The following is a 117676-nucleotide window of genomic DNA, read 5'->3' as shown; positions in this document are numbered from 1 at the left end:
CATATACCCTTGGTCAATCATTTAATGACTAGTGGGTATTGCAAAAAGATCAAAATACCCACCAATATCAAGGCATTTTGTTTTTTTGGTAAAGACGTCATTACACTATTCTAATGAACAATGTTAATAAGTTTATGTCTACAATGTTTTTCAAATAACAACTAGCTTTTGTTAATTTTAGATCTAAAAATAAAAATGAAAATAACATTTATTAGAGGCGTGAAATGGTTTTGATCATATTATTAAACCTGACTTGGCCCAGCGAGTCAACTCTATAATTTATCGATTCAGAGTCTGAACTCAAATTGAGTTTTTTTTAGACTTGTTTGAAAGTTAATCTAATAAACTTAATTCACCTGATTAAACTTAAAGAAATATAATTAAATCAATTTTAAAATATATTTTTATTCAAAACAATGTTTTAATCTGAATCTAGTAGGGATTGCCGGGATTGCCAAGGAAATAAAACCTTAATTAGATGTTAAGTATAATGTTTGGCATTTTTTCATGGGTATACATTTTTGTCACATAAGAAGACACATATAGAAATCTTTTATGCAATTTGATTTGATGGTATGATATATCTACATCAACATGAACACATGAACATGAACCTTTGACAAACAAATTTGTGTCCTTCTATAAGAACAAAACAATATTAAGAATTCCACTTTGTTTGTTTGGAGAACATGTACAAGAGAGCACATATGAAAAGACATAACAGGGAAAGATAACCTTATTTTGTTGCAGGGCAACAGGAAAAGCAGTTTCCAGTTAATCTATTAGAAGGAAACCCTAAATGTTCCTCTTGCATTTTTTTTCTCGGATATGCTTTAAGGGTTTGGTTCAATAGTGTCACAGAGATATATTATACAATTTGCAATCTTGTATTTTGAATCTCATTATTGTTTCATAATGAAATGAAATACTAATATTTGATTAATTATATTTTTATAAATTTTAACTTGAAAGTGAATATTATGTTTTAAAGAAACTAAAATTTATCATTTGTTTGAGAGCTATCTTATTAAATCTAATTTTGTTTAGTAAATGATTTAGATAGTCTGTCGATTTAAAATCTAACTCGATCGGATCATGTTTTAGATGTACCAGATGAGAATTGACCCAATTAAAACTTGGGTGAGATCCAAAACAAAATCATTCTTAATTTTTTTTTGTTAAACCTTGAAATAATGTTATTTTAAATTAACTTAAATTAATTTATCTAATCCAGGTTTTAGAGCATGTATGTTTAAGCATAAAATATTGCTTTTTAAGTTGGACTTTAAAATAAAATAAAAGTATTATTTTAACTCTTGTAATTTAAAACGCAGCATTCTCTGTATAGAAAAACAAGCCTTTAAACTAGATTATAAACCGGATTAATCAGTAATTTTATAATTATGCTAAGTAGGAATGAGGCAGTGGGGCCAAGAAAGCTACAATAATTTTCAGTTGGTGCGTTGCATGGAAGAAATATTTTTGGTCTGTTGCTGTTGCATTTCCTGATGAATTATTAATCTGACATCTCATTGTTTATACCAATATCATCGAGTAAACAATCGTAAAGCTTATCGAAAAAGAAAAGAATAATCTCACAAAGCACAAAGTCCAACTAACCACAATCACTTGTTTATTTAGTAATCATGTTCATGATGATCACTGGTACTGCTGTTTCTTTCCATTCTTTTAGGTCAAAATTTTGTCATTTAACAGACCTAAACCAAAGCAAAAGTTATGGAAAATCAATCTTGGACCCCTCCATCAATCCAATGGAAAACTTCCATGGTAGAAAGTGAAGGGTAGCGTGTTAAATTCTCCAAATTGGAGACGAACACTCGCGTGTAATTCGATATGGAGTCGATGAGGATCCAGCTGGGGTGGGGAACCCTTGGTCCCCATTCTCTTCAACCTTGTATCATAACTCTTTCATAATAGTTGTTGAGAGAAGCTTTTTGGCCATGTAAATTTTTTGGAGAATCCTATGCTCTTACAAAGAGGAAGCAAGCAAGCATTACCCATGAATATGAAGACTTTTTGCTAAATCCTCTCCCAAAACAAGAATGAAAGCCCATCTCAGATGGGACAATGAATGAAGCTCTTAATTAATACTAAATATGCATGGTTTTTAATTAAAGCCTCTTTCAGTTTCAGGCTCCTTCCATAGTCGTCACTGCCTTCTTCAATCCATGGCCATAGGTTAATTATTTCCAAGCTATTGGACTGCATGCGAGCACTTAGATTTGAAGGAGTGACAACTTCTTTTTATCTTTACGATTGGTGATTGGTTACTGTATCATACAGAAAATAGCAGAGTTTCATATTTTTTATTTTGAAAATATAAAAATTATTTTAAAATCATTATAGTGATAGGTTTATTTTATACATTAGTCTTTATATTTGTCCCTTCTATCTTATAATTGTAACATATACTAAAAGGGATCAGTGTTTTACTGTGGACTGCACAGTGCAGTCCACAGTAAAACACTGATGCTTTAAGTTTTTTTTTTTTTAAGTTGTTTTTTTTTAGCTGTTTTTTTTATGCCTTTCGGGATTATTTTTTTTGCTTCTTTCTTTTTTTTTTCTTTTAACAATTTTTTTAATTTAGTTTATTAATGTTAAATTTTTTTTATTTAGTTATCAGACTTTCATGACACGTTTTCCGGATTTAACGGGTTAACCTGGTTTGACAAGTTAACCCAGATTTTTTTTTTTGCTTTTTAATTAATTTTTTTTTTGTTTAGTTTAGTTTGTTAATGTTAATTTTTTTTCTATTTAGTTATCAGACTTTCATGACACATATCTCGAGTTTCACGGGTAAACCCAGTTAATTATGGGTTGACCCGTCAATTTTTTTTTGTTTTTTTATTTTCATAAATTTTTTTTGTTTAATTTAGTTTGTTAATGTTAATTTTTTTTTATTTAGTTATCAGACTTTCATGACACAGATCCTAGGTTTAACGGGTTAACATGGTTTGACGAGTTAACCCAGTTTTTTTTTTCTTTTTAATTAATTTTTTTTGTTTAGTTCAGTTTGTTAATTTTCACTTTTTTTTTATTTAGTTACCAGACATTCATGACACGGATCCCGGGTTTAACGGGTTAACCTAATTTGATGAGTTAACCTGTAATTTTTTTTTCTTTTTTTTTCTTTTTAATTATTTTTTTTTTTCATTTAGTTTAGTTTGTTAATGTTAAATTTCTTTCTATTTAGTTTTTTTTTCTTCTTAGAGGTTTTTTTCTTTTATTTTTTCTTTTTAATTAATTTTATTTAATTAATTTAGTTTATTAATATTAAATTTTTTTCTAAGTAGTTCTCAGCTGACGTCTTTAGTTTTTCTTTTTCTTTTTTTGTTGTTTTTATGCCTTTGACTGTGGACTGCACAGTGCAGTCCACAGTGAAAAGGCTGATGCCTTTTGTTTTTTTTCTTTTTAATTAAATTTTTTTGTTTAATTTAAATTGTTAATGTTAAATTTTTTTTTCTATTTAGTTATCAAACTTTCATGACACGGATTCCAGATTTGACATGCTAACCTGATTTAACGAGTTAGCCCAGTTAATTCTGGGTTAACCCATTAATTTGTTTTTTCCTTTTTAATTATCAAACTTTCACGATGCGAATTCAAGGTATGACGGATTAACCTGGTTTGAAGGGTTAACCCAGTTAATTCATATTTTTTTTCTTTTTCTTCATTAGTTTTTTTTTTCTTGTTGATTTTTTTCTTTGTTTTTTTCTTTTTAACTAATCTATTTAATTATCACACTTTTATTACACAACCTTGCAGCCAGACCCACATCCAATGCTATTGGGTCTGGTATTGCAGTCCAGACACTTTTATGCTAAGGGTTAACCCAAGTTTAATGTTATTATTAATATTATAAATATTACTCTTGGGTCAGGTGTTGTAACAAAACCTAAGACTCTTGGGTATAACTTTGCAAAAAAAACCTAACACTTTCAGATCTTAGCTTTTTTTTAAAATGCAAAAAATAATTGACCCGCGGCATCGCGCGGGGCATGTAACAAGTACTAACTAAAGGAAAAAGGTTTTGCTCATGGATCAATAAGTCTAGCAACCCTAGCTTTTGCAACCATTCTCTTTTATTCAGTGTTGCCGTTTCTTTCTTTAAGAATATGGTTGAAGCAATTAGAGGTGTAGGTCAACTGATTAGGTTCTGGATTTGCTCTCTAGAGGTCACTACTTCGAGTCTCACAAACTTCAGGGTCACTGGAGACTTACATGGTCGTTAACTTCAAGGCCCGTGGAATTAGTCGAGGTACGCGCAAACTGGCCCGAACACCGACATTAATAATAATAATAAAAAAAATGGTTGAAGCTTTTAATGCCTTAAATCATGTATATATATATATATATATATATATATATATATATATATATATATATATATATATATATATATATATTGCCAAATTAAGTTGCGAACAATGTATGTTTCCTTGCGAGAATTGAACTAGTTTTGTGGATGAGAAAATTGTTGCCATCACTCGACGGTTTATGCATGAATGCATCACACAGAATCTCTACGCCCATCATGCTCATTGTTCATCATCTCACCCAGGTCACGTAAAGGCACAAGTATGTTCAAAATTTGTCATCCATGTTAACATTTTTTTTTGGAAAAAAAGTTTTATCAAGACCAACATACAATATATATATACCAAAAATGAAATTAATTGGAAATAAGTTCCTCAATTATAATGAGATTTTCAGTCGAGTCCTTGAAGCATAAAATCAAGCAATGCAAAATTATCAGATTTTTTCTAGCTGATAAAAAAATCCCATTCGAAAGTGATAGAAAACAAAATATTTATTCAATGTAAGTCCTCTTAATGAGTAATTCTAACATAAAGCCATTCAAAGACCCACGGTTTTATTTGTATATTCCTTGACCCAAGCAACATTAATTCGTAGGTATGAAGACAGTGGAGATGATAACTAATTAGACGGTTGGAGATAAAAAGGAGAATTCCTTTTGTAATAGATAATTCCCCACCAAGAATCCCATGCATACTGTCCACGAGTCTAGCTACATTGCTGACTCATCTTCTCTTCCTTCAATCATTCTCACAAATCACAATTGGCTATATAAAGTGCATATTTATCATCCTCAGCATTTTCCATCTTCATCAAATATTTCTTGCCAATTTTTGTCTATCTTCAACTAATTAGCTTTCAAGACGAGAAAAAGTCACACCCAATTCACCGAGCTAATGACAAAAGTCCCTATGGAGACCTCACAAGAGAAGAATTCTACAAGAAGCACCAAATTCTTCACCAAGAAAGCTTCATGTTCAACAAGAAGAACATGAAAATCTTCACACAATCTTGGCGTCCGGATTCCACTTCTCAGCCAAAAGGGATTGTAGCCATGGTCCATGGCTACTCCTCAGAAAGCAGTTGGCTCAATATGAGCTAACTGCTGTAGCCATAGCCAAAGCAGGATTCTTGGTTTGTGCACTCAGATGGGTTAGCTGGTCATATATATCACAAATATTCAATATGTTGTTAGTGATTGCATTAAGTTTTTTGACTCAGTCAAGGCTAGCAACCCTAAGTTGCCAGCCTTTCTATATGGTGAATCACTAGGAGGGGCAATTTCAATCCTTATATGTTTGAAGCAAGGGTATGCATGGGATGGCTTGATATTAAGTAGTGCTATGTGTGGTATTTCAGCAAAATTTAAGCCTATGTGGCCCTTAGAGAAGCTACTTCCTTTGGCAGCACTGTTTGCACCCACATGGAATTAAAGTGGTGGTCCCAAAGCCAGTCTCTAGCAGATCATACAAGGAAGAATGGAAGAGAAGGTTGGTTGCCAACAACCCAAACCGCCGGAACTCAGAGAAGCCGCCGCCGGCAACTGCATTAGAGTTTTTGAGGTTTTCTGAGTACATAAGGATGCATTGCTATGACCTAAAGGTTCCATTTGTAATGGTGCATGGGGAGGATGATTTTGTATGTGATTTTAGGTCAGCTAGCTTTGTGCATGAATCAGCTTCAAGCAAGGACAAAACATTGAAGACCTTTCCTGGTATGTGGCATGTGTTGATTGGTGAGCCTAAGGAAAATGTGGAGCTTGTCTTTGAGACTATCCTGTCCTGGTTAGAAGATCATGCTGCCAAAACCAAGACCATAACAAGTTAATTACTAGTTCTTCGTTTTTGTTACTTTTGTTTTATCAATAATTAAATTAATAGAAAGGAAATTAATGTTATCATCACACATATACTTGTTAAAATTAGTATATTTCCAGGAAAATGAAGAAGGATATCCTCTGAAGAAAGGAAATCATTTTAATTAAAGAGTCGCTGTCCCATTCCCCATCAGCTGCATTGGTCATTTAATGGCCGGTGTATACTACGTACATCTATGGCAAGTGACGACCTCTCTCTTATGCCAGCTGCAGCCATTTGAAGATTTTCTAGCCAGCCAGCTCTCTAATATTGATTTCCCATAGCTAATTGATCCATGGTACTCCTCTCTTATGCATGCTTTCATTTCATACATCCAAGTCTGTTTACTTTTGTGATAAATACCATGCAAGTGATCATTGTGTATGCATGCATGTATATATGTATGTATGAGCATGGTGCCTTTCGCTTCTCAATTATTGAAAGCCAGCTGTGTTTCTGTTTGTTTATGCAGGATATATATATATATGGACAAACCCACTATTTTGAAATATTTTGTCAGGTTGAAAGAAACTTGGAAAGGGAGGCAATATGTGAAGAAGCTATTAAATGGAGGTGGGAGTCTGTCAGCTGAGCTTATGAAAGATGCCACTGAATTGTTCCCAAGAGCTAAGCTTCTTTCAGCTTACGGTAGCGACTTGTCTATCTTTGTTGTCTTCTTCTTTAATATAATCTTTTGGCATGTTATCTTCTTTTTGGGATAATTTTTTTGATGAAACATTGTAGATGTGAATTTGATTTTGAATTGTTGATTTCTAATGTGTTAGAGGAGTGGGCTTGTGGATGCTCTAGGCTGTTCTGCAATTACTTTCATTGTTTCTGCATAACATTTACCACTACAATGCTGGCCAATGGACTAGGTCAATTTAACAAGTGTTGATCCTAGTGATTCATAGACAATCCAGGCCACATGAGGCTATTAGAGTGTAGTTGAACTGAATGGAGCTACTCAAACAAGCCAAGTACGAAGAAATTAGAACCATATTTACACATCTATGGGAAAAAATTGTATTTCCATATAATGTTTCCAATGTTAAATTGTTCTTGAAAGTACAAATCAATTTGGATGAGCTATGTTTCTTATACTACTAGATTTATTAATGTCTTTCTCTTGTTTTTTCACTCTCTCCCTTTTTATGAAGGGATGACAGAGACATGTTCTTCTCTAACTTTCATGACCCTTCATGATCCAACACTTCAAACCCCTGCTCAGACTCTGCAGACAGTGGATAAAACAAAATCCAGTTCAGCTCACCAACCACATGGTGTATGTGTTGGCAAACCTCCACCACATGTTGAATTAAAGATAAGTGCTGACGAACCTTCTACCATTAGCACAATAATATGATCTGATGTTCATCGGCTCAACGAGTGTCTTAAGCCCAATTATTTTTTTTCTCTTTAACATGTGTAAAGGATATCTTTCTTCATTAATGTATGATATTCTCTTATTAATACATATGTAAGAAATATTTATTTCTTATTAATTTTATAAGATAAAATGACTTTTCAGCTCATTCACTGGAAAAAAAATAATGTTCATGCGCTATAAATATTTCTTGAGCTACCCAAGCAAGAGGTTAAAGATTTTAAATTAAAAAAACACATCTATATTCAACAAAAGAACAACCTTGTTCTTAGAATTTAATGCTCTCTAGCATATTTATTTTGCCTTTTCTTTATAAGATTACTAACTTTTTTTTTTTTGTAGGTATTCAATGACAGTTATCAAGAGATATATATATTTTTTTTTTGAAGAAGAGAGTTATTTGAATAAATATTTGATTAATACCACAAAAAAAACCCTATTGAGCATATTAGATATTGAAACATATCGGTTACAGATTAAGTTAGGGATGAACTCGTATGTATTGAAATGGAAAAGAATAAATGATGCCATCATCCAGCATAAAGCTCAACATTTCATGAAAACAGAAACGTTTTTATTTCAGGTAAATCATAACAGCTAGCATGCATCTTAAAAGGGATCAAGTGATCATATGTCACTTGCTACAAGATTCATCACCTTTTATGGGTACAGTGCTTAGTAACCAAAAAAGAAAAAGTTACAAAATGCTTGAGATTTATTCAAAGTAATTAATTGCATGCCATCGATCTCACACACAAAACGAAAAGAAAAGAAAAGAAAAGAAAAGAGAGAGGATCGATAAAAGCAGCATGCATCCCAAGCATCTTCTAAACATAGGAACGGTAGTGGAGAAGATGTGATTAAGCAGCAGAAACTTTGAATGAGTCCAAGCGGGAGGCATCTGGAAGTCTTTGTTTCCACATTGTAGTGTAGAATTCTTCGTAGGTGTAATCTTTATAAATCAATGGATGATCATCATCGATCAATTCCTTAGGAGGCCCCATTTGAGTATCATTTGATGGATAGCAATATGAAGCAATGGATAAACGTTCTTTCTCAGAATTGACAATAACTCGATGGAGCAAACTCTTGTATCGGCAATTGCTAAGCCCCTGATAAGAAAAATTAAGATATAAAATTAGCTATGTAGTCCGTCACATGCTTTATCACATACAAGTCTAACCGGTGATTTTTCATGTTTCTTTTTGCCTTGAATGAATAATTCTAAAAGAAAGTAGATATAAAGAGAGTAAATGACCTGAAGCACGTCACCAACATGGACAATTAAGGTGTTAGGAATAGGCTTGACAGGTACCCAGTCACCATCTTGTAGAATTTCAAGCCCAGGCACCTCATCTGGCAGTAGCATGGTGAGTATAGTGGGGTCAGTGTGACCACGCAGTCCAAAAGTGAGCCCAAGATTTGACTTGTCACACGTCGGATAGTAGTTTAGAGAAGCGTATTGTCCATGGTTGTCCAATATCTGGTCTATAGATTTCCTTTCCATGCCTAAGCCCTCGAATACAGCTTCAAGTAGTGTTATCTCTGCCCTTTTAGCAGCTACACAATACTCGGATACAACCTCCCTGTAAACAATAAAATATTATAACTTAGTAATAGCTGAAAAAAGCTACTAAATTAGTCCATCCAGATTTAAAAACACCAGATTGAATTCTTGTTTAATCTTTCCATGAAATATTACCTGTAGGATGGAGGATTTGTAGGCCATAGATTCTCATAATTTTCAATAGGATGACAATGAAATTTCAACGATTCCCTCGAGACGAAGACATTCTGATTATCGTCCTTAAAGCCAGTAGCAAGCCTGATAAGGCTGGTAGGGTCAGGAGAGTATAATTTCATCCTTTCTTCTTCTGGCAGATGGAAGAACTCTCTTGCTTTGCTCATTATGTCATTCAACAATCTCTCTGAAATGCCATGGTTCTTCAGCTGATAATACGACACATTAATTATTAGAACACAAAGTTATTTACACTTCACAATTTTTGGTCAGAGATAAAGATGTTATAGATGCTCAAAGAAAGAGGTACCAAAGATGAATGAAAAAAATATTCGATGACACTTTTTCGGTGCCTTGATTGAACCGAAGACATTGAATTAAGTTAAAATACATTTTCTCAGTGACGTTTTCTATAATAATTTTGATGGTTTCCACATGCAATACACACACACATGTAAGCATAGCTAGGTAACTACCATAAAGCCACCATAGTGTTGGCATGCATGGCCAAGCTGTTTGATGGTGTCAGAGCGGCGAGGACCATGAATGCCTCCCAGGTCGATGATGGGGAGGGTACCCTCCCAGATCTCAAGCCCATAGATATCGGTTTGAACATTGGAAATGGGAATGGTGTTGGTTAGTGGAGTATTTTTGCCCCCTGCGGGTAATGCAAGGTGATCATCGGCTACTACTGCCTTTGTGGGAGCCATGACTAAAATTTGAAATGCAGGGAAATTCTGTGGATATGTGGCTAGTGAGTGTGATGAAGAGAATATGTATGCATACCCCTATTTATAGGAGGAAGCAACCATCGAGGGGGCTACTGTTTTGCTTGCCCCCAACTTGGTGGTGCCAGTCCAGGTGAATTGTCATTTTGTCCACCTTTTGAATTGTTTAGTGGACTCGAAGATAAAAAATTATTTTTGTTGGACTACAATGAATGCCTTGCAGTTGCCGCAATGGAGGATCTCTTCGCCCTTTGATTATTGCTACAGAACTCAGCGCCGCCCGGTCTTTCAGGTTAGATTTGATCATGAAGATTAAACCGGATAAATTCAATTGATCTGTGAATTGAAACCTTAATGAAATCTAGCCTTAATGAGATATAGTAATTTATGTTTCTCTCGTAACAACGTTGTTTTATATTGATCCGAATGATGGACAAAGGTTTTATAACTATGTTGTAAGCTTTTCCTCCTAAGCTTCTACAGGAAACTACCTTTTGTGGAATATAATTTTAAAGCCATTATGCCCGAAACGGATCTCCGAAGGCTTTTGATTCGGGCCTTCTTCAAGCCAACAAAAGATTTCACGGAATTGAATTTCTCTTTTCCTCCCATTCAGAGAAGCCTTCGTATAATTGTAGGGAATTCCGACCGGTGATGTTCTGATATTTGCCCATTGGAGGCTAAGCACACTGACACAATATTTAACGTGGTTCGGCAAACCGCCTACATCCACGGGAGAAGCCATTGCATTATATAGGGAGAGAACAAGATTTACAACAATAGAGGAGGAGGAATCATCCCCTCTTTGGCAACTCTCAACCTCACTCTATTTCTCTCTTTTCAGTGCTGCAATGGCAGCTACTGCTGGCTGCCTTGGCAGCCCACTCTCTCCTACATTTCTCACATCTTTGGCTCTACACACTCTCTCTTAACTCTCTCATTTTTGCTCTCTAATGTATGCCTCTATTTATAGGCATCCATGGCAGCTCCTCCAGCTCTTTTGTCAACAATGGTGGCTGCCAAACTTACCAAACTTTGACATTAGACAATGGTTGTTGGCTGCCACCAACAACCTACCATTGCAGCCATCTTCTTTGACAATGGCAGCCACATAATTGGCAATATTCCAACAATCACCCCCTTTGTCATTTATGTGGGCAATTGTCCTCTTGCTTTTTCAGCACACGCTTGCATCCTGCAGCTCTTCGAAGCTTACCATTCCGAGAGCGTCTTTGGCCAAGTTTCCAAGTACTTGCCAAACCTTTCAATCATCAGAGTCATCCAAGCACCCTTTTGCTCACTCCAAAGGATCACTTCAACCAGATGGTTTGTCATATCTCATCTGAAGAGTGTTTAACGCTTGTCTCTGGAACAACATTCCCCTTCAAGCATATCAACCATGCTTGGCCCGGAATGATTTATCAAGCCTTACATCAAGGCTTACAACACCCCCTCAAACGGATATTCCCAAGTGCGACAGTCATTGAGTATTTTAATGTGATCACGAGCTCACCACTCTTCCAAGAGTCTACTCATCCCGGAGTTGCGTCTGCCCTCTGTTCCTCCCTAGGAACCACGCCTTACTTCTCCGTGAGTCTCCCGCTCTTAGTCTCAAGAGTCCAGGTGGCTCTCCCTTTTAACCATGGGGACAGCCCATTAAAGGTTGATCCATCTCTATCTTCATACTCTGAGTATTACAATGTCATTACTGAGCTCACCACCTTGACAAGAGTCAACTTGTTCCTGGAACCTGCGCATGCCCTCTGCTCCTTCATAGCAGTCGCGTCTTAATGCTCCACAAGTCATCCACTTATTTTCCAAGGCAAATGTCTTCTAGCTCATTGATCTTTAGCATGGGGGCAATATCCATGAAAGTCAATCCTGCATTTGTCTCCATACTCATCATAGCCTCTTCATTGGCTATACACATGTCCACTTATACTAGCCATCACATTGGCTCTGGGGCGTTCTGAAATTGGGCTCCTATCATGGCCCTCACACCTTCTCCTGAGGTGTCTTCGCCCTTTGTCATGGGGCGGTCCGAAATTGGACTCATATCATGGTCCTCACACCTTTCATCCGAGGTGTCTCCGCCTGTCGTCATGAGACGGTCTGAACTTGGACTCATATCATGGTCCTCACACCTTCTCCTGAGGTGTCTCCGTCTGTCGTCATGAGACGGTCTGAACTTGGACTCATATCATGGTCCTCACACCTTCCATCCGAGGTGTCTCCGCCTATCGTCATGAGACGGTCTGATCTTGGACTCATATCATGGTCCTCACACCTTCTTCTGAGGTGTCTCCGCCTGTCGTCATGAGACGGTCTGAACTTGGACTCATATCATGGTCCGCACACCTTCTCCGGAGGTGTCTCTGCCTGTCGTCATGCGGCGGTTTCTACTTGGGCTAGTTTCATGGCCCACACACCTTCTGCCTGAGGTGTCTCCGCTCATCGTCATGTGGCGGTTTGTACTTGGGCTCGTTTTATGGCCCACACCTTCTATTTGAGGTGTCTCCGCTCATCGTCATGTGGCGGTTTGTATTTGGGCTCGTTTCATGGCCCACACACCTTCTGCCTGAGGTGTCTCTGTCCATCATGAAGCGGTCACATCCTCCTTCATCGGGGATGTCTCCAGTGACTCCAAGATTCTCTACCACCATGTGGACTTGGGAGAGATCACTGCCACTGATCACATAGAAAGAGAGAGTTGTGTTATACTCCTCGCAATTCTCCACCTCGATTTCTATGTTTGGAGCTTCTACGCCTTTCTGCTTGATAGCTCCACCCACACCAACTCTCTTTGGTGTCTTCGCCTTTCATCGGCGGTCGCACCCCCTTAATTAGGTGCTTCTGCAACAGCTCATCTTTCCATCCTTGCATGCATTGGAAAGGTCTTCGCTTGTTGTCTTCATTAAGAGCACAAGAGACTTCCTGTTGTACAAACTTTAACAGTCTCTGCTCTGAGCTTCATCTGGGAACACTTCTTCTCCTTGCACCTGTTGTCTCATTACAGTACCTCGTTGGATCCTTCGGGTACTCCTGCACAATCTCCGTGTGCTCTCGTGCAATTTCGGTTCTCCAGATTTCTCCCTATTCTTTGCTTTTATGTTTGACAGCAGCTCATCCTGTCACAACATTTATCCAAGTCAAAATAGGGTGCCAATCTTTATCCCCTTGCTGTATTTCTCTTCCATTATCAGGGTCTTCATTAATTCTCCCTTCGAGAAATTACAGTCACCGAATCTAACTTCTTTGGAGAAATCACCACTCCATCAAATCCTTGAACATACGGAACTCAACTGTTCCTTTATGTTGTCATCTTGCTAGTCTTCAACAGTTTCATTACAAACTGTTACATATACAAAAATAGTACTGTGTGGATGATCCTTCAACTAAGCAAGTTCCCAGGAAAGATTTGGAGGGGTCACACTGGTCCCGCTTAAAACCCAATCTCCTAGACAGAACTTCTTAGAACGTATCTATCCACCGTACTGCCTTTTCGTATATACAACCATTTGCTAGCTTTGTTGCGGCTTTCCTTTATAAGTGATCTGGGGTGTCCTGGTTTTATACCTGATTTCTCAACATCTGGCGAGACTACCAGTTCTTAGATTCGTCAAGATTAGTCTTCATCAATTTCCACTCTCCACCTCAAATCGTCCACATGATCGGGTGTCCAGAGTATCCCAATTTTGCCTTCCATCAAGGCAACTGAAAACATCCCCACTTGGCAGTTCAACACATGTAATTGGGTAAACATGTAAGTCTTCTTCTTCTTCATCTCCATCGACCATCATGATGACCTTCAGATGCCTCTTCATCGGGCAATCTCTTTCAATAATTCACCACCACCATTTTCGGTCTCAATCTCAATGATCGGACCGTACCATTGCATCCGGAACGATCAAATTAGCTGGAAACAAGTCTGAAATCATCCAAATCGCATTTCAGACGGCTAAGATTTGATCAAAACAATTATGGCCTGATTAACGGCCCAGATTCAATCTCAGATCCGGTTGCATGTAGACTCTGCTGCACAGAATCTTCTCCCTCGGCTCGCGGCTCAGCTCGGCTCCATAACAGCTCGGCTCAACTCGGGTCAGCTTGGCTCGGCTCACGTCTGATGACGTGGCAAGTGGGTTCCATTTTGCTGACGTGTCTGCTGACTGGTCGATGATGTGGCTGCTGACATGGCATGCCTACTGTGCATGCTGACATCACACTTACATCAGGCTGATGTCATCCCTAGCATGTCTACTGTGCATGCTGACATCACAATTATGTCATGCTGACGTCATTAATATCCGGGTCAGCCATGTGGGTCGGGTCAACTGGTATTCGGGTCGGGTCAGCCCATCCGGGCGAAGAAGACGCGTGGCACGCGTGGGGCGCGTCTGCGCGCGTAGGCAGACGCCTTGCCGGAGAGTGATGGAGAGTGCGGCCATGTCCGACGTCCGATTTTGACGCCGTTTTCATCAGTGGCTTCGTCTCTTCCTCCTCTACACGGTGGTATGGTCAAAACACAATTTTGACAACTTTCATTTTTGAGCAAAAATCAAACACCACTTCAAACCATATGCTCTGATACCAATTGTAGGGAATTCCGACCGGTGATGTTCTGATATTTGCCCATTGGAGGCTAAGCACACTGACACAATATTTAACGTGGTTCGGCAAACCGCCTACATCCACGGGAGAAGCCATTGCATTATATAGGGAGAGAACAAGATTTACAACAATAGAGGAGGAGGAATCATCCCCTCTTTGGCAACTCTCAACCTCACTCTATTTCTCTCTTTTCAGTGCTGCAATGGCAGCTACTGCTAGCTGCCTTGGCAGCCCACTCTCTCCTACATTTCTCACATCTTTGGCTCTACACACTCTCTCTTAACTCTCTCATTTTTGCTCTCTAATGTATGCCTCTATTTATAGGCATCCATGGCAGCTCCTCCAGCTCTTTTGTCAACAATGGTGGCTGCCAAACTTACCAAACTTTGACATTAGACAATGGTTGTTGGCTGCCACCAACAACCTACCATTGCAGCCATCTTCTTTGACAATGGCAGCCACATAATTGGCAATATTCCAACAATAATTAATCCACACCTACACGTTAATTTGAGGCATACCATTATTTGTAATGGAGAAAAGTCTTGTACTCTTGTTCAGCTATACGCCACCGATCCGGTTTGTCGTCCAGACTATTCAGAAAGGTTGCGGATGGCTAGTTAAGCCCACTCGGAGACTTGTTGAGCATGAAATTCTAAAGTTGCTGAAAGCATCGAAATGATACTTTTTTTGCAAGACTTGTCTATCAAGTAGGTTAACATCTAAAAATATGTTCTCCATTGATCAGGACAACACTATAATTATAAGTTTTATTTGCAATAAACTTTTTTTTAAAAAAAAATTAGTTATCTTTTATAATCAGTATTATCCGTAAGTCTGAAATCGTTAATTAAGTGTAAAATTATAAGTTTTATTGTGCAGTAAAAATTTTTGGTGGGTTTTATCCAATTACTTAATTAAGTTCTCAAGTTATTTACCAAGAGATCAAAATGATATTATATATTTAATAACCCCGTGATGAGGAATTTGAATTTTATTACTCTTTTTTTATTCTAATTAAATTTGTAAATATAAATATTAAATAATTAATTATGGGTTTATGAAAGGTTTAAGTTCAAGGAACTTTTATTTTTATTTAAAGAGGTTTATTAAAAAGTTATATAGAATTATTTATTAGACTTTCATTTAATAATTTAAGATTTTAGATTGAACGAAGTTTTAAACAACCAAATAATTAATAATTAAAAGATAATGAGTTTAAAAACTCACCGCTATTATTTTCTTCTAATGAGTTCATAAAAACTTTAACTTTAAAAACTTTTATGTAAAGACATGTAAAAAAATAATATAAAACTATTCATTCACCTAATAATATAAATATTTGAGTTGAAATAATTTTTTGACTGTTGATTATCATTTATTAAAAGTATGTTTGGATACGCGGTGCAAACCGCATTCTCAAAAATTTTGAAATTTATTTTTACTTAAAATAATTTTTTATATATTTTCAGATTGTTTTGATGTGTTGATATAAAGAATAATTTTAAAAAAATAGAAAAACTTCATTTTGATGCATTTCTAAGCGAAAAACACTTTGAACCGCTACCGCTAGTACAATTTCAAACAGACCATAAGATCAAGAAACATTTATCTCAAAAACTCCCCATCTTCTTTGTCAACATCCACAAAGGCTCTATCTTTAATATTTTTTTGTTGCATGATTTCAAATTACTATGATTTTAGTCGAATTTAATTTATTTTGTGTGAATAATTAAATTAGATCAACATAAACATTCTCCTTTGTCCAAAAGAATTAAGTAACCAATAAGTTGAAGTTGTTGTGGCAATATTCAACCTTATCTTTGAAGCATTGCACAGCAGAAAATGTCATTCTACTATCTGAACAAATCTTTTGAACCGAACCGATAATTAGCAGTTGCATGTAACAATTTGGTCCACGCTGTCGTATGCTATTGTTTTTTTTTTTTTTCCAAGATGAGATATCACTCAAGTAAAGACGTTTCCATTGATTTTCTGAAATAATGCTCCATGACTAATTAATTATTATGTTCTTCTCTCTGGCGGATAGTTTGTCAAATTTTAATTATTTGTCTGCTTACTACTCCTATGAACTTCATAATTGTGGATAATCAGTGGCCGGTTTTAATTTATAATTCCAAGAATTTATGGATTAATATATTCTTGAATAATAAAAAAATATGACGGTTTATTAATTACATCTAGCTAGGAGACTTATGAGATTATTAAAAAGGAAAGAAACATATTGTCCTCCAAATTGCAGGAATCAAACGCCATCAAAATAACATTTTCTTCTCCAAATTATGTCATATCGTGCATGTTTTTCAAGATTCAAAATATATAGTAGTTCTAGATATAAGGATGCCGAAAAAATGAAGGGATTGTGGAAAATCCCAAAGGCATTGTATGTCTACATTTGCATGTTTTCTTCATCTTAATTTTAAGCATACTTAATATATTAGGATTATATGGAGTTAAATATATTTAAATATGAGAAATACAACAAGGAAAAAGCTAATGGTGTCTCCAAGGCACCCATTAAACATTATCTTTATTTATTTATTGTTGAGGTGTATTAAAAAAGTTGTAAAAAGCAAAGATATTTTTTTATTAAATAGTTTTTAGTTTATATGGTAATATGTTTTTGTGTTTAAAAATTAATTCAAATTTAGGCTGCTTGTTGGGAAAAAAAAGAAAGAGTCCAAGCAGGTCAAGAAAGTCCAACTGTAAATTTTTATTATACACAAGTATAAATCCATAATTAATTGGACTCTATGATCTTTCTTGGAATGGTATAAATATTTTAGATTTTAGTGACTGCCGTCAAAACAAACATGCCGGCGTCGCCGGCTTTTGTTTTTGCTGAGTTTTTCTTCTTCCAAGGCATAGAATTGTCTCCATTCCATCCTTAGCTACAAAGTGATGTGTTCGTATACATCTAGAGAATGAACTTGGTCCTTACCGCTGCGTCTTAATCTTGAAAAGTTAGAGCATCTATAATCGGAGATGATGCTATTTTAGAGAATCAAATTCCTAAAATAACTTGCTGAATAGTATATACACTCCTCTGATAGAAAAATCAATTATATTTTAATATATTTTATATTAATACAATTATTTATTAATTATATATAATTCAAGTAATATTATTGAAACCTGTTAATTTGAAAAAACATGGCTGAAATCAATATTCAAAAGCAATGCTTTCCAATTGTCAATACCTTAGCTTCAAAGTAGTGGTAATTATTTATTACTTCTTTTACCACGATCTTCATTGGAATGGATATATATATATATATATATATATATATATATATATATATCAAGGCTCACACAGCCACATTCCAGAGCATAGACAAGTCTCATAATTTAAGTTTCGGTACCTTATAATGTACTGTTAGTGTTGCTAAATTATTATAAAAGATAAGAATATTGACCGGAAACTATGGAAGTCAAAAAATCAAACGCCATCAAAATAATATATTTTCCTCGAAAGGCACAGTGTACATGCCTGGTCTTTTTAATTGTCAAAATAGTTCTAGATCAGCCTCCAACGGGTGGCGTAAAAAAGTAATTCAAACCCCTTCACTTATTAATAATAATAATAATAATAATAATAAATCCATAAGCCCTTATGTAATTCTTGGAAACTGTTCGGGAACGCGATGTAAATCATGTTGTAAAAAAAAAATTTATTAAAATTTAATATGATTTGTATGTTTTGGATTGTTTTGATATGCTGATATCAAAAATAATTTTTAAAAAATAAAAAAAAATCATTGGCATGCATTTCGGCACGAAAAGTTATTTGAAAAACAACTGCTACTCTTAGTTTACTTCTATATTTTTTTAATGAAAATTCTAGACTTCAAAAAGAATTTGTTAATGTTGGTTAAATTTCATCTCATTAAATTGAAATAATCATGATTTAGGTATATTTATTTTTATATTTTAGAAATATTTTTTAAAAAAATTAATTTTTTTATTTTTTTATTTTAAATTAATATTTGTTTTGATGTTTTTCAAATGATTTTGATTTGTTTATATTAAAAATAATTTTTAAAAATAAAAATAATAATAATAATATTTTGATGTATTTTTAAACGAAAAACACTTTGAAAAATAACTGTTATCATATTTTCAAACACTTTCTAGTAATAGAGATTGAAATTTCTTGAAGAACAATGAGATACAAAATAATAAATTTTTTACATATAATCTCAATTAATAATGAAGAATGATTATTGAATAATCACTCATCAAATTCAAAAATCACTTTCCACTTATTACTTGCTAGAGTTTCATATTTTTTTATTTTTTTTATTTGGACAACTTTGCCATATTTGATAGACCACAATACCAATTGAATTTGGCCGTGATGTAAGAGATAATGAAAGATAATTCAAAGTATCGTTGGAAATTAAAAGCTAAATTTTCAATGTCGATTGAATTGACCATGCAAATTTTACATTTGGTTTTACGTTTTCCATGCAAATGTATACTAGAAATTAAACATGTTGATTGTGTTAATTATTTATGAAATATTGATTTAAGAGAAAATAATTTCATGTTTTAGTGAACAAGATTCTCTAATAGAATCATCTATCTTCATTTTCATGTTTATTAATGCTAAAGTTAAAAATATTAACCACGATATTTACTAACTCAAAAGTTAAAATAATTGAGGGTTGAATTCTTGAATGAACTCTACAATGATTAAAAATTAGCTTTTTTTCTTTTATTAAAAAAAAAAAAAAAGACCTTGTGATTGTTCTTTTAAAAAATATAAAAAATGATGGATTTTTTTTTTATATAGATCTAATAGCCATTTTATTTTGATGAATTTTTTTGATGGGCTGTCTAAACATGTTATAAAGTCCATAGTTTTTAGACCCGGTCCGGTTTAAGACCCGAGTTCCAGGTTTTGACCGGGTTACTGGGTCGTCCGAGTCAATTTTTTTAAAAAAATCAAAACGACGTCGTTTTAGTAAAAAAAAAAAACAAAAGTCAACGTGTTGTAACCCGGTTTTTGACCAGATCCTTCCTCTATTTTTTCTTTAACCCGGCCCGGTTCCAGTCTCGGGTTAGCTGGGTCCCGAATCGATTTGCCGAGCCGGGCCGGTTTCAAAACTATAATAAAACCTATATAAAATATTTTTTACTAAAAAAAAAATTGTATAAAACAATGATTATGTAAAATGCTAACCATGCAAAAATATTTTATATATATATTTCTTTTGTTTGTTGTTTGATCTAACACGCTAAGAGTTAACACAGACCCTTTATTTCACTAATTAAAACACACCCTACAATTATAAATATTTATATAACATTATCAAACACAATTAAACAAATCGTCTTCTGGATAAAAAACCAAATGGTCGGAATATGATGGAAGAACCGCTGGAACTCATAGAAGTGCAAGAGCTGTGGCGGCACGTGGGCTTCATACGCCATCACCACTGCCTGTACGTGAATCCACGCGTTGCTGCCGGTAAAAGGGGGAAATTAGTGGGATCTAAAACAGCTCTTCATCCTCTTTCTTTTTATGCTATCTATGAATTTCACCATCACCCGCAAATCCAAATAATTAACATAAACAGTCAGTTTATAAAGCTACCTTAGTCAATCATTTAATGACTAGTTTATAAAAGCGTGTTTTAGATATATATATATATAAAGCTACCTTAAAGCTCAATTTTTTTAAATAGTAAAAAGCTACCTTAAAGCTCCTCGTCGTAGATGAACTGGATGGATCGACCCTGCTTGCATCGGAAATTCAATCTCTCTGCTTTGACTAGCTTCAAATCAAAGCTCGACTATGATGAGCGAAACTACATGTTATCCAACAAAGATCTAAAATTAATTCGTATTAATAAACGAAAGTCATCTACATGCATGTGATTTCTTCGTCCCTTCCATCAAATCAAAGCTAGAAGCTAGGACTCTCCCCTGTGAAAGGGGATTTGAAAAGTCTGACCTAAGGTGTTGGAAGGTGTCTCCTGAGTAATAGGCAATGAAAATGGAAGGGTTCCATCTAAAGGTTTAGTGCTCAAAACGTATAATTAATGCTCGAACTGGGACTAGAACAAACAAGGGGAGCAAACACTAGCAGTTCCAATAAGCCAAGTTAAACCACAGCCCTAGCTAGGACAAGAAGTGTGTTTAATAAAATCATGTGTTGGATTGTGGTTCTGTCTCATACATGTACCCATATCAATCAGTCATGGTTGAACTAATGGCATTTGCTACTTTTTTTGGTCACATGTTAGCTAAAAAAAACAATGGTGATGGTGATGTCCCATCTTCGAGGTTGACCCAGTAGACATTGTCTGTGGTCAAGTCAAGCATGCTTAAAAATGCAGGTTAACAGTTAGAACAGCCAGTCTAGCATAATTCCTTGTGATGATTAGCCTAAAAGGTGAGAAATTAACCACCATAGGTTACAAGTTTCTGACTAGCATAACCACCACATCAATTAATATACTACCCTTTATAATATGGCACCTAGATGTGCTTAATTTCTAGAAACTTAATTGCTAGCCAAGAAAAGCTGGAATCTCCATTGAAAAATCACGTATAATCTGTTGCCTTTAATAGTACTCCATATCTTTTCTCAATCCTTTTATTTGTGCTATGACGTCTCGCGTTTCACACAAGCTAATTCTTCTTTACTTTATTCAGTGACTAGGGATATTCTCGGACCACCTTGCGCACCAAGACTAAATTCTCGGAAAACTAGGATATGGCATTTCACATAAGATTACAGCCTTGGATGGACTTTCTGAGCTAGGAAACTAGGATGTGGCAAAGTGATTTCAATGTTTTTACTTTGTTTTTTGCTAGCAAAAATGGTACATATTCAATCAATTATTCATAACAATCAAAGATTGCTGGGGAAGAATTGTAGATGAGACATAACTTCCCTTCGAACTTGGTCCCTTCTTATCTTTCCAGTCGTTGTCAGTGGAAATGGCTTCCTCCATAAAATAAATAGCTTTGGCACTTTAAACCTGCAAAAGATTTATCAGTAAGCCACTAAACATCTTCAAAATACACGTAAAAAGGAAGAAAATGCAATTGATGAATCTTTGCTGCGAGTATTTATCGATGTGAATAGGCCATTAAGTTAACATTTCTGGAACGGATTTAAAGAGAGCAGCAATACCCGGTTAATTTCTTTTCCCTACAGTAGTCTCTGAGAACCTCTCTGCATAAGGTTAGATTGTTTTCTGCAGATTGTTTACAGTTGTTATTGGTCCATTGCCAACTTTGTCTTAATTTAATGCAAGCAACAACCATCTCTGTCAAACGAGCTTCTGGAACTCCCACTACAACAGTGGCAATAACTCCTGGATGTTGCAACAACATTGCTTCCACCTGTAACATTAAAGCAACTACACTTTATAGCAAGGACCGTGAAGGCATAAATCCAGTTACCGATCCATTAAAGACATGAAGCTCAGATTTATTATTGCACGATTCTACAGTTCAGAGGATCCAGCAAATCACTCTGCCCATGATTGTCCCAATGTTAGATTCAGTCGTTATTGCTTGATTATAAAGTAGATTATGAAGGCAGATATATATCACACTTACCTCTTCAGGGTAAATGTTCTCTCCACCGCTCTTGATTTGGGCATTCTGTCGTCCAACGAGCCATACATTGCCACAGTCATCTATGGAACCAATGTCACCTGTGTCAAGCCAAAAATCATTGGTGGATTCTGTTGCCTTCATTGGATTCTGATCCCAATATCTAAGCATTAGATGGGGACCTCTAGTTAAAATTCTGCCAATGGTAGAAGGTTCGTCAGCACTTATCTTTAATTCAACATGTGGTGGAGGTTTGCCAACACATACACCATGTGGTTGGTGAGCTGAACTGGATTTTGTTTTATCCACTGTCTGCAGAGTCTGAGCAGGGGTTTGAAGTGTTGGATCATGAAGGGTCATGAAAGTTAGAGAAGAACATGTCTCTGTCATCCCTTCATAAAAAGGGAGAGAGTGAAAAAACAAGAGAAAGACATTAATAAATCTAGTAGTATAAGAAACATAGCTCATCCAAATTGATTTGTACTTTCAAGAACAATTTAACATTGGAAACATTATATGGAAATACAATTTTTTTCCATAGATGTGTAAATATGGTTCTAATTTCTTCGTACTTGGCTTGTTTGAGTAGCTCCATTCAGTTCAACTACACTCTAATAGCCTCATGTGGCCTGGATTGTCTATGAATCACTAGGATCAACACTTGTTAAATTGACCTAGTCCATTGGCCAGCATTGTAGTGGTAAATGTTATGCAGAAACAATGAAAGTAATTGCAGAACAGCCTAGAGCATCCACAAGCCCACTCCTCTAACACATTAGAAATCAACAATTCAAAATCAAATTCACATCTACAATGTTTCATCAAAAAAATTATCCCAAAAAGAAGATAACATGCCAAAAGATTATATTAAAGAAGAAGACAACAAAGATAGACAAGTCGCTACCGTAAGCTGAAAGAAGCTTAGCTCTTGGGAACAATTCAGTGGCATCTTTCATAAGCTCAGCTGACAGACTCCCACCTCCATTTAATAGCTTCTTCACATATTGCCTCCCTTTCCAAGTTTCTTTCAACCTGACAAAATATTTCAAAATAGTAGTTTACTACTATGAGACATAATGATAAAATCACAAATAAAGCAGTGTGGTCAATGTTGGGGAAAAATGAAGAAAACTAGACAAACGATTTCAGAAGAGCTTAGCAACAGAGATAAAATTTTAAGTGTATGCTGACAAATTGCAGCGTAAATGTTAATCATTTAGTGCATGTCGTATGAAATGTAATAATGAATTCCAACGACAAAAACTACTGCGTAAAGATAGCTCTATCCAAGCAGAGGTTAGACATGACTCTGTTAATCTCCATTACAGGTGGGACTGCAACTTTACCTGGTTAAGGAAATCAAATCAGCCATCATTGCTGGGACAGTGATTAGAGAAGTAACACAATGTTGCTTGATAGCTTCTATGGCTAACGAAGCCTCAAATTTTGGTATCAAGACATGGCAACCTCCGACCATTAGCATGGTTATGGCTGATGACAATCCACCAATATGGCACAATGGAGCAGTGTGCAAATAAACCTGCAGAAGTCCAAGGAATAAGGAATCCAGCCAACAGTCATTTCTAGCTACCAATGCTACTATTCTCCAAATTATAAGAAACTCTAGAAATATCCTTAATGGTTTGCATTATCTTTATCCCTTTTAATTGCCATGTTTTTCCAGTTACAAAATCAGATCCATAGAAAACAGTTCTTCAGAGCTGCATACATCATCCTCACTGTAACCAACAGCAGCAACTTTCGCTAGGGACTGTACTATCATAGCTGAATGGCTTACGATAACTCCCTTGGGCCTTCCAGTGGTTCCTACAAAAATTTCAACCAAAATAATAATTAGATTGGTGGATCATGCCAGTTAAGGATCTACACAGGAGGAACCTGAAGAATGGTACTAGAATTTAAACTTCAATCGTATTTAAGATTCGATTTTTTTTACATAACTTATTTTCCCTGCTGTTGAAGTGATTCTGTAAGTAAAATGTGCTCTTAGATGAATTAATTTAAGAGAAAAGCACAAAGCATTTCGTAGAAGCACTTTCGGTAGGAATCTTCGACAACAAAACATATCATAAAGGACACTCAAAATTCGAACCAACAGTGGCCAAGTTTAGCTCAAAACATAAAATTTTGAACTGGTCTCAAAGGGTTTGTCATTTGTGATTGGTGACTGCCAGTTGCTGACCTATCATGTAGCAAGGATTTGACATCTATTGCTTGCACATGGTTGATAAAACAAACAGGAGTAGTAGAAGCTGTTGGAATTGTATGAAAGAATTGTCATTTCTGTCAGTTTAATTGCTCAGATCTAAAGAGCTTTCCTTTCTGTGATGTCATGAAAAGTGCTCTATCAATTGGAATCTAAAAAAGGGAAGCAGCTGATCTTTGAGATCCCTACACGACGTACTGGGATGGATGATTGAAAGGAAGCAGGGAAACCCTCCCTATAAGGGGGATATGGTTGCTATACACAAACTCAGAATTGTATTTATGCATTATACCAGGAACATGCACCAACAACACTCTGAAGATAAATCTGGTAAAAATATAATATTCCACTGAACATCAAGAGATTTCTTCTTGAATTTGCTTCCACACACATCATAGGACTTGTACCTGAAGTGAAGCATATTATGACAGCGCCCTCAGGTGCCCAGGAGTAATCCAATTGTTTAGTTCCTATGACATGCTTCCTAAGTGTTTCAGTAGTTAACACTGTCAAAATGAAGAAAGCAACAACAACATTATGTCTATCAGAACATGGAAGAAGAATAAAACCAGATGAAGAGATGTGAAGGAAGCTACACACCATTTGATGTTTTTACAAAACCAGAAGAAGGGGAACCTGAAAAAACATGCCACTTGACAGAAGGTAAAGCATTACTCTGGAGCTCTTGATACCAGTGTTTACAGCTCTCATCAGTGATCAGCATCACTGGCCTTACCATTAACATTGCTGATTTTGCTTCTTCGAAGCTCTGCAAATGGAGAACACAAAACCTCAATCTAACTCTTTACGAGTTGGCTAAAGAATTGCGCAGCAAGTACATAGATGGCTGGTGCAGATGCCGAACAGCACATACACAGGCAGGTGATGTACTAACCCATCGGTAATTCAAAGGAGCAACTATGCCTCCAACAAATGCGACAGCAAGTAACCACTCCAAATACCAGTCACTGAAACAAATACATTCATCAGAATTTGTAAAATCACATCAAATTTATTAAACACGGGTCACTATTTAAGATCAACAGATTATTTTACACCAAAGTTATTAAACTTGTCCCACCCATGACTCAGTCCAAGGCCGGAGTCATGGGTTGGGCGGGTTGACCCAAGTCAATCTAAATCGATATTATTTCAAGATCTAAAAAAATAAAACAAAATGATATTATTATGAATTTTTAAATAAGTTAATCAGGTCTTGACAGCGTCAATAGAGTGCAGGTAAACTGGCAAGCTCATCACCTACTTGGTTTAATTTAAAGCTTAACTCAAATCAAGTCAGGTAAATCACCAAGTTGGCCCACAGGGCCAAGTTTAATAACACTATTTTACACAATCAACAAGGATTATTATCTATCAATAATTTCTATTTACATTTATGAACAAAAAATTATTTTGGAAGAAAACAGAAAATGGAGGGCTAGATTAGAGTAGTTTCAAAAACTACAAAAAGGTCAGCTAATTATAGTATAAATTTCAATAATGTCCAATGTAATTTATCCATGATTCTTTATAATTTCAAGATCATAAGTTTTTTTTTTTATTATTTCTTGATATTACCACCTCAAAGATGAAAGATAAAAGTCTTCCTTGACTTCATATTAAATTAAATTATATATTTTTTATTCTCTCTTACCAAACTAGTTTTGACAATGCCGCCAATATTATTAAACAAAAGGCTCGTAAGCCATCAATCCTTGTTTAATTAACCTTCGCTTACTTCACCAAATTAATTTCCTTAATCAATGCAAAAAACCCTTTTGAAAAACACCATTAATTCTAAGTTTAATACAACTAATCTATGCTCAAATTAATCACAAAACCATGAACGTTCACTCAAGAAATTAATCAATTGAACTAAAACAAGAACCTAATTCCCATTCCACTCTCAATTTCCTAGCAAACCAAACAAGAACATCGACATCAACATTTTCCAATAACCAACTTCCAGAACATCCTTAAAAAGAAAGAAAACATAGCTCAAAGTATAAACCACTGTCTAAAAGAACCTGTTTTTTGCCAAAGGAATGTGATGGTGCAAGGATAGATGATGATGATGATGATAAGAACCTGTTGAAACCACAGATGGCTACAATGTCACCATTGCCAAGACCAAGTTGAAGCAGCCCATGAGCCAAAGACAAAACATCTCCCACAAACTGGTGTCCTGTTTTTTGCCTGTTACCAGAGATGGTAACCACAGAAGTTGAACGTAGAGTTGATAGTCTGGTCAGGCACTGGCAAATGTGGGCTTGAGAGTAATTAGCCATCTGTGTTAGCGGCGAATTGGGGATATGAAAAAAGAAAGTCTCCTTCTCTTTGGTCTCTTAATGGAGAACTTGACAGTTGAAAGAAAGCGCGGATAAGATTACCTTATCAGTTTGGTAGTTAGGGTAAGGATAGGGGGGTTAGGCTGTGAGGCTACGTAGGTCACAGTAATAAGTGATTGGTGGATGGTTTAGAGAAAGCCACGTGGCTTTTTCCAAATGGAAGAGATTTTGGGTCTCTTTCTCTCTTTAAGATTTATTTTTTGTCTAGGAAAAACAAAAGACAAAAAAGAAAACACTAAAACATCCCCTGTACCTCTTGTTTTAAAAATAAAACAATTCAAATATCCGTGTCTGTCTCCATCCCTCCAGTTAAACATGTTGTATCTGTCATTTCTTGAACACTAACCAAACACATCCTTTCTGGTTAATTAATAATTAAAGTCAGTTGCTCCTTACAATTCCACATCATCTTCTTGTACATGTAAGAGAAAAAATCCTAAAAATGATCACTTAATCACTCATCCATCATAGCAAAAGAAGTTCACGAAGGAGAAATTTGTGGAAGGCAATATGGCGATGAATTCTTTGATCCCATTTTATGGCCTCCCATGGTACTATTCGACTAGATGTGTCAAAACAGAAGATATATGCCAATACACCATAAATCCATGAGCTCATGATTCTGATTATAAATTACAATTCTTAAATCTTTTGATTTGGGCTGTGATGTTGTGATTTTACAGTCACATAAATGACCGCTCAAATCAAGTGTTTTTTCCAAGCACCAACCAAATTTCTAGCATAGCCACCAAAAATACATCAATCATTGCAGCGGAAGATTTGAAGGATAAAATCTCACTTCTTTCCACCCCCAGACACATTGAACTTGAAGAATATTATGTCTCCATCTTGGACAACGTATGTCTTCCCCTCCTGCTTATACTTCCCAGCAGCCTGAGCGAAATTGCAAGAGAGATTCAATTCGTCAATAAAAAGGATAAGCCTGCATATTTTGTACAGCTGGGGTGCGGTGCATATAAATATAGACACCAATGTAGGAGTCATTAATGGGAACTTTACTACAATTTTCCTTTACCGTCACATTTCAAGTTCAAATAGATGCCATATTAAAAGCTCACAATAACAAAGGCTCATGAGGCAACAAGATCAACATCAACCATACTACGAAAACCACTACCACCACCACATGCATGTGATCTTTTCAGAAGCGTACTGTACAACATGAGCATTTCACACATAATTATAATACATGCAAAACAAATTCGAATACCTGTTGGATTAATAGGACACACTAGTTGATTTCATAATGGTTCCACAGCCAATGATCACTTGATATCATGTAGTTTATTTGGTGCATATTTTTGATGTATTCTGGACATATTCATCCTTATGTCATCAGTTTTACAACCGTGCGCTAGATTCTAGGGCTGCTCATCATGTTGCATATTGTAGGCTTCCACGACAGACAATAGTATCTCGTTTTGTTTCCTTTTTTGTATCTCTTAATCTCTCCTTTTACCTATTAGTCTGTCCAATTCTGACTCCAAATAGTTACCGAGGGAATATATTGAAATATGGAAATTATCATTCACAACCCCCCAAACCCCTGAGGCTCTCACAGCAAACAAACAATGTTTTATTCAAAACGCATACCTTAACAGCTGACTCACTACCAAGCTCCTTCAGATCATCGAATTTCATGACCTAAGCATTATCAGGAAATGCAAAGATAAGAAATCACAACGATGAATTTTCAGTGGTCACTGATAAAAATCAAATATGCATCAAGACCATTAATTGACTTGGAAATAATGAAAGGCACAGACAGTTGAGATTATAAATTTATTGAGCAGTTTGTTAAAGACTCAGTTTTGAAAGTGGTGAATCCAAAAACAAGAAAGAAACCTCAGCACATATAAATCCTCTTTCAAAATCAGTATGGATAGTCCCTGCAGCTTGGGGGGCTTTTGTCTGTCGTCTGATTTGCCAACATTTCACCTGCAAGAGCAAGTGATTCAGGACATTAGGCTTAACTTATCAAAACAGAGGCCACAGACAGCTGGCTGTAAAGATATTATGCCATACACAGGAAGGACTACCATGAAAAATATATGCCATCAATGAGAAGGATAATTATCATTGCGGACGAAAGAAAACATGCACCACAAAATAAAAATTTTGTATAACACAAAAAACCAAATCCCAGACTAATAGTGTTACAATCAGATTATGAGAAACTAATGAGAACTTGAAAATCATGACCAAGAGGGAAATAGGCAGTAATAATTGCAACTGATGTTCAAAGAAAATCCATGTACAGGTGCCATCTGCTAAGATCTAACAATTCAGACCAAAACGTAGCAACTAAGTTAATTTCTTATAAATTTTTCCACAATCCACAGTGCAAACTAAAGCGCCAATGTGGAGAAACATTTAGTTGAACGGGCTAAAATTTTAACAAGAGAGATTCCAAGGTTACACTTCAAGTTTGTGAACATAACTATATAAATGATTGGCCAATACTTGCAGAAATAGTTTGTCATTGAAAAATTTCAATTACTGATCAGAGAAATTGTAAATTACATGTCAACAGTTGCATTAACAATATCAGGAAACTGCATACAAATGCACAATATGCCTTTATTGTGAGATGCCATGGGCATTGGAAGTTCAGAGCATGTTTTGGAGATAAGGCGTCATATAGCTGCAAACAAAAGTAAAAAACCACTACCTGCATACTCAATTCAATTGCAATAAATTTCCGAGCTAAGGCTTTCCATAAAACTTGCCAAAGATAAACCAAACAAAGAAAACAACAATACAAAAATTGTATGGGTATTAGGTATACGTTACCTCGTCAGGGCCAGCTGTGAAAAAGTAAATTAGATTAATTGCTGAAAATCCAATCTTTAAGATCTTTGGAAGGCAACTGCAGGAAAGTTGGATTTGTTTCAAGTTAATACCATAAAAAGCACAATGTAATTAAAAAAAAAGTACAACACTCCTAGAAAACTTCACATTGCAAACTCCAGAAACTTTTTCCAGCAAAATATGAGTTGGGAGGGGGGGGGTGGAATGATCATTAGATTTTGCGAACACACTACTGCTTTTTCTCTCAAATTAATATACAGATCTTCAAATGAAAAAAAAACAGTTAAGACATATTTACAAGCCACTTGCTCCTCAATACCAACCTTTGTAACTTGTTCTCCTCACAATACTTAGCTGCTTCATCTGGTAGCATATCAGCAAGAGTTCTCTCTAATATACAGCTGAAAGGAATAATGGTTTCACCGCCATGTTCCTGCACCCTACAAAAGAAATCAATAACAACTTATTTCTTTTGTAGGAACACAATCTAAAAGAGTGTATGCTGATCAGAGACCACCAGTGAAATTTGACAATCAAACTGTCACAAGCAACAATAAATTTCTACAGGGGTTGTCAAGGAAGACATGACACAAATTAAGTCACATGCAGGGAATGGAGTGACAGAATTCATAGCAACATACATGAATAGCTTGAAATGGTAAATACGTGGTAAAAAAAGGGCATACCATGCATGTATCTTGGGCAAAAACTTGTTCTTCTTTCTTTGGTAATCCTTTTCATTCATGTTAATCTGCAAATTCAATGCAATCACCCAAGAAGATCATCAAAACTGCAAAAGATGAGCCTAAGATGAAAGGAGGGTGGAAAACTTACCAAGTAGACAACTGGCTTGGCAGTAAGCAACTGAAAAGTATTCAATATCTCGATATCAGCAGCTTTCCATTCTCCTAAACGGACATCTTTCTCTTCCTCAAGCCAAGCCTTGACCTAACACGCACCATCATTGCTTGAAATCATTTAAAGGAATATGCCAGTAGTTATACTCCCTCAGTCACATATTAAGTGTCCTACTTTCCATTTTTTGATGTCTCAATATAAATGCCCATTCTAAAAGTCAAAGTATAATTATTACCTTCTTTCACTCACTTTCCCTTATTACCCTTTACCATCTATCAAATTTACTCAAAACAAACATTTAACTATATAAATATATTAGGGGTAAAGGTGGGATCACATTTTTAAAATAAACACCATTAATTAATTTATTCAATTCCTAAAAATTTGTGCAAAAACAATGAAGAAATTTATTATGGGACTGAGGGAGTATATATACAAAGCCAATAGACATCATTCAACATATGCAAATGATAAATAAACACAGGCCCTTCACATCAGCATGTGATTAGCTGATAGATTCAAGGTAAAATATTATACAAAGTTCCAGCCACGAGAATACATACCTTTTGACACAACTCCAGCTCTATTTTTAACTGCTTATCATTGCTCCTCTTCATGCTCTTCTCAACATCCTCTATCCTCCTCTCTATGAACTCAATATCCTACAGTACAGTCATACAGGGTTTAAAAATCTAATTCATTTTGACTGATAAGTTTAAGACTGAGTGATCAAAAATACATCACAGTATCTTATAGCACATCCCATTCAAAAACGCATGATGGAGCATACTTTAAATTCAAAAATAAAATTCCAAAACAGTCATTTAGATGTTCAATTCATAATTATAGGCATTATTTAAGTGCCAAACAGTATCTGTAGGTAAATCACATACCTTCAGTCGTAGCTCTGCGCTAATAACTTCAAGATCTCTAACCGGATCCACAATGTCGTCAACATGGATAATATCAGGATCCTCAAATGCTCCTATTATACATGCATAGATATGAATAAATTCCACATCAAGTGCACATTTAACACCCATGTACAACAAGCAGGAAAAAAATTCTCAGATATCAGGTTTGGATTGAACCCAATTTCTAATATAACAGCAGCAAATAGAACAGTTAACCCTATCCAATGGAAAAGTTTTCTACTATTCTCCCCTTAAAAAGCAAAGCACCATATTTCCTAAGAAGAATATTTCTTCTTTAACGCACATTTTATTGTCAATTTCCATAAGAGAATAGTAGTTCAGTAAAAAAATTAGAAAGTCACTGCGCTATTTGAATAATAGAAATCTAATTATAAAAAAAGTGATAAATATCTTACGCAAAACATGAAAAATGCCATCAACAGCACGAATGTGAGATAAGAAACTGTTCCCCAATCCTTGACCTTGATGTGCACCTCTAACCAATCCAGCTATATCATGAATCTCCAAGAATGCTGAAACCTGAGCATTAAAAATTTCAATATATATTGCATAAAGTACTTAAAACCATAATAATAACATAAAATGTAACTTATCATCGTATTCGATCCAAAATATTACTTCTAACCAACAAAATTGCATTTAAGAAAAAACAAGGAATAAATTGTCATTATTTCCATTTTCTCCCCATGATTTCAACCAAATCTAGAAATACCCTCATTTTTTCTTCACAGTTCAGCAATAAGAACCATGTTAATCAGGCTATTCACAATTCTAGCATATGAAGTATTTAAATAAAAGAACAAACATTATGGAACTAATCATCTCATCTCAACACGTCCCATCCAAAAAAAAGCATAAAGATTCCTAACAGAAAAAAAATGTTATCTTTTTAAAAAACCCAGAAATAAGTTTTCATTATTTTCACTTTCTCCCCATCACTTCCATCAAATTCCAGATTTTCTCATTTCTTTCTTCATTATCCAGCAATAATAACCCTGCTTAATCCGTCAGATTCAACAGCTAATATCATCAGCACGAAAAACCCACAAATTATATTCAACAACTTCAAGCACACAAACCTCGCTTTTCGGCTTAAACAGCTGGCAGAGCCACTCGAATCTCTCGTCAGGAATATTAACCCTAGCCTCATTAGGCTCAATGGTGCAAAACGGGAAGTTTTCAGCCGGTATTGACAGCTTCGTCAGAGTATTAAAAAGGGTAGATTTCCCTACATTCGGCAATCCAACCTAGCAAAAAAAAGAAACAATTTTACACATCGAAACACGAAAAAAGAGGTTAAAGTAGGGGAAATGAGAGGGGTGAGAGAATAATTACAATGCCGATCTTGAGGTGCGACGAGAATCGGCCAAGAATCGGCCTCTCTGCCGGTGCTTCTTTGGATTTCGATGCTTTTGGTGGCATTTTTGTTTTTTTTTGGGGGGGGGGGGGGGATTTGGTTTAGGGTTTTTGGGAGTGATGATGTTTAGCGTGAAATAGCAGAAAGGCGAAAGCAGTGATGGCACTGAATTGGGCTTTTTTGGGTTATTGGAGGGTATGGGCCTTCAGGAACAAACCCAATTGGTAGCCACAAGTTTAAACCTGTACATTAATTAAGATTAAGTGTGTTTATTAAGATTAAGTGTGTTTACTGAGCTCCTCTTGGAGATTGCTGAAAACAAGGAGGATTACAAGAAGTTCTCTGGGTCCTTCTCTAAGAACCTCAAGCTTGGTATCCACGAGGATTACCAAAACAAGTCAAAACTTGCTGAGTTGCTCATATATCACTCTACCAAGAGTGGTGATGAGCTGACTAGGGACTATGTGACCAGGATGAACAAGGGCCAGAATGACATTTACTACATCACTGGCGAGAGCAAGAAGGCTGTTGAGAAGTCTCCATTCCAAGTTGAAGAAGAAGGGTTATGAAGTTCTCTTTATGGTTGATGCTATTGATAAGTATGCTGTTGGCCAGCTCAAGGAATTTGAGGGCAAGACGCTTGTCTCTGCTACCATGGAGGGCCTGAAACTTGATCAGACTGAAGATGAGAAGAAAAGGCAGGAAGAGTTGAAGCAGAACTTCGAGGGTCTCTGCAAGGTTATCAAGGATGTGTTGGGAGACAAGGTAGAGAAGGTTTTGTGGCAGTTTGTTACCTCTAACGCAGATATAGCCCTAGTCTTTAACTAGGGAGGTTAGGAGAGAGTGCTTGGTGAATGGTAGTGGTATTTCACATTACCAATGGTAGTGGTATTTCACATTACCTGGACTTGTGAATTAGCTACACGAACCTTTCGATCAAGGCTCTTTGTGCATGTTGGTTAACCTTCGAAATTTACGTTTTCTTCAACATTCCTTCTTTAGAGTTCAGACAGGGTCTATTATTGAATCCTGTCTATTATTGAACATGCCATGTCCATCACAGGTCATTGGTGTGACCAGTCTCACCTTTCCTATCGAGTATTTTTCATCCGTCAAGCTAGATATTGATACTTCTTCCGTTCTTCGCCTTTTTTTGGCCTGATACCTTGCGGAGTAGTTGAACCAAGAGGTCTCAGATTTAAGTCCAGGATGGCTTCATATGTACTCCTTTGGAAGGTGAAGTGCATGAGCACCAGTTTTCATGTCCAACATCTTAGAATGACCGGAACGGTGAATTAACAGAAAGCTTTTATTATAGGTTAGTAAAACAAATCCTTTTAGAGGTAATGGAAAACTGAAACAGAAACAATACAACATAGCGTTACAATTTCCTGCTTTGATGTAAGTGACATCAAAAGTTGTCCTATCTCATGCTTATGCTTAATAGCTATCCGTCCACCCAAAAAATTTCAGCACAGGACATATAAGAATTGAAGTGCATAAAAAATTTATTGATTCCAAATCCTTTTTCTTTATCTTCTCCTGCTGTCCCGGTAGTCTCCCTCGCTCTCTTTGTCTTTTAAGAACCCTAGAAAAGCAAGAAAGCCAAAGAAGAAGAATCCACCTGACCAGTTTCCTCCTCCTCCACCTCCACCACCACCACCATCACCGTCATCACGGGGTGGGAGCCCAGGTCCTCCGTCATCAAGTTGAGGTGTCTTCGTTGGTTCTGGAGTTCAATTGACCAGTATGAGTCATCTTAAATATGATGTGTAGCAACAAAAATAAATTATCCAACAGACAGTTGTATAGAAAACTTACAAACTGTAAAATAACAAAAGCACATTTAATGTGAATTCTGAATAACCAAAAAATGAAGTTCATTAAATATTTACCATGCAAACAAAGAAAAATGTTGAGCAACCAAGACACATTTCCAGAAGACATCGATCCCTAGGACACTCGCGAACAATTCAAATAGAACATACAAATGAACATTGCAAACAAGCAGGAATAGGACTCGTTGATAACTGGAAATAGATGCTGTGTCAATGAAGGAAATACAAATGGACATGTAAAATCAATGCATGTACATCACTGTGCTTTTTCACATCCCAAGGAACTTGTGTGCCAAAAGCTAGCTGAACCTCATTCACTAAGCAATTTGGCAATTCAGTTGAATATGCAAATAGCAATTACCTCGTACAGGAGCCTTGGTAATTGTAGGTGTCTCCTTAAGAACAGTTTGAGTTTGCCCTGAAGTAGAGCATCTTGCATTCTGCAGGAGAAAGAAAGTTTGTTCAAACCTTGTACTCCCTCATTTCTTAAATTGTTGAATCAGAATACTTTTGAAAAATGAATATTCAACATCTCTGTGCATGCATATGTATAACACTCGTATTTCCATGGTTTTTCTAGAATTGGCATTTCCATCTTGTTTTATCAAGATACATTCCCATGAAATTGATAGATTAATCTGCTTCTAAATCACCTCAACAAACTACAGAAGGGAAAGGTTAACTGAGTATCTCTAGGCCAACTCTTCTGCATATTTAACTTCAATATTCTTTCTCCTTAAGCAAACTTACACATCTCAAAAAAAATTAAAGGAACAAGAAGTTCAGACAGCAATACCCATAAATCCCTGTCCCAGTGGCAAAATGTTTACCTCTACAACCTAGGGAACAACAAAATTACAGGCTTCTTGCTTTGGAAAGCTATTAAAGCATGGCTTTGCCTGTTCAACTTGTGTAAAGTGCTAATAGAAGACAGAAAAAATACTTATGGAAAAGGTTTCTCTGACCAATTGCATTGATTCAGTTGACTATTAATAAAAGGCAAGAGCTCAATTATGTTGAAATCATAGAGAAAGAAATTAAAACTTCCTACATTCAAAATATAGCACACGTGTATAAAGTGAAGTAATAGATCCAACAACAGGCTTACCATAGCAGCAGAACATATAATAGAGGCAGATCGCTTTCTACTTGAATGTACAAAGGGTTTTATTCTATCAATAGGCTGTAATTGTGTAGCAAGTCCAAGTGGACCTTGTCCTGTTTGCTTAATTTGGCCCTTGCATTGACCCCTTGTCTTCGCTGTGCGCAAAATATTACAAATTGCAGTATTTAGAATCAACACAGAATCAATCTAACAACCTGGTAAATTTAGCCAAAAAACTTACCAGGTACTAAACTTTTATTATCATGTACAAGAAGAAAGCTACTTGCAAAAAGAACCATCAGGAATTTTGGGGGTTGGGGAATAGCCTTGATTGACAACATTCAAGAGAACTGTCAAGGATCATGGGGGATAGATACTATCCATTGCACTAGGGCATTAACAACCTAACGCATACCCACACTCAAACAAAGCTTGATACCACTATATAATATCAGTTCCCCAATAAGTTTAAATGCAAGGGCTAGCTAATTATTAGAAAGGCACAGGGTAACCAAGCCATACTAGGGTTGAGGATGGAGCGGGGATCTATTACTATTGCAAATTGTTTATTCATGTTGTGCATTTAAGCTTCACAATTCAACAAACAATCCAATTGACTGGCATGCACATTTTATAGCATCAAATACCTGCTCACTGGTGTCTGGTCCACAATTCTCAAGTAAAAACTAGTCACTATGAACATTTACATTATATTTTCCAAGCACTAAATTAGGGGAACACGAACCTGGCACAGAAACAGGCACAGAGCTGATATTACTTGCAGAAAAGGGCAACATCTCAGCAACAAAGGAGAAATAACCTGTAAATTTATCTGTTAAAATTAAATGAGATGAAAGATGTCAAGTGAAATCAAATGCTAAATAAGTGCCACCATAATGAACTGCATAGCTTGTAAACCAGATAACTAAAGCCAAAAGAAAGGAAACTTTTCATTCCAAGAAGTGAAATGCATTCTTCACGAGTAAATACGCACATTCCACATAATGAAGCAAACATCAGAAAGCAAAATCAGTACAGTAACAAGGCTAATTGAGTCATTTCCATTACTCAAAATTAAGGTTCAAAAAAACCACAAAAATCCCATCTTGAAAAGATTGAAAAACTCTTGAAAATACCTTTTCTTTTCATATAATCCCAATTCAACCAAAACCCAAGTAAAAGCACAACACACCAGCCCTTCTCTAATCCATAATCCACCACAATCACCAAGACTGCGACTTTTCCACATCTTAAGCTACAAAATGTCACCAATTGAATTTTAACCCAGCCACTGAATAAAGAAAACATATGACCACGACAAACAGAACAACTAACCAGCTAGATACCTAATACAACCACATAAGTTCACCTTAATTAACACGAAAAATGAAAATCAGACACAAATTGAAAGATGGGTTTTTCTGTTTTCACAGTCCTAAATAATGGGTACCTAATATTCTTCCTAAAGGTAGATCCTTTTCTGTCTTTTCTTGAATTTTCTCAGCGACCAACCAGTGTTAGAAAGAGAGAAAGAGAAAGAGAAAGAGGGAAAAACGCCGTACCTTTATTGACTCAGTGAAAGGAGAATTGGGACATGAAGAAGACCAACTGAATTTGAAAGTTCTGTGATGTTTTGTGGTTTTATTGCGAAAACATTGGATTGGTGGTAGGAAAATGAAGGCGGCGATGACGCTGTAATACGGTGCCGTTTGAAGTTTCAGGTTGTTCTTTCTGGGCTGGCTTAAATGGATGATGGGCTGAAATTTGTCTTTTGTGTGGTTTGTGGAGTCCAAAATTATTGTTCAAAATGATTTTGATATTTTTCCTTTTAATTCCAGTTAGTGATTAGATTAAATAGCAGGTTATTGCCCACGCTATTACTGCAGCTTAGACCAAAAAAATATTTTTGGAATGTAAAGAAATAATATGTAGATTTTTGTATTATTATTAAATTTGATATAACAATTAAAATTTAAAAAATTTTAATTTAATTATTTATTTAACTCGAGTTTTAAATTAAATTATATTAGAGTTTTCCCAACATAAACTTATAAACTGAAAAGGTTCAAAGAAAAAAAAAACATGTCAAGTTTAACCTAATCAACCGGTCAAATCCACGACCTGAATTATGAATTTCACTTAGTTGAATTATTTTTTTATTTTATTATATAATAAAAAAAATAAAAAAAAATTCACTATAAATATAGTACTCAATAATAAAATTCAATAAAAACTTAACATTAAAAAATAAAATTAAAAAAAAACTAATATAATCTATTAGAAAAATTCAAAAAAGAATTAAGTCTAATTTCTTAATGCAAGATCATGATTTTCCTTGCCCTAGTTCGATTTATTCATAGTATGCTATTGTTGTTAATTTTGCTTATCAAGAAAACTTGAATATACAAAATTCATTGTTTGATCAGTGGAATTTTAAGGAAATGGTAACACGAAATTGGAATCCAATGAACTGTCACAATTTCAAGCCATGAGCCCGTTGAAAAAGCTCATGCACAAGTGCTTGTTAAGAAAGATCAAGCACAAGCACAATTGCTTGTTGAAAAAGCTCAAGTACATCGGCTTAAAGGAGATCCACATGCTTTTTTTTTTTCTTTAATTTTTATAAGTGTTGGACGACCTTTTTTTAAAAAAAAAAAAAAAAACATAAACAACAAGTCATCTGTTATCTATTGATTTTAATCAATTTCTTCCTATTATGCCCAACCATACTTGTTTTATGTGGGGTTTTTATATTTATAAAATTAAAATATAGTTCTACAACTTTTATAAATACAATTAAATCTAATTTTGCCATTTACAAACCGAAATTCATAATTTTCAATAGCACTAAAACCTATCTTGTTGATTTTGATTTAAACTCTTAGTTGGTTTTTAAATCTACACTAATCTCTCACCCCATAATATCAAGCTTAATACACATATACACCATATCAATATCTATATTTTCTCATAAAAAAATACTTAAAGTAAACTTTTTCTCAAATCTACATGAAGTATTTCCTAGTTTTTCTACAGTCTTACTTGCAACAAAGGAATTGGTAGCCCAATGATCAAATAACACATAAACAGACAGGTGATGTAATAGCAATGTATTGCAATGACATCGAAAATAGCCCGAGGCTCTTCTTATGTCATGGTGAATACCATATCCTGGGTCCGGACACTCTAAGCTTTAACACAGTCTCTGTTTCCACTAGCCTTTAATTGAGTCTGCCTACCTAGTCTGTCCGCTATGATCGACTACTGTTGGCTCTGAATCTACTATCGAGTCTGCATAAACTCTAACCTCTAAGGGTAATCTTTTATGACACGTCTTTGCCCATGACAATAATAACATTCTTTGCCCAAATACCGGCACTCCTTTCATCTATGCTCCCCCCGATATATATATATATATATATATATATATATATATATATATAACATTGTCCAGGTATAGCAGAGTAGTCTCTAGGGTATTTCTGTCCACACTAGAAAACACTAAGGATAAGTAATTGTCTTCTGCTCTGACATTCCTTTAACCGATTCACTCCTACCACTATGTTGTCCTTCAGTAGGTCTGATACCAGAAATCTAAGCATTCCCAGTTATTGCCCCTTCCTTCTTCCTAAATTGACTAAATTGGGGCTTTCTTGTTTTAGGATTGAGAGGTCTACTTAAGGAAAAATCACCACCTTTTGCTTACCCAACGTTGTTTGGCCCTACTATCCCTCTGTTATATATGCTTCTAAGGCTTGAGTCGTCTCTATAAGCTCTCTAGCGAACTCAAACCATAAAACAAGTAGTCATTGTCTCAATTTCTAGCACAATCCATCTCGCGGTCTATCCATCATGTGCTGCTCGATAGAAACAAACTGTGAAGCAAATAAGAAGAGGTCATGAAACCTCCTTTTATACTCCAAGACTGACATACCCCCCTGTCTCAACACTAGAAACTCCTGCTCCTTGACCTTACACTGATAACAGAAAAAAAAATATTGCATCTTAAACTATCTTAAGAACTCACTTTAGGCCCATAACCTTATATCTCTCTTGGACTGTATCATTTCCCATCATGATTGAGCTCTATCTAATAACAATTATATAGCATTGCTCACCGCCCAATCCTCGAGTACTCTAATCTGAATTATGGTGTTCTTTACTTTCTGCATCCATCTGTTTGCAATCTCTGCATCTTGTTAGCCTAAAAAAAGCTCACATCCTAGCTCATTTATGCTTTTCGCATCCTGAACCAGAGCAATTACACTATCAGAAATAATAGTAGTAGGAATAATCGATGCTTCAAATGGAATTGGAACACTTGGTGTTACTAGGGCCATTTGACTGTTGTACTAGACATAGCCTCGATCACAACTTTAACTATTTGCGCAAATGAGGTAGGGTTCGTGTATGGTGCATGGGTTGTTGCTGATGGAGGTGTTGCTCGTTGCCTCTGTAATTCGGATCTCTCAGGCAGTAATGCACCAACTTAGCTAGAACCAACCTCATCTCAAAGTCTAGACGACTCCCCAACACTCAGTTGATGAGATATTGGTGGTATATACAAAGCGGTATCCTCTAAATGATCCACTTGCTAACTGTCAACAGATCTTGTATCATGGTCTCTTCTCCTCGCTGAAGAGGAGTTAGTCATCACACCCGTCCTTATTTGCACCATCCTGAAATAAACCAATACTTATAAATTTTTCATTTCATTTCCTAAGCCCAGACCATGGCCCTAATACCAAATGTAACAACACTAACTTTCAAAAACAATATACACATGAATTCCACGATTAAAAATAGAAGAAAATCCAAGAAATTTTTTTTATAAGAAAAACAAATCATGAATTACTCACATCAATGGGTTCACATTATATAATTAAAAAAAATCCTTGGATTTTTTTTTATCCAAGAATTCATGTGTATATTGTTTCAAAACTTGGGGTTGTTATAAAGACTAAAAAATTGACCTGAGTCAACGTGTGTTAACACGTCAAACCTATGAATTGGATCATAAAACCGAGACAACCTCATATAAAGTAAACCAAAATAAATCATTAACAAAACACTAAAAGATATGATATTTTTACTGTGTACCACCTTATAAAACACTATTCATTTCAATAGTTTTTTTTAATCCATGTTTTTTTTTCAATTTCAATTTTATCTTTCAATATTTGGTTTGCTAGGGATTAAGTTTCATTATCTGTTTTGGTTTGTTTTCTATAGGGTTATAATAGTCTAATGATTCAGGTCGTGAGTTTTGCGAGTTACCTTGTTGACTCAGGTTTTTTCTCCTTTATTTATTTGACTTTATTTTTTTTTAATTTCATCTTTTGATATATTATTGATTGAAAATTAGGCTTCAAATCTTCAAATAAAATGTTAAAAGATGAAATGAAAAAAAAAACAAAACAAAGTCAATTAAAAAAGAAAAGAAAAAAAAACTTGGGTGAACAAAGTTAACTCACAAAACTCGAGACCCAGATCATTAGATTAAAATAACCTCATAGAAATTAAATCGAAACAAATCATGAAACTTAATCCCCAACAAACTAAATGTTAAAAGATGAAATTAAAATTGAAAAAAAAAATATAGATTAAAAAAATACTATTAAAATATATAATATTTTGTGAGGTGAAATACATTAAAAGCACCACTTCTTTTAGTATTTTATTAATATAACGTATAAGATATTTTTTAACATTAACATATAATTTTTCTAGCTTAAAAATAAAAATTTCTTAAAAATAATTTAGTGATTTTTCATAGAATATGAATAAGAACATGGAAAGAAAGTGCTAGCGGTGAAAAAGAAATTTGATTTAAAATAAAGTTATGTATCAAATAGAGAATTGTGTTTGTTAAAATAAAAAAATAGTTTATATTCAAATCGGATTCATTTTCATGACTTGTTTTAATAAAAACCTCTATAAATTAAAATTTCTTTGGTCATAAAAATGTATTAAATAATCAAGATTTTATTTGAATTTTAAATTTACGTTGGAATCGAACAAAAATATCCTTTAGGCTATTAATTTATCAAATGTTACACTGTATAATTCACTAAATACCTTAATAATCCTACCCTTTTGGAAGCAATTTCAAATCTAATCTCAATTGCAGATAAAGTTTGCCACAAGAACCGGCCACCCTTTATACATACGAGCACATACATTAAAGGTTAACCTCTAATTAATTAATGCCTTTCTTCCTTCATCTTTGCTTAATTAGTCCCACATGGACAAATCCTAAGTAAATTAACGCATTGCTAATAATGTTTGAAGCTGTCGACTCGGATTTGATCAAGTAAAGGGATGTGATGAAGACTCTCTTTTAATGGGATGGCATTACATTACTTGTTAATTAATTCACTAATTAATTTGTTAATCATCTCTTTCACATCTCTCACAGCTATATAAATAGGAATTGGAGGAACCCTGTTTGATGAACACAACTTGAAGTTGAAGAAAATCATATACTCGATCGGTGCACTTAGAAATTAGAATTGCTACATAGTGTTGAGAAATTCTTACATAGGATCTTGGAAATGGCTTCTTCCATTCTTTTCTTCGGATTCCTTGCTTTTTCCTTGAGCTATGTCCTAGCATCGGATCCAAGCTCCCTTCAAGATTTCTGTGTGGCAGATGAAAACAGTAATGGTACGTACAAGCTCACTCCAAGCATTTGAAGGCCATGGAAATCATCCCAATGGCCAGTCTTCGATCTTCACATCGAAAATTAATTAAACTTTAGATTAACTTCTGGTTCTTTATTAAGATTCGTTTGTTTTATGGCAGTGATAGTGAATGGTTTGGCTTGCAAGGATCCCAAAGAGGTTCAAGCTGATGACTTCTCCTTCAGTGGACTTCACTTGGCAGGCAACACTTCAAATGCTGTAGGGTCTAGGGCAACCACAGTAAACGTAGCCCAGATACCAGGGCTTAACACACTTGGAATCTCTCTTGTTCGCATCGACTACGCACCATGGGGCATTAACCCTCCTCACACACACCCTCGTGGATCCGAAATCTTGACTGTCATTGAAGGCAGTCTTGAGGTTGGGTTCGTGACATCCAGCCCTGAAAACCGTCTCATCACAAAAGTTCTACAAAAGGGTGATGTGTTTGTATTTCCTATTGGTCTCGTTCACTTTCAGAGAAATGTTGGAAATGGCAACGCCGTAGCCATTGCAGCTCTGAGCAGCCAAAATCCAGGCGTCATTACCATTGCCAATGCGATGTTTGGCTCCACCCCAGAGATCCCAAGTGACATTCTAGTGAAGGCTTTCCAGTTGGACAAGAATGTTGTCAACTACCTTCAATCCAGGTTCTAAACAATGTTGACAAAAATTCATGGAGGCTTTGTGATATAAGTTGTGACCCTGTGAAGGCTTTCTTCTTTGTTGGTTTGCTTGTAACACTCCTTTGTTGAGCTTGTATTTCTGTGTGCCTCTTTGTGGGGGATTCATTGATTCTTTGGTCTACTAGTTATGTGCTTTTACACCATTGGCACCTCTCTGTTTTGTACAAGATGATGATCCAGACTAGATTTGTTGTGATTGCTTGTTTGAGACGTTGATACATGGCTTAGGCAGAAAGGGATCGGATTTTATGCATTGTAGTTGCTTTTGGAGTGTTGACATTATTATATGCTTGCAGATATATAGAAGTAATTTGTAAAATAATCAGATTGTTTTAGTGAATGGCTAAATGATCATCTACAGAAACATTCTGGGGAAAGAACAGAAACGTGCAAAAATCCATGAATTCCAATAACATTTTCTACAGACTCAAGAAAGAAGTGTCTTGAATTCACAAGAGGCTCTATCAGGATATTTCTTAATCAGATTCATAGAACAAACCAGCTTCAGATGAAATGGTCTGCTACAAGATGTGCACAGAAACAATGCAATAAACAACACAAAATTTATTGCAATACCCAGTTTATTCAACCTAGTGGAGTGGAGGGGATGGAGGAAGATTTACAGTAATTCAATGCTAAAAGGGTTAATTTCAACACCTTGGATAGAATAACTGTACTTAATTATTGTCGTAAACATGTTTGGTTGCAGAGATAGTCTCTTTGTTTCAATTATCTTTGTTTTTTCTGTTCTGAAACAGTAACTAAACATTAACAGCACTTGAAAGTGCAAATTGTCTGATGTTAAGTTACATTTGAGGTAAAATTGATAAATCAAAAGTTTTCCTCCTTCGTTAAGAATCTTTGATATGTAGTGAAATGATTAGTGTGTTTTTGGTTGATAATTGCGCTAGCAATTTAAGGGGTCGGGTCTTGGAAACAAGGCCGAAGAGTTCTTTATTTAGAAAAATGTAATCGCAACTTCAGAGCACAAATCAAATGATTTAAGAATCATAATTTAGAATCAGAGATTTTTCAAAGGTGTTTGGAGCTTTCTCATATCTCTCATGTTCTTCTTCGATAGTGCATCAAACAGGACAGCAACTCATCGAAATTCATCCTAGTTCATCATATTGCTTCCCACTACTTTCAACTTCTTTTACAACGTGGGATGGCTAATCCAATTTTTCCTTTTTTTACTTTAAAATATTATTTTAAAACTTGCACCAGCTGAAATCCGATTATTTTCAAGCTTTTACAAATCCAATTAAAAAAAAAATTAAAAAGAAAAAAAATTCATGGCCTATCAAGTAAACTTGGAATTTGGCCACTCCCAAATCTGGACCGGTCCAAGCTAAAATTTTATTAAATATTCAAGTTAATCTAGTGTTCTGATTGATTTTAATTCGATCAAAACTCGATCATTTACTTATGAATTTAATTTTTTTATGAATTTTTTTTGTTAATGTAATATTGTTTAAATTTTTTTTTTTAAAGAATGAGTCAAGGGTAGGGCTTGCTCTTGATTTTGAAATTAAATTAAATTTTTTAATAAAAACACACCTCTAAATTGCTAGAAATTAACAACCATGTCAAGCTTAGACCAAGTCTTTGATGTCTAATCAAGTGATAATTTATGTATAGGATTCTTCCTTTTAATTGATGGCAATCCATCACTCTCACATGCAAAGGAAAACAATATGCACGAGGAAGAGGACTCCCTTTTCCTTTCTTCTCTTTCCAATGAAGATCACACTCTCAAAAGACAAGGAAAGTCCCTTTTCCATGTTCTGCTTCCATACTTTTGGATTGTCTTTCAAATTATGTTTTATATATGATTTTGAGTTTTTTATTTAAATAAATATATAATTCCTTTTTTCAAATATACTTTACAAATTCTGCGTCAATTGCATTATAAATGAGTGTTTTTTTTTAATTAAAACAATATTGTTTTGTTTAAAATAAATTAGATTGATATATCAACTAACAAATGGACTTAAATAAATCACAATTCAATATTTAAAATTAGATTAAATTCCAAACTAGATCTTATAAATATACTAAGTAGCATTAAATTTATTAAACTTGGATTGATCCATGACTCGAGTCACTGGATAAGTTAAACATGGTTAATTCGAATCATTTTAAAAACAATAACATTTTAAGATAAAAAAATAAAATAAAATGATGTATTTGAATTTATTTTTTAAAAGTAAACTAAGTTTCTATCTTATAAGATTCTGTTTGTTTTCGCGTTTCAAAAACGCTTTTTAAAAAAATTATTATTTTTATTTTTTTATTTGTTTTAAATTAATATTTTTTGGTGTTTTTAGATCATTTTGATGCGCTGATATTAAAAATAATTTTTTTAAAATAAAAAATATATTATTTTAATACATTTCTGAATGAAAAATACTTTGAAAAGCAACCACAACCATACCTTAAACACGGTATAAATAGATTGTATGAATCTTTTTTTTTCCTACCTAGCTCAAAATAGTTTGTTTTTGCGTTTTAAAAGTGCTATTGAAAAAATTTGAATTTTTTTATTTTCTTCTTTACTTCAAATTAATATTTTTTTTGTATTTTTAGATCATTTTAATATACTGATGTCAAAAATAATTTTTTAAAAATAAAAAAATATTATTTTAATATATTTTTAAATAAAAAATATTTTATAAAATAATCATAACCACATTTCTATATGTAATATAGAATTTATACTCTAATATATGATTTTATAACCCCAAACAGAACAGAGAGAAATCCACTGTGGATCAGAACTTGGTGATCTGTTCATGTGATCCTCTTGATTTGCTTACTTCATAGAAATTCCTGCACAAAAGCAAGACAGGTACCATGCCATAGCGTCTTGGTAGTTAAGGGGGACACATCATGCCCAAGTGTCAAAATCTTACTGGTAGTTCAAAAACTGTGGGACCCGTTGGTCCCACTTCAACATAATTCCTCCACCCACTTCTCCTCCTGTGTGAGGCAATTTATTGGAATTTGTAAAGTGAAGTGACCCTCAGTAACCCCTAGTCAAAGGGCAGTAAGTGGGGCCCATTTTCCTACGTGGCACTAACCCCAAAAAACTATTTTATTTTATTCTTAGAGTACTTCCAAGCAGAAAAACAATATTAAACCATGCTTGATAAATCTTTTGAAGTCCACCATGTTAGTGTAAGATTCCATGTCTTTTTGGCGGGTAAAACCCTAAATTGTGCCTTGAAAAATGTTGATGACCCCAAAAAAACCCTAACATTTTCCCGCTTTATTATTTTTTTACACTCTGACACCAAGACCCTTAAAAGAAACAAAAAAACAAGAAATGGTTTATTTATTTTTAAAAATCATTCAAAAACCAAGGCAAACAAATTAGGGTTTTTGTTTTAGGGAAAACCCCCTTGCCTTAGACAGAGAGGGTTTGGTTGTTTCCTATATTAAAGAAAAAAGTTAGTGTCTTTTTGTTGTACAAAACTGTTTAAGCAAAGCTGAAATGGGCAGTAATTAGAGGGCCTTAAGCCAGAATATTTTATGGGTCCCTTTACATTTATGAGTGCTTACATTTTTGGTTTTTTTTTTTTTTAATTTATTGTCCCATTTCCTGTCGTATATCGTTGTAAAGTTCTGTTCTTTGCAAGAAAGTTGTGTTTTTTCTTTCGTTTTTGCTTTAAAGTTTGAGTCTTTTTAGAGTGGGAGATTCTACTAAGCCTACATTGTTAATGAAAGTTGAGATCTTGGTGAGAGAATGCTAAAATTCTTGTTCTTTTTAGATGAATAGATCTCTTTAAAAAAGGGCCCCAGTTTGTGTAGTTGTAGCTCATTTCAGCCATTTAATGCTTGGGTCGGTTGAAAAAAAAAAAAAAATTTCTTTATTGAAGCTGAGTTTTTGTCATTGGAAGCAGTAAAGGTCTCTTGAAGCTCCATTGTCAGGTAACAGTACTGAGTTGGTGATTTTAGTTGAGTGGTACAGTTTGTTGCTGTCTAAAGTGGTCAATCCTCTTGTTTCTTGAAGGAAATGCTTTCCGAGTCTCTCTTGTTTTTGCTATCAAATGGTTGAGACTTGGTTGAAATTGCTGGTTCATTTAGCTTAACAACCTCATTCCCTTACAAGATTGAGCTTGTTTCTTGTTGTCACGAGGCTTGTTTCTTGTAACTTTCAAGCAGCCATTGTTGGGTCTAGTTGTTGAGCTTTATATGGTCTGAAATTTGGTTTTTTAGTTAAATGGTAGAAACCCCCTTGTTAAGTTTTGATAATTGAATATGAAGCTTTTGAGGCTTTTGCTATTATCCCTGTTTTTCCTCTCTGCCATGGGGCAATTGCCTTCACAGGACATATTGGCATTGCTCGAATTCAAGAAGGGTATCAAGCATGACCCCACTGGTTATGTTCTTGAGTCATGGAATGAGGAGTCCATTGATTTTAATGGCTGCCCTTCTTCTTGGAATGGTATTGTCTGCAATGGTGGAAATGTGGCTGGTGTTGTTCTTGATAACTTAGGTCTCTCTGCTGATGTAGACCTGAGTGTGTTTGCAAATCTTACATTGCTTGTCAAAGTCTCCATGGCAAACAACTCTATAACTGGCGAGATTCCTGACAATATAGGTGACTTCAAAAGCCTTCAGTTTATGGATGTGTCTAACAATCTATTCTCGTCGTCATTACCGCCGGGGATTGGTAAATTAGGGAGCTTGAGGAACCTCTCATTGGCTGGGAACAATTTATCTGGTTCACTTCCTGATTCAATTTCAGGGCTTGCATCAATCCAGTCTTTGGACTTGAGCAGGAACTCCTTCTCTGGATCATTGCCAACGTCATTGACAAGACTGAATAACCTGGTGTATCTGAATTTGTCTTCCAATGGGTTTGGCAAGAGGATTCCAAAGGGGTTTGAGCTGAATTCAAATCTACAGGTGCTTGACTTGCATGGGAATATGTTTGATGGTCATCTAGATGGAATGTTTTTTCTTCTAACAAATGCTAGTCATGTTGATCTCAGTGGGAATATGCTAGTGAGCTCTAGTTCTCAGAAGTTACTTCCGGGTATGTCTGAGAGCATTAAGGTTTTGAATCTTAGCCACAACCAACTTAGTGGGTCACTGCTAAATGGAAGTGACTTGCAATTGTTTGCAAGTGTGAAGGTGTTGGATTTGAGCTACAATCAGTTGACAGGAGAATTGCCAGGATTTGATTTTGCTTATGAGCTTCAGGTCCTTAAGCTCAGCAACAACAAGTTCTCAGGGTCCATTCCTAATGACCTTTTGAAAGGAGATTCTTTGCTCTTGACTGAACTGGATTTGAGTGCCAATAATCTCTCAGGTAGCTCTGTAATAACTGCTTTAGCTTTTTGTGAGTTATCTAAGCTGTGCTTACTGATTATTATTATTATTATTATTATTAATTTTTTTTTAGTTGGCTTTGTTCTGTTTAGTGTATTTTTCCGTGCTTCTCACATTGTAGCTTCATCTTTTAGGGCCTATAAGCATGATTATGTCAACAACACTTAGTGTCCTTGACTTGTCATCAAATGCGCTTGTTGGAGAACTTCCTTTGGTGACGGGAAGCTGTGCTGTACTTGATCTATCAAACAACAGATTTGAAGGAAATCTAACCAGAATGGTGAAGTGGGGAAACATTGAGTATCTTGATCTAAGCCAGAATCGTTTGACAGGGCCAATCCCTGAAGTGGCCCCTCAATTTTTGCGTTTAAATTATCTCAACCTCTCTCATAATTCTTTCACCAGCCCTCTCCCAAAAGTTATTACTCAGTATCCAAAGCTTAGAGTCCTAGATCTTAGTTCTAACCAGCTAGATGGATCTCTGTTGACTGAGTTACTAATGTCTCCTACTCTGCAAGAAATCCACCTTGAAAATAATTTACTCAATGGTGCTATTGAATTCTCTCCTCCTTCCACTACTCAATCCAATCTTCAAGTTATTGATCTTTCTCATAATCAGCTTGATGGCTTTTTTCCTGGTCGATTTGATTCACTCAGTGGTCTTCAAGTTCTCAATCTTGCAGGGAATAATTTATCGGGTTCCCTCCCCAGTTCCATGGCTGACATGAGCTCGCTTAGTTCATTAGATTTATCTCAAAACCATTTCACAGGTCCTCTACCGAACAACTTGTCAGAGAGCATTGGAAGCTTTAATGTTTCATATAATGATCTTTCTGGAGTTGTCCCAGAAAACCTGAGGAGGTTCCCTACTTCTTCTTTCTATCCTGGAAATAACAGATTACGCCTTCCAGCTGTTCCTCCTGGATCAAACAATCTTCCTGGTAGAAATTCTGGGAGGAGACCAATCAACACCATTGTCAAGGTGGTAGTCATAGTCGCATGTGTGATTGCTCTGATCATTCTCATCATGCTTGCCATCTTCATACTTTGCATTCGTATAAGGAGGAGAAACCCACCAGGTCAAGTTACAAATAAAGGTATCCGTAGGCACACTCAAACAAATCCCTCTGGCACAAGCGGAACAGGAAGTGGCGGTGCATTGATTGTGTCGGCTGAGGATCTTGTGGCATCAAAGAAAGGATCATCATCTGAGATTATCAGCCCCGATGAGAAAATGGCTGCAGTAACTGGCTTCTCACCATCAAAGCATGGCCACTTATCTTGGTCACCAGAGTCTGGGGATTCATTCCCTGCTGAGACCTTTGCACGACTGGATGTAAGGTCACCAGATCGGTTGGTTGGTGAGCTGTACTTTCTTGATGATACAATCACAATGACACCTGAGGAGCTGTCTAGGGCTCCTGCTGAAGTTTTGGGGAGGAGCAGTCATGGGACTTCTTATAGGGCAACTCTGGATAATGGGGTCTTCATTACTGTGAAATGGTTGAGAGAAGGGGTGGCAAAACAGAGAAAGGACTTTTCTAAGGAGGCGAAAAAATTTGCAAACATTAGGCATCCAAATGTGGTGGGTTTGAGAGGATACTACTGGGGGCCTACACAGCATGAAAAGCTCATTCTTTCAGATTACATCTCACCTGGAAGCCTGACAAACTTTCTTTATGGTAAGATACTGATCTTCTAGCTTTGATCTTTATAGTTTAACTGCTACAGATTCCATGATAAGGAAGGAAGAAAAGAAACACTGATTTGATCACACAGATGAAGTGAGACATAATTGTTATGCCTGCGAGATGTGAAGAACAGGAAGAAAGTCTTGCGATTGTGAAACTTGAAATCGTCATGCCTCACTAATTGGGAAATTTGTCTGCCTGACGTTGTTATAGTTCAATTACAACCTGTCTTATGAAAGAACAAAAGTAATCCTGCAATAAAGACGGTTTATTTCCTGTAAAAAGTTCACATGGACAGAGAAGTATAATCTACTCACCACTTACTAGCTACATGTTTCAACAACATAGGATCTTCATAATATGTTGGTAATGGTATGGATTTCATATATTGGATAGAATTGCCTTTTGATTTTATAAACCTGACTTTTCAGATCGACCGGGAAGAAAAGGCCCCCCATTGACCTGGGCCCAGAGGCTCAAGATAGCAGTTGATGTTGCACGTGGCCTGAACTATCTCCATTTTGACCGTGCTGTTCCACATGGGAACCTTAAAGCAACAAATGTACTTCTAGACGGGCCTGATCTCAATGCACGTGTTGCCGATTACTGCCTCCATCGACTCATGACTCAAGCTGGCACCATTGAACAAATACTAGATGCTGGGGTCTTGGGTTATCGTGCACCAGAGTTGGCTTCTTCTAAGAAACCACTTCCCTCCTTCAAGTCAGATGTTTATGCCTTTGGAGTGATGATGTTGGAACTTTTAACTGGAAGGTGTGCTGGTGATGTAATTACTGGGGAAGGGGGGAGTGTTGACTTAACAGATTGGGTGCGGTTGAGAGTGACAGAAGGTCGTGGCACGGATTGCTTTGATCCTGCTTTGCTGCCGGAAATTGTGAATCCGACAGTTGACAAGGGAATGAAGGAGGTCCTTGGAATAGCCTTACGATGTATAAGGTCTGTCTCTGACAGGCCAGGTATCAAGACCATATATGAAGATCTTTCGTCGATATAGCTTGTAGTCAGTTCCATTTTGATTGTGCTTGAATCTGAGGTTTTAATATCTCATTGGCCTCTCTTTTCGGATCTTTGTTTTTCTTTTTGGCATTTTAGTGTTAGCTACTGAGATTAACCATCGTTGTATAAAAGGAATGGATAGAAGATTTTCAGTTCTAGGCTATTTCTTGATGATGATCTTTTGGTCAATGTTTGATTGCTTGGCTGTGCATTTATGAATGAGGAATTGCTAGTGGTGCTTTTGATGATACTCTAATCATTCTCTTGCGCTCCAGCAATGTCCATGTTACATTTCGCTGTGAAACAAAATGTTATCTCAAGCTGTTTAAGACTTTGATTGCTTTCCAAGTTTTTATAAAATTATGAATTAAAATTATATCTACTTTTAATTCTATTTTTTTACCTTACTGTTTTCTGTTTTTGTGTTTTTATATTTGATATCTATATTAAATATAGAATTTTTATTATGAATTAGCATAGTTTTTTTTTATTTATTAAACATGTTACTGTATTTGTTACACCACTAACACAAAAACTAGCGGAAAACAAACGCAGCATAAAATGAACTATGAACTATGAAGACCACCTTTCCCTCCCCCGCTTCTCTCTCTCTAAAACCGCAAGAGACACTTGAGGGAAAAAGCAAGAGTACACTCTCCATTGTCCATAGCATATAAAGAACTCCAAAAAGCCCCACAAACCCACAAACCCCATTTAGATACTTTACTGTTCTTCACAGGTTGCACCCTCTCTCTCTCTCTCTCTCTCTATTTTTCTTGTCTTATTGTTTTCGAATGTATTCGTGCATGTGTATTATACAGTACGTACAGGTGACTTTTGAGTGTGGCAGATGGTAAAGTATGTATCTTGGATAATTTTGAATTCTGGGTCATTTAAATTTTTGTATTTCTATGTTTTTCTTTCAATTACAGCTCAATTCTTCTCTGTTTCTCATTGATTGCATAAAGTGTCTTTTTATTTATGGGGCTGTTTGGTTTCTGAGAAAACTCAGAGACCAATGAATTTACTTTTCCAATTGCTTAATTCTCATCCTTGTTTCATATTGGTTGCCTAAAGTTTGTGCCTTTATTGTTGTTATTTTTTTTAATGAAAGTTTGCGTCTTTATTAAATACCACCTGTTTGGTTGCTGGCAAAGGAAAAATAGGGAACTGGGACTTTCCTAATTTTGCATTTTAAGGTACAAGTTTGACTCTTTTTTTATCTCTCACTCATTACATTTTAATAATGTGTTTTTGTATTATTGGTTAGAACCTTTGAGTGTTGCTTATGGAAAATGGAGTGAAGCAATTTTTTTCATTTAAAATTGCTTGATTCATCTCTTTATCTAAAGGTTGATTGCCTAAAGTTTGTGTTATTTATTTATTTTTATGAATGTAGCTGTTTGTTTGCTGAGTAAAGAAGTTGCAAATTGGGACTTCTAGCATTGTGCATTTCATGATAAAGTTTTATTTTACTTTATGTAATTGAATTGGTTTTGTTATTGACAATGATATGCGTGGTTGTGATTTTTATGAGAACTTTTGGAGGTTGCTTATGGAAATTGGAGTGAAGAAGACAATTTTTTCACCTAAGGCTATCATAAACCAGAAGTTTGGTAGCAAGGCATGTTATAAGGTAGAGGAGGTACAGGAGGAGTCAACTCAGAATGGGTTCCCAGGATTGGCAATTCCTCAGAAAGCTCCTCTTTTTCGGTGCCAGCTAGAGCTTCCAGAATTTACTGTTGTTTCAGATATATGTAGAAAGAAGAAGGATGCCGAGCAATCTGCAGCAGATTTGGCTTTAAAAAGGGTACGCTTCAGCTTCCTTCTTAGGAAGCGTTTGGGAACGCGGTTCAACCCGCGTTCCCAAAAAATTTGAAATTGTTTTTTTTTTTTGCTAAAATTTAATATGGTTTGTACGTTTTGGATCGTTTTGATGTGCTGATGTCAAAAATGATTTTTAAAAAATGAAAAAACATCATTGGCATGCATTTTGGCATGAAAAGTTATTTGAAAAGCACTCGCAACCACACTGCCAAACACGCTCTTAATATTATCGTTGGCACTTTTCAAATTTGATTAAACTTGCCAGCTGAGGATGAGTATACAGCTTTGTGATTGAATGATATGCCTTTTCTTCATCATGATTGAATTTTTTATTTTATTTTATTTTATTGAACATTGTTGCTGATAATGTGGAATGAATGTCATTACCAAATTGGGATGGATATGGAATTGATTATTTATTAGTTATGAAGTTGTGTTGGTTATGTAGTTTGCCTGTATCCACTCGTGTTGTGTAACTATGTGACGAGATTAATTTGTTCTTTGGGTAATGCATTTGGTTAGAGAGCAGCTATTGTATTTTTACAAGGTTGTTGTTTATTTGTTGTCTTTGCTTTGAGATTAATTTATTTATCATGCAGTTTTCAGCTTTGCTTCTGCTAAAGTTTAGTTCATTATTATGAAGACAGATGTATATCTTTCTTTCATCCTCACCCTGGTTTTTTTTTTTTTTGGCAATGCCATTTAATTACTTGACTATTTATTTACTGTTTCTCCTGCAGCTAGGCCACCATTCCGTTGCTGAAAATCCATCTGATAAGGATCCTTGTGATGCTTTGATTGATCAAATCAAATATCTATTTTCAGACGAGGTTGGTAGTTTGTATAGAAATATATTGTGAAACACGTTACAAATAATTGCATTATCTGTATAGTATTATTTATTTTAAATAAATTATTTTTATGTACACTTTTTAAAATTATGATACTTAAAACAAACCACTTAATCTTAAAATCAATTAATTGATAAATTCACATTCCAATAAAGAGCAATGCCCATTATAATGAGATTTTTGCATCGAAAACATTATGAATGAAAACAATGGCAGTAGGGTAATTTTGCTCAATTTTTTGGTCATTTTTTTATGTGAGCATTCATGATATTTTCATTGAAAAAATCGTTTTAAAAATCATTAGTCCACCCACCACTTGCTAGTGTTATATCTATTTTCAGACGAGGTTGCTAGTTTGTATAGAAATAAATTGTAAAACAGGTTGTGTTGTACATATAATACTCACATGTCACTTGGTTTTTGCAAGACATATATGTACGGATCCTTGAACTGGTTTGTCCATAGTGCTGTTCTCTAACCTCTCCTTTGTTTGTGTCTTTGTTAGTTCTCCCTACCTCTTCATCCATTGAGGGGTCACCTTAGAGCAGCTTTGCTGAGAAGAGGTGATCTTTATGGTCTGGTACCTGCTTCTGTCATTACTACCTGTGATACAAAGACGAGTAATCTGTGTAAATTACTCAACCCTGAGGTGGAATTAAAACCTTTTTTGGCTTTGTCATTAATTATGAGGACTATACCAAGATTATCAGGCTGTGTTACATCCAAGGGGCAGCTTTCAATTCAGAAGCAAAATCCATATCCCACTGAGATCATAGAGTCATCAGATATCCAGCAATCTGATTCCCCAGAAAGCATATTGGTTAAAGCAATACAAATTCCAGCTTCACTGGATAAGACTGTTCAGCCAGTGACTCTTAATATTTCATCCGCCGGATATTACCTGGATGTTATTGCAGAACAACTTGGTGTAACAGATGCCAGCAAGGTTTTGCTCTCAAGGTAGGCGGAAGTGTTTGTAATACAGAAAGCCTGGGATGATGTATCTTTTCACCTAAAATGGGTTCCTCATTCCTTGCAGACATGACATGATGTGATGTTTTTCTTGTTTGGAAGATGCATTATTCTTCTCTTTGCAGCATTATATTCTGTTTTTTTCAAATAAAATCTTATTTTTTCCTATCAAAACAGGAAAGAGTGACTTGTTTTGGAAATACTTCATACTTTTCTCCACAGGACTATTGGTAAAGCTTCCTCAGAGACCAGATTGTATTTTGCTGCTTCTGAGTCACTTGTGATGGATCTGTTGTCGGACCTTGCAAATGTGAAAGATTTTCATGTGGAAGGACCTCCAAATGCAAGGGCAAGTTACTTCTGTGGTCAAGGAATATACGGTGATGCAATCATGGCTTCCATTGGATACACATGGAGGTCTAAAGAACTTTTCCATGAACACGTGTCCCTCCAATCATATTACAGGTCTCTTTTGAACTCTTTCCCATGAATTTCTTGTTTTACCATCACTAGCCTTTCTCTGCAATGTTGCATCAAACCTTAGGTTTGATGCAAACTTGATGTACTCTTTCTGTAGGCAATGCTTAATTCATGTTGAATAATGTCAGCAAAGGATAAGCGTTTTGTTTAAATAAATTTCAAGTTACTCATTCTAATATAATGTCATTTTATTGATGCATTTTCATTTGCACATAATATTCCAAATTATAACTCTTCTTTCGTCTTCTTTTTTTGTTATTTATTTTCTTAATTTATTATGTGAAGTTGAATACTTTCTTATTTAATCAACTGTTGTATGCTCTAACTACTTTAAATCTAGATCATTTTGTCGCTCCTTATTAATTATTGTGGCAATGAATGGCTCCTGCTGTTTATCACCAAAGGCTGCATCTCCTATGCGATGCCTGCAGCTCACATTGTTGCATAATGTACTTTAATACCCTAAGCCTTCAGCTATTCATAATTTAATCAATTTAGATGGTCTTATTCAGGATGCTTATAAGCAAGATACCTAGTGGAAATTACAAGTTGTCTAGAGAAGCAATACTTGCAGCAGAGTTGCCCTCAGTATTCACTACTAAAGCAAATTGGAGAGGTTCCTTCCCAAGGGAAATCCTATTCGCATTCTGCCATCAGCATAGGCTATCTGAGCCTATCTTCTCAACTACAAGTGTTCCTTTAAAGGCATCATGCGAGTTACTGAGATCACAGAAGAAGTTGAAGGTTACTGAGGTAGCTGGACTTGCGACTGAATATGCAAATGGAGGAGGTTTAAATGCGGGCGATGGAGAATCAGTAGGACTGGAAAGCAACTTTAGATGTGAAGTAAAAGTATTTTCCAAGGGTCGGGATTTGATCATAGAGTGTTCCCCTAAGGAGATTTATAGGAAGCAGACTGATGCTACCCACAGTGCTTCTCTGAAAGTTCTCTCATGGCTGAATGCATATTTTAAGGACCTTGGCATGCCTTTGGAGAAGCTAAATTGCTCTGCTGATGCCCTTGACATTAGTTTTTCTCTTGAAAACTTTCATAAAGAGTTTGCTTTATCCCAATCCATTCATAATGTTCAGCAAAGTGGGACTCAAGGATCCAAATTACCAGAATCAAAAAGTACTGATATGCAATATACTTTGTCAGGACAAGATGTTTGCTTACCTAACATTGAAGGTTCAGATTCTGGTGTTTTCCCCTCTAATGGATCTTTGTTGTGTATAAGTTACTCTGTATCCTTAGTGACAGAAGGTGGACATACAAAAGAGCTTATTGAAAGTAAAGATGAATTTGAGTTTGAGATGGGGGCTGGAGCAGTGATTTCTGCTCTTGAAGCAGTTGTTACCCAAATGTCAGCTGGTCAATGTGCTCATTTCAACATGAATCTGCCCCCTCAAGAGTTCATTCTAGCTGCAGTTGATGATCCTGGAAGGATTCACTCATTGTTATCCTCAGGTAATTAATTCACACTTTTCAAATTCATATCATTTTTTTTTCTGGATGCATAAGGGCATTAACTGTGCTTCTTGACATCTGATTAATGAATTTCCTAACCTGGAATTTGAATTATTGGTCCCTATTATCAGATATGGATCCTCTCATGTTCCTAATCGAACATGACTGATCATGTTCTAAACCCCACTGTTGATTTTGAATTCAATGATCTAGATTAGATGAGAGAACATAAATTACAAGTCATTAAGTTGTTACCTTTTCTATTATGACTAAATCATGTCAGGTGTGTTAAATCCGGCACATTAAATTTAGATTTAATATTTTAGGATTTAACCTGCAGAAAGGAAGACTAGAGCATCCCAATCCTTTGTTATCTACCTAAATCAAGATGTAGCTAACTTAATGCACTGAATCAAGGAATCTTTAGACATGAATCATTGGTTGATTTACATTGCTAAAAAAATGGAAGTATATCTTATCAATTTCTTTTTTTATCTTCGGTTGGGAAATTGGGATTGTTGTGTTGTATTAACTTTTAAGATGAATTGCCCTTTCTGTTTTTAATACAGATTCTTTTTTACAAAAATTAGCATGATTTTTTTCTCTGTAACTGTTAGAAACAAACCAGACTGACTATTTAATGGAACTTATGTTGTACGGCAACTTGTACTCTCTTTGGAAATGAAAATTGTTAGTTTATGACATAAATTCAGGTTAACCATTGGATCTGACATCTATCTTATAGTGCATTGATCTTCTGTGTTCCTGTTTTGGCAGAAGCTTGCTGGTTGGAATACCATGTAACGTTGTTGCGTGTGACAAAACCACCAGAAGAAAGAATGGAGCAGGCTCTTTTCAGCCCTCCGCTCTCAAAGCAACGGGTGGAATATGCTGTGCAGCATATCAAAAAATCTTGTGCTGCTACTTTGGTGCATATTTTGTATTTCTCATTAATAGTTAGTTAATAGGAAATTAGGATTGTAATTTTTATCCCTCATCACTGACATCTTTGTCTCCCTTCGTCTCCACCTTTTTTTTTAAGGTTGACTTTGGATGCGGCTCTGGAAGTTTATTGGATTCTCTGTTAGATTACCCAACTTCACTAGAAAAGATTGTTGGTGTTGACATATCACAGAAGAGTCTTGGCCGTGCTGCAAAGGTCTGAACCATCACCGAGCAGTGTTTCTCCACTATATACTCTATGGCCTTTCTTGACTTGTCAGCGAATCTCAGTCACATGTCTTGGGTATTGTTTCTGCAGGTACTGCATGCAAAACTGAGCTCAAAGTCAGATGCAGGCATCAAATCTGCTATTCTTTATGATGGTTCCATCACAGAATTTGAACCTCAATTGTGTGGATTTGATATTGGCACTTGCTTAGAGGTATTTATCTTCCTCCTTTAGTACATTTCCTGCTAGGTTAGAGCTCTTGGAATGGGTTTTAGCATCTAATGTGGTGTTTCTTTTGCTGGAATATCATACAGTGGAGGCTGTATTAATCAAGAAGCATGTTTTACCTAACCTTTGATATTTTTGGTTGTTTTAGAACATTTAGAAAGGGGATTCATGTGTGCTTTTGAACACACAATGTATTGGATTCCCCATATTTTTTGGGGTAATTGACATGTTATAGTATATTATTGTGCCAATAGACAACCTCCCTGTGAATGTGGGGAGAGCTCAAATGTGCCTTACAAAATTAATGTTATAGCGGCGTTTTGAAAATTGGTTAGCCCTGTGTTGCTTCTAGTTGTGCCGTCATTCTTATACTTTCCATGTCAGTAGGCTCTATATATTGTGATGCTGTTAGTTTTTGCATAGGTAATTGTACTGCAACAATCTTTTGGCATGATTAGAGATGTTTCTATAAATCAATGAACTGTTTATCGTTCTCCTGCCATTTTCTTTTTTGCACCTGTATGTTTTTGGAGCTTACAGGTAATAGAGCATATGGAGGAGGACCAGGCCTGTCGTTTTGGTGATATAGCATTGAGTTATTTTCGTCCAAAGGTTCTTATAGTTTCCACCCCAAATTACGAATACAACGTGATTCTACAAAGATCTAGTCCTGTAACTCAAGAAGAATACCCAGACGAGAAAAGCCAGTCAGAGTCATGTAAATTTCGCAACCATGACCACAAGTTTGAGTGGACAAGAGAGCAGTTCAACCACTGGGCATCTGAACTAGCGAAGAAGCACAATTACAGCGTCGAGTTCAGTGGGGTTGGTGGTTCTGGTGATGTGGAACCAGGTTTTGCTTCTCAGATAGCCGTCTTTAAACAGGAGAGCCTGCTTGATGAAGATGATCTTCTGACAAAACAAAATTCATCTCAGCATTGCAAAGTTGTATGGAATTGGAACTGCGCTGACAGATCGGTAGTCGGTACCCTCTCTAACAAGTAACTAATACCAAGGGTTTTGAAACCACCCTGACAAAGATTTTAGCTTAATCAGTACAGCTGTAGTCTGTACTGATAAATTATATGATTTTTAGGAAGCAGAGGGTATCTAACAGAATTGCAGGCTCAGAATGGATGCATGTCTTTTGCTCCTAGGCCAATTTGTTTGGTGCATGATTCTTTTTCTTTGAAAGCCCCCATGCCATTTATGAATCTTTTGAAGGGAAGTCCAGCCTCATTAATACAAGTCTCTATATGCAAAACACCCCACCTCTCTCTTCAAGATGAGTGTCCGTTGGGGACATGCAAAATCATATAATCTATCAGATTCGATAAATTTTCCGATGACTGGGATTCCCAGTCTCATAACATCAATCACTTTTGAAATTTCAATACCAAGGGTGATTAAAGCCTCGCACATAGCATACATTTGTTCAGAATTGATATTTTTTTAGGTATTTTAAGTTTATCGTGTTTGAAAGTGTCGTTGTGGTTGTTTTTCAAAGAGTTTTTCACTTAAAAATATATCAAAATAATATATTTTTTTAAAAAAAATTATTTTTAACATCAGCGCATCAAATGATTTAAAAACATAAAAAAAAATATTAATTTAAAGTAAAGAATTTCTTTTTTAAATTTTTAAATTTTTTCAAAAACGTTTTTGAAACGCAAAAACAAATATAAATTTAATGATGTAAAAACAAGTTGTATCTTGTTACCAACCATATATAATTTAGAGTTTGAGTTTGGATAGAGTTTATTTTAATTTAAAATTTTTTCAATCCCAATTTTGGTTGAATTTCTTGCCATAAAAAATATAATTTTTTTTTAATAAATGAATTAAAGTTATTTAATATTATTACAACAATCCCAAATCTTTATTCACATATTCTAATAAAATCATTGAACAAATTGGTTGTCACGAATTTAGATTTACACGATAAGTTAATTTAAGCCCTAAACCCTTCCATGACACAGAATATTAATGCCCTAATTCAATTCCCCCCCAAAAAATATTCCTTAATTCCAAATAAAAAAAAACTAAGATTTACTTGTAAAAAAGAAGAAGAGAGAATTAACTATCATGGAAAAAAATTACACCAACACACGTGCCCAGAGGCCAAACCTGCGAGTTCCAACGGCTAGTTATTATAAAACGGCTAGTCTTTTCTTTTTCACATTTTCACCTTCTCTTTTGCTTCTCTCAATCATCACACCTCTCTGTGCTTTCTCTTCTCTCTCAATAAAAATTTTCCTTCACTTTCTCTCTAACCAAACGCAAATAAAGCTATCATTCCATTCACAAGAAACCCAATTCTTTGATTTCTTTTTATGTATATCACTTTCTTGTAAAAATTTAAGAAAAAGGGTCTTAAAGATTAGTACTTTCTCTTGAAAATGTGGTCTAACAACAACAACGACAAGAATTCTCCGTCAAGGGGGTTCTGGACACCGCCGGCGTCATGGAGGTCACAACAATCACCGGAGGTGGTGATGATGCCAATGTCAGAGAGGAAAGAAAGGGTGTCTCATCCTAATTGTAAACGTGATCTTTTTCATGTTGTTCATAAAGTTCCTGCTGGTGATTCTCCTTATGTTAGAGCCAAACATGTTCAGGTACTAATTCTCAATGGCTTTTTTGTTGTCTGGGTTAATGGGTTTTTGAAAACATTTTAGTCTTGATGGGTTCTCTTGAAGAATAGTAAATATCTGTTTGGTTGAAATTGTGACAGAAGATGATAAACTAAGGATTTTTTTTTGCTATGGTATGATTTATTCTTAAACAAAAAATGAAAATGCCAAACTCTTGCATAAGTTGATTTTAGTCTATCTATTTTTTTTGTAAGTTCTTTTGTAATTTCTGGTTCGTGATAAAGTTGAATGTTATTGATCTTTGTTTTATGAATTTTTGGGTTTGGTCCATTTGGATATTACAGGTTAGTATGGGATTTGGTGTTGGTAGTTTAGTATTTCTTGTAGCAATTTGAAAAACTGTTACCTATTTTTCATTGTTTGGAACTCTTATCTGCATGAGAAATCAGTGGATTTCACATGGGAATTGCTGTAGGGAAAAAGAGTGAGAAAAGGAAAAGGAAATTGAGTTAAATAGCTATATGCACGAGACATTGTCACCCGGTAAGAGGAATTCAGGTACTAAAGTAGTAAATAACAATACAATTAGATTATACCACTAGGAGATGTCAGGTCATACATTAGTTTCCTCAGGATTGAAGAAAATGTTGTTTTTTTTTTGTTTTTTTATTTCAACTCTTCTTGTCTCCATTGACTTCCCATTACAGATTTTGACTTTCCTCAGGTCATACATCAATGACTGATTTTTGGAACTTAATTGAATAGATTGATTCTCCGGTTTGGTTCCAGTGTATGCGTGTGATTTTGATATTTGAATCTTTAATTACAGTTGATAGAGAAGGATCCGAGCAAGGCTGTGTCCCTATTCTGGGCTGCTATCAATGCTGGGGATAGAGTTGATAGTGCCTTGAAAGACATGGCAGTGGTGATGAAGCAGTTGGATCGAGCAGATGAGGCAATTGAGGCGATTAAATCTTTCCGTCATCTCTGCCCTTGTGATTCCCAGGAATCTATTGACAATGTGCTAGTTGAACTCTACAAGGTGAAGTGATCTTTTCTTTTCTTTTCTTTTTAATCTTTGCAAACTGTAGTGTTTTGGCTAGAATTGACTCTGATGATTTGGTAATGTGATTTGTCCATTTGCATACTGATATTTCATGAGGAAAATCTATGTGAAGAACCCATCTTACATGTTTTGTGAGTTGTCTTCTTAGTAATGCCATCCTTGTAAGGTTTAGTAGTTTTCTTCATTAATGGTGAAGGATCAATCTGTTGCAATGGTGCTGTTATAAACAAAAATTAAACTCTTTCAGTTCTTGATGTAGTTGAGGTATGAAATTTTCATCTACAAGGGCTTTTTAAGGAGTGCAAATACATGGTAGAGATAATTATTATTTTCAGTAGGAGACCTAAAATATATTGTTGACTTAGAAGCATATATTTGCAATGTATGTGGCTGAATAATTTTCTTTTTGCTTTGAGGAATCTGGTTAGCAGATCCATTTAAGCCAAGCCCATCAAGTTTGGGATTAAGGCTTGTTTTGGGTTGAGTTATAGTTCGGAGGAAATCTGATTATAACTTTGGTCTGCACCTGACTGAGGCTGATGTGATGATTCCTGTTCCTTTTGTGTAGCTTTATTGAGTTGTGATGCATGCTTGTATCTTTTGCAGAGATCTGGAAGGATTGAAGAAGAGATTGAAATGCTTCAATGCAAACTGAAGCTCATTGAAGAGGGTATTGCTTTTTCTGGCAAGAAGACAAAGACAGCAAGATCTCATGGAAGGAAGATTCAAATAACTGTTGAGCAGGAAAGATCAAGGTGATACACCTGCTCTACTTTTTTCCCTACTTTTACCGTATATCTCTGGATATCATTTCATTTTCTACATTAAATGATGCAGAATACTGGGGAACTTGGCCTGGGCTTACTTGCAGCATCACGATTATGGTTTGGCTGAACAACATTATAGGTAAACTATATTTCTATGCTGAAAGATATACCTAGACATGAAAATAATAATCTTCTTCATGAAATAAAATTTGTTTCTCAGGAAAGCGCTCTCTTTGGAGCCAGATCAGAACAAGCAATGCAACCTGGCGATCTGCTTGATGCACATGAACAGAATTCCTGAAGCAAAATCTCTGCTTCAAACTGTAAAAGCTTTATCTGGAAGTAAACCAATGGATGATTCATATGCTAAATCTTTTGAGCGTGCTTGTCAGATCCTAGCTGAATTTGAGTCACATTCGAGAGATAACCCAACTGAACAGAATGAAGATCACCAAAGATCTTTGACATTGCCTACCACCAGAAATTTGAAACAAGTTGCTGGCTCCCCGAATGGAGATCCATTCGTTTCTGGATTCATAGACTCTATAAAGTGCACAGGAGGATTTAATGAAGAGAGAATGCTGGCAGATGAACAGAATAGAAGATATTATTGGCAAAATCGCTCTGAGAATGAGAAAAACTTATTTGTATACAATAATGGGAGTTCTCATTGCATATCATCTGAACTAAGTGGTCCACAGTCTTCTCTACAAACTGCAGCTGACAATAGCCGGAGGAGAGGTTCTTATTTTGAAAGCCCAGTTGAAAGGCTTGGTTTTGTCAGCAAAATGAAGGAGAATCGGTTTAGTTTCACTGAAACAGGCCCAGCTTCCACGCAGAAGAAGACATTTACTTCCCCAGCACTATTTACACAACCGAGAAGATGCTCCTTGGGGTTTGATAAAGGAGATCAGATTAAGATAAGGTGGGGAGAGGATACAGTTGAGACAAAAAAAGAGAATGCAATCCGAAATCTCTCTGAAGTACTGTTAGGCTTATCTGATGATCATACAAGCTGGAAAAGAGTTCAGGAAAATGGTGGCCAAAGGAAATCTGCAATGGAAGACAGCAACACATGTCTAAAGTGTCTGACGGAACAGACCGCCTTTATTGACAATGCAGGAGTATTGAATGCTTCCACTGATTGTGACTGGGATCAACCAGCAGATACTTCTGGAAGTAAATCTCTCGGACAGGACAGAATACTCAAATCTCGTCGCATGAGTTGGGCAGATATGGTTGAAGAAGAAGAAGGAGAAGAACAGGAATTGTTTACTGCAGACCTTGGCCAAGGTTTCAATAGTTGGAACTATGAAGAAGCATCTAATGATGAAAATTTAAATGCCAACATAGTTCATCAAAATTCTTATCAAAAGTTTCAGCAGGGAATATGTCAAAAACTTGAAGCAGTTGATCTTCAAGATGGCATGGGTACCTCTATGAATGCTGTTTCGTCAAGGAATCCAACAGCGCGACGCTCATTGTCTTACGAATCTGCGGAGGATGCGAATACAAAGAGGAGAAACAGGTTGCAGGTTTTCCGGGACATTACTCCTACTCCGGATATAGTCCATGAGCTTGAATCAAAATATATCAGCTGTGAATATAATTCAGTAATGTTTGAGTGTTTGAACTGCAGTTGATCTTCAAGATGGCACTGGTACCTCCATGAATGCTGTTTCGTCAAGGAATCCAACAACATGACGCTCATTGTCTTTTGAATCCGAGGAGGATGTGAATACAAAGAGGAGAAACAGGTTGCAGGTTTTCCAGGACATTACTCCTACTCTGATAGTTCATGAGCTTGAATCAAAATATTTCAGATGTGAATATAATTCAATAATGCTTGAGTGTTTGAACTGCAGTGATCAAAATCAAAGTAATGTGGAGTGTTTATTCTTTTTCCTATATCATTTTATTTTACAGCTTGGTGAGTCACTGTTGCATCAAACATTGTATATCTCTGCCATTCAACTCTATCCATAGTACAAAAAAAAGAAAAAAGTTGAAATGTATGTGAACTATACAAATTATGCTTACTGTTTGATTGAAATGTCTTTATTCATCTCTTTCAAAGATGGTAAACCTGCCGTCTTAATGCCTAAGACACGAGTTAAGTAAGGTAATTCATATTAACATGATTATTCCAAAACAATATCATTTTAATATTTTTTTTATTAAAAAGTTAAAATCATATGGTTTTAAATTATTATTTTTTGTGTTCATAGTAAAAATAAAATAAAAATTGTGATGCACGGAACTATACAAATTATACTTATTGTTTGATTGAAGTGTTTTTATTCATTTCTTTTTGAAAGATATTAAACTTACCCGTCTCAATAATTAGATTACGAGTTAAGTGAGTTAATCTGTATTAACTTGATTATTTTAAAAAAAATCATTTCAATATTTTTATTTTAAAAAATATTAAAATAACATGATTTTAATTTTTTTAAGTTAAATTAAGTTTTGACTGAGTTTTAATTGAGTTAATTATATCAAATATCAAATCAACTAACTCAATTTCTATCCATTTTAACTTAAAACACAATCTAAGTTAATTATCGAATTATCATGTCATTAAGTTAATGTAAAACCAAACTGTTTTAATAATAATGATCTCTTACTACCTTTATTATTTTTATATATCCATGTCAATGATCACATTAAATAGAAAATTCTCTCTTTGTTGGAAGATTATCCACACATTTTATTCCTTCTTCAAGCAAACTAATGAATATAAATTGAAAAATGAGTATTGATGTTTTTTTTTTTTAATTTTTCTGTAACTTTTTTTCTTGAATTCGTGACAATTGAGGGCCAATGATAGAAATCCAATAATCAGAGGAAAAAATAAAAAAAAAAGATATAACTTTGTAGGGCAAATAACATAAATTCGATATTTCAAACTATCAACATGAAATTCTAAGTTCCTACTGAAAAAGTTAAAAAAACCCATTTTCTTAATTATTTATTTTTTGAGAAAATCAAACCGTTTTTTTTTTATTTTAAAAAAGAGAATACAAAAACACCTTCTTTTGTTGACTGGCTCTAATTTACAGACACTTGAACTTAAAAAGTTAAAGCCCAGCACCACCACCACCACTGCCGCCGCAGCCAGCACCACAACCACCACAGCTTTCTATTAACCTTCATAACCATCTTTCTCACTTAATAGGTAACTCTGTAACAATCTCCTCCATATTTTTCTTTTATAACGTTTCCACCTTTAATTTCTCATTTTATACTCTAAAGTTCTAATCTTTAACATAAAGTTTATAACTTTATACTAAAATTCTCATTTCTCATTATGCCCTTTACTGTGATTAATCTTATTGATTCAAGGTGATTAATGGACTCCCAGCTTCTATTACTTAACAAGACCAACGCTTTAATCAAACCTCCACTATTCAGTTTCTTTGCTTCTTCAAAACCCAGATACAACCCATCTTCCAATTTCTCTTTAGGTATTTTTTCACTGGAAAAGTTTCAATTTTACTTGTTTTTTCTTGTTGATGTTATTGTTAATTTGATGGGTTCTTTTTGTCTTTTGTTGTGGTTGAAGGGTGTAAGTTGAAGAGAGTAATGTGTGCAATGAAGTCTTATAGGTTATCAGAACTTAGTAATGCAGAGGTTGAAAGTTTGAAAGCTCGGCCTCGTATTGATTTCTCTTCCATTTTTGGCATTGTAAGTAACCCTTTTTTGTTTTGTTTTGAAAAGGGTGTGATTTTTAAAATTTAAGTTTGTTGTGTTGAAGTCCTGAAAAGGTAATTGCTGATAGGTAGTATTGTTGCTTGTTGTTTTTAGGTTAATCCTATTGTTGATGATGTTCGTCAAAGAGGCGATGATGCAGTTAAAGAGTCCGTCATTCTTTAATTAGTATTTTATCATTATAGTCTTACCATTGTGTTTGTTTTAGTAATGAGGTTAGACCGATGGAGCTGTTTATCTGTTCTTTGTAGTTATACTGCAAAATTTGACAAAGTCAAATTGGACAAGATTGTCGAGAATGTTTCTGAGCTTCCTGATCCGGAGGTGAATTCCAAAAATATATCTTATAATAAAAGAAATTCCTTGCATTTCTAATTTTCTATTTGAAGTTATTTGTATGGTTTGATATTTTTGGTTCCAAATGTAACTCTTGGCTATTATTTTTTGTTGCCTTTTGCTGAATGGCAGCTTGAGGCAGCTGTTAGGGAAGCATTTGATGTGGCATATGACAACATATATGCATTTCATCTTGCTCAAAAATCCACTGAAAAAAGCGTTGAGAACATGAAAGTATGTCAATTCTATTGATTAATTGGTTCTAGCTTTTACTGTGTGTTTCCGTTGATAGCTAAGCCTAGATTATTTCCAAATATTTCAGGGTGTTAGATGCAAACGTGTGGCTCGGAGCATTGGTTCTGTTGGTCTTTATGTACCAGGGGGAACTGCAGTTTTACCATCCACAGCTCTGATGCTTGCTGTTGTAAGTTGATTGGGTTTTACCAATTATTTTGCCTGGTGCAAGTTCTATAATTTTTATTATGATTGTCATATTCTAGTTAAGTTCATTTGGTTGACATTTTAGTTTGTTTTTTAAACTAGCCTGCACAAATTGCTGGGTGTAAAACTGTTGTCCTTGCAACTCCCCCATCTCAGGATGGCAGCATATGCAAGGTATTTGTTTGTATTTGAAATGCTATAATTTTGCAAAGCATGTTCTTAATGGGAGTGGATTTGTGGTCTTTCATAGGAGGTACTGTACTGTGCCAAGAAGGCTGGTGTCACTCACATCCTTAAAGCTGGTGGAGCTCAGGTTAGAAAACAAACTTATGGCCATATGTTTTGTGCACCGGGCATGTTGTCTTTATTGTATTTAGTTCCTAGTGATCTTACTAATTTTTGATTTCTAGGCTATATCTGCCATGGCTTGGGGGACAGATTCTTGCCTCAAGGTATTTTACTCATCAACTCATTTCTCAATTTTTAGTATCCGAAAATCTGATAATAAGAACAAACAATCCTTTTATTGTTCCTCTGTGGAATTTATATTAGTGTTTTGTATTTTCTGTTTGTTAACTTGGGGAGTGTGGTGTTTGCTATGGAATTGATGGACAAAAGGCTCATTGCATTTTCCATATCAAATCACTACATTTTTGTTATTTGTTTTTATGATATGAGAATAACCTGCATATATTGGCTCTTCTCTTTACCTCACTGTATCCTCTCAAATTTATGCTAAAAATGTTTTTGAAAAATTTGCAAATATTATTATTTAATAATTTCACAAATGAAAAGTCGACTTTCAAACTAGTTTTGTATTAACACAGACATAGCATGCTTAAATATGTAGAAACTTTTTACTTACTCTAGAGATGTGTTTCGTTACTAGTTGTAATGTGCTAGCACCTTTCACCTGAAATTTGTAGGTTGAGAAGATTTTTGGGCCAGGAAATCAGTATGTGACAGCTGCAAAAATGATTCTCCAAGTATGGATACTTTCTCTCCAACTGGACTTTATTGAAGCCTATTAGTCTACATAAATATTTTATTTCATCTCTTTCTCTGCCTGGGTAGAAAATGCTGATCCTTTTTTCAATTCGACTCAGTTTGTCCTTGCTTTTATTCACATAACAGAACAGTGAAGCAATGATTTCGATTGACATGCCTGCTGGGCCGTCTGAAGTTTTAGTCATTGCTGACAGTTATGCTAGTCCTGTTCATATAGCTGCAGATTTACTGTCCCAGGTGCTTAATTTTTTTTTCTTTTTTAACCATGTTCATATTCATGTTGTGTAGGTGATGCATGTAATATTTTATCTTTCATATAATTCTCCCAAAGTGAGGAAGTTCTATTGTTACAGATACTGATTGAATTAACGGCAGAACAAAAAAATTGATAAACTGATAAATAAAATAAATAAGATTTTAAAATGTGTTTATTTATTTCACCTTATAAAGGTTACATGCATGCTCAGTATCATGGCATTGTACTAAGTGTGTGTTTGGTATTGTGATGTACAGTGTTTTTTAAAAGTGTTTTTCGCTTGAAAATACATTAAAATGATTTTTTCTTTTTCAGTTTTTTTTTTTTTTTTTTTTGACATCAGCACTTCAAAACCATTGGAAAGCACTAAAAAAAGCATCGATTTAATATCTTTTCAAGCCAAACGCACTTTTGAAACATAGTTTCAACCATAAAAACAAACGGACACTATTTTCATCTTGTTGCATTTTTCGATCATCAATGTTAAAAATTAAATCAAAATTCCCTTTATGATCCTTTCAAAGGTTCAATTATCATGAATTAGATGTTCATTGCTTTCATATATGCCATAGTTTTATCTTGCCTGATATTTTTATTAAACTCTTTGCATTTTCCAGGCTGAACATGGCCCTGATAGCCAGGTTGTTCTTGTAGTTGCCGGGGATGGTGTGGATATGAAAGCCATTGAAGAGGAAATAAGTAAGCAATGTCAAAGCTTACCAAGGGGTGAATATGCTTCAAAAGCACTTAGCCACAGTTTCACCGTCTTTGCTCGTGACATGGTTGAGGTCAGTCTTTTATTTGACTGTTTCTGCCTGGATATTTGTAATGTCAATCCAGAAGTTGCTTGCTTTGCATTATTGGGATTTATAGGATGGGGGTTGGAATTCTTATGTGTCTTAAGGAATTTAACATGTGCTTTTGAATCACAAAAATAAAAATGAATATGGGGTTGCTAATTTTGCAGACTATGCTAATAATGAGCATGAAAAATGTTTAAACAATCTCTTGTATACTAGTCCCCAAACTATATCGATTAGTTGGTTTGGAATTGGCGCCTGCAAGATTTTTTCAGCTGCTTTCATTTGGTATACTCTTGAAATCTGTACATTTAACATTATGCTGGTGTTATATTTTATTTTCCGAAGCTAACATGATTATTGGGTTTCTTAAGGCTGTCTCTTTTTCAAACTTGTATGCTCCTGAGCATTTAATCATTAACGTAAAAGATGCAGAGAAGTGGGAGAGCTTTATTGAGAATGCAGGTATGCTCTTTTAATGCTATAGCCTTTTTTCTAACATCGTTGGTGCTATTCTTGAGTTTCTACCTTCGAAGGCAAGTGAATTCTCTCAACTGCTTTAGAGAAAATACATAGCAGATTTAAGCCTTGGATGATTTTCTCTGCAGGTTCTGTGTTCTTGGGCCCGTGGACACCAGAGAGTGTTGGGGATTATGCCAGTGGGACAAACCATGTCCTTCCAACATATGGATATGCACGGATGTATGGTGGGGTATCCTTGGATTCTTTCCAGAAATACATGACAGTGCAGTCTTTGACAGAGGAAGGTCTCATGAAGCTTGGTCCATATGTGGCAACCATGGCTGAAGTTGAAGGGCTGGACGCCCACAAGAGAGCTGTAACTCTTAGACTTCAGGGTATTGAAGCCAGACAGGTTTCTAATACGAGATAGTGTTTTAATTAGGCAACCACATATATATATATATATATATATATTCATTTTTTTTGGGATGACATTTTTACCATGCTTGAGTTTACCGAAATTTCAAGTTGTATCACTATAAAGTTTTGGCTTGTAACGTAACCTTTCCCATTAAGTCATAAATGAATCTCTCATTTGCTTCATGTCCCTGAATTCATCATTTAAATTGTATGGGAGCATCAAGTTGAGGACTTTACGATATTAAGATGGTAGTTGAAATAGAAAGGACATGTCTATGTTTTTTAAAAAACAAGAACTCACTTTAATTAAAATTATCTAGAGATATTTATTTTTTAGACTTCATTTCTGTCCCTTTAATTAAACATGTTTTTGTTTATTTTATCATGAGAAACTTCATGCTGCCATCCCATGTGCTCATCCACCTCCAAATGACACAGGAAAAAAGATAAAAGGAAGGAAAAATAGACTTAATGTGGTTTTTAATCTCCCATCACCAAAAGCCCTCGTCATTGCTAACTGCCCGTCCATGAGCGGCGCATTGCCTGAGCCAACCACAGATTAAGAGCTCACAGAGAGATAAAGAGTCCCCACTCTCACACCTCAGAAGAAAAAAGAATTGTATGCACCTGGCACCATCATTGGCCATAATGAACTTCTCTTTATCAACTAGTATTTCTACGTAACTTCTCTATAACTAGTATTGATCCTTGAGAGCCGACTACTCTATCTAAAATCTTATTATTCTTTTATATTTTATTATCTCTTATTTGAATCCAAATGGAGATGATTGAGAGTGAATTATTCCTTCTGAATTGAAGTATACATCCACACACCAATGGAATGTCTAAGATCTCATTGGAATTATAAATTAAGCCAGATTAATCAGTTGGATTTGACTGATTCTCTGTATATAGTTAAATTAGCCGTTTGTTAGCCATGTGTAGGAGGGACTCAAAAAACTTGGTAATTGATCATCCATGAAAGAGACTTGTAAAATGAAGTCACATCAAGTGGCTAATAAAAAAAAGGAGATTAGTGAGAAGAAACAGGGATTTAATACAGAAAAAAGAATGATTTAATACATGAATTCAAGAACAAAACACCTTTTAATACATGGAATACAAATCCACTTAAGCTATCATGCAATGAAGCACAAGCACTCCACTGCATGCACACAAAGATAAGAACAAAACCAAGGAAATACAAAAGAACTTAATGGCCTAACCAACTTGTCTTTCTTCTCCCACCATTTCCCATTTCTTGTCTAGAACTTTGATTGCAGGGAATTGACAACATTCTTGTGCAACTGGAAAGCCTTTGCAAGAATGTCGCTAGGAATGTCTGGATTAGACCCAAACACAGCATTCGCAATGGTGATGACACCTGGGTTTTGGCTGCTCAAGGCTGCTAGGGCAACAGCATTGCTCGTTCCCACATTTCTTTGAAAGTGAACAAGATTGATAGGGAACACAAACACATCACCCTTTTGTAAGACCTTGGTAATGAGACGGTTTTCAGGGTTAGATGTAACAAATCCAACTTCAAGACTACCTTCAAGAACTGTCAAGATTTCAGAGGCACGAGGGTGCGTGTGTGGAGGGTTAATACCAGCTGGTGCATAGTCAATGCGTGCAAAAGAGATACCAAGTGTGTTAAGTCCTGGTATTTGGGCTACATTCACTGCAGTTACCCTCGACCCCACTGCATTTGATGTGTTGCCTAGCATGTGAAGTCCACTGAAAGAGAAGTCACTAGCTTGAACACTCTTGGGGTCCTTGCAAGCCAAGCCATTGACAAGAACTGCCATAAAATAATTAAATTGTGTTATTTTCTTTTATGAAAAAATCAACAAAAATAACAAATTTACATGATGCATACCATTGCCATCTCCACCTGCCACACAGAAGTCTTGAAGTGGGCTCGGATCTGATGCCAAGGCAAAGGAGAAGGACAAAGATAGAAATCCAAAGAAAATAATGGAAGCAGCCATTGGGAAATCAAAGGTATGGAAGCTCTGTGAAACAATTAATTGCTTGTGTACCAAGAAAATAATATTAATCGAGCTTTTAGTTGTGAATCAAATACCTTTAATACTTCCTTTATATATACATTTGAGAGCTAGAGGAGATCATTAACAAATTAATCAGCTAAATCAAGCTGTAAACCATAACTCCATGCCGTCCTGTTGGAAGAATCTTATTGCTTACTAGTCTTCTCTTTCTTCTATCTCGTTCATACATACAGGCCATAATTAATAATCTAGGGATCTTTCAGTACATGCCGGCCTTAATTTATCAAGGGCACAAAATAGTTAAGCTAAGATTTGGTCATGGAGGACTGGTTAAGCTAAATAGTTTAATGGAAAGACGGAATGTAATTCTTATTAATTAATTGAAGCCTAACATGTCATCTCATATGCTGCTAAGTGTCAAGTACGAAGGGGCTCCCTCGTTATATTCTCATTATATTGTATTTAATTTAATAAAATTGGGATGGTATGATTTAAATTTGTAATTTTTGACCGGCCAAACTTTGATGCTATGTCAAAATATCGTTTCAATTTAAAAGCTAGAATGAGTTTATGCAAGTTTCAAGATTAAAGAGCTTTCACTTAAAGGGGAGTGTTATAATAATATAAATTAATTTGTTTAAAAACTAATTCAACTTAATAGCTTAAACTGTCAAGTGAGACTACAAGATATGATTTATATAATTATCTAACATACCCTCTTAAGTGAAAACCCTTTAGGCTTTTAAACTTGTACAGACTCACATTACATTGTGCTTAATTTTTATCAAATAGAATTAGGGTGGTGAGATTTGAACTCATGACTGCATGGTCAACAAGGCTTTGATATCATGTCAAAAAATTAATTCAATCCAATAATTTAAACTGTCAGGTAAGACTATAAAATATTATTTATACAATTCTCTGACAAAATTATATTTTAAAACTTCACTTAATACTTATTCAGAGCAGCAACAACCATAGAAGTAATACAAGCTGCAACACTATTATTGAGCTGAAACTAACCAGCCTCACTAGACAAAAGAACATAAGTCCACCTACTTAAATTTGCAAATCAGTTTCACAAGCTAGTACATAACCCTAATGACTTGAATTTTGTATAATCCCATCAGAATAGGAAGTGAATGATTTTGTGAGCCTTAAAAGCTATGGTATTTTCCTCATAAAATTCTGATTTGCATATTGTTTTTTTTAAAAGCTAATATTCATTAACGATTAGTTAATTATTAGTGTTAAAAAGAAAGAGAAACCAGGTTTAATACTTGTCATAAAAAAAGAATAATATATCTAACCACCATACCAAATACAAGAGACTAACTTTAACAAGTTCAATCACTTTGCATTTGTTAAGAAATGAGCTTGAAATCTCTTGGTGTAAACTAGAAGAACACTGCCAGTAAGCTAGAATTCCACGAATATAAAAGGAACACATTAGTTCCTTTGCTCGAGGTAATTAGTGAAATCTCAACAACAAAATCAAGGCGTGGCCTTATCATATTTGTTATCTTGGAGTGAGCAATAAAGGTAATAATATGGCAATCAATAAAGAGAGAATTTCTGAACCACAACATGCATATATTTTATTGAGAGATAAAATTACACAGAATTGAATCATAAATTTCAATAGCTACATAAAGGAATTACATAGCCATGGAAAAGGAAAACTAGAGAAGCAAAGAATTAACAAACAAATTAACAGAATGTCACTTGTATCCCAAAAGAGGCACACAGAAATTCAAGCTAAACAATGGAGTGTTACAAGCAAATTAACAAACAATGAAAGCCCTCACAAGAGCACAATATCTTATATCCCAAAGCCTCAATGAATTTTTGTCAACGTTGTTTAGAACTTGGATTGAAGGTAATTGACAACATTCTTATCCAACTGGAAAGCCTTCACTAGAATGTCACTTGGGATCTCTGGGGTGGAGCCAAACACAGCATTTGCAATGGTAATGACACCTGGATTTTGGCTGCTCAGAGCTGCAATGGCTACGGCGTTGCCATTTCCAACACTTCTCTGAAAGTGAACGAGACCAATAGGAAATACAAACACATCACCCTTTTGTAGAACTTTTGTGATGAGACGGTTTTCAGGGTTGGATGTCACGAACCCAACCTCAAGACTACCTTCAATGACAGTCAAGATTTCAGTTCCACGAGGGTGTGTGTGTGGAGGGTTAATGCCCCATGGTGCGTAGTCGATGCGAACAAGAGAGATTCCAAGTGTGTTAAGCCCTGGTATCTGGGCTACGTTTACTGTGGTTACCCTAGACCCTACAGCGTTTGAAGTGTTGCCTGCCAAGTGAAGTCCACTGAAGGAGAAGTCATCAGCTTGAACCATTTTCGGATCCTTGCAAGCCAAACCATTCACTATCACTGCCATAAAACAAATGAATCTCAATATCAAAGAAGCAGAATCTAATTCAAAGTTTAATGAAACTGTGATATGAATATCAAAGACAGGCCATTAGCACGATTACCATGCCCCTCAAATGCTTGAAGAGCAAGAGAGTTTTATATATTTTTAACAACTTGTACGTACCATTACTGGTTTCATCTGCCACGCAGAAATCTTGAAGTGAGCCTGGATCCGATGCTAGGGCATGGATGAAGGACAGAGCTAGGAATCCAAAGAAAAGAATGGAAGAAGCCATTTCCAAAATCCTATGTAAGAGTTTCTCAACACTATGAAGCAATTCTAATTTCTATGTGTACAGATCGAGTATATCTATCTTTCTTCAACTTTTAGTTGTGTTGATGAAATATGGTTCCTCCAATTCCTATTTATATATATAGCTGCGAGAGAGGTGAAAGAGATGATTAACAATTAAATTAGTGAATTAATTAACAAGTAAGGCCGTCCCATTGAAAGAGTCTACATCACATCCTTTTCCTTGCTCAAATCCGCGTCCATTAATTAGAAGGAAAACTTCAAACGGTATTAGCAATACGTTATTTTAATGAGGACCTGTCCGTGTAGGACTAAGTAATCAAAAATGAAGGAAGGAAAGCATTAATTAATTAATTAATTAATTAATTGGAGGTTAACGTTTTATTTAAGTGCTCTTAGATATAAAGGGTGGCCGGTACCGATCACAAACTTTATCCACATTTGATATTAAATTTAAAATTATTTCCAAAAGGGCTGGGATGAGTACATTACTGATTTGTCTTTTAATGTTTGATTATATTTTCTATGATTGAAAATTGAAAAGAAAATGAACAAACTCAACCAATTGATATTACTTTTCACTCCATTTTTATTTATAAATAGTTAAGGCTGAACTTTTTTCTAATGATTAAATTAATATTTGATTACTCTGAAACATGATCTAATATGAGTAAATTAAGAAAAAAGCATCAAATAGAGAAATTTTATATAAGCTAATTCGATAATATAATACATTACTATCGGCTTGTCGTTCTTCTGAAATAGTCATTCTCTACGTACCATGTGTATAGCTGTCTTAAGACTCAGTTGTTGTTCAGTTTTGCTTGTCCAGTGTTTAAAAAATATACAAGGGAGTATTCGGATTAACCCATATATGCCGGCCGACCATTAATTTTTCAAGAATGAGGATACTTAAAAGTGGCATGGTTATTAAAACCTGGCCGAGTAGATTGACATAGATAACACGTCTGATTCGAGTTTGATTTTAATTTGAAACAAAAAAATTGACCTAGCTAAACTCGACCTGGTTAAATCTAGTTGGGTTGACACTAAAAATATATTTAACGATATTATTTTTATAAAAAAATTTATTGATGCAGGCAGACTCAATAACCAAGTGACACAAGCTTTTTTTTGTTTTTGTTATACCTTTGTCCAGGTTTGATGACTATAATCAGTAGTGTTCTATTTGCTCCACCTTTGTTGAAGGATGGATATAAGGTAAACTGGACGTGAGGGAGGGTGCCTATGTAAACACAAGATGCCCATTGTTAATTCTTTTTGTTTGTTGCTGTTGATTTTGCATAGTTGCCCATAATGTTTGTGATTTTGTTTGGAATATTTTGATAAGAATTCTATTTTTGTGGGGATTTAGTGGATGTTTTTCTAGGTACTTGAATGACATGTTATATCAATGATCTACGTTGTTTACTGAAAATTTTTAAACAAGAGCTTGGAAGCTTTTATTCTTCTGTACAGCCTGGAGTGTATGACTAAATCCAGAATAATGTTGTTTTCCAAAAAAATACTGCAAATTTTGATTTTTTGTTTTAGCTTGATCCTTCACCGTCTCTCTTCTTGGTTGAAGTCCTATAATCACCAGTTTGTTTTAGCTCGTTGTGATGTCTCAAAAGTATTAAAATCTTTAACTAATTAGACATATAGCGAAGTGTCCTAGATAGTGAAAATATGAATTCACCTCACAGGAAATTTACAATTTCTTTTAATATCTTCAAAAATGTCTTAATGTCAACACTTCGAAAGCAATTACAATGCATAAAATCTGATTAGTTTCTTTCTAAGTCATATATATCAATTTCTCAAACAAGGATCACAAGAAATCTACTCTAGATCATCCCAGTAGATCTTAAAACAAACAGAGGTGCCTATCTCCTAGCTGAATGATTTTGAGAGTGCACCTCCCATCTCGGCCAGGTACATTTAGAATAATTTAATAAGTTTTAACATACTTCTTTAATCACCAGGTTTACATCGTGAGATAAATTTTACCAATTATTAATTCAATATAAATGATGAATTGCAATTATTAATTCAATATAAATGATGAATTGTTTTTAGAAAAACTTTTATTAATGTGTCATCCATAAAAAAAAGGTAAAAATTGTTGCCAATTTAAGCTCAATCCATTGGATCAAATCTTCAAATCAAGATGAAAAAGGTGGGATACTCTGTTCATTTCTAATGAAATTGGTAGGATCAACTGCAGACTTCACAGTTGCTAACTTTTCAAAATTATAATATCTCGGACCCCAAATCTTAGCTTGTTGACATGTGTCACCTTGAACCTTATTTACTCCTATGTCAAGATCCATGTAGTTGATATATGCTTCTCGAGGATTTTGTGAAACATAAGGAGTTGTATAATTGTAAAGCTCTCTAATCCAATCTATATGCCTTTTGGATGCCTCTTCACCATTTTGCCTCCAAATTGACAGGTAGTTAATTTTGATTATGTTACCAGCTCTATGTGGAAATGGAGCGGCAGATTCTGGAATCTCATCCATTTTTTCTCCGTAAAGAGTCAAGATCAATCTCAACGTCTTGGCTGTTGAAACTCAAATTTAATTTCTAATTTTTCTAAAGAATAGAGAAACTGGTCTAACAGTTAGGAATCAATCGATTGGTTAAGAAATGGTCGGCTGGTTCAGTCAATAAAATACAATTCCTATTCAAATTGGGATTTCATTATATTAATTTCATTTCTTGATTGTCTAGGACTTAATACCTATAAAAGGGCTTGTAACATTATAAAGAAGCATAAAAGGAGAGAAAATAACTGAGAGAGCTTAGAGCAAAACACTTAATAAAAATATACCTTCATCTCAATCTTCTTCTTGTTCTTAAGTTTTTGACTTTACATTATTGATTTTGATCTTCTACCACACCCATTCTTCTTCTAACATTGACTTCTTCCATTAAGAACCTTTCCCACATCCCTTCCTATGTAGTTTTCAGGCATTGATGACTTGGTGAAATCGAATTTTGATTTGAAATATGTTGATGAAAAAGGAGTTTTGACAAGTTAGACATCCAATGATGTATTTTTTGAAAATCCTGCAATGTAGAGGATGGACTCAATCCAACTCATTTCAATGCAGTCTTGTTTAACTAAACCAAGCTCAGGTAAGCTTTTTTGAATAAGAGGAATAAGTGTATCAACCCAACCAAGCTATAAGTAAGGGAATGAAGCTGCTACTATTTTTTTTCCTACTTGAGTAGAATTAACTTATTTGTCTACAAATATTGGCAGGATGATTCCAGTAGGAAGCTTGCTTCCGATGAATTTCCACCGATTGTTAAGCTTGGTTGCATTGTGTTCCAAGGTTCTTTCAATGTTGAAGACTATCACTACAGGGGAAACTTCACCCTGTTAGAATATAAAATAAATCATATCTTAAGACCTCACCTAACAGCTTAAGTTATTGGGTTGAGATGATTCTTTAACATGGTATTAGAGCCTTGATGACCAAGCGATCACGAGTTCGAATCTCATCATTCCCATTTATTTGATAAAAATTAAGCACAAGGTGGTTGTTGTGACCCATTTTTGGGTCCTCCCACAAAAATAAAATATATAGCCAGAAGAAATTAGAAAAATAATAAGAGGTGGGAGCGCTCAGAAAGAATCAGAAAAAAATTGATTAAAGAGTTTCAGAAACGCAAGGAGTGAAATTTTACAGTATATATTTGACTGAGGAGAGCCCCGTTGGAAGAGAAAATTTAATTTAAAGAGAAAAGGGCCAAAATTGGATGTTTATGGACTCATTTGGAGGTTTATTTGAATTTATAGAGGTTTTGATTGCAAGGAAAATTGATTTTTAAGTCAATTTAGGCTTTAATTGGAAGAAATTAAAGTTCTGGGGTCCAATTATAATTTTTGAGAGTTGATTTGGTTAAATCAAGGGCTTAATTGCATAAATATTGAAGTTTAAGGGCCAATTAGGGACTTAATTGAAGAAATCTGAAACCAAGGACCAAATTGGAAAAGGCGCGCAAGTATAGGGGCTGCAATTAACAAAATCCGGGGGCCAAATTGAAGAAATTGAAAGTTTAATGGCCAATTAGGGATGAAATTGCATAAATCCGAGACCAAGGACCATATTGCAAAAGGCGCGTAACTTTGGGGCCGAAGGTGAAGTTATGTCGGGACTAAATTGCATCAAATCAAAAGTTTTAGGGTCAATTAGGGAATAATATTGAACGAAACTGAAAGTCGGAGGACTAAATTGAAAATTGGCAAAGAAATCCCTATCTTTATCAAAACGGCGCTGTTTTGCATTTAAGAAAGGGGCAGGAACCAGGCGACGCGTCACCCGGTACTGTTCATTTTCTTCCCCACCAAGCTGCCCGAGTGGCCGACTTCCAAGCGTGTTTTCTGCCTCGTTTGGCCCCCAAATCTGACAAAGCATGCACCAAAATGTCCAGCTGGAACCCCTTTATCCCGGGGAGTGGTCCGGTCGGGTCAAAAAGGTTTGGAACGGCTCCGTTTTTTGGCCCAAATCGTGCACCTCGGGCAGTCTGCAAATTTGGCAGTTCGAGGTGCACACTTTGAACCAACGGTTTGAATTACTCAAGTCGAATCAAGGGCTGGGACGTTTTTCCCATTGAAGACAAGATTACCCTCTTTCCGGCCCTATAAATAGGATTAATTTTCATGCTCAAACGGTTGGAGGGAGGGAGCTCGAATTTGGCACAAAATAAGCTTTTCCTGCCCGGTTTTCCTGCAACCAGCCTTCTTTTTCCTCTTTTCTCTCCGCCGGCCGCCAGCTCCAACCCCCCCTGGGCTTTTGATTTTTTTCTTCCCCACAACAGCTGACCGAAACTCCCAGCCTCTCACCCCACATAAACCAGCGCCGTCCTTCCCTCTTTTGCCTGGCCAAAGACAAACCAGAGCACTCATCATCTTCCTCTCCTCTCTCCCAGCCGGTTTGATTTTCTTCCACCCCTCAGCAGCCAGGAACAAGGGACAGCCCCCTCTCTTGCAAAGCCAAACCGGGGCAGCCCCCTCCCTGTCCTCTCATTCTCTTCCAGCAACCCCAAAGAAACACTGTCCCCTCTCCCTCCCATCAATACAAAGCCAGCGACAGATCTTCCCTCACTAATCAGTCTCTCAGCCAAGACCCTCTCCTCAAACAGATCTTCACCTCAGCTCCTCCTTCACCGCAGCTTCAACAGCCCCAGCAACGCCTCCCACGGCCTCCTCAGCAGCGACAGCCTCCACAGGAGCAAGCCTCCGCCTTCCAGCTTCTTCACCGGCCAACAGCCGTCCTCCTTCCTCCAGCGACGCCCAGCAGCAACCGGAGTAGCAGCTCCGTCCTCAGTCACGCCAACAGCTCCAGCCGAGAGCTTTCCTTCTCCTCTGCAGGAATCTGCTCCTTCTTCGTCCAGCCGGGACTAGTGCACGCCAGCAGGACAACGCCTCCTCCACGCCAGGTAAACTTTCCTTCCCCCTCATCTTATTTTTTTGTCACCTGCGTTTCCTTTTGCATGCAGAACATTCGTTCTGCATGCAGGAGGATGGGGGGAAAATAATTCCCCCCCGTTGGTTTCTGGTGCAGGGCCAGACTCGTTCTGGCCCAGTTAGTTTTGTTGCTGGGCCAGGCTGATCCTGGCCCAGCTCTGCCTTCTGGGTCGGGTCTGGCCCAGAAGAGAAATACCAGATTTTTGTTGGGCCAAGATCGGCCCAACACATTTTGGGGCTGAGTCCGGCCCAGTTCGTTGGGCCGGCCCAGCCCAGCCCAATTATATATTATATGTTGTGTATATTATATTGTGTTTCGTATTATTTATATCTAGATATATATAGAAAAATTAATTAATTTCTTTGAAAATTATTTCAAAAAATATGTGATTTTCTGTAAGTTTATTACTGTATTTTGATCAATATCGGTTTGTATTTTTATACTGTAAAGATACAAATCCGGTATTAAAGTACCCGGTTTTCGTCAAGACATAAAAAAACAAAAAAAAAATGTTTTGTTTTCATGCATACGGCCTAGTCTCTCCAATATATATATAAATATTATAACATCATATTTTCACACAACAAAGGAAATTTCAAAACAATATATGTATTAGCATGCATTTTGGCTTTAATAACCAGTTTATTCAAGCCATGAGAACTAGGCCAATATTTCAAAAATTCTAAAAAATCTTTTTGTATTCTTTTAGTATTTGGGATTACGAATTTATACGTAAAACGTATTCCTAATATTAAAAATATGGTTTTTTACATAGACGTTAGAACGGCTACGTTTTACCCGATAAGATAAGGACCTCCTTATTGAGGAGGACTTTTCTTGAACCATAGACGGACCAACAACTAGGAAACACAACGAGACCTTGAATTTTATCAGACAAATAAACAATGCAGCTTACCTTAGGTAGGGCGTATTTGGGGTGCTAATACCTTCCCTTTACGCAACCAGTCCCCGTACCCAATCTCTGAGACCAGTTAGGGTTCCTAGTGACCAAAATACTAGGTGGCGACTCCCATTCCATTTTCTACCAACAAAAGACAATATTTTCTTGTCTCCCCACATTTGCCAGATAGATACACTACACACTTTCTAGATTTTAAAAGTGGAATACTCGCCGCGACGCCGCGCACCCGCGACAGTGGTGTAGGTCTGTGCAAGTTTCTAGCCCAAAGAGTTTTCACTTAAGGGGGTGTGTTAGAATATAATATAAATTATATATTGAAACCTCACCTAACAACTTAAATTATTGGGTTGAAATGGTTCTGTAACATAACCAAGTTTATTTTCCATGCTAAAACCACTCCGAAGATGTTTTCACCAGCGAATTGAATGGCCCAAAATGTCTTCTCCCATTGATGCTCTATTAAGGATTCTGCTTTGAATATCAATCAATTTAGCATCTAACACATATTTGTTGCAAGGCCAAATTCACGCGAGATCATGCTGAATCCTCCTCCACTAATATGCCCACCCAAAAGTTGTCATCTAGCTTAGTCCTTACTTGATCATCTACATGCACATAGCCAATGCTCTAAAAACCCTTCAAGTGAGTAGCACTGCTTTCTTCCATTTCATGCCTCTTGTGGAGTCATGTCATTCAATTCTTTTGTAAGACACCTATTTGACAAGTAAACAACACAATCTACAGCTTCATCCCAAAACTTCTTTGGCATTTTCTTGGTTTTGAGCATCCTTTTTGCCATATTTAGGATGCTTCTATTCTTTCTCTTTACCACGCCATTTTTTTTTTGGGATATAGGCACTGTTAGGAGTCTTTCTATAACATAATCTTCACAAAACTCATTAGAACAAAATTCACCCCCTGTTTGTCCTAAGTGATTTTATAGAATAACCACTTTTTTTTTCAACTAATGCCTTCTTAAAGCTATTAAACATATTAGACTTTTCTTGTAAGTATAAAGATGTTTTCTTCTAATGTAATCATCAATAAAAAGTAGAAAATACAAATTTTCATCCAATGAGCATGGTTGAATAGGACCACATACGTCTGTGTGTATCTCTTATAAGGGTTGGCTTGCTCTAGATGTATCATTTGGAAAGTTTTTGTAAAATTATTTGCCCACTAAACATTCTTCACTCAACTGATTTAGATGTTCAATGGATGGTAGACCCTTTAACATCTTTTTTTGCACCATCATCTTCAAGCTATCAAAGTTTACATGCCTAAGTCTCATATGTCAAAACCATGTCTCATATTCACACATGCCTTTAAACATTTAGGCACATCTGTCTTTATATTTAGCAAAAACATTTTGTTCTTTATCATGGTTACCTTTGCAATCATAGTTTCATAGGTATCAAGTAATATCAAAGTATGATCTTTCATCTTAATTTCATAACCCTTTCTCGAAAAATTATCCTAAACTCTATATGTTACTTTTTATAGTTGGGATATAATAAACATCACCAATAAATTAATGACTATCATCTTTCATTTGAATCAGAATCGTACCTTTCTCTTTGATGGAAACCTTTGAATAATTTGCAAATGTGACATTACCTTTAATTGATTCATCAAGCTCCACAAATTTATCTTTGTCTCCACACATGTGATTGCTAGCTCCATTTTCTAGACACCACATGTTTTCTTTGGTTTTCATTCGTTCATCATGGACTAGTAATATGGAAGCTTCTTGTTTCTCTTTTACTACTAGATTGACATTCTTTTCAACCATTTTGGTTGGATTCCAACAATCCCTAGCATAATGACTTATTCTTTGACAATTATAATATTTAACTTTTGTTTTTTCAAACCCATATCTCTAATTGCTACTGTTAGTGGAATCGGTCGACCAATTTGCTTCATTTGGTCAACCAATTGACCTATTGAGGTCGCCTCAGCCTCCTCTTCCAAATCTATCTCTTCCTTCTCTTTCTCTGCCTTGTCTATGCCCTCTACCTCTTTAGGTATATCCAGAGTCATTTTACTTTTCTTTTGTATAGAATTTTAAAAAGAGTGTTTGTGCACCTATGTTTTCTTGAATTTTGTTGACTTTTTTTTTATGGGCTTGTACTTTCCTCATGAGACCTTGAATTGTCAAAAAAATTCATATTATGTGATTTCTCTATCGCGACTATTATATAATAGAATTTCTTTTGCAGCAAGCATAAGATCTTTTCTACCACACACGATTTCTTTCATCTTCTCCTTATATTTTTTTTCATCTAATTGTTTATGGCCAACACTCTAGAAAAATAATCCGAAATATTTTATGATTCAAGTATATGCAATATTTCAAAGTCACCTCATAACTTTTATAAGCAATACTAATTCATTATATATAAAAAATTCAATTGCTATAATAAAATTGATTAGCTACCCTATAAACTCGTTCATCTTGCATGCTACTCTTGAAATTAGACCATAATTTATGTATTTTTATGATAAAACTTGCTGGTATATTTCATTAAATTCCTGACCAATACTATGTGGCTTTGTAACTCTGTTATTTTCATATTGAAACTCCTCTAAGTCCTTTTATTTTGGCTTCCTATCCATTAATTTATCCGTCTTCAGCACAATGAGCAGCAATGCTGGATGGTATCAAGTCATTAACACACACAAAATATAGAAAAAAAAATTTATATATAAAACAAAAATTGAAGTGTTCAAACAAATGATCAATGCTAATTTATTTAAAAAACAAATGACATGTGTTCTCCATTTTTATTGGACTAATATATAAAATCTCTGGCCATAAATGATCACTGACCAAACTTTTATTAATGTCTAATACAGAAGAAAATACCTTTATCAGCATCAAATCATTTTCAAATATAAAAAATCATCTGGTCGCAATGATCACGAAGAAGAGAGTGGTGGGATGCTTTGTTCATTTCTAAAGAAATTATCAGGATCAACTGCAGTCTTCACTTGTATTAACCTGTCAAAGTTATTCTTGAAATATTTCCTGCCCCAAATGCTTGCTTGTTTATAACTTGTGTTGCCTTGAATATTGTTCATCCCTACGTCAAGGTCCCTATAATTGATATATGCTTCTCGAGGGTTTTTTGAAACATAAGGAGCCGTGTAACTGTAAAGCCTTCTAATCCAAGCTATATGTCTCATTGATGCTTCCTTGCCTTGCTCATTCCAAAGCAGCAAGTATTGAATTTTGTATAAATTACCAGCTCTATGCGCAAATGGGATGCTAGATTCCGAAATCTGATCCATTTTTCCTCCATAAGGAACCAGGACCAATCTAGGCGTCTCTATACCTACTTTAAGAAACCTTTTCCATATCCCTTCGAACGCAATTTCAGGCATAGGTTTCTTGACGTAGTCAGATTTTGCTTTGAAATTTGTTATGTATTGAGGAGTCCTGTTGAGCAACACATCCAAGGAAGAATTACTAGAATATCCAGAATTGTAGAGGACAAATTCTACCCAGCTCATTTCGGTGCAATCATCTTTCACTAAGCCGAGCTCAGGGAAGTTCTCTTGCATCAATGGAAGAAGCCTATCAGCCCCACCAAGAAATAAAGAAGGGAATTCAGCTTGTATTGTTGAAATTCCTTCCTGACTAGAATTAATTTTGGTTATATATGCTGTAATGAAGAGATCTTCGGGAAGCTTATTTGCAACGTACTGCCACCGATGGATTAACTTGGTTGCATTTTCTTCCAAAGATCTTAAGACGGAGAAGAATGTCACTGTGTGTGGAACAGGAACCAACTTCAATTTCCATGCAACAACAACTCCAAAAGTATTTCCTCCACCGCCTCGAATGGCCCAAAACAAATCTTCTCCCATTGATGCTCTATCAAGAATTCTACCTTTAGCGTCGATTAATTGAGCATCAATTATGTTATCAGCAGCAAGGCCATATTTCCGCATCAGCCCTCCATACCCACCTCCACTTAAGTGCCCTCCAGCACCAACAGTAGGACAAGCACCTGCAGGAAAGGCAAGAGTTCCGCTTTTCTCAGCAATGCTATAGTAAAGCTCGCCAAGAGTTGCACCAGCTTGAACCCAAGCAGTGCTGTTTTCTACATCAACATTGATTGCTCGAAGATTGATTAGATCAATGATGACAAAAGGGAGAACAGAAACATATGAAAGACCCTCATAATCATGGCCGCCGCTGCGAATTCTAACATTCATGCCATGTTTTTGGGAACAGAAAATGGTGGCTTGAATGTGGGATACATTCATTGGTGTGACAATAACTGGAGGTTTTGGGGTTGCAGTTGTATTAAACCTGGAGTTCTGTATAGAGCCCTGCAAGACATGTAAATAGGAAGAGTTGTTTGGGGTATAAACGAGCTTGGAAAAGGAATTGGAGTCTTCAGAATAAAGGGAAAGGCATTGTAGAAAATCCTCATGAGTGTGAGCTGAAGCTGACCATAAGAAGGAAAAGAGAAGGAAACACAGAAAGGGCAACATTGTTGTAGTGCTTAGACATGTAGTCATCTCTAAAACTACTTGATTTGAGCATAGGAACTTGGTAACATACTCTCTTATTTATACTACATCTATTAAGAGAATGGTTGCTTAGGAAGAAAATCGAGGGTATTTGAGGGTGTAGTTGTAATTGTTTTTTAAAGTATTTTTTACTCGGAAATACATTAAAATAATATTTTAAAAAAATATTTTTGACATTAGCACATCAAAATGATCTTAAAACACCAAAAAAATATTAATTTGAAGTAAAGAAAAAATAAAAAATTTTAAAACTTTTTTAAAAACACTTTTAAAACAAAAAATTAAATAAATAGGATTGAAGACGTTTTGCCAAGAATTTGAACAAGTCAAGCATCTAGACACGGCTAGAAAGTTCAAATCAACAGATATCCACAAAGGCAGGTTTTTTCCCTAGCATTGAATCTGTCTGGTGGCTCAAAATTTAGGACTCGTAGATAGTTCAAATGACCACGCTTGTAAAAATAATTTTCTAAACATATGATAAACCTCTTGTGCAAGTAATTATTATTTTATCCAGAATGTTGAATGTTGAGCTTGTAGTTCTAATAAACTTATAATTTATGGTCTAATAAACTTAAATTAATTAGGGATTTTCAAGCTTTAGAAAAGTAATTTGCTTAATTTCAACCCTCCATCCGTTTTTTTTTTTTGATAATCATCGAGATCCTCCATCCGTAATACTGTCAAGTGTCCATTCTGACAAGGCTACTTTTTGAGGCAGGTTTCTGTTGACTTTGGTTGATGCATTTGTTCATATTAAAATGTCATCCAATATCCACAAAAGCAGTGCACTTTTTTATTTGAACATGGTTGCTCAAATATTAGGACTAGTCAATAGTTCAAATGACCACGTCTGTAAATATTAAAAAAATAAATGGAAAAGAAGGTGAATACACTGTTCACCTAGTCACATTGCATTCTAGATAAAAAGAATATTTTCACCTTCTTTCCCTTTTTTTTTTTCTTAAAAAAAACACTCATAGGCTAATAGAATTTTCTTTGTATTTTAAAATTGTTTGGGGACAAAATAGGTTTTGTCTTTTGGATTGCATAGTAAAATGACATTAATGTTGTTAAAAAAAAAACAAATAATTAGGATACTATAAAGGTTATTTTCATCTATTGATATCAAAGTGTACAATAATTAATTTAAGTGAATATTATCATCACGTTATATTTTTCAGTTCATTTAAGAATCAAAGTGTGAAAATCCTCTCAAACACAAATAATTCATTCAACAAAGTCTGTAATTTCCAAGCCTTACATTCACTTTCAAAAGGGTATTTATATTTCCCTAAACTAATAACTTAAAGAACTAAGGTCTGGACATGACCTAAATAAAATACAGCATAAAATAAAAACAACAAAAACTGAAATTTGAATTACACAAAGCTGCCGAAATTATTCATTAGTGCTGGAATCTGTCATTTTTTTTTTTCATGTGTTCTCTGACTTCTCCTTTACTGCCCATGACTGCCCCATCTTATCTTGTAAGGAATTTGAAAGTGATATTCACTTTGTATGAAGATGCTGCTACCAAAGTGGCTTGCTTGTCCATTATCTCTCTTGTAAAACACATGCTTTGTTGATGTATTGTGCTGGCATATTCAAAGCTTAATTGAAACCACTTTGTTTTACCAAATATTTGTTTTTTTTCTGCTGAATATCCTAGTGTTCACTGGATAAAGAATCCATAACAAATAAAAAGTTCATAAATCAAAAGAAATCAGATATTAGAACCCATTTAGTAGCTTCTAGTATGTGTTGCATTTCATTATTGGACTTCGATTGATCTACAACTTTAACCCAACATTTAACAATATGTCTAGAAACTCTAGATAAATATTTAGTATGATCCAACAGTCGGATTGCGAGTTATGTTTGATGTCGTAAAACTGGACAGTTGGAACTTTACGACAGAAACCGAATCAGATCGTTTTTTCGTTGCCCGAATCATATCAATAACCTATTTACATTTGAAAAAAAAAACTATAACTGATAATGAAGGCTTTTTTCTTTCTTTCTTTTTATCAGCACAATAAAAAGACTTGTCTACCCTTGAAATTAAAATTCTTAAACCTTGGGTCAAAGGGTACTTTTTTCATGTAGCTACTAGTTTTTTTTTTGTTTTTTTGTTATTATTGGGTTGGGCTAGGGATTATTTAGTCTTTTGATAAATAAAAAGGATTAAAAAAACATTGACATGTTTGGTTTGGTTTGTTTTTCTAAGTTGCAAGTTGTGAACTTAGGAAAAATTAATGGCAGCCTGAATGTGGGACTCATTTGTTGTTGTAACAATGACTTGAGGTTTTGGTGTAGAAGTTAAGTTAAACCTAGGATTTCTTAGAGAGAACTGCGAGACAAAAGTATAGGTGGAGTTCTCCGAGGAACTTTCTTCATGTACTCTTCTTATGAAAGCTTCATGGTACCATTCTATTCCTGAAAATTCTCATACCAAGGATTTGTTTTGCAGCTCCCAAATCCTTCATTTCAAATTGTAATGACAACTATTTATTTAACTTATTGATCTCATCGATGCTAGATCATGCAACTAGCATATCATCCATATATAGCAATAAGATAATATAGGAGTTGCCAAAATTCTTCCCATAGCAACAATGGTCTGCTTGCAGTTTCATGAACCCATTACTGCATATAAAGTTATCAAACTTCTTATACCAGAGCTTGTTTCAAGCCTTACAAACTCCTTCCCAACTTGCAAACCATGTTCTCTTTTCCTTTCAGTGAAAAAACCTCAAGCTGCTTCATGTAGATGTCTTCCTCTAAATCTCTATGAAGGAAACAATTCTTCACATCTAACTGCTCAAGATGTAAACTTCTACGGCTACAATTCCCAGTACCAATCTAATTGTTGTAAGTGTCACCATTAGAGAATATATATATATATTTAATTGATACCTTCTTTTTGTTGAATTCCTTCGTGACTAATCTCTATTTGTAATGTTTGTTGCTATCGTGTTCTTCTTTTATCCTGGACACCTATTTGTTGTGCAAAGCTTTTTTTCACGTAGGTGGTTCAGTTAGCTTCCATGTCTAATTCCCTAACAAATAATTCATCTCATCTTTCATAGCCAACTCTCATTTGCTTGATTCTTCAACTTGCATAACTTCATCATGATTTTATTTTTCACCATTATCTATCAACATGGTAGCTTTTCCTTTGAAAGAAGAAGCTTCATTCCCTTTTCACTCATACAGCCAAGTCTATAGTGCCATAATTATTCCTGATTTTTAGCTTCAGCAATAGAAATGCTATGATTTGATGCTGAGGTCATTTACAAGGTGCCAGTTTTCTAACCTCGATCCAAAACTATTGCTCCTTTAGAGCCCTTCCATATAGCTCCCATAAAATTTATGAAAAGGGACACTTTCATCAAGTTGTCCCACAGAGATCAAATTCTTCTTCAGTTCAAGTACATGTCTCACCTGTTGTAACTGCCATACAGATCCGATTGGCAGTTTTATCTCCATATCTCATTTGCCCACAATTTTCAATGGCTCTCCATCTGCTAGATACGCCACATCATATTCACCAGCAACATAATTCCGTATGATTTCTTGGTGTGGAGTAGTGTGGAAAGAGGCTCCTGAGTCTAACACCCAAGAATCAAGGGAACTATAAACCGAAAGTACTAATGCTTCATGTCCATCTTCTGTTATTGCTTAGCAGATTTATTCTCATCATCCTTCGTCATCAAGTTACAGTTCACCTAAATATGACCTGGTTTGCCACAATGCCAACATTCTACTTGTTTTCTGAATCTTGACTTGCTTCGACCTTGACGGGATTTTGGTCTAGATTTTAATCTACCATGATTTGAATATCTATCAAATCTTCTACCTCTCATCTCAAGATTCAAGGTAGAACCAAAAGCTAAAGAATCACCTGAATCTTTTTTATGTTCTTCTCTAAGAATCAAGTCTCGAATGTTATCATAGTTTAATTTAGACTTTTCGGCAGAGTTGCATAGCCTCCCAACTATTTGGAAGTGAAGCCAACAACATCAATGCTCGTAGCTCATCATCAAATTCAATTTCACCATATAACAATTGATTCGTGATAATGTTGATATTATTAAGTGTTGTGTGATGGACATTCTTTCTGTCATCTTTAAATTGAATAAATTCTTCATCAAATACACCTTGTTGTTTGCTGATAGCTTTTCATACATGTCGTACATTGCTGTCATTAGCCCCACAATACTTCTTTTTTGGATGACATTATATGCAACCTTTCTCCTTAAGGTTAATCTGACTCATTCTTCTTTATCCATATTTTCTGGCTTTCTTCCTAGCAAAGCAAGGTGAAGTTTCTTTCCGTGGAGATAATCTTCAATTTGCATTCTCCAGTATACAAAATCTCTTCCATCAATTTTTTCAATTCCAACAACTTTATTTCTGTTAGAAATAATGTTCAGGACTGCTGAGCTGGAATTTTACTCTTTCTTTAATTTTTGATTTAGTCAATTCTGTTCCTATTCTCTTGTTCTTGCTACTACTTCTCAGCTCTGTTATTTCCATTATCAATTGATCATGGCTTGAATGTAGGACCATGATCATAGGAGTTTGTTATGTATCAGCTCTATAAATTGAGCTGCAGTTATGAATAAAGTATTCAAGTTTTTCATTCATCAATCTCTTCTTAAACACAAGCATTATCCTTTGTTATTTGTGTTGTTCAGAATCACTGCAACAACGACAATTGGTATCAGAGCTTCTTGATTTAAAGGGATCTGTGTTGTAACCCATGGAGACAGAAGTAAGCTTCTCATCAATTGCTCCACCAGTGTTCAATGGTGACAATTACCAGTTTTGGGCAGTACGGATGGATTCACTAAAAGCCTCTCTGAATCGACTCTTTACATCAAGCAAAATGGTGATAACATCCTTATCATCTCACTTTACGTTGATGATTTGCTTGTAACAGGAAATAACAACAATAATGTGGAGACGTTCAAGCAAGAGATGATGAGTGTATTTGAGATGACAAAAAAAGATGGTAGCTGGAGGATGTGTATTGATAGCAGAGCAGTAAACAAAATAACTGTCAAGTATTGCTTTCCAATCCCACGATTGGACGATCTGCTGGATCAATTGGGACAAGCCAACATCTTCTCCAAACTGGATTTGCGAAGTGGTTACCATCAGATTCGTCTCAGGCCTGGAGATGAATGGAAGACGGCTTTCAAGACAAAAGAAGGGTTGTACGAATGGTTAGTGATGCCTTTTGGCCTCACCAACGCACCAAGCACGTTCATGAGGGTGATGACTCAGACGTTGAAGCCATATTTAGGCAGGTGTGTTGTTGTTTATTTTGATGACATACTTGTCTTCAGCCAGCACAGGGATGAGCATCTTCAACATCTGACACAAATCCTGCAAGTGTTACGACAAGAAAAGTTCTATGCAAATTTCAACAAATGTTCTTTTCTTCAACCAAAGACACACTTCCTGGGGTTTATTATATCACAACAAGGTGTAGAAGTTGATCCGGAGAAAGTGAGAGCAATCGTGGAGTGGCCAGAACCGCAGACATTCTTTGAAGTTAGAAGCTTCCATGGGTTAGCCACTTTTTATCGACGATTCATTCACACATTCAGCACCATTATGGCCCCAATTACAGAATGTCTAAAGGCCAAGGTTTTTAAATGGACTCCAGCAGCCAATGCAGCATTCCAGCTTATTAAACAGAAGATGACAGAGGCACCCGTTCTGAAACTTCCAGATTTCTCCCAAATTTTTGAAATTTCTTGTGATGCCTCTCAGGTGGGTATAGGAGGTGTATTAAGCCAGGCTGGACACCCCATTGCATTTTACAGTGAGAAATTAAATGACACCAGGAGGAGATACTCAGCCTATGATTTAGAGTTTTATGCTCTAATTCAGACATTGAAGCATTGGCGACCATATCTTATCCACCGTGAGTTCATTTTATTTACAGACCATGATTCATTGAAATATTTACATTCACAGAACAAGTTGAGTCCTAGACATGCTAGGTGGATTAGTTTCCTGCAACAATTCAGTTTTGTTATCAGACACAAAACTGGTCGTGAAAATAAGGTGGCTGATGCATTTAGTAGAAGATCTCATCCTTCCACTATCCTGTCAACTAACCCCTCAGGTTTTGCTTTCGTGAAGACCTCTTATTCTACAGATCCAGATTTTCAAAAGATCTGGGAATCTCTCAACAGCAAACCTTCCACTTCCATAGCAGATTATGTTATCTTGGACGAGTATTTAATTAAAGGAGGCTGTATCTGCATCCCAAAAGGATCAATGCGTGAGTTCATTATTCATGAATTACATGGTGGAGGGCTTGCAGGACACTTTGGTCAGGACAAGACATATTCACTGGTTGCCAATCGGTTTTACTGGCCAGGTATGCGAAAGGATGTTAATACTATTGTGAATAGATGCAGGATCTGTCAACTGAATAAGGGAAACAAGACTAATGCTGGTCTTTATACTCCCTTGCCAATCCCGCATCAACCATGGCTTGAGTTGAGCATGGATTTTGTTTTGGGACTTCCCAGGACAGTTCGGGGGCATGATTCCATTATGGTGGTGGTGGATCGGTTCTCAAAAATGGCACATTTTGTTCCCTGCAAGAAGACTTTTGATGCCTCCCATATTGCATCTTTGTTTTTGAAAGAGGTTATACGGCTGCATGGCATTCCACTATCTATTGTCTCAGACAGGGATGTTAAGTTTGTCAGTTATTTTTGGAAGACATTGTGGGCTAAGTTAGGGACAAAACTCCTTTTTTCTAGTGCCTTCCACCCTCAAACCGATGGCCAAACTGAAGTAATAAACAGAAGTCTTGGTAATCTTTTACGGTGTTTAACCAATGAGCATGGAGTCAGCTGGGATTTAGTTCTGCCTCAAGCAGAATTTGCCTACAATAACTCTGTCAATCGGACTACCGGGCACACACCTTTTGAGTTGGTATATGGATTGCACCCCAAAGTGCCTACTGACACCATTTCTCTACCATTACCTCAGAAGACTAGTGAAGGCGGCCTAGATTTTGCCACATTTATGTCCTCATTACATAGCAGCGTCAGATGTAAAATGGCAGAGCAAGTGGCTAAGTATGCTGAACATGCCAATCGTCACAGAAGGGAAGTGCAGTTTGCAGAAGGAGATCTTGTATTGATAAGATTACGGCCAGAGAGGTTTCCCCCTGGAACTTATAGCAAATTACATGCTCGTAGGGGTGGTCCATTTCACATCTTGAAGAAATTGGGAGACAATGCTTATTTGGTTGATTTGCCACCAGAGTTTCAATTTAGTCCCATTTTCAATGTTGCAGATCTAACGGCCTACCATGGCCCTCCATCAATTCTTGAAGACCAGCCTGCACCATCAACAATCCCTCAAGTTGTTCCTGCACCAGAAATCGTGACTTCTATTTTAGCACATCAGTACGTGTCCAACAGAAGAGGAGGCTATAATAAATTCTTAGTTCAATGGGCATCCAAACCGCAATCAGAAGCAACATGGGTCCATGAGAAGGAAATCCAACGTTTGAATCCTCAGTTACTTCAAGATTATATTCAACAATACTTGCCTGAGGCAAGTTGCTTGGGGAGTGAGGAAATTGATGCAAGTTCGAGTATTCCAAGTGACAGAACTCAAGTCCAAAGCAAACAGAAGGCCATAACAACTGACCGGGATCAAGATAATTCAAGTAAAGGAATACATTCTATGGAGGCTACGATTCCAGTGTTACACGTGGGCAAAAAGGAAGTTACAATTAATAACTGAAGATCATCTCATACTTCCAAGTGGCAGAAGCAATTATTGTAACTGTCATTGTTCTTATCTTAGGTAGTTATTTAGTATTAACTGTAATATGTATTTCTATTTAATGTAGAATGTTTGTCTGAATTAGTAGATTGTAATACAGTTCTTGTCTTTGGTGTGATTCCAAAATGAGAGTGATTCTCTTGAGTGGTGTGAGGCTACTTGTTCTATCTTTCTTGTAATCTTCATTTTCTGCAATAAAATATCAGCTTTCTTTCTCTTTGTTAATTCTTTCTTCAGTTATCTTCTGCTGGAACCGAATTGAGTGAATATTGGTTCTGTCTTGATATCGTTTGGCATTAATTGGTATTCTGTTAGTGTTTCAAGCTCTGATTATGGAACTCACAAGATTGATGAAAAACTACACACTTTATTAAGCAAAGTGGGGCTGTTTAAATACAGCTCTTTACATAACAGAATTGAGAAATATTAGCCACTACTTCTACTATCTCTACTGTGATGATCTGCAAATCAAATCACCACAAATGTGGCGTGAGAATAGGTCCACTTCTTGACTACCACTCTAGCTGAGAATAGCGTGGGAATAGGTCTACTCCTTGACCGCCACATCAATTGAGAAACATGTTATTATTCTGCACTTATGCATGCATGCATATATTTATTCAAATGAACTTAACAAATCCTCCCCTAAACTGAGCATGCCGTGTTTGTTCAGCTCAGTTTAATGCCTTCTTCTCTTGTACTCCTAAGAGCATGCGGAGTTTCACAAAATCTTCGAGTTTGAGTGGTTTGGTCATGATGTCCGCTATTTGCTCCTTTGTTCCACAGTAGACTAGTTCCACTTCTCCCTTCTTGATCAAATCTCTAATAAAATGAAATCTCACATTGATATGTTTTGTTCTTCCATGTAGTACCGGATTCTTAGACAATTTAATGGATGAGCTATTGTCACAGAATACGGTAATACACTTACAATAATCTTCTTCAACACTGTTTAGAACTTCCTTCATCCATATACTATGACATGCACATGTGGTAGCTGCTACATATTCGGCCTCCGTAGTTGATAGTGTGACGATTGGCTGCTTCCTGGAACTCCATGCTACTGCCCCATCTCCCATCATGAACACATACCCGGACGTGCTTTTTCCTCCATCTAAGTCTCCCGCAAAATCGCTATCTGTGTAGCCTTTGAGGATGTTATCTGAACCTTTCTTGTAGAAAACACCGAAATCAATTGTCCCCTTTAAGTACCGAAGTATTCTTTTTGCAGCTAGTAAATGTCCTTCTTTTGGCGCGGCCATGAATCTGCTTAAGAAACTTACAGCATACATTATATCAGGTCGAGTTGTCGTAATGTACATAAGGCTACCAATCAATTGCTTGTATTCGGTGCTGTTTACTTCTTCTCCTTTCTCCTGTGATGATAACTTAGTTCCTGGAACCATTGGATTATTAACTGCATTGCAGCTGCCCATTCCAAACCTCGTAAGAAGTTCACCTGCATATTTTTCTTGACACAAAAATATTCCAGCATCCGTTTGGTGTACTTCAACACCCAGAAAATACTTCATCCTCCCTAGGTCAGTCATATCAAATACCGATTGCATGGAAGCTTTAAATTCTCTACACAGCTTTATATCATTGCCGGTAAAAATTAAATCATCCACATAGAGACTTACCACCAAAAAACTCCCTCCTTCCTTCTTTATGTTGAATTGGATGATGAAGAGGAACTTCTTCTCATGGCTCACGTTGAGCCAATGGGATCTGCAGACATTACAACAGAGGACGATGAAGATGCTGCTGTGAAGCTGGATTGCGTGAAAATAAGTGGAGATGGTGTGGTGTCAAATGATGGAAATAACGTGGAGCTGGTTAATGGTGGTAACGTGGCACTGGATTGTGTGAAAGAGAATGGTGGAGACGTGGAGCTGAAAAATGAAAATAACGTGGCACTGGTGGAGCTGAAAAATGGAGACAACGTGGCACTGGTGGATTGCGTGACAGTGAATGGTGGAGATGTGAAATTAGAAAACGATGTCCTTCTCCTTATGGCTCACAGTGAAACAAAGGAGCTGTCAAAGGAAGAAGTGTGGTTTATTGACTCAGGCTGTTCAAACCACATGACAGGCAACAAAAAGTGGTTTGTCACTTTGGATGAGAGCTTTTCGCACTCTGTGAAGCTGGGCAACAATGCTAGGATGCAAGTCATGGGTCAAGGAAATGTGAAGCTGAAGGTTCAAGGGAGGAAGCAAATTGTCAGCAATGTCTATTACGTCCCAGATTTAACAAATAATTTGTTAAGTGTGGGGCAGCTGCAGGAGAGAGGCTTAGCAGTGTTAATGAAAAAGGGAGTTTGTAAAATTTTTCATCCGAAGAAAGGCCTCATTGTGCATACAAAAATGACAACAAACCGCATGTTTGTCATGCTTGCTGAATTACATAACGATGCTTGTATGCAAGTAATACAGGAAGATATCACAGGGCTTTGGCATAAGAGATTCGGCCACCTTCATTTGAGAGGGCTTCAAGGACTGCATCATAAAAAAATGGTGCACGGATTACCAGAAATTCAAGCAGTACACAAGGTGTGTGAAGTATGCAACAAAGGGAAGCAACATAGAGAAGAAATTCCAAAAAAGGCTAACTGGAGAGCCTCCGAAAAATTGCAGCTAATCCACTCCGATTTATGTGGACCCATAACCCCACAAACCGTGAGCAACAGACGGTATATTCTGACATTTACTGATGATTTCAGCCGGAAGACATGGATTTATTTACTTACAGAGAAGAGCGAAACATTTGAGAAATTCAAGTTTTTTAAAGCAAGCGTGGAGATGGAGACAGGGCTGAAAATTCGATGTCTACGAAGTGATCGTGGAGGAGAATACAATTCTCAAATCTTTTCAGATTTTTGCAACACACAGGGTATCAAAAGACAACTTACCACGTCCTACACACCCCAACAAAACGGGGTAGCAGAACGCAAAAACCGAACACTCATGAACATGGTTCGGTGTCTACTGGTAGAAGGAAAAATGCCTAGAAGTTTATGGGCAGAGGCAGCAAAATGGTCAGTTCATATCATTAATCGAAGCCCAACAGCAGCACTGCAAGATGCAACTCCAGAAGAATGCTGGACTGGACAGAAACCAAGTGTGGCACATTTCAGAATTTTTGGGTGCATTGCTTACGTGCATGTACCAAATCAAAGGAGGGTCAAGCTAGAAGAAAAGAGTAAAAAATGTGTGTTCTTAGGAATAAGTGAAGAATCTAAAGCATACAGACTCTTTGATCCAGAAAGCAAACAAATCATCACTAGCCGAGACGTGATTTTTGCTGAAGAAGAGATTTGGAATTGGGGGAGGATAGATGGTGACACGGAGGAATTAAAATGGGAAGATGCAGAGCCATTTGCTGACGAAGAAGGCAACGCTGGCAACGACCACGCTGGCAACACTCAAATGGAAAATGAGCAAATTCAAGCTCAGGCCGAGGAAGCAAGCCGTGAAGCAAGTCGAGCAGACGCCACCTGGAGAGCAAACGCCACCTCATCATCTCTAACAATTCAAAGGGAGCAGCCAAAGAGAATTAGTAGAGCTCCAGCACACTTACAAGACTACGTAACTGGGGAAAATCTTACAGAGGAGGAGGAAGGAGACGATCAATTTATGGTGCTCTACACTACAGCAGATGATCCAGTAAGCTATGATGAGGCGGTGAAAGACATAAAATGGAGACAAGCTATGGATGCCGAGATTCATGCTATCGAAAAAAATAATGCATGGGAGTTAGTGGAGCTGCCCAAAGGGATAAAAAAAATCGGAGTAAAGTGGGTTTTTAAAACCAAATTAAATGAAAGGGGAGAAGTCGACAAATACAAGGCGCGACTAGTTGTGAAGGGTTACGCACAAAGACAAGGAATAGATTATAGTGAAGTATTCTCACCAGTTGCCAGATGGGACACTATTAGGATGATACTCTCTCTCGCTGCGCTAAGAAGTTGGGAAGTTTTTCAGCTCGACGTGAAAAGCGCATTTCTTCATGGAGAACTGAAGGAGGTTGTTCACATTGAACAACCTGAAGGATACATTCGGAAAGGAGAGGAGCAGAAAGCGTATCGATTAAGAAAGGCACTGTATGGCCTAAAACAAGCTCCAAGAGCTTGGTACAGTCGGATAGAGGACTACTTCAATGGTGAAGGTTTTGAAAAATGCAGTTATGAACACTTCTCATCAATTGCTCCACCAGTGTTCAATGGTGACAATTACCAGTTTTGGGCAGTACGGATGGAGACATACTTAGAGGCTCTGGATTTGTGGGAGGCAGTGGAAGAAGATTATGAAATCCCTGCACTTCCAAACAATCCCACCATGGCGCAGGTCAAATCACAGAAGGAGAGGAAAACAAAAAAATCAAAGGCAAAGGCGTGCTTGTTTGCTGCAGTAGCATCCACCATTTTCACTCGAATCATGTCTCTGAAAACAGCAAAGGAGATATGGGAGTTTCTCAAGACTGAGTATGAAGGGGATGAAAGAATTCAAGGTATGCAAGTGTTGAACTTGATGCGTGATTTCGAGTTGCAGAAGATGAAGAAGACTGAATCCATCAAAGAGTACTCTGACAGGCTGCTTAATATTGCAAGCCGAATCAGTTTACTTGGCTCGTCCCTGCCTGAGTCAAGAATTGTTCAAAAAATTCTTGTAACAATTCCTGAAATCTTTGAGGCTACAATTACATCCTTGGAAAATACCAAGGATATGTCAAAAATTACTTTGACAGAAATGCTAAATGCATTACAAGCTCAGGAGCAAAGGAGGATCATGAGACAGGAAGATGAGATTGAAGGAGCTCTATTCGTCAAGCATAGAGAAAAAGGAAAGAATTACAAGAAGAATGGAAGCAGTCAAGCATCATCAAGTGATTCCAGGAATTTCAACAGGAGCAACACTGGAAACAAAAAAGGACCTTTTCCTCCATGCCAGCATTGTAAAAGGAGATCACATCCACATTTTAAGTGTTGGAGAAGACCAGAAGCTAAGTGCAACAAATGCAATCAAATGGGGCACGAGGCTGTCATCTGCAAAAACAAAATTCAACAGCATGGTGAAGAAGCTCAAATTGCTGATCAAGAAGAAGAAGATCAATTGTTTGTGGCCACTTGCATTTCCAGAAATGACTCAAGTGAAAGCTGGCTCATTGATAGTGGTTGCACCAACCACATGACACATGACAGAAACATATTCAAGGAGCTGAAACAAACAACTTCAAAGGTTCGAATTGGAAATGGAGAATACCTTGCTGTTGAAGGAAAGGGAACCGTGGCAATCTTGACTTGCTCAGGTACTAAGTTCATCTCTGATGTATTGTATGTCCCTGGTATAAATCAAAATTTATTCAGTGTTGGTCAGCTTATTGAGAAGGGTTATAAAGTAGTGTTTGAAAACAATTGCTGCTTGATCAAAGATGTGAATGGTCATGATATTTTTAAAATAATCATGAAAGGGAAGAGTTTTGCTCTAAATCCATTGGAGGAGGAGCATACAGCTTTCCCAATTAAAGAAAATATCACAGATATTTGGCACAAGAGGCTCGGGCACTATCATCATAGAGGGCTGATGCTTATGAAATCCAAGATGATGGCTAAGGATTTCCCAGCACTTGATGATCACATATCCAGCTGCAGAACTTGTCACACTGGCAAGCTAAACAGGAAGCCCTTTCCAGAAGCCACATGGAGAGCAACAAGGAAGCTGCAATTAATTCATACTGACATTGCAGGACCACAAAGGACACCCTCTCTAAATGGGAGTCTGTATTATGCTGTCTTCATTGACGATTACAGCCGAATGTGCTGGATTTTCTTCTTGAAGCACAAGTCAGAGGTAGCACAGGTGTTCTGGAATTTCAAGGCCAAAGTTGAAAATGAAAGTGGCTGCAAAATTCAAGCCCTCAGATCAGACAATGGCAAGGAATACACTTCCAATGCCTTCAACGTTTTTTGTGAGGAGGCAGGCATTCATCATCAGCTAACAACTCCGTATACTCCTCAGCAAAATGGAGTTAGTGAGAGGCGAAACAAGTTCATATTGGAAATGACAAGATGCTTGCTACATGAGAAGAATTTACCAAAGAAATTCTGGGCAGAGGCTGCAAACACTGCTGTGTTCTTGCAAAACAGACTGCCTACAAGAGCCTTGAAGGATCAAACACCCTTTGAGGCATGGTATGGTTACAAACCATCTCTGAATTTTCTTAAGGTATTTGGATGTTTGTGCTTCACCCTTGTTCCACAGGTCAAGAGGGATAAACTTGACAAGAAAGCACTTCCAGGCATTTTTGTTGGCTACAGCTTAGTTTCAAAGGCTTATAAGATTTTCCAGCCACAAACTGGAAAAATCGTTATAAGCAGAGATGTCCAATTCCTGGAAGATGAAGAATGGGACTGGAATGATGCAATCAAAGAAGATTCAGCCTCTCCAAAAGGCAATTATCTTGTTTCAGACACAGATGATCAAAGCATGGAAGATTGGGACATCATCATGACAGATGACACTCCTGTTAGAGGCACACGGTCACTCCTTGATGTGTATCAAAGGTGCAACATTGCTGTGTGTGAACCAGCAGACTTTGAAGAAGCCAAGCTAGATCAAAATTGGCTTGCTGCGATGAAGGAGGAGCTTCTCATGATCAAGAGAAACAACACGTGGGAGTTGGTTGACAGACCTCAAAACAGAAATGTAATCGGTGTAAAATGGGTGTATCGAACAAAACTCAACGCTGATGGCTCAATCAATAAGCTCAAAGCCAGGCTAGTGGTGAAGGGTTATGCACAAATCTTTGGCGTGGACTACTCAGACACATTTGCACCGGTAGCAAGACTTGACACTATCAGGCTGCTACTTGCCATTGCAGCACAACTGAATTGGAAGGTGTATCAAATGGACGTCAAGTCAGCGTTTTTAAATGGTGTTTTACAGGAGGAGATCTATACTGAGCAACCAGAAGGCTTTGCAAATGAAGGAGAGGAGGACAAAGTCTGTCTTCTTAAGAAGGCACTATATGGATTGAAGCAAGCTCCAAGAGCTTGGTACAGCCGAATCGATGAACATTTGCAGCACTTGGGATTCACTAAAAGCCTCTCTGAATCGACTCTTTACATCAAGCAAAATGGTGATAACATCCTTATCATCTCACTTTACGTTGATGATTTGCTTGTAACAGGAAATAACAACAATAATGTGGAGACGTTCAAGCAAGAGATGATGAGTGTATTTGAGATGACAGATTTGGGTTTGATGTCTTTTTTTCTTGGAATGGAAGTTAAGCAAGCTGAACATGAAGTGTTCATATGTCAGAAGAAGTATGCCAAAGAAATCCTCAAAAAGTTCAAACTTGAAGATTGCAAAGCAGTAAGCACTCCTATGAATCAAAAGGAGAAGCTATGTAAAGAAGATGGAGCCGAGAAGGTTGATCAAGCACAATTCAGAAAAATTGTTGGATGCTTAATGTATCTCACTGCAACTAGGCCTGATATTTTGAATGCTGTGAGTATCTTGTCTAGATTCATGCATTGTGCTAGTGAATTGCATTTCAAGGCTGCTAAAAGAGTGATAAGATATGTCAAAGGAACCTGCAATTTTGGCATAAGATACACAAGAAGTAGAGAGTTCAAACTGGTCGGGTACTCTGACAGTGATTGGGGAGGCTCAATTGATGACTTGAAGAGCACATCAGGCTACTGTTTCTCTTTAGGTTCTGGTGTGTTTTCATGGAATTCAAAAAAGCAAGAAACCGTAGCCCAATCCACTGCTGAAGCTGAGTTTGTGGCTGCAACAGCTGCTGTCAATCAAGCTTTGTGGCTGAAGAAAATTTTATCTGATCTTAACCTGGAGCAAAAGGAAAGCACAGAAATTCTAGTTGACAATCAAGCTGCCATTTCCATCTCTAATAATCCTGTGTTTCACGGGAAAACCAAGCACTTCAACATCAAATTATTCTTTTTGAGAGAGGTGCAGAAAGATGGGAGTATCATTCTTATTTACTGCAAAACTGAAGAACAAGCAGCTGATATTTTCACCAAACCACTGCCAGTCAACAAATTCGAATTTCTGAGAACAAAGTTGGGAGTTTGCAGCTCCTAAACAAGGAGGAGTGTTAGAAATAATGTTCAGGACTGCTGAGCTGGAATTTTACTCTTTCTTTAATTTTTGATTTAGTCAATTCTGTTCCTATTCTCTTGTTCTTGCTACTACTTCTCAGCTCTGTTATTTCCATTATCAATTGATCATGGCTTGAATGTAGGACCATGATCATAGGAGTTTGTTATGTATCAGCTCTATAAATTGAGCTGCAGTTATGAATAAAGTATTCAAGTTTTTCATTCATCAATCTCTTCTTAAACACAAGCATTATCCTTTGTTATTTGTGTTGTTCAGAATCACTGCAACAACGACAATTTCCTCCACCATTTTTTTCCCAAACTTCAAGTGTGAATCTTCAAAATCAGACTCTGTGGTTGTGTCAGCAATGATCAAGTCTGTTGGGATCGACTCAGAAATCACAAGATTCCGAGTCCGGAAGGCTTAAATCTGACTATGCAAGATCTGGTCAAATTAATGGTTCTGATCAAGCAACAGAGGCGGGTGCCGGTAGAGCTGCTTGCGCAGGATCACACCCTGTGATGACGTGGCAAGCGGAGGTTCAGTCGCTGGTGTGGCAAGTGGAGTGTTTTGAAGATGCGTCCTGTGTGTGGACGCTTGCTGGGCTGAAGATGCTTACGTGTCAGCTTACCTGGCCAGATTAACCCGGATGACGTGGCGGGTCGGGCTCTTTCTTCTTCACAAGTTTGTTGACTTTTCCTGGCAAACTTTGATCAGACCGTGTGGCTTCGTTTTAGCTCCGATATGCTTGATTTTTGCGTTGTTTGAATCCTCAAAACGAGTAGTATCCAGTGCTATATTCAAATCAAAGTTTGGAACACTTTGATTTCTGGGGGAAAATCAAGAACACTCATGAACCTTGCTTTGATACCGGTTGTTAGGATAAAAAATGGAGGCCCGCAAGATTTAGGTTCGGCAATTTGGAGCTGCTATTTTCATTAACTAGAGAAACCATACATATTACAAGGAGGAGGAGAAACTCTCTTCTCAACTCAACTCAAACTCTCACACTCACAACACTCTCTCTCTTTCTTCTGGTGTTTAGCTCCCTAGTGTTTTTTTCACACATGTTGTGCTGTGTTTCCGCAGCAAGTTGGAATAGATCCAGCTCATTCCAACACATGCCACCTTACTACATCTCATCTCTTGGTGATCATGGGTTCTTTCACTTGCAGCTGGACAGTAAGTGAGATAGGTGCCATCATTTCTTCCACTTCTAGCTGGACAAGAAGTGGGTGGGGTGTGCCTTTTGCTCTCCATTAATTAACAGGTTGTTTGTTGTTCGGCATTAATATTATTACATCAGAGAGAGAGGGAAAAAAAAGTAACATGTTTTTTGCATCTTAGTACGTAAGAGGAAATTCTCAAGTAAAATCATAATTGCAGTACCATCTTTATCTTCGCTATTATCGCCTACTTTTCCACACAATTTCTTATTAGTCAAAGTTCAAGCTTTTGAATATAGAAAAATTGAAACTCTCCACATTGATCCCAACTGTTCAACCTTCAATCTTAGAAACACTGAAATGACAGCATATTATTGAATTTGAATGAAATCTCACATATTTCTTGGACACCTTCAAAAGTATCTCAGTAGAAAAATTGATCTTAAAACGGATAACTTTATTGATGTCTCTCCAGATGAAATATATAATAATGTATTACCATTAACTTTCTCTTCTTATGCCTTTAATCACCAAGATGAGAAAGGTGGTATGCTCTGCTCATTTCTGAAGAAATTGGCAGGATCAACTTCAGTCTTTATGCGTACCAGCTTGTCAAAGTTATTTTTGAAGTACTTCCTACCCCAAATGCTTGCTTGCTTATAACTTGTGTTGCCTGCAAGGTTATTTATTCCCAGGTCAAGGTCTCTGTAATTGACGTATGCTTCTCGAGGATTTTTCGAAACATAAGGAGTCATGTAACTGTAAAGCCTTCTGATCCAAGAAATATGCCTTTCGGATGCTTCCTTGCCTTCTTCTGTCCAAGCCACATAGTAGTGAATTTTGTATAAATTTCCAGCTCTATGTGGAAATGGGATGCTTGACTCAGAAATCTCTTCCATCTTTCCCCCATAAGGAACCATGAACAAACTAGGGGACTCAATGTCCTTTTCGAAGAACGTTTCCCACATCCCTTCTAATGCGGTTTCAGGCAGGGGTTGTTTAACATAGTCAGATTTTGCTTTGAAACTTGTTATGGATTGATCAGGAGTCCTATCAAGCAACACATCCAAGGATGCATTACTTGGAAATCCAGCGAGGAAGAGGGCAAACTCAATCCAGCTCAGTTCAATGCAGTCGTCTTTTACAAGACCAAGCTCAGGGAAGCTCTCTTGCATCAGTGGAAGAAGTCTATCAACCCCACCAAGAAATAAAGAAGTGAATGTTGCTTGTATTGTTGGATTTCCTCCTTGACTAGAATTAATTCTGTTTACATATGCTGCAATGACGATATCTTCAGGAAGCTTATTTGCAACGTATTGCCAACGATGGATAAGCTTGGTTGCATTTTCTTTCAAGACTTTTGGGACAGCAAAGACGGTCACTGTAGGCGGAACTTCAACCAAGTTTACTTTCCATGCTGTAACGACTCCGAAGCTATTTCCTCCACCGCCTCGAATGGCCCAAAACAAATCTTCCCCCATCGATTTTCTATCAAGAACTCTACCATTAGCATCAATTAATTCTGCATCAATTACGTTATCTGCAGCAAGACCATATTTACGCAGCAACCCTCCATACCCTCCTCCACTAAACTGCCCTCCAACACCAACAGTATGACAAGCACCTGCAGGGAAAGCAAGAGTTCTACTTTTCTCGGCAATGCTATAGTAAAGTTCACCTAGAGTTGCACCAGCCTGAACCCACGCAGTCTTAGTCGACAAATCAACGGTAATCTTACGTAGATTGATCAGATCAAGGATGACAAACGGCAGAACAGACATATAAGAAAGGCCCTCATAATCATGCCCACCACTTCGAATCCTAATCTGTAAATTGTGTTTCTGGGAACAATGAATGGTAGCCTGAATATGTGACAAGATAGTTGGTGTAACAATGACTACAGGAGTTAATTTTGAAGAATTGAACCTAAGATTTCGTATCGAGAACTGCAAAACAGTGGCATATGAAGTGTTGTTCGGGGTGTAAATGACCTTAGAAGTGGCTGCGGAGTCTTCCGAATAAAGGGAAAGACATTGAAGAAAATCCTCATGAGTGTGAGCTGATGTCCCCCATGAGAATGGAAATAGAAGAATCAACAAAAATGGTAGCATTGAACTACTAAGAGAAGTCATCAATCACTATGGTTTGGAGCAATGAAGCTTGCAAGGGCTCCCTCATTTATAGTATCATCAAGAAGACTTCTTATCCGAGGAAGAAAGAAATTGAGGACATAGCTAGAAAGGTCAGATCAAGAATTTGTCATATTATATTAGTCAATGCATCAACTTTTGAATTTTGTGCCAAGAAAAATCGTTAACTAATTGCTACAAGTCAAAAGCGGCTTCAAATCTCCTTAGCATAGCAAAATCTTTCCAAGTTATATCGTCAGTATAACTAAATCTTTCAAAGTTGGAACTTACTACGAAGTTCAAGTAGGCCTAGAAGTCAACCCATTGGGTTAAAGAAAGCTTATTTGCATGTTATTGATTGTTGAAATTTCAAAGATATCGACTATACCCAATCATGTTAATTATTATGTCTACAATTCATATTCATATTCATATGTAGTGTTGTTATTATTTTTGGGGCTCATATAAACATAAAAATATAAAAAATACAAAAAAATAAAAAGATACATATATATCAGTTATGTCACGACCCGAATCCCGGATCCATGACCGGCACATAGGCAAGGTTCCCCTCCAAGGTTCCATACCTATGCGAACCCAAACTTACACACAAACTTATCCTAACTCAATCAGAGTTAGGACGCAGCATTAATAACAAAATCAACTTCATAATATAATTGAATTGTCTTAATACAAGAGTATATATAAGTTCAGAGTTTTGGAGCACTAACTAGACATAAAGGAAAGGTACAAAGTACAACCAAAGAGCAGGTTCTGAAGGTCCAACAAAATGACCTGCTATCAAGCTATAAGCCTGAAAAGGATAAATAATAAGATGGTGAGTTCAACAACTCAGTGAGTAGATAACGTTCAATATACACACACGAGGTAATAAAACAATGAGAAATATATATACAAGTATGGCTCTAGGTTCTTATAGGAAAGTTTCGCAAATAGGCCATAACAAGAATATCAGAAGGTAAAGGTCATCAGAAAATCAAAATGCAATGAGCATGAGGCTCCGTACTGTGGAATGATCAGTCCACACAGATTGGTGACTCCCCCGAACAACTAGGGTTCAGATACGATGTGCACAAAGACTAACACTACCCTATTAGCATGGGTATTCTGACTGACATACCATAGGTTCATAATCATAATCAAACAGACATATTCATATCTCAATGCTCAACTCATGACATCAATCAAATGAGGAGCTATCAATTCAAAAGTCAATTCAGAATATATACTGGTTCATATCAAGAATTCAGATTCAACAATTGATCATGCTTTATCAAAACAAGGATAATAATCAACATATATATTATCAAGAAGCATGATCCAATTCATATTAACAAATCAAATATTTATAATATTTCTCATGCATATGAAAAATTATCCACTCACCTGACTAGAAAGCAAACAGAAGTCAAAAGCAGACACCGAAGAAAATCCTACTAACGTCCCGCCGGTAGAATATCAGGATTATCTGAATATAAATGAGACATTTTCAAGAACGACTCGAAAGAACATATAACCTATTTAATATACTTATCTAAGGGTATATTCCATAACCCTATATGTTTTTAGACTAAACTAGTTATTTTTCTAAAAACCCAAAATCTAACGGTTTTCCCGAAATCTAATCCATAATAAAACAAATAATAAAATTGATAATAATTCACTAAATAACCCTCAATTATTCATCAAACCATCTGCAAAAGCTAATATTACAGCTAGGGACTAATCTGTAATTTATCATATTTTTAAGGGTCAATTTGTAACTTTTGTCAAATTGAAGGACTAAACTAAAATATCATAAATTCATGAACATAGTAGAATTATGTCCATAATTCATCCTCATTTCTGTCCAGAACCTCTAATTATGCTCCAGGGACCATTCTGGAATTTTTCCAAATTTGTAGGGTCAAATTGTAATTTTTGTCAAATTGGAGGACCAAATTGAAAGTGTTAAAATTTCATAACTATACAGGAATTATGCCCATAATTTATCTTCTATTCTGTTCAGAATCTCGGAATATGATCCAGGGACCAATCTGTAATTTTCCAAAGTTTTGGGACTAAACTGTAATTTTCCAAAATTGAGGGACCAAACCGAAATTTTGTCATCTTCAACCTCCAACCCAGAATTTTAACAGAAAACCTACTGTCCTCTCCAAATTTCTAACACAAATTCACCATTCAAACAAAACCATAACTCAAAATCATCATTTTTATCTACAATCTCTCAAATTCGACATAACAATCCATTACCCACAACAATCAACCTTATAACATTCAATTTAATTCATCAATTAAATCCAAAACACAAATTTTCAAAACCCTAACATTCATCAAAACCGAAATTAAAGTTAAAGAAAACATATTATACACATTAAAGCATCATCTTACCCTTTTTACTTATTTCCTCCAACTCCTTTCAATTTCCCTTTTAATTTCCCTCTTTTCTCTTCTTCTTCTTCTTCCTCCTCCTCTCTCACGGTTTACTCTCAAAATATTCAGATCTCTTCTTCTTCTTTTTTTTACTTCCTATTTATATTTATCAAGTTTTGTTGAATTACCACTATACCCCTTATTCATTTATTCCAACTTTTATGCCTTCAAGGGCTTTATTGTATTTTCCAACTCATTAATTCAAAACATTACAAGTTAAGAAGAACATATCATAACTCTTAGAAAATTGCCAAAGATTGGTTAAGAAAGATCAAAATACATAAAATTGAGAAATTTGACAGCATATTTTCAACTAATGAAAATCCTACTGGCAAAAAAATTCAATTTTGAGAAAGAAAATTCAAGATTGTATGTTTAAGGACTCAATTGAAATTTTTCAAAAATTTAATTGAATTTATTGAAGGTTTAATTACAAAAAAAAATGATTCTTGAAGTCAACAAGAAAAATAAGAATTAAATAATGTCATTTTGATTAAAAAAAAATAATTGACTTATATTGGACCGGTGACTCATTGGTTGACTCGATAGCCCGAAGACCCGGGCCTTTTTTCATGGTTAGCTCTTTGGGCTAGGTCCGACAATTATGGGAAGAAACAAAGATTTCAAATCAATTAATAACTTAACCAAGAAAAAACTTGCCACACAAGAAACTTGAAGTAAGAAATTGATTGTTAATATAAAAAAGATTTCCATAATTTCTTGGAAAAAAAAATTTTAATCAGGTTGCCTACCAATTTAACTATTAAAATAACTCTTTCTTATTTTGTTTTATTGGAGCATTATTTTCCTAGTATTCGACATTTTCTATTTCGGTTTTGATTTCGTCAATGTAGAAGCTATTGAAACTTGGTTTTAGAAATTATATATCTTTTTATTATAATTCGATAGCAGATTCAGATTTCCTTGCATGTCATTATTCGAACTTGCCACCAATTTCTGATAAGCACAACTATTCAAGCCATTAAATTAAAGAAGTTTAAAATGCTATTAGTCATTTGAAGTTCTGAATTTTTCTTGTCATTTTCGAAGATTTTTATTAAAAGAATGATTTCTCATGTTCAAATTTAATATGTGGTTTGATCATAATTATCAGGGCTTGATCTCTGTAACCTTTGTCCAAGTGATCTGACACTGCTCCGTCTTCTCTGTTTCTATTTACAGACTACTCTGTTGTTCTTGGTTTAGGTCCTGTATCTGTCTGTCTTGAGACCATAAACTATTTTAAAGCTAAATAACTAGAAATTTCCAAGTAGATGATTCCTTTTGATGATGTTTTGTTCTCCATTCCTTCGTCTTCAATTATAAATGACCAAGCAGAAAATATACAGTTCTGCAACACTCAAAAAGGAAGTGAGCAAAGAATAGACATCAGGCTGAACCTTGCCTTCGCCTTCACAGCCATGATGGAATTGGAGGAAGTTTTTTATGACAAGGTGGAAGAAAATTAAGGCTCCGTTTGTTTGCAGGAAAGTTGTTTCCTTTTGGAAAGTGAATTCCGGGGAAAGTGAATTCCTGGAAAGTGAATTCCGGGAAAGTGAATTCCGATGTTTGGTAGTGTTATGGAAAATGAACTGGAAAACACTTTCCAGTGTTTGGTTATGTTATGGAAAAGAAACTGGAAAATAATTTATTAATGAATTAATTTTTTTTTCAAGTTTATCTAATATATATAAAATATTTAATATAAATATTTAATCACTTACAATAAAAGAATGAAATCTAAAAAGTATAATGATGAATTTTTTTTATTATAATATATATTCATACATAGCTCATTTTATAAAATATAACTAAATATATCATATCATATTATATAGAAATAAGCTTGTGAAATATTTTTTAAGTAAAACCTATTACTATATTTTTTTCAATTTTAAAAGCTTAAAATATGTTTTTTTTTTCATATGAAGAAAGCCAAATTAATTTATGGTAAGAGTTATATATTTGGGGTATTTTTTTTTTGATATGAAGTTTTTTTAAAAAGATAAATAGATTCAAAAAATATTTTGATGGGTTTTTTGGATAAATATTTTTTTTTACGAGTAAAGGCAATTATCCCTTTAATATCCCTTTAATATATATCGAATAAGCATCAAGAAATAAATATAAATATTTAACATCAAACAAAATCATGCATAAATATTAAGTTTCGATGTCATATACATACATATTAGTTCAAATTACAAACATAAATATGCTAGACCGAATTAAACAAGTAAACATACTTGTCAAATAACAAACATAGTCTGAACCCAAATTTTAAACATAGTCAAACCATTTTAGCAAGCTGGCCTGTAGTAGTGTTGGTTCACAAAATTCTGAACCCAAATTTTCCTCAAATTAGCATTTTTTGCCATAAATGCTTTTGCCAACATTTCATTTTGGACCAAATGATCAAATGCCTCCCCAAGAGTGATCTCATTAAAGCCTTCAATTTTCATGACTTCCGCATACAACGCATTAACATCAAGTTGATTTTTGCTGAGGCTTTGAATTGCAAGTGCTACATCTCCAATCTGTTTAGACAACTTTTCAACACCATCATCTTCATACATGCGATTTCTCTTCCTATGTTGCCTCTTTTGCGTACTAGAGGAAGATGTCTCTTTTCCCTTAGAAATTTCTTCATATTCCCCTTCATTTTCAATTGAAATTGATTGCTCTTCAGTGTTCTCTTCCAAGTTGACATCAGCATATGATTTGGCATAATTTCCGGTTGCCATATCTTTTCCAACAACAATTGTCATTGCCTCGTACATGTCAAGTTTTTTGTTGAGATACTTGTCATGATTGGGATGTGCCTGTTCATAAAGTTTAGAATACGAAATTTTTTAGTTCCTTGTATAACATTTTGGAAACAAAAGTAAATATAAAAATTACGAAGAGTATAATATTTATCATACCTTCACTTCTTCATCATAAACATCTTTCGAAACTGTAATCATCTTCAAACAATCATCCCAACCAAAGCCACTTTTATTTTTAAGCTTGGTTATTATTCCCCATTCTTTTTTCACAGTTTTGAGATGATTGTCAACATGTGTAGGCTCGCATTGAACGTTGAACTTTTGACTAATTTCGGTAGCCACCTTAACAAAAGATTCTGCTCTAAAGGTGGAAGAAGGTTTGTTTCCTTTAAGTGCCTCCTCAGCTAATATCTCAAGTAGCATGTGAGACATAGGCTTAGACCATGTAAAGTGCTTGCCCTTGCATTTTTCATTCTGTGTGGTACTCATTTCTACAAAAAAAAAGGTTACAAATTTATACAAAATATAATCATTCAATATTTAGATTTAATAAATTAAATATAAAAACTACAATTAATATTTAAAAGAGAATACATAAAATACATAAGAAATTATAATAAAGTCAACAAACAATCCAAATACATAACAAAGATAATACAAACTCAAGCAAGACATAATAAAAACAAACATATATAATTAACACTCAATTACTAGTTTCTTTGAGTGTTATAATCATTCCACATGGTTGATGCAATCATTTCTCTTTTTGTTATCCACTCCCTATTCTCTTCCCTCTCCTCCCGTTGACTTAAGTTGATTGTTCGTCTAATTGGTTCACTTTCCGAACATATTTCTTCCATAAGAAAGTCATTTGGATCAACTCCCATAATGTGATTATGAATAATACAACATGCAAGCACAACATCTACTTGTGTTTCATAAGACCAAAAAGACTTTTCATCAATTGATCTAAAACGACTCTTCAAAATACCAAACCCTCGCTCAATAGCAGTTCTCAAAGAAGAGTGTCGAAGATTAAATAGCTCCTTTTCATTTTCTGGTGAATGTTCAGTAAACTCATTCAAGTGATATCGAACTCCGCGAAAAGGAGAAATGATTCCTTTTCGAATACCGTAACCAGCATCACCAAGATAATATTTCCCTACAAATTAGAAAAAAAAAACCTATTACTATCTTTAGCTAATTAAACATTTTATATGTTTATTGCATATAATAAATACTTTATTATATACCTTCTGGAATTTTTAGACCATTAGATCTTGATAATGCATCGCCTAAAACCCGTGAATCATGTGCACTTCCTTCCCAGCCAGCTAAAACATATATAAACTTCAAATCAAAAGTTATAGCTGCTAAAACATTTTGTGTTGTTTCTTCTTTTCGACCTCGAAACTTTCCTTGAATCTCAACAGGAACATTTGCAGGAACATGGGTACCATCAATTGCTCCCACGCAATCCTATATAAATATGAAAAAATAATTTATAACCTTTTCTTCTAGATGTAATTAATTAATGTATAAAAATATTGGTATTGTTCTCATACCTTAAAATAAGGATAGAATCTTCGATTATTCAATATCTCTGCGGGAACTGTATCGCCTGGGTCTTTAATTAGGTGTTTGTATAACTTAAGAACTGCTTTTAAAACAATTCTAAAGTAACGATGGATAGTTTCAACAGACCTATAGTATATACCACTAATAAAACGAAATCTTTGGTTTCGACCTATAATTTGTAAGAACACAATTACTTGCTCCCTAATAGACACATTTTGAGTTGATCGTAATAGGTTACGACTTGTGAGAACATCACACAAATTATATAACACAATTGGTTTCATACGAATTTGTTCGACGCAATGTCTATCACCTCGATTCAAAATGCTATCAATATAGAATTCTCGTTGAGCAATTGCATTTATACGTGGTTCTCTTGGTATATAAATTCTACTTCTTTCTCGTTCAATAATAGCTACTCCTGCAGCTATGACAGTTACAGCTGCTCCCATACATGTTGCATGATTAATCTTACTATCCATGATAAGAAAGTGAAGTTTTCTGATAATGAAACCTAAAAAGTATGGAGAAATAAACATTAAAAAAGCATATCAAATAATTACACAATCAATATAAGAAATTATGATCAAACTGACACAATCAATATATTTGGATAGCTAGAAATACTTGTAATTCTAGATGTCAGGTTCAGTTTAATTTATAATCGGATTTTCCTTTGACGTACGAAGTTCAGATTTTTCTTACAAAATTTATTTTTGTATGGAATTGTTTATTTTTTAAAAAAATAAAAAACTTTGAATAAACTTGAATCATCTAAATCTAATTAATATAACATTTGAATTGGTATAAGATTTTTTTTTAAAATAAACTAGAGAAGGAAGTGGTGTAATTTAATTAGGTTAAAATTAGCTGATTTTTATTACAAAATTTATTTTATACTGATTGTTTTAATATATTTTTTAAAAATAAAACTTGAATTAATTTTTTTATTTGAATTCATAGTTTATATAAATCAAGTTTTAAAATTATAAATCTAATTTGAATACTCTATTTTTATAACATTAAAAAGACGAACTAAAATCCAATCCAAAGATATCTTTTATTAAAAAACAAAATCATGAATCATTCGAACAGAAAAGAATTATTTTTTGAGTTATGAAAGTTGTTCTTAATTCTGGACAATCAAAGCCCAAGTTGTAGGTTTTGCTTCTAAAATAATGAAAGACTGTGGCCACTTGATCGCAAACCACAAGCCAAAGCAGCCCATAGAAAAGGGAGAAAGGTATCTCAGACAGACAAGAGAATTTGTCTAGATCTCAGTTAGGGAAAAAGTTAGATGCACAGTCAGCTAACTTTTATTATTTTCTTGTTTATTGTCAGCTCATGGCATTTCTTAAGTTGCCTTAGCTCTCCAGCAATTAGATAAGCATTTCGCAAGGAATCAAGGGTTCTGAATCATACTTAACTGTTCTATTCCAGCTCCAGCCTATCAAGTAGCAGAATTATGGACCCTTTGGAAAGTGTGGACACAAAGTAGTAGTGCTACTTGAACAATCTAGGACCTATGAATTTATGGAAGTATGAAAGTTTTGACAGATAAACTTGACTTACAATTTTCGGTCCAAACAAGCTAAAAGAAAGTTAAAGCAGACTCTGACTCCCTACTTCAAATTTTCGGTTCAACAATTTCCTATTTGGCTGCTGTGCTTCTTCTGTTTTAAATAAATAAATTATTCTCTTCTCACTCTGTCTTTTTTTCCCTTGTCCGAACCAAATCAACAACACAAAAACTCTCTCAATAATCTCTCCTCAAAGCCTGATCGGTGCCTTCTCTAGTACTGTTCTTCTAACTTCTAATCACCCCTTCATCCATAAATAACCCCAAACATTGCTCAGATTTTTCCCTTTCCTTCTCTTCACGTTAGCTTCCTCTCAATCCTTTCTCTCCACGTTAGCTTCCTCTCAATCCTTTCTCTCCATGAAACATTGAAGCCCCATGTCATGTCTTGTGACTGCAACAACTCTCCTCCTCTCAATCCCCACCTCAATTTCTCCGTGTCTCCCTTACAATCAATCCCTGACAACAACCTTCTTCACCCCTTTCCTCTCTCATGACTTCTCCCCCCTTCAAAATATCAAAGCAATGGGTTCCCTCCACGTCAAAGCAATTTTCCTTCTCCAGGCAATAGCAATAACTCCCTCTACTGCCTAGACTATACGTATTGTCAATCAAGACAGTCTTGGGGCATGGAACAGAGATAGAAGCTACGCTATCTCTTCTCAGACCAATACCCAGAAAGAATGGGGCCTAAGTTGTTGAGTTTTGAATTCTATTAACAGAAAGCTAAAGATTGAAAAAGTGTGGTAGAGCAGAAATGTGGCGATGGGATGAAAAGCTAAAGATTATCAACACGCACATTAAACAAGCAAGCAAGATCTCAGATCTTATACAAAACAGAGCATGAAATTGTTCTGATTTTTTCTCAAGAATTAACAAGCTCACAAGATTTATACCACAATCACAATAAAAATCCAAATAAAAAACAGGAAACAAAAAGACCGATAATATATAGAAATATTTGAGGAAAATAATTACCTGAAGAAATAAGCCCCGTTTGAGAAAGATGATTTTTGTTCCAATAATGAGATATGAGAAAGGGAGATTTACAGCCACACAGTAATTTTTTGAAGAGATCAGTTGTAAAGCTTCGGAGAGATTTGTTTCATTCGTAAGTGAAAAAGGAAAGGAAAGTGTTTTCCAAGAATAAAAAGGGGAAAGCACTTTCCGGCTGTTAAAGTTAACATTTTCCGTTGACCAGAATTTACTTTCCTTTGACTCACTTTCCATGTAGTTGCCAAACATGGGAAAGTGAGGAAAATGGTTTCCAGGAAAGTGAATTCCTGGAAACAAACGAGGCATAAAATAAATTTTCGAGGATATAATCTTTGATTAGGGTCAATTTTTTTGACAAGGAAGAAAATCAGAATTTTTAACATACAAAAGACAACATCGTATTGAATTTGTGTGAAATCTCACACTTTAGATCATTACAAAAGGAAATTTTATGAACTAATTCACATGATCTAAATTATTATTGGGCCATGCTGAACTCTCATACATAAGAGAAGTATTATTATTAGCATTAATCTCATACATAAGAGAAGTAGCTCCCTTTGATCACCAAGATGAGAGAGGTGGGATACTTTGTTCATTTCTGAAGAAATTGGTAGGATCAACTTCAGTCTTAACGCGAACCAACCTGTCGAAGTTGTTCTTGAAATACTTCCGACCCCAAATGCTTGCTTGTTTATAACTCGTGTATCCCAGGTTGTTCACTCCTAGGTCAAGATCTCTATAATTGACATATGCTGCTCGAGGATTTTTTGAAACATAAGGAGTCATGTACCTGTACAGCCTTCTGATCCAAGCTAGATGCCTCTGGGATGCCTCCTTGGTTTCTTCACTCCAATACACTACGGGGGCAACTATGTATCGATTGCCAGCTCTATGAGGAAATGGAGTGCTGGACTCCGAAATCTCATCCATTTTCCCCCCATAAGCGACCATATAAAATACAGGCACCTCGATGTCTTTCTCAAAGAACCTTTTCCATATCCCTTCAAATGCAATTTCAGGTATAGGTTCCTGGACGTAGTCAGATTTTGCTTTGAATTGTAATGAGGGTGGTTGAGGAGTCCTATCAAGTAACACATTCAAGGATGCGTTGCTTGGAAATCCACCAATGTAGATGACAGACTCAATCCAGCTCATTTCCGTGCACTCATCTTTGGCCAAACCAAGCTCAGGAAAGCTCTCTTGCATCAAAAGAAGAAGCTGGTCAACCTCACCAAGAAACAAGGAAAAGAATGCAGCTTGTATTGTTGACTTTCCTTCCTCACTAGAATTAACTCTGTTTACAAGCACATCGATGATGATGTCTTCAGGAAGCTGATTCGCAACGTATTGCCACCGATGGATGAGCTTGGTTGCATTTTGTTCCAAGGTTCTTGCTGCAATAAAGACGGTCACTTTTGGTGGAACTTCAACCAACTTGATTCTCCATGCGATAACCACTCCAAAGCTTTGCCCTCCACCGCCTCGAATGGCCCAAAATAAGTCTTCTCCCATTGATTCTCTATCAAGGATCCTTCCTTTAGCATCGATTAACTGAGCATCAATCACATTATCTGAAGCAAGGCCGTATTTGCGAGAGATCGTGCCATATACTCCCCCACTAAAGTGTCCTCCAACACCAACAGTAGTGCAAGAACCTGCAGGGAAAGCAAGAGTTCTACTTTTCTCAGCAATTCTATAATAAAGTTCCCCTATTGTTGCGCCAGCCTGAACCCATGCAGTTTTATTGGTTGCATCAACAGTGATTGATCTAAGATTGATCAGATCAACAATGACAAATGGGACAGTAGACATGTAAGATAGACCCTCCAAATCATGACCGCCACTCCGAATTCTAATTTCTAACTTGTGTTTTTGGGAACAATGGATGGCAGCCTGGATGTGCGATGCATCCGTTGGTGTAACAATGACAAAAGGTTTCAGTTCAGAAGAATTGAACCTGGGGTTTCGTATAGAGAAATGCAAGATAGAAGAATATGATGAATTTTTTGGGGTGTAAATAACTTTAGAAATGGCTGTGGAGTCCTCAGAATGAAGGGAAAGGCATTGAAGAAAATCTTCATGAGGACGAGCTGATGTTACACATGACAATGAAAAGAGAAGACAAATTAGAAATGGCAGCATTGAAGAGCTCATAGAAGTCATTTTTCTTTCTACTATACGCTTATGGTTTTTTGAGTGCAGAAACCTGCAAGGCAGTCCCAAATTTATAGTGTAAAGGAGAATTCTTGCTTTGAGCATACGAACTTGGTAACATACTCTTATTTATACTACATCTATTAAGAGAATGGTTGCTTAGGAAGAAAATCGAGGGTATTTGAGGGTGTATATAGTTGTAATTGTTTTTTAAAGTATTTTTTACTCGGAAATACATTAAAATAATATTTTTAAAAAAATATTTTTGACATTAGCACATTAAAATAATCTTAAAACACCAAAAAAATATTAATTTGAAGCAAAAAAAATAAAAAATTTTAAATTTTTTTCAAAAACACTTTTAAAACACAAAAATAAATAGGATTGAAGATGTTTTGCCAAGAATTTGAACAAGTCAAGCATCTAGACACGGCTAGAAAGTTCAAATCAACAGATATCCACAAAGGCAGGTTTTTTCCCTAGCATTGAATCTGTCTGGTGGCTCAAAATTTAGGACTCGTAGATAGTTCAAATGACCACGCTTGTAAAAATAATTTTCTAAACATAAAAATGAGTGCAGGGTCTTGAGTGCTGATGAACTGATTAGAAGTAATTCCATTGCCTCCCGACTCAAAATCCTGTATAGAGCTCAAGAGTCTGCCTGGCATCAGAAATCAAGAATTCAGTGGTGTAAGCTTGGAGATAAAAATACTCGATTCTTTCATTTAGTTGCAACAACAAGACAGAAAAAGAATCAGCTTGCATGCCTGGAGGTTGATGGACAGATCCTATCTAAACCAATCGATGTGAAGCTAGCTGTCTTTAACTTTTTTCGCAACCTATACTCCCACCAGAACAGACCTAGAGCTTCATGTTCAAACCTGGAATTCTCAAGGCTGAAGCCTTCATCATCGGCTGCTCTTGAATTGCCATTTTCTGCAGAAGAGATTAAAACAGCTGTGTGGGATTGTGATGGAAATAAAGCTCCAGGTCCTGATGGTATTAACTTCCTTTTCATCAAGAAAGCGTGGAACATTATAGGTGAGGATATTATCCAGATGGTTGATGACTTCTATCGGACTAATCTCCTTCCTGCTGGTATCAATAGCACCTTTATTACTCTTATTCCGAAGATTAAAGGTGCTAACAAGCTATCAGATTTCAGACCTATTAGTTTGGTTGGCAGCCTATACAAGATCATCTCAAAGAT

General features: G+C 35.9%; 14 protein-coding genes, 1 long non-coding RNA gene and 4 pseudogenes across 30 annotated transcripts; 7 read left to right on the top strand and 12 right to left on the bottom strand.

The window, feature by feature from the left end:
- Positions 1-5072: 5072 nt before the first annotated feature.
- LOC112323343 (caffeoylshikimate esterase-like) lies at positions 5073-7699 on the top strand (annotated as a pseudogene).
- A 434-nt stretch (positions 7700-8133) lies between these two features.
- Positions 8134-10081, bottom strand: LOC7489077 (protein DMR6-LIKE OXYGENASE 1). Its single transcript, XM_002317013.4, has 4 exons — positions 9799-10081; positions 9284-9531; positions 8840-9167; positions 8134-8693 (listed from the first exon to the last, which is right to left on the bottom strand). The coding sequence occupies exons 1-4, from the start codon at positions 10030-10032 to the stop codon at positions 8442-8444; spliced, it is 1062 nt and encodes a 353-aa protein (XP_002317049.4). The 5' UTR covers positions 10033-10081; the 3' UTR covers positions 8134-8441.
- A 667-nt stretch (positions 10082-10748) lies between these two features.
- Positions 10749-14090, bottom strand: LOC127904034 (uncharacterized). The gene is made up of 2 exons (XR_008056828.1): positions 12266-14090; positions 10749-12122 (listed from the first exon to the last, which is right to left on the bottom strand). It is a non-coding gene; the product is annotated as an uncharacterized LOC127904034 (long non-coding RNA).
- A 7298-nt stretch (positions 14091-21388) lies between these two features.
- On the bottom strand, positions 21389-26936 carry LOC18103524 (2-succinylbenzoate--CoA ligase, chloroplastic/peroxisomal). Of its 7 annotated transcripts, none has more exons than XM_024611683.2 (10): positions 26573-26896; positions 25359-25452; positions 25085-25253; positions 24892-24990; positions 23987-24084; positions 23604-23797; positions 23162-23289; positions 22261-22640; positions 21830-22041; positions 21389-21674 (listed from the first exon to the last, which is right to left on the bottom strand). In XM_024611683.2, exons 1-10 carry the CDS (start codon positions 26770-26772, stop codon positions 21545-21547), a joined length of 1704 nt encoding a protein of 567 aa, XP_024467451.1. In that variant the 5' UTR covers positions 26773-26896; the 3' UTR covers positions 21389-21544. The 7 variants fall into 7 exon arrangements, with proteins under 7 accessions (XP_024467451.1, XP_024467449.1, XP_052301426.1 ...); XM_024611681.2 differs by having other exon boundaries at positions 22261-22649; positions 26573-26893; XM_052445466.1 differs by having other exon boundaries at positions 25380-25452; positions 26573-26893.
- A 407-nt stretch (positions 26937-27343) lies between these two features.
- On the bottom strand, positions 27344-32959 carry LOC18103523 (obg-like ATPase 1). The gene is made up of 12 exons (XM_006377896.3): positions 32793-32959; positions 32537-32704; positions 31853-31976; positions 31416-31507; positions 31086-31184; positions 30499-30612; positions 30351-30415; positions 29988-30104; positions 29647-29722; positions 28699-28791; positions 28447-28497; positions 27344-27726 (listed from the first exon to the last, which is right to left on the bottom strand). Exons 1-12 carry the CDS (start codon positions 32877-32879, stop codon positions 27628-27630), a joined length of 1185 nt encoding a protein of 394 aa, XP_006377958.1. The 5' UTR covers positions 32880-32959; the 3' UTR covers positions 27344-27627.
- Positions 32960-32973: 14 nt separating this feature from the next.
- LOC112329126 (heat shock cognate protein 80-like) lies at positions 32974-33802 on the top strand (annotated as a pseudogene).
- Positions 33803-34105: 303 nt separating this feature from the next.
- LOC18103522 (protein YELLOW LEAF 1, choloroplastic) lies at positions 34106-37478 on the bottom strand. 2 transcript variants are annotated; one of them, XM_052445468.1, is made up of 5 exons: positions 37320-37478; positions 36503-36589; positions 35761-35912; positions 35014-35092; positions 34106-34543 (listed from the first exon to the last, which is right to left on the bottom strand). In XM_052445468.1, exons 2-5 carry the CDS (start codon positions 36552-36554, stop codon positions 34347-34349), a joined length of 480 nt encoding a protein of 159 aa, XP_052301428.1. In that variant the 5' UTR covers positions 36555-36589; positions 37320-37478; the 3' UTR covers positions 34106-34346. The 2 variants fall into 2 exon arrangements, with proteins under 2 accessions (XP_052301428.1, XP_052301429.1); XM_052445469.1 differs by having other exon boundaries at positions 36503-36577.
- A 4631-nt stretch (positions 37479-42109) lies between these two features.
- LOC18103521 (putative germin-like protein 2-1) lies at positions 42110-43461 on the top strand. Its single transcript, XM_006377893.3, has 2 exons — positions 42110-42423; positions 42562-43461. Exons 1-2 carry the CDS (start codon positions 42312-42314, stop codon positions 43095-43097), a joined length of 648 nt encoding a protein of 215 aa, XP_006377955.1. The 5' UTR covers positions 42110-42311; the 3' UTR covers positions 43098-43461.
- Positions 43462-46360: 2899 nt separating this feature from the next.
- Positions 46361-51424, top strand: LOC18103520 (LRR receptor-like serine/threonine-protein kinase GHR1). Its single transcript, XM_024581713.2, has 3 exons — positions 46361-48446; positions 48601-50148; positions 50589-51424. The coding sequence occupies exons 1-3, from the start codon at positions 47390-47392 to the stop codon at positions 51170-51172; spliced, it is 3189 nt and encodes a 1062-aa protein (XP_024437481.1). The 5' UTR covers positions 46361-47389; the 3' UTR covers positions 51173-51424.
- A 291-nt stretch (positions 51425-51715) lies between these two features.
- On the top strand, positions 51716-59419 carry LOC18103519 (small RNA 2'-O-methyltransferase). Of its 7 annotated transcripts, XM_024581694.2 has the most exons (11): positions 51716-51913; positions 52341-52373; positions 52723-52984; positions 53742-53831; positions 54358-54812; positions 55047-55289; positions 55817-56772; positions 57550-57701; positions 57815-57931; positions 58034-58156; positions 58712-59419. In XM_024581694.2, the coding sequence occupies exons 3-11, from the start codon at positions 52730-52732 to the stop codon at positions 59174-59176; spliced, it is 2856 nt and encodes a 951-aa protein (XP_024437462.1). In that variant the 5' UTR covers positions 51716-51913; positions 52341-52373; positions 52723-52729; the 3' UTR covers positions 59177-59419. The 7 variants fall into 7 exon arrangements, with proteins under 7 accessions (XP_024437462.1, XP_024437461.1, XP_024437457.1 ...); XM_024581693.2 differs by lacking the exon at positions 52341-52373; XM_024581689.2 differs by having other exon boundaries at positions 52341-52984.
- Positions 59420-60345: 926 nt separating this feature from the next.
- On the top strand, positions 60346-64613 carry LOC18103518 (uncharacterized). Of its 2 annotated transcripts, XM_024580953.2 has the most exons (6): positions 60346-60789; positions 61595-61807; positions 62438-62586; positions 62669-62737; positions 62819-64126; positions 64238-64613. In XM_024580953.2, the coding sequence occupies exons 1-6, from the start codon at positions 60571-60573 to the stop codon at positions 64239-64241; spliced, it is 1962 nt and encodes a 653-aa protein (XP_024436721.1). In that variant the 5' UTR covers positions 60346-60570; the 3' UTR covers positions 64242-64613. The 2 variants fall into 2 exon arrangements, with proteins under 2 accessions (XP_024436721.1, XP_006377952.2); XM_006377890.3 differs by having other exon boundaries at positions 60349-60789; positions 62819-64613.
- Positions 64614-65609: 996 nt separating this feature from the next.
- LOC18103517 (histidinol dehydrogenase, chloroplastic) lies at positions 65610-70215 on the top strand. 2 transcript variants are annotated; one of them, XM_006377889.3, is made up of 15 exons: positions 65610-65776; positions 65944-66065; positions 66164-66285; positions 66406-66458; positions 66561-66633; positions 66778-66879; positions 66968-67069; positions 67189-67260; positions 67337-67399; positions 67497-67538; positions 68013-68072; positions 68221-68331; positions 68968-69138; positions 69525-69615; positions 69759-70215. In XM_006377889.3, the coding sequence occupies exons 2-15, from the start codon at positions 65951-65953 to the stop codon at positions 70040-70042; spliced, it is 1461 nt and encodes a 486-aa protein (XP_006377951.1). In that variant the 5' UTR covers positions 65610-65776; positions 65944-65950; the 3' UTR covers positions 70043-70215. The 2 variants fall into 2 exon arrangements, with proteins under 2 accessions (XP_006377951.1, XP_024467513.1); XM_024611745.2 differs by lacking the exon at positions 65944-66065 and having other exon boundaries at positions 65612-65776.
- Positions 70216-71050: 835 nt separating this feature from the next.
- Positions 71051-72119, bottom strand: LOC18103516 (putative germin-like protein 2-1). Its single transcript, XM_006377888.3, has 2 exons — positions 71912-72119; positions 71051-71833 (listed from the first exon to the last, which is right to left on the bottom strand). The coding sequence occupies exons 1-2, from the start codon at positions 72021-72023 to the stop codon at positions 71298-71300; spliced, it is 648 nt and encodes a 215-aa protein (XP_006377950.2). The 5' UTR covers positions 72024-72119; the 3' UTR covers positions 71051-71297.
- Positions 72120-73616: 1497 nt separating this feature from the next.
- Positions 73617-74850, bottom strand: LOC18103515 (putative germin-like protein 2-1). The gene is made up of 2 exons (XM_006377887.3): positions 74608-74850; positions 73617-74441 (listed from the first exon to the last, which is right to left on the bottom strand). The coding sequence occupies exons 1-2, from the start codon at positions 74717-74719 to the stop codon at positions 73906-73908; spliced, it is 648 nt and encodes a 215-aa protein (XP_006377949.3). The 5' UTR covers positions 74720-74850; the 3' UTR covers positions 73617-73905.
- Positions 74851-76901: 2051 nt separating this feature from the next.
- Positions 76902-77261, bottom strand: LOC18109970 (berberine bridge enzyme-like 24). Its single transcript, XM_006388210.3, has one exon. The coding sequence runs from the start codon at positions 77259-77261 to the stop codon at positions 76902-76904; it is 360 nt and encodes a 119-aa protein (XP_006388272.3).
- A 6603-nt stretch (positions 77262-83864) lies between these two features.
- On the bottom strand, positions 83865-85705 carry LOC18103513 (tetrahydroberberine oxidase-like; annotated as a pseudogene).
- A 17446-nt stretch (positions 85706-103151) lies between these two features.
- Positions 103152-104970, bottom strand: LOC18103512 (tetrahydroberberine oxidase-like; annotated as a pseudogene).
- A 4581-nt stretch (positions 104971-109551) lies between these two features.
- LOC112324641 (uncharacterized protein At2g29880-like) lies at positions 109552-111043 on the bottom strand. Its single transcript, XM_024588393.2, has 2 exons — positions 110313-111043; positions 109552-110210 (listed from the first exon to the last, which is right to left on the bottom strand). Exons 1-2 carry the CDS (start codon positions 110643-110645, stop codon positions 109689-109691), a joined length of 855 nt encoding a protein of 284 aa, XP_024444161.2. The 5' UTR covers positions 110646-111043; the 3' UTR covers positions 109552-109688.
- Positions 111044-114682: 3639 nt separating this feature from the next.
- LOC127904026 (tetrahydroberberine oxidase-like) lies at positions 114683-116565 on the bottom strand. The gene has a single exon (XM_052445460.1). It carries the CDS (start codon positions 116473-116475, stop codon positions 114874-114876), a length of 1602 nt encoding a protein of 533 aa, XP_052301420.1. The 5' UTR covers positions 116476-116565; the 3' UTR covers positions 114683-114873.
- Between the last annotated feature and the right edge of the window lie 1111 nt (positions 116566-117676).

The sequence above is a fragment of the Populus trichocarpa genome, chromosome 11 (assembly GCF_000002775.5).
Source record: "Populus trichocarpa isolate Nisqually-1 chromosome 11, P.trichocarpa_v4.1, whole genome shotgun sequence".
Taxonomy (NCBI): domain Eukaryota; kingdom Viridiplantae; phylum Streptophyta; class Magnoliopsida; order Malpighiales; family Salicaceae; genus Populus; species Populus trichocarpa.
The sequence above is the reverse complement of the archived record's forward strand: the minus strand, read 5'-3'. Positions and strand labels throughout refer to the sequence as shown.

What these genes read in the sequence shown, in the direction of transcription:
- LOC127904026 (XM_052445460.1), bottom strand. Translation starts at nt 116,475, where the DNA reads ATGACTTCTATGAGCTCTTCAATGCTGCCATTTCTAATTTGTCTTCTC.
- LOC18109970 (XM_006388210.3), bottom strand. Translation starts at nt 77,261, where the DNA reads ATGGATGAGATTCCAGAATCTGCCGCTCCATTTCCACATAGAGCTGGT.
- LOC18103519 (XM_024581689.2), top strand. Translation starts at nt 52,688, where the DNA reads ATGCGTGGTTGTGATTTTTATGAGAACTTTTGGAGGTTGCTTATGGAA. An exon ending in AGCAAGGTTTTGCTCTCAAG is followed by an intron (nt 54,813 to 55,046) that starts GTAGGCGGAAGT and finishes TTTTCTCCACAG; the next exon opens with GACTATTGGTAAAGCTTCCT. An exon ending in GTCTTGGCCGTGCTGCAAAG is followed by an intron (nt 57,932 to 58,033) that starts GTCTGAACCATC and finishes TTGTTTCTGCAG; the next exon opens with GTACTGCATGCAAAACTGAG.
- LOC18103520 (XM_024581713.2), top strand. Translation starts at nt 47,390, where the DNA reads ATGAAGCTTTTGAGGCTTTTGCTATTATCCCTGTTTTTCCTCTCTGCC. An exon ending in GAGTGCCAATAATCTCTCAG is followed by an intron (nt 48,447 to 48,600) that starts GTAGCTCTGTAA and finishes TTCATCTTTTAG; the next exon opens with GGCCTATAAGCATGATTATG. An exon ending in CCTGACAAACTTTCTTTATG is followed by an intron (nt 50,149 to 50,588) that starts GTAAGATACTGA and finishes CTGACTTTTCAG; the next exon opens with ATCGACCGGGAAGAAAAGGC.
- LOC7489077 (XM_002317013.4), bottom strand. Translation starts at nt 10,032, where the DNA reads ATGGCTCCCACAAAGGCAGTAGTAGCCGATGATCACCTTGCATTACCC. An exon ending in AACACTATGGTGGCTTTATG is followed by an intron (nt 9,532 to 9,798) that starts GTAGTTACCTAG and finishes TCGTATTATCAG; the next exon opens with CTGAAGAACCATGGCATTTC. An exon ending in ATGTTGGTGACGTGCTTCAG is followed by an intron (nt 8,694 to 8,839) that starts GTCATTTACTCT and finishes TTTTCTTATCAG; the next exon opens with GGGCTTAGCAATTGCCGATA.
- LOC18103523 (XM_006377896.3), bottom strand. Translation starts at nt 32,879, where the DNA reads ATGCCACCAAAAGCATCGAAATCCAAAGAAGCACCGGCAGAGAGGCCG. An exon ending in TTGCCCAAGATACATGCATG is followed by an intron (nt 30,105 to 30,350) that starts GTATGCCCTTTT and finishes TTTCTTTTGTAG; the next exon opens with GGTGCAGGAACATGGCGGTG. An exon ending in GAGGAGAACAAGTTACAAAG is followed by an intron (nt 29,723 to 29,987) that starts GTTGGTATTGAG and finishes ACTTTCCTGCAG; the next exon opens with TTGCCTTCCAAAGATCTTAA.
- LOC18103524 (XM_024611681.2), bottom strand. Translation starts at nt 26,772, where the DNA reads ATGGCTAATTACTCTCAAGCCCACATTTGCCAGTGCCTGACCAGACTA. An exon ending in TTAGTACATCACCTGCCTGT is followed by an intron (nt 25,254 to 25,358) that starts GTATGTGCTGTT and finishes CTCCATTTGCAG; the next exon opens with AGCTTCGAAGAAGCAAAATC. An exon ending in TTGGTTACAGTGAGGATGAT is followed by an intron (nt 23,798 to 23,986) that starts GTATGCAGCTCT and finishes GGACTTCTGCAG; the next exon opens with GTTTATTTGCACACTGCTCC.
- LOC18103521 (XM_006377893.3), top strand. Translation starts at nt 42,312, where the DNA reads ATGGCTTCTTCCATTCTTTTCTTCGGATTCCTTGCTTTTTCCTTGAGC. An exon ending in GGCAGATGAAAACAGTAATG is followed by an intron (nt 42,424 to 42,561) that starts GTACGTACAAGC and finishes GTTTTATGGCAG; the next exon opens with TGATAGTGAATGGTTTGGCT.
- LOC18103517 (XM_006377889.3), top strand. Translation starts at nt 65,951, where the DNA reads ATGGACTCCCAGCTTCTATTACTTAACAAGACCAACGCTTTAATCAAA. An exon ending in ATCTTCCAATTTCTCTTTAG is followed by an intron (nt 66,066 to 66,163) that starts GTATTTTTTCAC and finishes TTGTGGTTGAAG; the next exon opens with GGTGTAAGTTGAAGAGAGTA. An exon ending in CTGAGCTTCCTGATCCGGAG is followed by an intron (nt 66,634 to 66,777) that starts GTGAATTCCAAA and finishes GCTGAATGGCAG; the next exon opens with CTTGAGGCAGCTGTTAGGGA.
- LOC18103516 (XM_006377888.3), bottom strand. Translation starts at nt 72,023, where the DNA reads ATGGCTGCTTCCATTATTTTCTTTGGATTTCTATCTTTGTCCTTCTCC. An exon ending in GGCAGGTGGAGATGGCAATG is followed by an intron (nt 71,834 to 71,911) that starts GTATGCATCATG and finishes ATTTTATGGCAG; the next exon opens with TTCTTGTCAATGGCTTGGCT.
- LOC18103515 (XM_006377887.3), bottom strand. Translation starts at nt 74,719, where the DNA reads ATGGCTTCTTCCATTCTTTTCTTTGGATTCCTAGCTCTGTCCTTCATC. An exon ending in GGCAGATGAAACCAGTAATG is followed by an intron (nt 74,442 to 74,607) that starts GTACGTACAAGT and finishes GTTTTATGGCAG; the next exon opens with TGATAGTGAATGGTTTGGCT.
- LOC18103518 (XM_006377890.3), top strand. Translation starts at nt 60,571, where the DNA reads ATGTGGTCTAACAACAACAACGACAAGAATTCTCCGTCAAGGGGGTTC. An exon ending in TTAGAGCCAAACATGTTCAG is followed by an intron (nt 60,790 to 61,594) that starts GTACTAATTCTC and finishes CTTTAATTACAG; the next exon opens with TTGATAGAGAAGGATCCGAG. An exon ending in TTGGCTGAACAACATTATAG is followed by an intron (nt 62,738 to 62,818) that starts GTAAACTATATT and finishes TTTGTTTCTCAG; the next exon opens with GAAAGCGCTCTCTTTGGAGC.
- LOC112324641 (XM_024588393.2), bottom strand. Translation starts at nt 110,645, where the DNA reads ATGAGTACCACACAGAATGAAAAATGCAAGGGCAAGCACTTTACATGG. An exon ending in TTTATGATGAAGAAGTGAAG is followed by an intron (nt 110,211 to 110,312) that starts GTATGATAAATA and finishes CTTTATGAACAG; the next exon opens with GCACATCCCAATCATGACAA.
- LOC18103522 (XM_052445468.1), bottom strand. Translation starts at nt 36,554, where the DNA reads ATGTTGCCCTTTTCTGCAAGTAATATCAGCTCTGTGCCTGTTTCTGTG. An exon ending in TTATATGTTCTGCTGCTATG is followed by an intron (nt 35,093 to 35,760) that starts GTAAGCCTGTTG and finishes TTTCTCCTGCAG; the next exon opens with AATGCAAGATGCTCTACTTC. An exon ending in TACCAAGGCTCCTGTACGAG is followed by an intron (nt 34,544 to 35,013) that starts GTAATTGCTATT and finishes ATTGAACTCCAG; the next exon opens with AACCAACGAAGACACCTCAA.